General features: G+C 44.7%; 1 protein-coding gene across 3 annotated transcripts; it reads left to right on the plus strand.

Moving 5' to 3' along the window:
- The first annotated feature begins 2,473 nt into the window (after window positions 1–2,473).
- Window positions 2,474–81,719, plus strand: TNS4 (tensin 4). 3 transcript variants are annotated; one of them, XM_056547908.1, is made up of 14 exons: window positions 2,474–2,592; window positions 49,841–50,149; window positions 55,479–55,992; window positions 60,252–60,639; window positions 60,757–61,148; window positions 61,238–61,324; window positions 62,313–62,420; window positions 67,940–68,032; window positions 68,401–68,478; window positions 71,971–72,039; window positions 72,880–73,048; window positions 73,135–73,203; window positions 80,657–80,683; window positions 81,011–81,719. In XM_056547908.1, the coding sequence occupies exons 3-14, from the start codon at window positions 55,524–55,526 to the stop codon at window positions 81,150–81,152; spliced, it is 2,091 nt and encodes a 696-aa protein (XP_056403883.1). In that variant the 5' UTR covers window positions 2,474–2,592; window positions 49,841–50,149; window positions 55,479–55,523; the 3' UTR covers window positions 81,153–81,719. The 3 variants fall into 3 exon arrangements, with proteins under 3 accessions (XP_056403883.1, XP_056403885.1, XP_056403884.1); XM_056547910.1 differs by lacking the exon at window positions 2,474–2,592 and adding an exon at window positions 43,513–43,621; XM_056547909.1 differs by lacking the exons at window positions 2,474–2,592; window positions 49,841–50,149 and adding an exon at window positions 53,418–53,759.
- The last annotated feature ends 51,819 nt before the right edge of the window (window positions 81,720–133,538 follow it).

Below are 133,538 nucleotides of genomic sequence, written 5' to 3' on the forward strand. Positions count from 1 at the left end.
TTTTCCCCACTTTTTTTTGCAGTGTTATAGCTCCCATAGGGACCTATAAAAACTGCACACACTGATCTCTTATACTGATCATTGTTATCCCATAGGGACCTATAACACTGCACACACTGATCTCTTATACTGATCATTATTATCCCATTATTCTCATAGGAAACCAGTGATCAATGATTCTGCCACTTGACTGCTCATGCCTGGATCTCAGGCACTGAGCAGTCATTCGGCGATCGGACAGCGAGAAGGCAGGTAGGGGCCCTCTGGCTGTCTTGTAAGCTGTTCGGGAAGCCGCGATATTGCCGCGGCTATCCCGAACAGCTCTCTGAGCAGCTAACTGGCACTTTTTACTTTCACTTTTAGCCGCGTGGCTCAGCTTTGAGTGCGCGGCTAAAGGGTTAATAGCGCGCGGCACCACGATCAGTGCCGCGCTATTAGCGGCGGGTCCCCGCTTCACTATGATGCCGGGCCCGCCGTGATATGATGCGGGGTCACCGTGGGACCCCCCGTTATATCACGGGAGCGGGACCAAGGACGTACTCATACGTCCTTGGTCCTTAAGAGATTAAAAATTTCCTCTTCTGACCCCTATAACTTTTTTATTTTTCCACGTATAGGGCGGTATGAGGACTCATTTTTTGCGCCGTGATCTAAAGTTTTTATCGGTACCATTATTGTTTTGATCTGACTTTTGATCACTTTTTATTCATTTTTTAATGATATAAAAAGTGACCAAAAATACGCTTTTTTGGATTTGAATTTTTTTTACGTGTACGCCATTGACCGTGCGGTTTAATTAACAATATATTTTTATAGTTTGGACATTTACGCACGTGGCGATACCACATATGTTTATTTTTATTTACACTGGTTTTTTTTATGGGAAAAGGGGGGTGATTCAAACTTTTATTAGGGAAGGGGTTAAATGATCTTTATTAACACTTTTTTTTACTTTTTTTTGCAGTGTTATAGCTCCCATAGGGACCTATAACGCTGCACACACTGATCTCTTATACTGATCATTGTTATCCCATAGGGACCTATAACACTGCACACACTGATCTCTTGCACAGATCACTGGCGTGTATTAACACGCCTGTGATCAGTGTTATCGGCGCTTGACTGCTCCTGCCTTGATCTCAGGCACGGAGCAGTCATTTGTCGATCGGACACCGAGGAGGCAGGTAAGGGCCCTTCCGGTGTCCTGTAAACTGTTCGGGACATCGTGATTTCACCACAGCGGTCCCGAACAGTCCGACTGAGCAGCCGGGATAGTTTCACTTTCACTTCAGACGCGGCGGTCAGCTTTGATCGCCGCGTCTGAAGGGTTAATACAGGGCATCACCGCGAGCCGTTGATGGCCGCCGGGACCGACCCGATATGACGCGGGGTCACCGCTTGACCCCGCGGGAGCCGGCGGAAGACGTAAATATACGTCCTTCGTCGTTAAGGAGTTAAAGGAGTACTCTGCTGCTCAGCAGGCCCACCGTCTTATGATGTCACACCCCGTCGCTTCAATTAAATTCTATGGTTTGTTTAGAGCGTTCGTTTAGAGCATCGGGTGTAGCTCCGGAGGCTTGTGATGTCACAGCCTGCCTCCTTGTGACGTCCCATTCTGCCCCTCAATACAAGTCTATGGGAGAGGGCGTGGCGGCAGCGTTTGTTTAGAGTGTTCGTTTAGAGCGTCGGGTGTAGCTCCGGAGGCTCGTGACGTCGCGGCCCGCCCCCTTGTGACATCCCATTCTGCCCCCTCAATGCAAGTCTATGGGAGAGGGCGTGGCGGCCGCGTTTGTTTAGATGTTCGTTTAGAGCGTCGGGTGTAGCTCAGGAGGCTCGTGACGTCGCGGCCCACCCCCTTGTGACATCCCATTCTGCCCCCTCAATGCAAGTCTATGGGAGAGGGCGTGGCGGCCGCGTTTGTTTAGATGTTCGTTTAGAGCGTCGGGTGTAGCTCCGGAGGCTTGTGACATCACGGCCCGCCACCTTGTGACATCCTGTTCTGCCCCCTCAATGCAAGTCTATGGAAGGGGGCGTGGCGGACGCCACGCCCCCTCCCATAGACTTGCATTGAGGGGGCGGGGTGTGACATCACAAGAGGTCGGGGCCATGGTGTCACAAGTCTCTGGCGCCAGCTCTAAACATTTGGGACATTTTGTTCCGAACGCTGAGCAACGGAGTACCCCTGTAATGGGTGAATAAAAGCACTTATATTTTCACAATTTTTCCCTGGAGTTCCATCTTCCATTTGCTTGTTGAAAACCTAGGGAAATTAGATTTTCGGATAAACAACACGTACCACATAGGAAACCAAAGTGGATGGAATATGGTTAGAGCCCAAGCTCAAGTCAGCCCCATCACCCTTTCTCACATTTTGTACAAATGGAAGGCCCCGCTCAATGGACTGTCTCATCATTTCTATAGTGAACATATAGCACGAATAACCAACAGATGGCAGTAAACAAAATGTCAGCTATTTTATCGTTGTAGACTTCTCTGTGCAGGTAAATCTTCATCGGTGAGGTTATAAAGAAAGTGCAAGAAACATGGTGTGACTCATCCCTAACTCACCTACATTACGCTTCAACAACAAAGGTTAGTGATCTCATATCTATATCTTTGGGTGTGTACGGCTCAGGCTAGACATTGCTTTAGCTACACAACCTTTCTTGGCAGCCAATCACCTAGCATCTCATTTAAAGGGGTTTTCCATCCTGGAATTAAAGGGGTACTCCACTGGAAAATAGTGCTGGGTGATATACCGGTTCATACCGAGTACCGTTTTTTTTTCCAGTACGATATGAATTTTTCCTATACCGCAATACCGTTTGGGCCCCTCCCCCCCTTTGAATGAAGGAATTATCAGCCGCAGCGACTATCCCCACATCGGGGAACTAATCATATGTGACCCGCCGGTGCTTTAAATGAGTTGTGTGCCGCGGCGTTGGAAATTATTAATAAAGGACATATGTACTGATGATTTTAACATATTCCTGTAAACTTTGACTCACCTTCCTACGTTCCCCCGTTGCTCCAGTATGAGCCTCACTGTTCTCCGCTGCGACCCTCATGCTGCTTCCTGGGGACGAGAACCTCACAGAGCCGTCTCGGCCGGTGATAGGCTGAGCACACTGTCATGTAAGGAAATACCGTTAAATATGTTGGAACCTGTGATATGCATTTTGGTCATACCGCCCAGCACTACTGGAAAACATTTTTTTTATTTTTTATTAACTGGTGCCAGAAAGTTAAACAGATTTGTAAATTACTTCTGTGAAAAATCTTAATCCTTCCAGTACTTATCAGCTACTGTATAGTGTATAGGCCATATTCGAATTCGCGAATATTCGCGAATATATGGACGAATATTCGTCATATATTCGCGAATATTCGCATATTCGTTATATTCTCGTTTTATTTTCGCATACGCGAAAATTCGCGTATGCGAAAATTAACATATGTGAAAATTAGCATATAAAAAATTAGCATACGCGACAAATTCGCATATGCGAAAATTAGCATATGCCACTTTTCGCATATGCGAATTTGCGCACGCCAGTCTCACACAGTAGTATTACAGCCTTCTTTACACCACACAAGCTGGAAGCAGAGAGGGATGATCACTGTGATGTGTACTGTGAAGAAAAAAACAAAAAAAAAACGAATATTCGTAATTACGAATATATAGCGCTATATTCGCGAAATTTGCGAATTCGCGAATATGCGATATTCGCGAATAATATTCGAATTGCGAATATTCGCGAGCAACACTACTACTGTATGCTCCACAGGAAGTTATCTTTAAAAATGTATTTTCTGTCTGACCACAGTGCTCCCTGCTGACACCTCTGTCTGTCTCAGGAACTGTCAAGAGCAGGAGAGGTTTGCTATGGGGATTTGCTCCTGCTCTAGGCAGTTGATTTAAAAAATAATAATAATTTAACTGGAGTACCCCTTTAAGTGTTACTGCTGACAAGGTAGCTGATATCATTTTGTCATGCTGACTGACTTATAAGAGCAAGGGTGAGGATTCTTGAAATCAGCTACCTTAGTTATCTCTGAGGAAACGAGGAAAGTCAACATTGCTTTGCATCAAAAGTGCTTTACAAGCAAGGGCATTGCTGATTGTAAGATTGTCTCTAAATTAATGAAGAATCTTAAAGGGGGTTATCCAGGAATAGAAAAACAGAGAGGTTTTATTTCATAAACAGCTCCATGTCTGTCCCCAGGTTGTGCATGGTATTACAACTTGGCTCCATTTACTTCAATGCAATTGAAGTGCAGAACCACACCCAACCTGGAAACAGACGGGGAGTGGTTTTTGCAAGAAATTAGCTCTGCTTTTCTATTCCTGGATAACCCCTTTAAGGAGAAAGGTTCAATTGCTACAAAGAAGGCTTCAGAAGGACATCCAAGAAATTTCAGCGAGTGCCAGGAACATCTCTTAAAGAGGATTCAGCTATGGGATCAGTTTTACACCAATGCAGAGCTTACTCAGGGATCGCTGCAGGCAGGTGTCAGGGGCCGGACATCTACATGCATAGTAACGCAAAGGATTTTGGAGGCTGACCTGGTGTCAATAAGGGCAGCAAAGAAGCTGCTCCTCTCCCCCCCCCAAAAAAAGCAAAATAAACATCAAGGATAAGCTGCCATTCTGTAGGAAGTACAGGGATTGGACTACAGAGGACTGGGGAAGAGTTATTTTCTTTGATAGAGCCCCCTTTAGACTGTTTGAGACATCTGGAAGTAAGATTGTCTGGAAAAGAAAAAATTGTGTCAGTCTTAAAACTTTTGAAAAGATTACACTTATGGACAGTTTCTGTGCTTTTTCCTTACATAGAAGCAAGTTGCAATTTTTTTAAATCTTTTGTTATCCTGACCCATAATCTCTGTTGGTTATTATTAGCCAATTTGAAACAGTACTGTCAGTTCTATATTATTGCTGTGTACCGCGCGGATTGTATCAGCTGCCCCCTACTTTAGGGGACATCACTGACCACCATATAAAGTATCCTTTAGCACTGTTATTAGAATTGGAATTTAGTCACTGCCGGTCAGTATTATTTCAGCACTATAGGGTGATAATATTTTAGCACTGTATGATATACTTAGAAATTGCGTGGGACAGTCACATCGGCACTGCACTTTGTATAGGAATCATGAAATCCAGCACCCAGTAAAATCCATTTCTCTTTATTCTTAAAGGGGTACTCCACCCCTAGACATCTTATCCTCTTTTCAAAGATGTCTGATTGCGGGGGTCCCGCCGCTGAGTACCCCCGCAATCTCCCTGCTGCATCGGCATTCATTCAGAGTGCCGGGTGCAGCGCCAGAGGTTTGTAACGTCACGGCCACGCCCCCTCAATGCAAGTCTATGGGAGGGGGCGTGGCGGATGTCACGCCCCCTCCCATAGACTTGCATTAAGGGGGCATGGCTGTGACATCACGAGCGGGGTGTGACTGTGATGTCACGACCCTCCGCCACACATCGCCAGTCATCCAGCTCGGAACAAAGTTCGCTCCGTGCACCGGATGACTGGGGTGCCCCAGCAGAGATCGTGGGGGTCCCCAGCGGCGGGATCCCAGCGATCAGACATTGTATCCCCTATCCTGAGGTTCAGCAAGCTGTCAGGACACTGAAACAGCACAAATCTCCAGGTCCAGATGGGCTTTCTAATAAGTAATAAATATTATAAGGCCTGCAGGCCCCTTCTTGCCCCATATTAGACAAAAATGTATAATAGTGCTATGATACAAGGGTCATTCCCCCCAGAAATGATGAAAGCTTTAATAATAACCCTACCCAAGCCAGGGAAAAATCCCAATATGCCTAACCACTTCAGGCCAATAGAACCTCCTGAACACAGACTTAAAAATGTATGCCTCTATCTTAAAAGGCAGATTGAACCACGTCTTACCCCTATTGGTAGCGAACGATCATAAATGGTCGCCAAACTAATGATGGTACTCGTTGTATTATGGATATTATTTCAGCATTGGAAAAACAGAGAACGCCTTCTCTGCTTCTCACATTAGACGCAGAGAAGGTGTTCAATAGAGTGCATTGGGGGTACCTCTCGCAGGTGTCGGACAAATTTGGCCTGAAGGGGACATTTGGATCAGCAGTAATGGCGTTCTATAGCTGCCCCTCAGCCTGTGTTTATACCTCTGGGGTTAGGTCTGGGGAGTTCTGGATGACCAATGGTACAAGACAGGGTGGCCCACTGTATCCTATAATCTTCTCTCTAGCGATGGAACCATTGGCTCAAAGTATCCGGTCCTCCCCAGACATAGCCGGAATGAAGATAGGAAAGATACAATATCGAGTGGGGATGTTTTCAGACGATTTCATTCTATGCTTAACGAACCCTAGGAATTCTCTCTTAGGGTTGGGTAAATATGGTGCAATTAGTTATAACAAAATTAACTCGGGTAAATCCATTATACTGGATATCTCAATACCCCCTTTACTTAAAAAAAACTTTACAAGCAGCCTTTCCATATCAATGGGCTAGGGGCCAGATTACAAACCTAGGAATAACTCTTACCACCCCTCTGTCCAATATAGTTCATTCGAATTTCTCTCGGCTAACCTCTATTAGCTCACAAGATTTGTCTACATACGTAAAACTACCATTATTGTGGGCAGGTCGTATTGCTGTTGCTAAGATGACACTGCTACCCAAAATCCTTTACTATTTACACAACTTACCAGTACCAGTTCCTAAAGGGAAAATAATGTCATTGATTAAAACTCAGGGTATCAGCAAAGTTGTTATACCTCCCTGTTTTTTTTATTTTTATTTATCAACTGGCTCCAGAAAGTTAAACAGATTTGTAAATTACTTCTATTAAAAAATCTTAATCCTTTCAATAATTATCAGCTGCTGAAGTTGAGTTGTTGTTTTCTGTCTAGCAACAGTGCTCTCTGCTGACATCTCTGCTTGTCTGGGGAACTGCACAGAGTAGAAGAGGCTTGCTATGGGGATTTGCTTCTAAACTGGGCGGTTCCCGAGACACGTATCATCAGAGATCACTTAGACAGAAAAGAACAACTCAACTTCAGCAGCTCATAAGTACTGAAAGGATTAAGATTTTTTTTTATAGAAGTAATTTACAAATCTGTTTAACTTTCTGGAGCCAGTTGATATATATGAAAACAAGTTTTTCCCTGGATAACCCCTTTAACTGTCGAACATCCAAATGTATTACATTCTTGGAGATAGCTAGGAAGCTATTTTATAGATGGTATCTAACTCCATTTAATCTAACTTATGTTGGTGTTGCAAACTTCAGGTAAGCACGCTATTACATATGTGGTGGGAGTCCAAAAGCATAAGAAATCTTTGGTCCCAAATTATGATTTTGGTAAGCAGTATAGTAGGTTTCCCAATAGCCTGGGGACCGGAGATGGCCCTCTTACTCGTAGTGCATCCAGTGTAGATAAACCAAAGAATGGAGCACTCACCCGGTCTTGATGTGTAGTACAACATAGTAGTGATATATAGTGGTTGTCACGATGCCGGCTGGCAGGAGGTGGATCCTCTGTGCCAGAGAGGGATTGGCGTGGACCGTGCTAGTGGACCGGTTCTAAGTCACTACTGGTTTTCACCAGAGCCCGCCGCAAAGCGGGATGGTCTTGCTGCGGCGGTAGTGACCAGGTCGTATCCACTAGCAACGGCTCAACCTCTCTGACTGCTGAAGATAGGCGCGGTACAAGGGAGTAGACAGAAGCAAGGTCGGACGTAGCAGAAGGTCGGGGCAGGCAGCAAGGATCGTAGTCAGGGGCAACGGCAGGAGGTCTGGAACACAGGCTAGGAACACACAAGGAAACGCTTTCACTGGCATAATGGCAACAAGATCCGGCGAGGGAGTGCAGGGGAAGTGAGGTATACATAGGGAGTGCACAGGTGAACACACTAATTAGAACCACTTGCGCCAATCAGCGGCGCAGTGGCCCTTTAAATCGCAGAGACCCGGCGCGCGCGCGCCCTAGGGAGCGGGGCCGCGCGCGCCGGGACAGGACCGACGGAGAGCGAGTCAGGTACGGGAGCCGGGGTGCGCATCGCGAGCGGGCGCCACCCGCATCGCGAATCGCATCCCGGCTGGAGGCGGTATCGCAGCGCACCGGGTCAGTGGATCTGACCGGGGCGCTGCAGAAACGAGAGTGTAGCGAGCGCTCCGGGGAGGAGCGGGGACCCGGAGCGCTCGGCGTAACAGTGGTGATAGTGAATTTTGTAACTATTGCTAAAAATAAAATTACTGCAAAATGGACCGAATCTTAAAGGGGTACTCCAGTGGAATTATTATTATTATTATTTTTTTTTAATGAACGGGTGCCAGAAAGTTCAACAGATTTGTAAATTACTTCTATTAAAAAATCTGTATAAATCTGTATAATACAGAGGAAGTTCTTTGCTTTTTGAATTTCTATTTTGTCTTGTCCACAGTGCTCTCTACTGACATCTCTGTCCGTGTCAGGAACTGCCCAGAGCAGCATAGGTTTGCTATGGGGATTTTCTCCTGCTCTGGACAGTTCCTGATATGGGCATCAGGTGTCAGCAGAGAGCACTGTGGACAAGACAAAAAAGAAATTCAAAAAGAAAAGAAATTCCTCTACAGTATTCAGCAGCTAATAAGTACTGGAAGGATAAAGATTTTTAATAGAAGTAATTTACAAATCTGTTTAACTTTCTGGCACCAGTTGATGTTTTTCCACCGGAGTACCCCTTTAAGTGTTTGGTCAACACAATGCATCATACCTGCTAAATGGAGTACAGTATAGCATCGCCTTCGAACAACCTACTCCGTTGTTGTTTTTTATTTTTATCTATGGTCAAAATGGCTAGCATATAAACCCCTTGACAGTTAAGTATTAAAGGGGTACTTCCGTGGAAAACTTTTTTTTTTTTTTTAAATCAACTGGTGCCAGAAAGTTAAACAGATTTGTAAATTACTTCTATAAAAAAAAATCTTAATCCTTCCAATACATTTCATACTACAGAGGAAGTGCTTTTCTTTTTGGATTTCTCTGATGTCATGACCACAGTGCTCTCTGCTGACCTCTGCTGTCCATTTTAGGAACTGTCCAGAGCAGCATATGTTTGCTATGGGGATTTTCTCTTGCTCTGGACAGTTCCAAAAAATGGACAGAGATGTCAGTAGAGAGCACTGCGGTCGTGACATCAGAGAAATCCAAAAACAAAAGCATTTTCTCTGTAGTATACAGCCTTTCAAAAGTACTGGAAGGATTAAGATTTTTTAATAGAAGTAATTTACAAATCTGTTTAACTTTCTGGCACCAGTTGATTTAAAAAAAAAGTTTTCCACGGGAGTACCCCTTTAAAGGGGTACTCCGGTGAAAACCTTTTTTCTTTTAAATCAACTGGTGGCAGAAAGTTAAACATATTTGGAAATTACTTCTATTAAAAATCATAATCCTTCCAGCACCTATTAGCTGCTGAATGCTACAGAGGAAATTCCTTTCTTTTTGGAACACTGATGACATCACGAGCACAGTGCTCTCTGCTGACATCTCTGTCCATTTTAGTAGCCATGCATAGCAGATGCATAGCAGATGCATAGCAAATGCATGCTATGGGCAGCATGGTGGCTCAGTGCTTAGCACTGCTGCCTTGCAGTGCTATGGACTTGTGTTCTAATCCCATTAAGGACAACAATGAATAAAGTGTTATTATTATTATTATAATAACAACATCAGCAGAGAGCACTGTGCTCGTGATGTCATCAGAGAGCATTCCAAAAAGAAAAGAATTTCCTCTGTAGTATTCAGCAGCTAATAAGTACAGGAAGGATTAAGATTTTTTAATAGAAGTAATTTACAAATATGTTTAACTTTCTGCCACCAGTTGATTTAAAAGAAAAAAGGTTTTCACCGTAGTACTCCTTAAGGACCAGGCCAATTTACACTTTAGGACCAGAGCGTTTTTTGCACATATGACCACCGTCACTTTACGCATTAATAACTCTAAGATGCTTTTACCGAATATTCTGATTCTGAGATTGTTTTTCCGTGACATATTCTACTTTATTTTGGTGGTAAATTTTCGGCGTTACTTGCATCCTTTTTTTGTGAAAAATTCCAAAATTTCATGAAATTTTGAAAATTTAGCATTTTTCTAACTTTGAAGCTCTCTGCTTGTAAGGAAAATGGATATTCCAAATACATTTTATTTTTATTCACAAATACAATATGTCCACTTTCTGTTGGCCTCATAAAATGGACATATTTTTACTTTTTGAAAAGCTTTGAGGGCTTCAAAGTAGAGCAGCAATTTTCAAAAATTTCATGAAAATTGCAAAATCTGAAGGGACAGATGTAACATAACTACAACTCCCAGCATGCCTGGGCAGTCTAGGCATGCTGAGAGTTGTAGTTTGGCAACATCTGGAGGGCTACAGTTTGGGCACCACTGTAACAGCCTTTGGCTGTCTGGGCATGCTGGGAGCTGCAGTTCAGCCTTCCTAGTGGTTGCCACAGTAAAAATCACTTTACTTTCAGTTTCATTTCTCCCCCCACCATCGATTCCCTACCTGAGCCGGGATCTCCGGTGAATATCTGCGATGATTGCCGGGCCCCACGAGTCTTCTCCTCCAGGTACCAGCCTCCATGTTCTCCCCCCGTTCTGCCTGACATCCAGGGGTGGGCAGAACCCCCCGTTCTGCCCACCCCTGGATGTCAGGCAGAACGGGGGGAGAACATGGAGGCTGGTACCTGGAGGAGAAGATGGCAGAGCAGGACGGTGAGTTGCCATGGAAACCCCCTTTCCATGGCAACTCACCGTCCTGCTCTGCCATTGGTCAGAATCAGTTCTGACCAATGGCAGGGGATGGGAGGAGATCGCAGCATTGCGACCTCACTCCTACCCTGCAGGATGCTGGGGCCTGTCACTCACAGGTCCGAGCATCCCTATTTTCCGGGTAATCGGGTCACAAGAGACCAGATCAGCCCGGAATAGGAGAAAATCGCATGTCTGAATTGACATGCGATTTTCTGCGATCGCCAACATGCGGGGGTCCCGCCCCCCCCCCCCCTCCCCCTCGGCATTTGCACGGCATGCCTGCTGAAAGATTTCAGCAGACATGCCATTCCGATCTCTGCCCGGCGTGTGGCAGAGACCGGAAATACAACAGGACATTCTATAACGTCCTTGGGCATTAAAGCCCAGGTAGCGGGGACGTTCAAGAACGTCCTATGTCCTAAAGAGGTTAAGCATTATGGACAGATTATGGGTAAAGAGTTTATATTGGCCCACCCAGTTTATACTTATATACAGTCGAGCCGGTCTTGTATTATGATTACATGTTCAGCTGATCTTGTTTGTTTTGTCCTTCTACGATTGTTTTTCTTTTATTTTTATTATTTTGAGTAATTATGTATTGTGTGGAAAAATTGAATAAATAAAAAGTAAAAAAAAAAAAAAAAATGTCTAGGGGCGGAGTACTCCTTTAATTCATCTTGGACATAAACAGCATAGGAGTGTTAAAAATACCACCTCAATCTTATAATCTTTATCACATAAGGATCGTAAGATAGAAACGCGTTGCAGTGATATTTTTCATCCAAGATTAATTAAAAATACAGAGAAGTGGATTGTACTGAATTTCTTTGTTCCTATACAAAGTGATAGTGTGATAGGGGGGTCTTAAATTGTATGCATTATACGGTATTTGCTACATATAAGGGGAGATTTACCAAAACCCGTCCAGAGGAAATGTTGCTGAGTTGCCCATAGCAACCAATCAGTTCGCTTCTTTAATTTTTGAAAAGGCCTCTGAAAAATGAAAGAAGCGATCTGATTGGTTGCTATGGGCAACTGGTGAACTTTTTGAAAGAAGCGATCTGATTGGTTGCTATGGGCAACTAGTCAACTTTTCCTCTGGACAGGTTTTGATAAATCTCCCCTGTCCAGAGGAAAAGTTGCTGAGTTGCCCATAGCAACCAATCAGATCGCTTCTTTCAAAAAGTTCACCAGTTGCCCATAGCAACCAATCAGATCGCTTCTTTCATTTTTCAGAGGCCTTTTCAAAAATTAAAGAAGTGATCTGATTGGTTGCTATGGGCAACTGGTCCACTTTTTGAAAGAAGCAATCTGATTGGTTGCTATGGGCAACTGGTCAACTTTTCCTCTGGACAGGTTTTGATAAATCTCCCCCATACAGCATAGAGGACATCAGACATATTTCTACTTCCCCAGTCCCAAGTATTTTAAGTACTTTTGCAAAACTCCTGAGGACAGTAGTCAGTGTCTGAAGATAATGTACTCATGTACCTTGTACTTTGTTAAACTATTTCAGGAAATATGTTCTATTTCTGTAGCATAGCAATTCTGTCCCCAGGGCCCATGTGCAGCACGTTTTGTAGATCCCCTCCAAGAAAAAATGTATTTACTGAGCCCAAGCTTGTTCTTGGAACTTTTCATCTGGTAAAGAAAGGACAGGAACGGACAGTATGGGAGTGTATGGCCGGCATGACAGGGGGAGTAAGGGTAGCGAGGTAGGGGTTAAAGGGGTAGTCCAGTGGTGAAAAACGTATCCCCTATCCTAAGGATAGGGGATAAGTTTGAGATCGCAGGGGGTCCGACCGCTGGGGCCCCCTGCGATCTCTCTGTACGGGGGCCAGGCTCTCCGGCCAGATAGCGGGTGTCGACCTCCGCACGAAGCGGCGGCCGACACGCCCCCTCAATACATCTCTATGGCAGAGCCGGAGATTGCCGAAGGCAGCACTTCGGCTCTGCCATAGAGTTGTATTGAGGGGGCGTGTCGGACGCCGCTTCGTGCGGAGGTCAACACGCCCCCTTCCCGCGGACTGTCGGGGCTCCGTACAGGAGATTGCAGGGGGCCCCAGCGGTCGGACCCCCCGCGATCTAAAACTTATCCCCTATCCTTAGGATAGGGGATAAGTTGTTCACCACTGGGTCACCACTGGACTACTCCTTTAATGTTTATGAAGGAGGGAGGTCAGTGTGAGGTGGAGGGGTCAGTGGCAGGTGAAGGGTCGGTACTGGGAGGGGATAAAAGGGGCAGTGAGTGGCGGGAAGGACAGTCCAGTGGAAGACAGGAGTTTGCCCACCCGCCCTGGTGTGTGGCTGTTTCTTTGTCACGGCGGCAGGAGAAGGAGGGGGATGAGGAGGTGTTGAAGGAGAAGGAGGTGTGGTGATGGTGTTGTTCAGCTGGGGCGGTACCCAGCTGGGCTTGGTAAACCCCTGCGGGCATGGTCCCAAAGGGAGAAGAAGGTCTCCGAAGGTGGTGTCCTGGGGTTAAGTTTATGGACAACCCAGGGCAAAGTAAGAGATCGGAAGGTTATGTCACCTCTAAGTCCCCCTCCTTTTTGCACTATTTTATATGAAGGTTTATTTAAGTGATATTTGGTTTTATATGGTTGTTTTAAAATAAAATGGCCGCTGTGGCCTTTCCACCAACATCAGTGTCTGTGTATTGTTTACTTGGGGAAGTGGAGGGGTGAGAAATGGGTGTGAAGGAAGCGGAGCTTTACGCTCCCCTAGTCAAGTGATTGATTCCCATGATAAATTATATATAAGAGAATAACCGTACACGCAATAATATCATTTACGGTATTGGTTTACAGTCACCTGTCTGTGTGTTATTAGATTAGATACATTGTGTTTGTCTATGGTTGTGACATAGACAACGATCAGACCACAATTTATTAGAAATCAATGAAGGTCATTTTAAAAGGTTCCCATACTTTGTCTTGTAATTGTATGTCAATCGACCAGCTACATTGTTTTGAATGTACTTCAGTCCCGTACTGTAAGCACCAAAAACACTGATAGACTGATATTAAAGGGGTACTCCACTGGAAAACATTTTTGTTTTTAAATTAGGCCCCTTTCACACTACATAATTACTCAGTTTTCGAAGTTCTGTCGGGAAATCGGCAGTAAAACGGCCGTTATAAAATCCCATTATAGTCTATGGTATTTTTCTAATAGCCGTTTTAACCCGTTATAGCCCGTTATTAAAGGGGTATTCCAGGCAAAAACTTTTTTTTATATATATCAACTGGATCCAGAAAGTAAAACAGATTTGTAAATTACTTCTATTAAAAAATCTTAATCCTTTCAGTACTTATGAGCTTCTGAAGTTAAGGTTGTTCTTCTCCGTCTAAGTGCTCTCTGATGACACCTGTCTCGGGAAACGCCCAGAAGCAAATCCCCATAGAAAACCTCTTCTAAACTGGGCATTTCCTGAGACAGGTGTCATCAGAGAGCACTTAGACAGAAAAGAACAACCATAACTTCAGAAGCTCATAAGTACTGAAAGGATTAAGATTTTTTAATAGAAGTAATTTACAAATCTGTTTAACTTTCTGGAGCCAGTTGATATATATAAAAAGTTTTTGCCTGGAAAACCCCTTTAATTCAAGAACTATTTCTCCCATTATTATCTTGCGTTACAAAATAACGGCCGTTATTAATAACTGGCTATAATGGGTTAAAACGGCTATTAGAAAAATCCCATAGACTATAATGGGATTTTCCAACGGCCGTATAGGATTTTGTAACTGCTGTTTTGCTGCCGATTTTCTGACGGAACTTCGAAAACAGAGTAATTATATAGTGTGAAAGGAGCCTTAACTGGAGGCAGAACGTTTAACAGATTTGTAAATTACTTCTATTTAAAAATCCTAATCCTTCCAGTACTTAACAGCTTTTGTATTCTCCACAGGAAGTTCTTTTCTTTTTGAATTTCCTTTCTGTCTGACCACAGTGCCCTCTGTTGACACCTCTGTCCATTTTAGGAACTGTTCGGAGTAGGATTAAATCCCCATAGGAAACCTATCCTGCTCTGGACAGTTCCGAAAATGGGCAGAGGTGTCAGCCAAGTGTCAAGAAGGCAGGGCTGAGCTGCTGAAGTACCCCAATCTGGCACGCCTTCGTATCCTCACTTCACAGCCCCTCCTTAAAGGGGTACTCCGCCCCAAGACATTTTGTCCCCTATCCAAAGGATAGAGGATAAGATGTCTGATCACGGGGGTCCCGCCGCTGGGGTCCCCCTGTGATCTCAGCTGTGGCACCCCAGACATCTGGTGCATGGAGTGAACTTCGCTCTGTACCGGATGACTGGCAAAGCGGGGCGGAGGCTCGTGATGTCACGGTAATGCCAAGCTTGAGATGTCACGGCCATGCCCCCTCAATGCAAGTCTATGGGAGGGGGCGTGACGGCCATCACGCCCCCTCCCATAGACTTGCATTGAGGGGCGTGGCCGTGATGTCACGAGCTTCCGGCGCTGCATCTAAACGAACATCTAGATGAACACCGGGAGATCAGAAGTCTTATCCCCTTTCCTTTGGATAGGGAATAAGATGTCTAGGGGCAGAGCACCCCTTTATTTCACAAACTGAGCTCTGTATGTTAGTCAAGAAGGGATTGCAAGGTGAGGGCAAGCCAGGAGATGTGCCAGACTGTGGCACTTGAGTAGCATATAAGAACACAGCCTAAAGATGCCCATATGCTTTTAATAGCTGTCATCCAAAGGCTTCTGCAGCCACCAGCAATTCTTCCCAATTCCCCCAGTCTAGTGTGCATGGTGTATACCAATGGGCAAATTCATATTGGCGATAATCACATCAACATCATTAGCGGCTACTAGTGAATGCATTGTTTGGATGCATATGACAATGGCCAGTGGAAACCTAAGATTAGGCATGTTCAATTGTTTCGCGTGTCCGATCCTGGTTTAAGGTGGAGTAAGAACACCCTTCTGCCAGCAGCTTATCTCTTGCAGGAGATGATGCTGTTTTTTCAGATGCCTAATTCTTCTTTCCCAAAGTATCCACCTTCAGAAAGAGTTAGAAAGAGTCGCAAACTCAGAAGACAGTCAGCCAATTCAGAGGGTCCAACCTTTACTCAATGAAAACTTTCTATAGGCACTATTCACTACTGCATCATTGTTTACATTTTTTCTGGTCCAATATAAAAGCAGAATAATAGCAATGCTGGACACCCATAGTACCTATAGGGCTTCAATGGTGTACAGGCCAGCGCTACCATGGGACCTGGTGGTACCATTGGTCCCAGGCAGAACTTTTCAGGGGCGGCACTTTGCTGTCCCTTTTTTTTTGGGGGGGGGGGGGGGGGACCTATGCTAACTAATTTGGGGAAACTGTGCTACGTAATGTGGGGAAACTATGCTACCTAATGGGGTGGGCTATGCTACCTAATGTGTGGAAACTATGCTGGCTAATGTAGGGAAACTATGTTGGCTAATGTGGGGAGACTTTGCTACCTAATGTGGGGTAACTATGCTACCTAATGTGGGGAAACTATGCTACCTAATGTGGGGAAACTATGCTACCTAATGTGGGGTTTCTATGCTACCTAATGTGGGGCTTCTATGCTACCTAATGTGGGGCTTCTATGCTACCTAATGTGGGGAAACTTTGCTACCTAATGAGGGGGAACTATGCTACCTAATGTGGTGAAACTATGCTACCTAATCTGGGGAAATAGCATTTCACTCTTGGACCCAGGCCTCACAATGTTTTGGGCCAGCCCTGATGGTGTCCATTGTTTTATCACCATGTTGTTCAGCTACAGGCTGTGTTTTTTTGTCCAAGATTCTGACAGAATATATGACAGAAGCTCCTAATGGAATCTGCATCTCAGATGTAAATAGGGTCATAGTAAGACCTCTGTACCCCCAGGAGCACAACTCATAGACCAAGACTGTGTTTGTTTATAGTGACCGGGGTACATAGAATTCAGTGTACACAGCTTATCCTTAGAGTCACAAGGCCAGATGCATATGTGTGAATATGCATCTGGCCTTGTGACTCTAAGGATAAACTGTTACATATCCCTTAATTCAGCTATTGACCCTTAAATGGGTACAAAGCATAGGGGATAAGATGTCTGATCGCAGGGGTCCTGCTGCTGGGGACCCCTGCGATCTCCCTGCTGCACCTGGCGTTCGTTTAGAGCGTCAGGTGCAGCGCCGGAGGCTCGGGACGTCACGGCCACACCCCGTTTGTGATGTCACAGCCCCGCCCCCTCAATGCAAGTCTATGGGAGGGAACGTGACGACTGTCACGCCCCCTCCCATAGACATGCATTGAGGAGGCGTGGCTGGGACATCACGAGCGGGGCTTTAACGTGTCGTGACGAGCCTCCACCCTGCTTCGCCAGACATCCGGCATGGAGCGAGGTTTGCTCTGGGCACCAGATGTCTGAGGGGCTGCAGCCGAGATTGCGGGGGTCCCCAGATGTCTAGGGGCGGAGTACCCCTTTAAATCTGCTCATGAGGGCCAAGATCAGAGGTTTCACTATAAATACTTCTAGCGGTCAAACTCTTGGGTGCTGGTTGTTAATACTGAACATCCCATAATATTGTTTTGCTTTGTGGGTGGCTTTAGTCAGTTGTGTTGTAGTAGTGGTTGTGTCATAGCATCTGTATGTGTCACGCTGTTATGCTGTGGTATATATTGTTTCTAGGTTACATAACATTGTGTGTCTACCCGGCAGAAACTTCTATATAATCTATAGTTTTAGTATTTAATAACCTGAAGGATCTTATCTTCCAGCTTTAACCTTTCTATTGTCACGTAGACACACAACTGCTATATTTGCTTATTTTAGGTGTTTCTGGGCTATCTTGGTCTTCGATAAAGGTAATAGATGACAATGTAACATACCTAAATAAACAGACCGCAGCCCTCTACGTTATATGGGAAATATTTATACTGCTAATGTAGTAAAAATGTATTAAAAATGTTGGTGAACGAAAGACCGCATGGCCCTTGCAGTCAATTCAGTCACTAATAGTTAGAAAATAAATGAAAAACAATATTTGTGCAAATAAAATTACACAACAGTCTACACAAGATATTAGAAGATAAACTATTGTTTGAAATTCTCTGCTTTCAAAATATCCAAAAGGTGGTAACTTCGCTGAAAACATCTTATCCCCTATCCTAAACGGCCGCGAGACCCCCGCGATCTCCAGGCCGGCAGCGGCGGCGTCTGGAACATAGAAGCTTGGAGCTTCCGCGATCATGAATGTTTATGGGGACGTGGCGACTGTATTCGCCAGTCATCGGGCACGGAGCGTTGTTCGATCTGTGCACCGAATAACAGGGATGCTGCAGCGGACCCCCGTGATCTCCCTGCTGCACCCGGCGTTCGTTTAGAGCTTCGGATCTAACATCTTATCCCCTATAGTTTGGATAGGGGATAAGATGTTTTTAGCAGAGTACTCCTTTAAAGGGGTACTTTGGTGGAAAATAACTTTTTTTAATCAACTGGGGCCAGAAAGTTAAACAGATTTTTAAATCACTTCTATTTAAAAATCTTAATCCTTCCAGTAGTTATCAGAAGCTGTATATTACAGAGGAAGTTGTATTTCTTTCTGGAATTCTTTTCAGTCTAACCACAGTGCTCTCTGCTGACACCTCTGTCCATGTCAGGAACTGTCCAGAGTACAAGCAAATCCCCACAGCAAACCTCTACGGTTCTGGACAATTCCTGATACGGAGAGAGGTGTCAGTAGAGAGCACTGTGGTCAGACAGAAAAGAACTCCAGAAAGAAATACAACTTCCTCTGTAGTATACAGCAGCTGATAAGTACTGGAAGGATTAAGCTTTTGACATAGACGTAATTGACAAATCTGTTTAACTTTCTGGCACCATTTGAGTTTAAAAAAAATGTTTTCCATCGGAGTACCCCTTTAACCCCTTAAGGACTCAGGGTTTTTCCTTTTTTGGCACTTTCGTTTTTTTCCTCCTTACCTTTTAAAAATCATAACCCTTTCAATTTTCCACCTAAAAATCCATATTATGGCTTCTTTTTTGCGTCACCAATTCTACTTTGCAGTGACATTAGTCATTTTACCCAAAAATTTACGGCGAAACAGAAAAAAAAATCATTGTGCGACAAAATCGAAGAAAAAACACAATTTTGTAACTTTTGGGGGCTTCCGTTTCTACGCAGTGCATATTTCGGTAAAAATGACACCTTATCATTATTCTGTAGGTCCATACGGTCAAAGTGATACCCTACTTATATAGGTTTGATTTTGTCGCACTTCTGGAAAAAATCATAACTACATGCAGGAAAATTTATACGTTTAAAAATGTCATCTTCTGACCCCTATAACTTTTTTATTTTTCCACGTACAGGGCGGTATGAGGACTCATTTTTTGCACCGTGATCTGAAGTTTTATCGGTATGATTTTTGTTTTGATCAGACTTTTTGATCACTTTTTATTCATTTTTTAATGGTTTAAAAAGTGACCAAAAATACGCTTTTTTGGACTTTGGAATTTTTTGCACGTACGCCATTGACCGTGCGGTTTAATTAATGATATATTTTTATAGTTTGGACATTTACGCACGCGGCGATACCACATATGTTTATTTATTTTTTATTTACACTGTTTTATTTTTCTTATGGGAAAAGGGGGGTGATTCAAACTTATTAGGGAAGGGGTTAAATGACCTTTATTAACACTTATTTTTTTTTTGCAGTGTTATAGCTCCCATAGGGACCTATAACACTGCACACACTGATCTCCTATGCTGATCACTGGGATGTATTAACACGCCTGTGATCAGTGTTATCGGCGCTTGACTGCTCCTGCCTGGATCTCAGGCACGGAGCAGTCATTCGTCGATCGGACACCGAGGAGGCAGGTAAGGGCCCTCCCGGTGTCCTGTAAGCTGTTCGGGACGCCGCAATTTCACCGCGGTGGTCCCGAACAGCCCGATTGAGCAGCCGGGATACTTTCACTTTCACTTCAGACACGGCAGTCAGCTTTGATCGCCACATCTGAACGGTTAATACAGGGCATCACCGCGATCGGTGTTAATGGGGTACTCCACCCCTAGACATCTTATCCCCCTCCCATAGACTTGCATTGAGGGGGCGGGTGTGACGTCACACAGGGGCGAAGTTGTGACGTCACGATCTTACTTCCCCGTGGTCGGGACGGTATTAGCCTGAGGGCCTCCAGCGGTTCCGGAAGCCGTTACAGGTGGATGCCACATGGTAGAATGCGGGGGTCCCCAGCGGCGGGACCCCGCGATCAGACATCTTATCCCCTATCCTTTGGATAGGGGATAAGATGTCTTGGGGTGGAGCACCCCTTTAAGTCCACTGTCTTTATCACAGATAAGAAGATACTTTGTTGCAGTTATATTGGTAATCTGCAGTATTGTAACAATATAGCAGCAAAGTAAATAAATAAAATAAATATATATATATATATATATATATATATATATATATATATATATATAGTAAATGTAGCCAGATGTTACATTTTGGATTGCTAAATAAAAAATATTTAACACAGTCTTTCAAACCAAAAAGGCCTGCTGTTTGCGGTGTGGTGGTACCGCCGGCTGCGAATGTGGGCCGTGGGCCGGAGTATGTCACCTGTTGCTGCTGCTGGTCGAGATCGTGGTGGACCTACTGGAGATACGGCTGCTGGGCCTCCTCCGCCGGTGCCGTTAGGTGAGTCGACCAACTTCTCCAGTTTTGGGGTTGTGGGTGGGGGTTTGTTAGAGGGTTTACAGGCTTTGATGCGTGATGTGCGGGTCTTGTTAGAGGGACTGGGGTTGCAGGCGGGGTCCCCAGTAGCGGCGTGGTCTGATGTAGGTTAGGGTGAGTTGATGGCAGGGTCATCCAGTGGGGTTGCTGGGTCCTTTGCGGTTCTGGGGGGAAGTGCTTCTGTAGTGGGGGCACCTGTGGCGGCGGCCGCTGCTTCAGGGAAGAGTAGTGAGGAGGTGCGTTTGGCGGAGTGAAGTTTATGTGTGCTTCGAGGGCCCATTGAGTGCCCACTTAAAACAGGAGGTTAGGGAGCATATTTGGAAGGGGGAGTATGTGGAAATATTTTCCCTGCTCCCTTTTGAGAAATTTAGCTTGGACCTCGTTAAGCCGGACGAGCCTAAAAAAGAGCAGGAGAGGTGGCGGTATCACCTTATTCCTCATACTTTTATGAATTGGCTACAGGCTTTCACTATTCTGGCCAGTGTTATAGGTGCCGGAGCACTGTTCTGGCCTCTTTTGCTATCTCAACTCTATTGGGAAGGCGTATAGGGTTTATGGCGGCACGGCTTGGCTCCGGTATGACAAGCAGTTTCGTCAGCGGAAGGCTGTTCGGGTGTCCTTGCGGTAGGATCACAAGGACATTAGCCTTTGGATGCGCTTGAAAGGGAGAAGGCCTCCCGCAGGGCCAGCGGCTTTGGACCCGGGTCCAGGTGGCCGGCTGAGGCAGGCAAGGGTTGCTGCTGGCAGTTCAATGAGGGCCAGTGTAAGTTTGGTGAGTCCTGTCGCTTTAGACATGAGTGCTCCGGATGCGGGGGGGGGGGGGGGGGGGGACATAGCTTGCTGCGCTACATAGCTTGTGTTTCAAGAAGGGAAAGGGGCAAGGGGGTGGCGATGCCGACCAGAAGAGGGGCGATGCCAGTGATGGTGGGAAGGATGCTTCTTTACCTCACCCGGTGGTCCAGCTGCGGCGAGCTGGTTTTGAGGAAGGGTTCCGGAATCTGTGTTCCATGGAGAGTCTGGAAGGGGAAATGCGGAATTTGGTCTCGGCTTTTCGCCATCCGGAGGTTGTGTGGGAGAAATTTTTGAAGGAGGTAAGGTTGGGCAGGATGGCTGGTTCGTTTTGGGACCTTCCTTTTCCTGATTTGCATTTGTCTCCCCTGGGCTTGGTGCCGAAGAAGGAGGAAAATAAATTTTGCCTTATTCACCCCCTCTCACATCCTGCTGGGGTGTCAGTGAATGACGCCATTGATCCGGCGCTTTGCTCCGTTTCGTACATGTCTTTTGATAAGGCCTTGGTTTGGGTTCAGAGGTACAGGGCCTGGGCGCTGCTTGCTAAAACTGACATTGTGGCAGCGTTTCGGCTCCTGCTGGTGCATCCGGACAGTTTTCATTTGTTGGGGTGCTGTTGGGAAGTGGAGTTTGGAAGGGGAGTTTTTTGTGGACATGTGCCTTCCGATGGGTTGCTCCATCTCTTGTGCATACTTTGAGTATTTTGCTACGTTTCGGGAATGGGTGGTACACTCGGAGTCGCAGGTGGCATCTATTTTGCACTACCTGGATGACTTCTTGTTCATCAGTCTGGAGTACTCGGCGGTTTGCGCTATTTTGCTGCAGACCATGGAGAGGGTGGTGGCCGGCTTTGGGGTGCCCCTGGCACCTGACAAAACAGAGGGGCCTGCTACTGAGTTGAAATTCCTTGGTATCGTAATTGATAAGGTTGCCATGGAATGTCAGCTTCTGAAGGAGAAGTTGGAGGAATTGCAGATGGCTGTGGGAGCGGCGACCCGGGCACGCAAGATTACATTTAGCGATCAGCGGGCCGCCTTATTTTTGCGTGTCTATTATACTGATGGGACATGTTTTCTGCTGCCCGTTGGTGGCGGCTACGGCTGGGGCATTGGCGGCCTCGCCATTTTGTGCACCTGACGGCTGATCTGCGGGCTGATTTGTTGATGTGGCAGGAGTTTTTAGGTGTGTATAATGGCCGGTCTTAGCTGATGGAGCAACAGGTGTCCAACTGGGTTATTGAGTTTTTCACCGACTCATCAGGCAGTCATGGGTTTGGGGTCTACTGTCAGGGTCAGTGATGTGTAGGTGAGTGGCCGGAGTGAGGGCTGGGTGATAGGGAGGTGTTGGTCCTGTTTTATGTGGGGCAGTTGTTTGGTGACAGAGTGTCTCCGTCTAGGCTTGGGTGCCGGATGGCGGTGCTCGCCTTTTTGTTTAAGGTTCGGGGCTTGGAGAATGTTACCAAGTCGTTTTTGGTTTGCCAGACAGCAAAAGGTTTTCGGAGGGGGTTTGGGACTCTCGGCGCCCAGTGTCTTTTTCCCTGTTGCTGGAGATGGGGGAGGAGTTACCACAGGTTTGTTTTTGGGTGTTTGAGGTGGCGTTGTTTAGGCTGGCCTTCGCTTTAGCTTAATTCGGGGCTTTTTGGGTCTCGGAATTGATTGCCCCTAGTAGAAAAGTGGTGTGCGGTTTGTTGGTGTCGGATGTGTTGATGGTGGGGCAGATGTAGGAGTGTTGCATTCGGCGCTCTAAGACGGACCAGTTGGGTCAGGGTTTCGTTGTCCAGTTGGCCTTGGTTAGGGGGTCCCTTATGTGTCAGGTGGAGTGTTTTTGGGCTTTCATGGTGCTTCGCCCGCCTGGAGATTGGTCCTTGTTGGTCCATGAGAATGGAGATTTTTTTCTTGGTACAGTTTATGCAGGTTTTTCGTCATTGTTTGGGGGCACGGGGGAGGCCCTCCAGGGAGTTTAGCTCTCACTCGTTTAGAATAGGGGCTGCCACGGAGGTGGCACAATGAGGTTTGGGGCCTGAGGTTATTCGGAGGACTGGGGGGTGGGAATCAGAGCGTTTTAGGTTGTATGTTCGACCTCAATTGCTGTAAGTGGGCTTGCTTTGGTTTACTGCTTGATGGTCTGTTGCAGGGTCGTTTTCTCTTTATTTTCTGTTTGTGTTTTGCAGGGCCAGCTCCGTGTCTCGTGTGAATCGTGGGGCATTCTTACATCCGGAGAGGCACCTTGTGGGCAGATATTCGGCCAAATGGGCGTTAGCTGGGACTTGACAGAGAGGTGGCTCAGGTTAGGTGGTTGGGGAAAGGGGGCTTTTGTGGGCGGGTTTTCTGCCTTTTGTCCCTTATGTGTGACATTAAATTAGACTTGTTGAGGTTATGGGTCTCTTTCCTGGGGAGTTTGATAGTAAGGTCCAATATACTGGCCCCATTGGTTTGGCGGCAGGTGAGGTTGGCACGGGGCATTAATAGGGCCCTGGCTAAAGTCAATCGAGAGGTGGGTCGTTTCATGGCCAGGAATGGGAGGTTTGTTGTTCGCCACTGGGAGTTGGAGGTACCTTCACTGGAGTTGATGGCGTCCGATGGCATTCATTTGAATGCTATCAGGATTGACCTGTGGGTGATTTCCATTCGGGAAGCGGTGGAGAGGGCCGTGGAGTTGTGGGTGGCCTGCTGCGAGTAAGGTGTCACTCACGCCCATTGTGGCAGGGGATGCAGTTGGACTTGGAGGCATTTGGGGAGACCCAGAGAAGAGTATTGGAGATATTAGTATGGTGGGGCTGGGGCGGTACCCAGCCGGTGGTGGACATTCCCTGCAGGGGCGGTTTCAAAGGGGAAATGGTCTGCGAACGAGGTGCCCTTGGGTCAGGTGAGGCACGGCCAAGGCTAAAGTAGGAGACTGAGGATTTGTGTGCCTTCAGGTCCCCCTCCCACTGGGATAGTGATTAAGGTTGTTATTTGCACTGTTGATAATGTTATTGGCAATGTTTACCTGATTATTTATGAAAGTTATTTATATTTGTTAAATATGTTATTTAATAAAAGTTGGCTGCTGTTGCCTTTTTCTACCATACATGGTGTTGGCGTATTTTATTAGGGGGTATGGGTGGGTCACAGCAGCATAGATTATCCCCTAGTCCTAGGTATTGTAGATTTTCCACAAGTAATGCCCATGTAGTAGCAGGGACATATTCAGCTCTGTGGGCAGGTACATAGTGGTGAGGCTGAAGTGCACCTCAATCCCACCGCTACATGCCTGAGCGGCCGACTATAGCACAGAGCTGCAATAGCGCATTGGTGAGTGGTGCATAGCACCAAAGAACATTCTCTGCAATTGGACCCTGGAACATCACTGGGTGAACGGTGCGTGACACCTAAAACAAAAAACTGAACAATATTCTATACGGCTTCTATATAAATAGATATGTGATGTCCCAGTATGGGATATAGTCCTGTACAGTACTTAGGCCCTGTCAGGTTGAGTCCCTCTGTGTCCTAGGGGCTCTCCTGCAGTGTCTCCCCCATAGTAATATATATTATGTATAGCGTTATGTGTGTTATGTATAAAGGACCTTTAAGGACCTTTGAGTTAGTCACATGATAATGTGTTCACATGATGTGTTTGTTACCCAGAGAGCACCAGCTAACCAGGTGACCTGCAACTTGACCTGGACTTCTGGCTCAGCCCCCCTTTATAAGAGGGGGAGCCATTACAATCTCTCTCTTCTACCACACTTCCTACTTAGGCACAGTAAAGACCAGACGTCTCAGAGCCAGTGTCCAGCACATCTGGAGGCCTCAAGCCTAACCTACAGCCACATGTCAGTAGGTCAAGTCGTCTATGTCTACTGTCACTACCTACAGTCAAGTCTATAGTCAAGTCTATTATAGTCAGCATGGCTGTCCTAAAGTCTGTCAAAGTCATTACAAGTCCGAGCAAGCTGCAAGGTCCTTCTGTGTTACTGGCCACCTCTCTGGGATCCTGGCCGAGCTGTAAAGACTATTTCCATCTGTATACCATAGTAAAGCTGCCGTTAACCCAAACCTGGTCTTGGACTATTATTGCCCTGCCTAACCTTGGGATAGTGGAGCTACCTTCGGGTGGTTACTTAGGAAAGCCACGCCCTGGTGTAACAAACATTTAGGGGTTAATACCATCTGCTCCTGGACTACAACATCTGCCCCATACACCTCACCTTCACACCCCCCTGGCTCACCACAGATATAAGGACATAAGGAGACATTTATAAAAGCTTGCTTATGTATGTCTTTATTTAGTTGTTTTATTTTGCTTTATTTATAACAAGTCACATGGCCTTTATAAATTTGTAAATCCGCTTTTTTGTAAGCAAAATCTGTAAGGCAGGGTTGAGCTGAAGTAAATGTATGGCATTTTTTGATGGTGTGCGACTTTTTTGCGACATATAAATCTCTGACCACTGCAATTTCATTTTCAAAACTTGCTCACATATGCCAAACTGAAAAAACTTGCTCTTCTCGCTCTCGCACAAAGAAATGCGTAGTCGCATATGCAACATTTCAGAGACAATCATAATTTTATAAATTTCCCCCTTTATTGTTAGATACTATTTTATGTAATTCAATATTAAACATCTGGCTACATTTACTCTACATTTCTTTTCTTGCTGCTATACTGTTGCCATTACCGTAGATTACCAATATTACTGCAACAAAGTGTCTTCTTAACTGTGATAAAATCAGTGGACTTAAAGGGGTACTCCGCTGAAAACATCTTATCCAAAGGATAGGGGGATAAGATGTTAAATTGTGGGAGTCCCGCCGCGGCCACGGCGGTGGCATCCGGAACATTGAAGCTTGCAGCTTCCGCGTTCATGACATCACGCCACACCCCCTCCATTCATGTCTGTGGGAGAGGGCATGACGGTTAGTACATAGCCGTCACACCTTCTCCCATAGACGTGAATGGAGGGGGCGTGGCAGCTGGCATCGTCAGTCATCGAGAACGGAGCGGAGTTCACTCCGTGCTCCGAATGACAGGGGTGCCACAGTGGAGATTGGGGAGTCCCTAGTGGTGGGACCCACGATCTAACATCTTATCCCCTATCCTTTGGAGAGTACCCCTTGTTGGATACACTGTTATATAATTTTCGTTGCACAAATATTGTTTCTCTTTTATTTTCTAACTATTAGTGACTTAATTGACTGCAAGGGCCCTGCGGTCTTTTGTTCACAAATAATTTTTTATAATTTTTTAATACATTAGAAGTATAAATATTTTCCCATATAACTCAGAGGACTGCTGTCTATTTAGGTTTACCTCTTTATTCCTTGCGTATTGGAATTCATGCATTAATCTTAGTTATAGGGCAGTGAAGTGAGCTGCCCCTTATTTCTTCTTTTAGTTTATCTTCTGACATGTTACATACACTGACATTATACATACCGGTATAAACCTGACTGCAATGGCCTACCTGGAGAGAGGGGGACCTAGTAGTGATCGTAATAGTGAGCTATCTAACGTAGGACAGAAAGGTCATTGTTTAAGAGGTGCTCTGGGATACAAAAACGTATCCCCTATCCTAAGGATAGAGGATAAGTTTCAGATCACGGGGGGTCCGACCGCTGCCGTACAGCACACCGGCTCTCCTAAATGGAGTGTGTCCAGCAATGCACGAAGCGATGGCTGACACACCACCTCAATGCAGCTCTATAGGACAGCTGGAGAATGCCGGACAAAAGTATTATAAATGACACCCAGAAGGTAGGGATTCCTGTAATCGATTACACACTGGAGCCAAGAAAATTAATGTTAGAAGAGAAGTCTAATGAAAAATAACTTATCCCCTATAGAAGGATCATGGATAAGTTATAGATCGCAGGGGATCTGAGCGCTGGGACCCCCTGCAATCTCCTGGATGGGGCCCCGGCAGTTTGCCGGAAGCTGACATCCAACCACCGCAGGAAGCCGCAGCCGGCACACCCCCTCCATGTATCTCTATGGGGTACATGAAGGGGTGTGTCGGGGGTCGGCATGCCCCCTTCCAGCCGACTGCCGGGACCCCGTGCAGGAGATCACGGGGGTCCCAGCGCTCGGACCCCCCGCAATCTAAAACTTATCCCCTATCCTTGGATAGGGGATAAGTTATTTTTCACCAGACAACTCCTTTAATTATGCCTGTCCGGTCACTGATCATATAGTCGGCCTATCATGTGACTATGGGATAAACCCACGGCCGCCCACAGCCTTTCCCAGCAATGTCAGCGGATACTGATCATTGATCAGCTGATTGCCGGACTAGCTTCATTATTAATATAGGTTGTCCTGACTTCTTCTAGATCTATTAGTTAACTGTAATTCCACTCCAAAAGGTTCTCAATATAGAAGCAGAAGTGAGTAATATGTTCTCATGTCCACACACTCATACAACTCCACCCAAAACTATATTTTGGTTTTGGAGACTGATTCCATGTGATGTATTCCTCAGCAGACCTACAAGAAACATAAGAGGTGACCTGGACAAATACATTCGGGGAGATTTATCAAAACCTGTCCCGAGGAAAAGTTGCTGAGTTGCCCATAGCAACCAATCAGATCGCTTCTTTCATTTTTGAAAAGGCCTCTGAGAAAATGAAAGACGAGACCTGATTGGTTGCTATGGGCAACTCAGCAACTTTTCCTCTGGACGGGTTTTGATCATTTTCCCCCATTATGTCTTCTTAAAGGGGTTGTCTCACCATTAGAAGCTATCACCTACCCTAAGGAAAGGGGATAACTGCCTCATCATGGGGGGGGGGGGGGGGGGGTCTGATTGATGTGACTCCTGCAATGTCAAGAATAGTGTTGCTCGCGAATATTCGCAATACGAATTTTAATCGCGAATTCGTGAATATTCGCGAATATAGCGCTATATATTCCTAATTACGAATATTCTTTTTTTTTTTTTTTTTTCCACAGTACACATCACAGTGATCACCCCTCTCTGCTTCCAGCTTGTGTGGTGTAAAGAAGGCTCTAATACTACTGTGCGAGATTGGTGTGCGAATTTCCGCATATGCTAATTTCCGCATATGCGAATTTCTGTTTATGTTAATTTCCGCATATGCGAATTTCTGTTTATGTTAATTTTCGCATATGCGAATTTTCACATATGCGAAAATAAAACGAGAGTGTTACGAATATGCGAATATTCGCGAATATATGACGAATATTCGTCCATATATTCGCGAATATTCGCAAATTCGAATATGGCCTATGCCGCTCAAAACTAGTCAAGAACAGTAACCTGAGTGTCCAATCAGAATGGTGTGGCGATCAAGTATGTATACTGCGGCTCCATTTATTCTCTATAGGAGCAACTGGAAATAGCCAAGTACAGCTCTCAGCCATCTCTGGCAGCTCCTATAGAGAATGAATGGACCCCTTTCCCTATTCTCCAGATCACAGGGGAGGGAGAGGGTCCAAAAACTGAGATTAGATGATCACTTCTAATGGTTAGACAACCCCTTTAACCCCTTAGGGACAGAGCCCATTATGACCCTAAGGACGGGAGCATTTTTTGCAAATCTGACCACTGTCACTTTAAGCATTAATAACTCTGGAATGCTTTTACCTATAAATTTGATTCAGAGATTGTTTTTTCGTGACATATTCTACTTTATGTTAGTGGTAAATTTTTGCCGATACTTGCATCCTTTCTTGGTGAAAAATGCAAAAATTTCATGAAAAATTTGAAAATTTAGCATTTTTCTAACTTTGAAGCTCTCTGCTTATAAGGAATATGGATATTCCAAATAAATTATATATTGATTCACATATACAATATGTCTACTTTATGTTTGCATCATAAAATTGATGAGTTTTTACTTTTGGAAGACACCAGAGGGCTTCAAAGTTCAGCAACAATTTTCCAATTTTTCGCAAAATTTTCAAAATCGGAATTTTTCAGGGACCAGTTCAGGTTTGAAGTGGATTTGAAGGGTCTTCTGGTTAGAAATACCCCATAAATGACCCCATTATAAAAACTGTACCCCTCAAAGTATTCAAAATGACATTCAGTAAGTGTGTTAACCCTTTATGTGTTTCACAGGGATAGCAGCAAAGTGAAGGAGAAATTTCAAAATCTTAATTTTTTTTACACTCTCATGTTCTTGTAGACCCAGTTTTTGAATTTTTACAAGGGGTAAAAGGAAAAAAATCCTCTCAAAATTTGTAACCCAATTTCTGTCGAGTAAGAAAATACCTCATATGTGTATGTCAAGTGTTCGGCGGGCGCACTAGAGGGCTCAGAAGCGAAGGAGCAACAATGGGATTTAGGAGAGTGAGTTTTTCTGAAATGGTTTTTGGGGGCATGTCACATTTAGGAAGCCCCTATGGTGCCAGGACAGCAAAAAAAAAACGCACACTATTATGGAAACGACACCCCTCAAGGAACGTAACAAGGGGTACGGTGAGCCTTAACACCCCACAGGTGTTTGACAACTTTTTGTTAAAGTCGGATGTGTAAATGAAAAAAAATATTTTTCCACTAAAATGCTGGGTTTTCCCCAAATTTTACTTTTTTACAAAGGGTAATAGGAGAAAATGCCCCCCAAAATCTGTAACCCCATTTCTTCTGAGTATGGAAATACCCCATGTTTGGACGTCAAGTGCACTGCGAGCAAACTACAACGCTCAGATGAGAAGGGTTTATGTCAGAACCGCTGTAAAATCAGCCACCCCTGTGCAAATCACCAATTTCGGCCTCAAATGTACATGGTGCGCTCTCCCTCCTGAGCCTTGTTGTGCGCCCGCAGAGCATTTTACGCCCACATATGAGGTATTTCCGTACTCAGGAGAAATTGCGTTACAAATTTTGGGGGTCTTTTTTTCCTTTTACTTCTTGTGAAAATAAAAAGTAAAGGGCAACACCAATAATTTTTTTTTTTTTTTTTACACTAACAGGCTGGTGTAGACCCCAACTTTTCCTTTTCATAAGGGGTAAAAGGAGAACAAGACCCCCAAAATTTGTAGTGCAATTTCTCCCGAGTACGGAAATACCCCATATGTGGCCCTAAACTGTTTCCTTGAAATACGACAGGGCTCCAAAGTGAGAGAGCGCCATGCGCATTTGAGGACTAAATTAGGGATTGCACAGAGGTGGACATAGGGGTATTCTACGCCAGTGATTCCCAAACAGGGTGCCTCCAGCTGTTGCTAAACTCCCAGCATGCCTGGACAGTCAGTGGCTGTCCGGAAATGCTGGGAGTTGTTGTTTTGCAACAGCTGGAGGCTCCGTTTTGGAAACACTGCCGTACAATATGTTTTTCATTTTTATTGGGGGGGGGGGGGCAGTGTAAGGGGGTGTATATGTTGTGTTTTACTCTTTATTAGGTGTTAGTGTAGTGTAGTGTAGTGTAGTGTTTTTAGGGTACGTTCACACTGGCGGGTTACGGTGAGTTTCCCGCTAGGAATTTGCGCTGCGGCAAAAATTTGCCGCAGCTCATACTTGAAGCAGGAAACTTGCTGTAGACCCGCCCGTGTGAATGTACCCTGTACGTTCTCATGGGGGGGAACCTCCAACTGTTTCAAAACTACAGCTCCCAGCATGCACGGTCTGTCAGTACATGCTGGGAGTTGTAGTTTTGCAACAGCTGGAGGCACACTGGTTGGAAAACCTTCAGTTAGGTTCTGTTACCTAACAGTATTTTCCAACCAGTGAGCCTCCAGCTGTTGCAAAACTACAACTCCCAGCATGCACGGTCTGTCAGTACATGCTGGGAGTTGTAGTTTTGCAACAGCTGGAGGCACACTGGTTGGAAAACCTTCAGTTAGGTTCTGTTACCTAACTCAGTATTTTCCAACCAGTGTGCCTCCAGCTGTTGCAAAACTACAACTCCCAGCATGCACGGTCTGTCAGTACATGCTGGGAGTTGTAGTTTTGAAACAGCTGGAGGCACACTGGTTGGAAAATACTGAGTTAGGTTCTGTTACCTAACTCAGTATTTTCCAACCAGTGTGCCTCCAGCTGTTGCAAAACTACAATTCCCAGCATGACTGATCACAGAAGGGCATGCTGGGAGATGTAGTTATGCAACAGCTGGAGGTATGCAACTACAACTCCCAGCATGCCGAGACAGCTGTTTTCTGTGTGGGCATGCTGGAATTTGTAGTTTTGCAACATCTGGAGTGCTACAATTTAGAGACCACTGAACAGTGATCGCCAAACTGTGGACCTCCAGATGTTGCAAAACTACAACTCCCAGCATGCCCAGACAGCAAACAGCTGTGTGGGCATGCTAGGAGTTGTAGTTTTGCAAGATCTAGAGGGCAGTATAGAGATCACTGTGCAGTGGTCTCTAAACTGCAGACCTCCAGCTGTTGCAAAACTACAAATTCCAGCATGCCCACACAGCAAACAGCTGTCTGGACATGCTGGGAGTTGTAGTTTTGCAACATCTGGAGGGCTACAGTCTAGAGACCACTATAGTGGTCTCAGACTGTAGCCCTCTAGATGTTGCTATGCAACTACTCACCGGCTTCCGTCGCATCCGGGAGCCGTCCTCTTCTGCCGCACGCCGCCGCAGATCTCCGTCGCCGCCCGCCGATCCCCGTCGCTCCGCTGCCTCCGGAGGGGTAAGTGGACGTCGGCGCCCGGTCCTCTTCGTTTTCCCCGTTCTGCCCCGCCTATTGTGGGAGGGCAGGACGGGGAAAACGAAAGTAAACCCCTCCGCCCCAGATCTGCTATTGGTGGTCGCGTCTAGACCACCAATAGCAGGGATAGGAGGGGTGGCAACTCTGCCACCTCACTCCTATCGCTACAGGGGGATCGTGGGTGTCTTAGACAACCGCGATCCCCCTTCTATTCCGGTTCACCGGGTCACCATAGACCCGTAATGACCCGGAATCGGCGCAAATCGCAAGTGTGAATTCACTTGCGATTTGCGCCGATCACCGACATGGGGGGGTCTAATGACCCCCCTGGGCATTTGCACGGGGTGCCTGCTGATAGATATCAGCAGTCACCCCGGTCCGGTCCCCGCCCGGCGCGCGGCGGGGACCGAAATTCCCACGGGCGTATGGATACGCCTTTCGTCCTTAAGTACCAAGACGCAAGGGCGTATGCATACGCGCTTCGTCCCCAACAGGTTAAGGACATAAAAGTGGTACTCAGATGGAAAACAATTTTTTTCAAATCAGCTGGTGCCAGAAAGTTATACAGATTTGTAAATTACTTCTATTAAAAAATCTTAACCTTTCCAATATTTACCAGCTGCTGTATGCTCCACAGGAAATTAAGTTGTCCTTTCAGTCTAACCATAGTGCTCTCTGCTGACTCAGCTGTGTCAGGAACTTTTCAGGGTAGGAGCAAATCCCCATAGCAAACCTCTCCTGCTCTGGACAGTTCCTGACATGGACAGAAGTGTCAGCAGAGAGCACTGTGGTTAGACTGAAAAGCACTGCACAACTCCCTCTGGAGCATACAGCAGCTACCCTGGAAGGATTAAGATTTTTTTCATAGAAGTAATTTACAAATCTGTTTAACTTTCAGGCACCAGTTGATTTAAAAAAAAAAAAAAGTTTACAACCGGAGTACCCCTTTAAAGGATCGTTACTGACTTTGGGGTTAGAACCTGCACCTGAATTTGAATTGGCAAATATCTGTATGGACTTTGTCTGTTCTTTCCCAGTGGTGTAACTGGATCCCAAAGAGGACCACCCCTAGTGATTTATGATACTGGTATCTTTCTATGAGGGATGGGCCAGGGTGGGATTGCTACCTTTGCACCCCCTATATCTATGCCCAGTTCGTTCCTTGTTTGTGTGGGTTTTCCTCAGGTTCTTTGCCTTTTTTTTCACAATCCAAAAAGACATCCACAAGTTTTCTATTTAGTTTGTTGGAAGCTGTGGTTAGCATAAGCTGTCATAGTTGGGGGCCCTATAACAGAATCAGATATGGAAGAAAGGAAGACGCACTCACCAGAGACTTCTGCAGCAGGAAAACAACTTTATTTGGTAAGCATGCGAAGCGCTACACAGGAACACAGGGAGCTTGTGTTAAACGGGTGAGGCAGGGGGCGTTACGGGGGCGGCAACATGTTTCACTCACGGAGGTGCTTCTTCTGACCTGCAGAGTGGCGGGCCCTTTGGCGGTGTTGGCGGCCTCGGGGGCTGGTGGGGATGTGTGGTTGGCTGACCATGCGAGGGGGGAGGTTTACGTGTGTTACGAGGGCCCTTTGGGGTTGCACCTTAAGGCTGAGGTGCGGGGGAAGATTTGGAAAGGGGAATATGTGGAGATATTTTCTATGCTCGGAGAAATTGGAGAAATTTAACCTGGATAGGGTTAAATCTGATGAGGGCAAGAAGAAGGTGAAGGAGGAGGAACGTTGGCGGTATCATTTGATACCGCGGTCATTCTCTAATTGGCTTCAGGCTTTCGCCATACTGGCTAGTGTGGTGGGTGAGAAGGCGCCGGAACACTGTTCCGGACTCTTCTGCTATATGGATGCCATTGGGGAGGCGTATCGCATCTATGGCGGGACCACCTGGTTGCGATACGATGAGCAGTTTAGGCAGAGAATGGCTTTGCGCCCGTCCTTGCGGTGGGACCACAAGGATATTGGCCTATGGATGCAGCTTATGGCCGCCCCTTGTAGTGGTCTGCAGTCCTTTCAGGATGGCGGGGGTGGACCCAGTTCCGCCTGGGTGGGGGCGGGGTCAAAGGGGTGTACTGGCAGTTCAATGAGGGCAACTGCAAGTTTGGAGCGGAGTGCCGATTCTGGCACAAGTGCTCCGGGTGTGGGTGCACCCATAGCTTGTCCCACTGTTTTAGGAAGGGTGGGAGGAAGGGGGAGATTCTGATTTCAAGAGGGGTGATGCCGGTGGTGGTGGCAAGGATGGCGCCCTTCCTCGACCTGTACCCAAATAGTGTCGGCTGTATTGTTATGTGCTGGGTTTTTGGAGGGGTTCCGTATTCCGAGTTCGGCGGCGGGTTCTGCATGGCTTGTGCAGAATTTGGTTTCTGCACAGCTCCGCCCTGACTTGGTTGCAGAAAAATTGTTGAAGGAGTTGGAGTTGGGTCGGATGGTGGGGCCTTTTGAGTCTCCCCCGTTACCGGGCTTGAGGGTTTCTCCGTTGGGTCTAGTGCATAAGAAGGAACTCAATACATTTCGACTCATTCACCATCTCTCGCATCCCACGGGAGAGTCAGTGAATGATGGTATCGATCCGGCGGTTTGTGCTGTTTCGTATACATCCTTCGATGCTGCTTTGGTGTGGGTCAGGCAGTATGGGTGGGGCGCTCTGTTTGCTAAGACGGACATTGAGGCTGCCTTTAGGATCCTTCCCGTTCACCCTAATAGCTTCCTGCTGTTGGGTTGTTGTTTGGAGGGGCAATATTTTGTTGATCTTTGCCTACCTATGGAGAGGTTCGGTTTCTTGTTATTATTTTGAGCATTTTAGTTTGTTCTTGGAATGGGTGGTTATGTGGGAGTCCCAGGTTGATTCAGTGCTCCACTACCTTGATGATTTTTTGTTTGTTGGTCCGGCGGGATCTAGGGTCTGTGCTATCCTGCTGCAAGTTATGGCGCGGGTGGCCAACTGGTTTGGGGTTCCTTTGGCCCCGGATAAGACGGAGGGCCCGGCAACAATAGTCAAGTTTCTTGGGATTGTGATCGATACGGAAGCTTTGAAATGTCGGTTGCCGGAGGACAAGCTTGCGGAGTTGTGGTCATCGGTTGACCGTGTGCGCCAGGTTCGCAAGCTGCGTTTGCGGGAAGTTCAGGTTTTGTTAGGGAGATTGAATTTCGCCTGCCGTATCACGCCCATGGGGCGAGTGTTTTGCAGCCGCACCATTTTGTTTGGTTGTCCGCTGAAGTGCGGGCGGATTTGGGGATTTGGAGTGAGTTTTTGAGCCGCACAACTGCCGGTCCCTGATCATGGACCGTCCGGTGTCTAGTGGGGAGTTGGATTTGTTTACGGACGCGGCGGGTAGCTGTGGTTTTGGGGTGTACTTGGGGGGGCAGTGGTGTGCGGGTTCGTGGCCTAAAGCTTGGAGGACGGCTGGGCTCACAAAAAACCTGGCGCTGTTGGAACTGTTCCCCATTGTGGTGGCGATTGAGGTTTGGGGGGACTTGTTGCGCAATAGTAAGGTGTGCTTGTGACAATATGGGCGTGGTCCAGGCCATTAATGGGCAGACGGCACATTCTCCACCGGTGGTTAGTCTGCTGCGCAGGTTAGTGTTGTGGGGTTTGGAGCTGAATTCTCACTTTGTTACTTTGCATGTTCCTGGGGCTAATAATGACATCGCTGACACTCTCTCTCATTTTCAGTGGGAAAGTTTTTCGGGAGTTGGTGCCGGAGGCAGCGAAGGAAGCGGTTCTTTGTTCCAACTGGCTGTGGAGTCTGGTGTAGCGGTGGCCTTGGGTTTGGTCAGCCGGTCCATGAGTGAGACTACCTGGTCGGCGTACAGGCGGTGGTGGATTGATTGGGAGGCCTTGGTAGCGTTTTTGAATCTCGGGGCAGCGGTTTCGGAGTGGGAGGCGGCTCTGCATTTCTATGTCGGCAGGGCTTTCTGCGAAGGAGTTTCCCCTTCGGGGTTGGGGTGTCGGTTGTCGGCCATAGCATTTTGGTTCAAGGTGCGGGGGTTGCCTGACTTGACTAAGTTTTTCCTGGTTCAACAGGCGGTGCAGGGTTTTAGAAAAGGGGTGGTTTGGAGGGATACGAGGAAGCCGGTGTCTTTTCCTCTGCTGTTGCGGCTGGGGGTTTTGTTGGAGGGGGTTTGTGCCTCGCCTTACAAGCTGCTTTTGTTTTGCTTGGCCTTTGCCCTGGCATTTTTTGGGGCTTTTCGGATTTCAGAGTTGGTTGCTCCCAGTAGACTTCGGGCAGGGGAGTTACTTTTTGCAGATGTCTCTTGGAGTGCCTACTGTGCCGTTCCAAGATGGATCAGTTGGGTAAGCGTGTGGTTGTGCGGCTTGCACCTTTGGAGGGGTCTGGTATCTGTCCAGTGGCTTGCTACCGGGAGTTCTTAGAGGTGCGCCCGCCTGGGTTGGGTCCTCTGTTGATACATGAGGATGGTGGGTTTTTGTCCCATTTCCGGTTTACGGCGGTCTTCCGCAAGTGCTTCAGGCGAGGAGTATAGCTCTTACTCCTTTAGGATTGGCGCAGCGATTGAGGCGTCTCGGTGGGGTTTGGGACCTGATTTGATTAAGCGGATTGTGAGGTGGGATTCTGAACGTTTTAAAATATATGTGTGGCCTAATCTGTTGTGAGTTTTGTCCATGTTCCGGTTCTGTGGCTGGCATGTTTCTTTTCTTTTTGGTTCCCAAAAATGTTTGGTGTGGATCGTTGGTCATTCTTGCGTGACCAGAGGGGGGGGGGGGGGGCGAGAGCTGAGGTTCGACCTGCTGGTCGGCAACTTGTTTTTCCGCGGTTGGAGGTTGAGGTTCGGTGGTTGGGGCAAGGGGGCATGAGGTTGCCCGAGATATTGCCGAGAGTTCATTTTTATGTGAGGATGTACAGGCCTCCTGACGTTATTTTCCTGCACCTTGGAGGTAATGACTTGGGATTCCGCACGTCTAGGGACCTGATGTGGCATAGAAAGCTGGACATGCTTCGCCTGTGGTTGGCCTTCCCGGGGCTGATTTTGATTTGGTCTGACTCGGAGGAAGTGGAGGCGGGCCAGATCGGTGGCCAGGTTGAATAGGGCACGGACTAAGGTCAATAAAGTTGTGGGTAGGTTTGTGGCTCGGAATGGTTGTCTGGTGGTGCGCCACAAAGAGTTTGAGGCTGGTGATCCAGATTTTATGGCGGCTGACAATGTTCACTTGAATGAGCTTGGAATGGATCTGTGGCTGCTGGAGGTTTGTAGGCGAGTAAGGGGGTCACTCGCCTCCATTGTGAAGGGGGCAGAGGCATCACTGTACTTGTGGAGTTTGGAGTGTTCGGTGAGGCGTGGAGGATACACAGCCCAGTGGTGTGGTCTCTGTGGCCATGGGGCCCAGGGAGAGATATGGGGCTCTGAAGATGGTGATCCTGGGCCAGGTGATGGACGGCTGGGAGTAAAAGTAGGAGGCCCTAGTGATTCAATGGATGGTTTGGGAAACAAAGTGGACGGTGCCTCTGGGTTCTTCTCCTGATAATATTTATTGTTCCAAAAGGAGTTATTGCTGTTATATTAATGTGTGACGTTCATACAGAGGTTTATATTTGTTAGGGTGGGTTCACACTACGTTTTCTCCCATACGGGAGCGCATACGGCAGGGGGGAGCTAAAACCTCGTGCTCCCGTATGTCTTCGTATGCGCTCCCGTGTGTCATTCATTTCAATGAGCCGGCCGGAGTGAAACGTTCGGTCCAGTCGGCTCATTTTTGCGCCGTATGCGCTTTTACGACCGGACCTCAAACCGTGGTTGACCACAGTTTTAGGTCCGGTTGTAAAAGCGCATACAGCGCAAAAATGAGCCGACCGGACCGAACGTTTCACTCCGGCCGGCTCATTGAAATGAATGACACACGGGAGCGCATACGAAGGCATACGGGAGCGCAAGGTTTTAGCTCCCCCTGCCGTATGCGCACCATGAAGATTGTGTCTGTATTTAATTGGGTAAAGGTTGGAGTAAGGTAGCTAAGACCAGGCAGCTAGAATCTCCCCTAGTCATGAGCTATCTAACGTAGGACAGAAAGGACATTGTTTAAGAGGTGCTCCGGGATACAAAAACTTATCCCCTATCCTAAGGATAGGGGATAAGTTTTACATCGCGGGGATCTGACCGCTGGGCCCCCGTGATCTCCCAAGCAGCACACCGGTTTTCCTTCTAAATGGAGTGTGTCGAGCAATGCACGAAGCGATGGCCGACACACCACCTCAATGCACCTCTATAGGGCAGCTAGAGATTGCTGGACAAAAGTCCCGCCGTCGACATGGCCGTCCACAGCCTTTCCCAGCAATGTCAGCGGATACTGATCATTGATCAGCTGATTGCCGGACTAGCTTCATTATTAATATAGGTTGTCCTGACTTCTTCTAGATCTATTAGTTAACTGTAATTCCACTCCAAAAGGTTCTCAATATAGAAGCAGAAGTGAGTAATATGTTCTCATGTCCACACACTCATACAACTCCACCCAAAACTATATTTTGGTTTTGGAGACTGATTCCATGTGATGTATTCCTCAGCAGACCTACAAGAAACATAAGAGGTGACCTGGACAAATACATTGGGGGAGATTTATCAAAATCTGTCCTGAGGAAAAGTTGCAGAGTTGCCCATAGCAACCAATCAGATCGCTTCTTTCATTTTTGAAAAGGCCTCTGAGAAATGAAAGAAGTGATCTGATTGGTTGCTATGGGCAACTCAGCAACTTTTCCTCTGAACGGGTTTTGACAATTCTCCCCCATTATTTCTTCTTAAAGGGGTTGACTCACCATTAGAAGCTATCACCTACCCTAAGGAAAGGGGATAACTGTCTCATTATGGGGGGGAGGGGGGGGGTCTGATTGATGTGACTCCTGCAATGTCAAGAACAGTAATCTGAGTGTCCAATCAGAATGGTGTGGCGATCAAGCATGTATACTGCGGCTCCATTTATTCTCTATAGGAGCAACTGGAAATAGCCAAGTACAGCTCTCAGCCATCTCTGGCAGCTCCTATAGAGAATGAATGGACCCCTTTCCCTTTCCTCAAGATCACAGGGGAGGCTAGATTATCACTTATAATGGTGAGACAACCCCTTTAAGGACATAAAAGGGGTACTGAGATGGAAAAAAAATTTTTTAAATCAACTGGTGCCAGAAAGTTATACAGATTTGTAAATTACTTCTATTAAAAAATCTTAACACTTCCAGTATTTATCAGTTGCTGTGGGTGCCAGAGGAAATTAAAGGGGTACTCCGGTGGAAAACTCTTTTTTTTTTTTTAAATGAACTGGTGCAGATAATACTTCTATTTAAAAAGTCTTAATCCTTTTAGTACTTTTTAGCAGATGTATGCTACAGAGGCAATTCTTTACTTTTTTAAATTCTATTTTTGTGTTGTCCACAGTGCTCTCTACTGACACCTCTGTCCATGTCAGGAACTGTCCAGAGCAGCACAGGTTTGCTATGGGGATTTACTCCTGCTCTGGACAGTTCCTGATAAGGGCATCAGGTGTCAGCAGAGAGCACAGTGGACAAGACAAAAAAAAAGAAATTCAAAAAATAAAGATTTTCCTCTGCAAACAGCTGCTAAAAAGTACTGAAAGGATTAAGATTTTTTTAATAGAAGTCATTTACAAATCTGTTTAACTTTCAGGCACCAGTTGATAAAAAAAAAAAAAGTTTTCACTGGAGTACCCCTTTAACCCCTTAAGAACCAGGCACGTACTCATCCGTCCGTGGGAAATTCGGTCCCCGCCGCACGCCAGGCGGGGACCGGACCGGGGTGACTGCTGATATCGATCAGCAGTCACCCCGCACAAATGCCCAGGGGGGGTCATCAGACCCCCCCATGTCGGCGATCGGCGCAAATCGCAAGTGAATTCACACTTGCGATTTGCTCGATTCCGGGTTATTACGGGTCTATGGTGACCCGGAATATAAGGGGGATCGCGGGTGTCTAAGACACCCACAATCCCCCTGAAGAGATAGGAGTGAGGTGGCAGGGGTGCCACCCCTCCTATCCCTGCTATTGGTGGTCTAGACGCGACCACCAATAGCAGATCGGGGGCGGGGGGGGGGGGTTAACTTTCGTTTTCCCCGTCCTGCCCTCCCACAATAGGCGGGGCAGAATGGGGAAACCACAGAGGACCGGCGCCGGAGTCCACTTACCGATTTGCGGAGGCTGCGGGCGACGATCGGCGTCGGAGATCGGCGGGCGGCGATGTCATGCAGCAGGCTCCCTGGATCCAACGGAAGCCGGTAAGTTGCCTAGCAACATCTGGAGGGCTGCAGTCCGAGACCACTATATACTGTAGCACTCCAGATGTTGCAAAACTACAACTCCCAGCATGCCCAGACAGCTGTTTGGGCATGCTGGGAGTTGTAGTTTTGCAACAGCTGGAGGGCTACAGTTTGAGACCACTATATGGTAGTCTCTGAACTATAGCCCTCCAGATCTTGCAAAACTACAACTCCTAGCATGCCCACACATCTGTTTGCTGTCAGAGCATGCTGGGATATGTAGTTTTGCAGCATCTGGAGGGCCACAGTTTGCAGTGGTCTCTATACTGTAGCTCTCCAGATGTTGCAAAACTGCAAATCCCAGCATGCACAGACAGCAAACAGCTGTCTCAGCATGCTGGGAGTTGTAGTTGCGATCCCTTCAGCTGTTGCATAACTACACCTCCCAGCATGCCCTTCGGTGATCAGTACATGCTGGGAGTTGTAGTTTTGCAACAGCTGGAGGCACACTGGTTGGCAAATATTGAGTTAGATAACAGAACATAACTGAAGGTTTTCCAACCAGTGTGCCTCCAGATGTTGCAAAAGTCTGCATGGTCTGTCAGTACATGCTGGGAGTTGTAGTTTTGAAACAGCTGGAGGTTTGCCCCCCCCCCCCCCCCCCCCCCCATGTGAACATACAGGGTACATTCACACGGGCAGACTTACAGTAAGTTTTCTGCTTGAAGTATGAGCTGCGGCAAATTTTTCCCCGCAGCGCAAACTCCTAGCAGGGAACTCACTGTAAACCTCTGTCAGTGTGAATGTAAAAACACTACACTACACTAACACATAATAAAGGGAAAAACATTACATATACACCCCCTTACACTGTCCAATAAAAATTGAAAACGTATTGTACGGCAGTGTTTCCAAAACGGAGCCTCCCGCCGTTGCAAAACAACAACTCACAGAATTTCTGGACAGCCACTGACTGTCCAGGCATGCTGGGAGTTTAGCAACAGCTGGAGGCACCCTGTTTCGGAATCACTGGCGTAGAATACCCCTATGTCCACCCCTATGCAATCCCTAATTTAGTCCTCAAATGCGCATGGCGCTCTCTCGCTTCGGAGCCCTGTCGTATTTCAAGGAAACAGTTTAGGGCCACATATGGGGTGTCTCCGTACTCGGGAGAAACTACACTAAAAATTTTGGGGGTCTTTTTCTCCTTTTACCCCTTATGAAAAGGAAAAGTTGAGGTCTACACCAGCCTGTTAGTGTAAAAAAAATTTTTTTTACACTAACATGCTGGTGTTGCCCCATACTTTCATTTTCACAAGAGGTAAAAGGAAAAAAAGACCCCCAAAATTTGTAACACAATTTCTCCTGAGTACGGAAATACCCCATATGTGGGCGCAAAATGCTCTGCGTGCGCACAACAAGGCTCAGGATTGAGAGCACACTATGTACATTTGAAGCCTAAATTGGTGATTTGCACCGGGGTGGCTAATTTTACAGCGTTCTGACATATACGCAAAAAAATAAATACTGACATGTGACCCCATTTTGGAGACTACACCCCTCACGGAATGTAACAAGGGGTAAAGTGCGCCTTAACACCCCACAGGTGTTTGACAAATTTTCGTTAAAGTTGGATAGGAAAATGAAAAAAATTATTATTTTTTCACTAAAATGCTGGTGTTACCCTAAATTTTTCATTTTCACAAGGGAAAATAGGAAAAAAGCCCCCCAAAAATTGTAACCCCATTTCTTCTGAGTAAGAAAATACCCCAAATGGGGATGTAAAGTGCTCGGCGGGCGAATTACAATGCTCAGAAGAGAGGGAGCGCCATTGGGATTTTGAAGAGAAAATGTGTCCGAAATTGAAGGCCACGTGTGTTTACAAAGCCCCCATAGTGCCAGAACAATGGACCCCCCGACATGTGACCCCATTTTGGAAACTACACCCCTAACGTAATGTAATAAGGGGTGCAGTGAGCATTTACACCCCACAGGTGTCTGACAGATTTTTGGAACAGTGGTCCGTGAATATGAAAAATTAAATTTTTCATTTGCTCAGCCCACTGTTCCAAAGATCTGTCAAATGCCAGTGGGGTATAAATACTCACTGAACCCCTTATTAAATTCTGTGAGGGGTGTAGTTTCCAAAATGGTATGCCATGTGTTTTTTTTTTTTTTTTTTTGCTGTTCTGGCACCATAGGGGCTTCCTAAATGCAACATGCCCCCCAAAAACCATTTCAGAAAAACTTACTCTCCAAAATCCCCTTGTCGCTCATTCGCTTCTGAGCCCTCTACTGCGCCCGCCGAACACTTTACATAGACATATGAGGTATGTTCTTACTCGAGAGAAATTGGGCTACAAATATAAGTATACATTTTCTCCTTTTACTCCTTGTAAAAATTCAAAAATTGGGTCTACAAGAACATGCAAGTGTAAAAAATGAAGATTGTGAATTTTCTCCTTCACTTTGCTGCTATTCCTGTGAAACACCTAAAGGGTTAAAACACTTACTGAATGTCATTTTGAATACTTTTGGGGGTGCAGTTTTTTTAATGGGGTCTTTTATGGGGTATTTCTAATATGAAGACCCTTCAAATCCACTTCAAACCTGAACTGGTCAATGAAAAATAGTGAGTTTGAAAATTTTGTGAAAAATTGGAAAATTGCTGCTGAACTTTGAAGCCCTCTGGTGTCTTCCAAAAGTAAAAACACGTCAATTTTATGATGCAAACATAAAGTAGACATTTTGTATATGTGAATAAAAAAAATATGTGGAATATCCATTTTCCTTACAAGCAGAGAGCTTCAAAGTTAGAAAAATTCAAAATTTTCAATTTTTTCAACAAATTTTGGGATTTTTCACCAAGAAAGGATGCAAGTTACCACTAAAATTTACCACTACGTTAAAGTAGAATATGTCACGAAAAAACAATCTCGGAATCAGAATGATAACTAAAAGCATTCCAGAGTTATTAATGTTTAAAGTGACAGTGGTCAGATGTGCAAAAAATGCTCTGGTCCTAAGGTGTAAAATGGCCTGGTCCTTAAGGGGTTAAAGGATCCTTACTGGCTTTGGGGTTGGAACCTGCACCTGAATTTGAATTGGCAAACATCTGTATGGACTTTGTATGTTCTCTCCCAGTGGTGTAACTGGATCCCAAAGAGGACCACCCCATGTGATTTATGATACTGGTATCTTTCTATGAGGGAAGGGCCAGGGTGGGATTGCTACCTTTGCCCACCCTATATCTATGCCCAGTTCGTTCCTTGTTTGTGTGGGTTTTCTTCAGGTTCTTTGCTTTTTTTTTCACACTCCAAAAAGACATCCACAAGTTTTCTATTTAGTTTGTTGGAAGCTGTGGTTAGCATAAGCTGTCATAGTTGGGGGCCCTATAACAGAATCAGATATGGAAGAAAGGAAGACGCACTCACCAGAGACTTCTGCAGCAGGAATACAACTTTATTTGGTAAGCATTTCACAGGAACACAGGGAGCTCGTGCAAGGGCGTACCTAGGGAATTTGGCACCCGGGGCGGACCCTTTGTTTGGCACCCCCCCACCCACACCCCACCTTAATTACACCCCCCCCCCCCTTAATTACACACCACTCCCTCCCCGCAATTACACCCCCCCTTAATTACACCCCCTCCTTCCTCCGCCCTCCCTCCCCTTAATTACACCCCTTCCCTTCACATATAATTATTTATTTGCATTTTGATGATGCCTCCGTCCGACCACTGGTGATGGATCCTTCCGCTCCTTTAAAAGATCTGTGAAGGCGGCGTCAGCGCTGTGGCGTCATGTTGCGCACTGCCGTAGCACTCCTCCCCATGCTGCTCTGACTCCACAGAGGCAGGCGCCGGGCAGAAAAGCATCGCGGTCGTGGTGCAGCAGTGGTTAGGGCCATTAGGTAGCAGTTTCTCCACATTAGGTAGCATAGATTCCTCACATTAGGTAGCATAGTATTTCAAATTAGGTTGCATAGATTCCCCACATTAGGAAGCATAGATTCCCCAAATTGGGAAGCACAGATTCCCTACATCTGGTAGCATAGATTCCCCACATTAGGAAGCATCGTTTTCCACATTAGGTAGCATAGATTCCCCATATTAGGAAGCCTAGATTCCCCGCATTAGGAAGCATAGATTCCCCACATTAGGTAGCATATATTCCCCACATTAGGAAGCGCAGTTCCCCCACATTAGGTAGCATAGATTCCCCACATTAGGTAGCATAGATTCCCCACATTAGGTAGCATAGTTTCTCCACATTAAGTAGCATAGATTCCCCACATTAGGTAGCTTAGATTCCCCACATTAGGAAGCGCAGTTTCCCCACATTAGGTAGCATAGATTCCCCACATTAAGAAGCACAGTTTCCCCACATTAGGCAGCATAGATTCCCCACATTAGGAAGTGCAGTTTCCCCACATTAGGTAGCATAGATTCCCCACATTAGGTAGCATAATTTCCCCACATTAGGTAGCATACATTCCCCACATTAGATAGCATATATTCTCCACATTAGGTAGCATAAATTCCCCACAATAGGTAGCATAGATTCCGCACAATAGGAAGCATAGTTTTCCACATTAGGTGGCATAGTTTTCCACATTAGGCAGCATAGATTCCCCACATTAGGTAGCATAGATTCCCCATATTAGGTAGCATAGATTCCCCATATTAGGTAGCATAGTTTTCCACATTAGGTAGCATAGATTCCCCACATTAGGAAGCATAGATTCCCCACTTTAGGTAGCATAGTTTTCCACATTAGGTAGCATATACTCCCCACATTAGAAAGCACAGTCTCCCCACATTAGGTATTAGGTAGTAATTCCCCACATTATTAGGGAACCGCAGTTTCCCCACATTAGGAAGCATAGTAGTCGTAGACAGACACACACACACAGACAGACACACATAGACAGACACACACAGACAGACACACACATAGACAGACACACACACATAGACAGACACACACACAGACAGACACACACACACATAGACAGACACACACACACACACACACACACAGACACACACACATAGACAGACACACACACGCACACACATAGACAGACACACACACACACATAGACAGACACACATAGACTTACCTGGCAGCATTTCTTCCCTCCGGTGGCGGCCTGACGAGGGACGTCACTGACGTCCCTCATCAGACCCGGGCTGGCCGTCGGCACAGCTGCAAACTGTGGTCGGTGGAGCGAGGTAATGGGGTGCTAACGGACGGGAGCGAGTGCAGCTGAAGACGAGGGGGGCATCCCAGTCACTGAGCGGCATGGTGTCGCCCCATCAGGCTGCTGTCGCCTGGTTCAGTCCACACCCCAGCCGCTACGCCACTGGATTGGGGGGGGGGTGACTCCATCATGGCACCCCCTTGTGAGTGGCACCAGGGGCGGAACGTCCCACGCCCTCTTGGTACACCACTGAGCTTGTGGTAAACGGGTGAGGCAGGGGGCGTTATGGGGGTGGCAACATGTTTCAGGCACAGAGGCGCTTCTTCTGGCCTGCAGAGTGCCGGCGGATCGCAACTCATTAATTTAAAGCGCTGCGGCCCGCATCTCATTCATTTAAAGCACCTGCGACCCACATCTCATTCATTTAAAGGGCCGGCAGTCCGCATCTCATTCATTTACAGCGCTGCGGCCCGCAACTCATTCATTTAAAATGCCGGCGGCTCGCAACTTAATTATTTCCAGTGCTGCGGTCTGAGGGACAGCCGGGGGTTTAGAGAAATATAGCAGCGCCCGGGGGTCACATATGATTAGTTCCTCAGCGGGGGGTGGGGGAAATACCGTTAAATACTGTGGAACTGCCATAACTTACAAAAATACTGTGATATGCATTTTTGGTCATACCGCCAAGCACTAGCCTATGTGTTTCAAGTTTTACCTTTGCCTATGGACACTGCCATGCCTTCACTTGCCTATCTGTACAATGGAGAGGGCAGTGATATAATCCATGATCGTACATTGTTACATGGTTTGAAGTAGTAGTGACATATAATCATTGCTTATTGTCAGTACAAGCCGTGTATTACAGTCACTCGTCCACCTTTCTCCGTTTGGCATGATGTAATACAATGGAGTCTTAGTCTTCCTTACTGCACATGACACAATCACACGACGATGTTATAATGCACTTACATGCCTCCCTTACTGGATGTGACCTAGTCACACTACTGTGCTATATTGTGTCACAGGTCACCCCGGTATACAACATACGATGCTATACAACGTTATTATACAGTCGGTGCTTCCCTTACTGTGACATAAACAATCACAGTCCTGTATGTAATGTACAGTATAAGGCGGCGTTCACACCACGTTTTTGCAATACAGTTCCCGTATCAGGTTTTGATGAAAAACTGATTCCTCAAGACCGTACTAAACTGTATCAAAACTTGTGTACAAATTTTAACCCGTATACGGTTTGAAAAATGATGTCCGGTTGCATCCGTTTTTAAAGAAAAAAAAATGTAGATGTTTTTAACTTTTCACTCCATTATGAATAAAGTTTCAGCGTGCACTGCGCATGTGCAAAGTCAAAAACCGTATGGTGCAAACCAAATGGAACCGTACGCACATTCTGTACAGTTCCTATTGACTCCCATGTTTAAAAAAAAAAAAACATATACGGTTTCAATATGGTTTTTCACCCAGACCAAAAACCGTGGTAGGCTACGGTTTTGGGTACAGGAAAAAAACTGACAAAACCGTACAAGACGCCAAGCCAACGCAACCGGATGCATCTTTTGGCATACAGTTTTCAATGGAGAGTCAATGAATATGGTTTTCAATATGTTTCTGTACGGTTTTCAATTTCAAAACATATACGGCGCTAGGACAGATTAGAAATGCCTTGCGGACGCCGGAATCCGGATTTCTGCGCCAGAAACATCTGGCACCGAAATACTGCCGTGTGAACAGTGCAGAAGAATCTCATTGAAATCAATAGGACTCTGCTGCTGCGGAATGTCTGTGCGGAATTCTTCTGTGGAATTCTGCGTGGAAATTCAACTGTGTGAACATGGCCTACCTGTATATTAAGGGGGTTTCCAGGATTATGTACATAGAATGTGTGTCTATTAAAAAATCTTAATCCTTCCAATACTTATCAGCTGCTGTTATGATCCACAGGAAGTTCTTTTCTTTTTGAATTTCCTTTCTGCCTGACCACAGTGCTCTCTGCTGACACATCTGTCCATTTTAGGAACTGTCCAGAGTAGGAGCAAATCCCCACAGAAAACGTATCCTGCTCTGGACAGTTACGGAAATGGACAGAGGTGTCAGGAGAGAGCACTGTGGTCAGGCAGAAAGGAAATTCAAAAAGAAAAGAACTTCCTGTGGATCATAACAGCAGCTGATAAGTACTGGAAGGATTAAGATTTTTTAATAGAAGTCATTTACAAATCTGCTTAACTTTCTGGCACCAGCTGACTTAAAAAAAACAATGGCCCTCATTTACTAAGAGAGTTGTGTAGGTTTCTTTGTGGGTTTAAATTCCCTACAATTTATTTTCCCCGATATTTACTAAGGTTTCCCTACATTTTCCACTTTTCCTACATTTTGCTTTTTTTTACACATGTTCTGATCTGTCCAGTTTTCCTCAGCTCAAATCCACCACATTTTATGTGGAAACTAGAGATGAGCGAACTTACAGTAAATTCGATTTGTCACGAACTTCTCGGCTCAGCAGTTGATGACTTATCCTGCGTAAATTAGTTCAGCTTTCAGGTGCTCCTGTGGGCTGGAAAAGGTGGATACAGTCCTAGGAGACTCTTTCCTAGGACTGTATCCATCTTTTCCAGCCCACCGGAGCACCGGAAAGCTGAACTAATTTATGCAGGAAAAGTCATCAACTGCCGAGCCGAGAAGTTCGTGACGAATCGAATTTACTGTAAGTTCGCTCATCTCTAGTGGAAACCTTAATAAATATGTTGGGTTTTTGTAAAAATGTCGGGAACACGCCCCTTTCCGGAGACCATGCCCCCTTTTCCCGGCGGCCACGCTCCTTTTTCAGTTTTTTTTTTAGCAAAATAGAGAGTTAGTCGGGGTTTTTTCAATTCTGGCGCAAAATCTGGCGTAGACATAATTTTTGGCGCAATGTGACAGAATCTGGCGCACAACCCGACAAAACATGTTGGGTTTGCAATAGTAAATGAGGGCCAATGTTTTTCAGTGGAGTTCCCCTTTAATGAATGGAAGTCAATGGATACGACTTGGCGTGCAGATTTGGACGATTTCAATGTTAAAAATCGGGAGAAGAAGTAGGATGGTAAAATCGTGAATGCACCCTTAGATTATCTATGGAGTCATACATATGGCCATATTATGAATTGTATGGATCTATAATAAAGCTGTATAGCAGAGCTGTTGTACCCTAGAAACAATGCCACCTTTAAAGGGGTACTCCACTGGAAAAAAAAAATTTTTAAATGAACTGGTGCCAGAAAGTTAAGCAGATTTGTAAATGACTTCTATTAAAAAATCTTAATCCTTCCAGTACTCATCAGCTGCTGTATGCTTCACAGGAAATTATTTTCTCTTTAAATTTCCTTTCTGCCTGACCACAGTGCTCTCTGCTGACACCTCTGTCCATTTTAGGAACTGTCCAGAACAGGAACAATTCCACATAGAAAACCTATCCTGCTCTGGACAGTTCCTAAAATGGACAGTGGTGTCAGCAGAGAGCACTGTGGTCTGACAGAAAGGAAATTCAACAAGAAAAGAACTTCATGTGGAGCATACAGCAGCTAATAAGTACTGGAAGGATTAAGATTTTTTTTAATAGAAGTCATTTACAAATCTGTTGAACTTTTTGGCACCAGCTGACTTAAAAAAAAAAAAAATATTTTCCAGTGGAGTTCCCCTTTAATGAATGGAAGTCAATGGATACGATTTGGCATGCAGATTTATACGATTTCAAAGTAAAAAATCGGGAGAGGAAGCAGGATGGTAAAATCGTGATGTGATGTAAACAGATTTGTAAATTACTTCTATTAAAATAATCTTCCAGTACTTATTAGCTGCTGAATACTACAGAGGAAATTCTTTTCTTTTTAGAACACAGAGCTCTCTGCTGACATCACGAGCACAGTGCTCTCTGCTGACATCTCTGTCCATTTTAAGAACTGTCCAGAGTAGGAGAAAATTCCCATAGCAAACATATGCTGCTCTGGACAGTTCCTAAAATGGACAGAGATGTCAGCAGAGAGCACTGTGCTCGTGATGTCAGCAGAGAGCTCTGTGTTCCAAAAAGAAATGAATTTCCTCTGTAGTATTCAGCAGCTAATAACTACTGGAAGGATTAAGATTTTTTTTAATAGAAGTCATTTACAAATCTGTTTAACTTTCTGGCACCAGTTGATTTAAAAACAATAAAATAAAAATTTTAAAAAGTTTAAAGGGAACCTGTAAGCAAGAAAGAACCCTATGTATTAGAGCATCTTTTACAGTAGATCAGTATTTTCCAACCAGGGTGCCTCCAGCTGTTGCGAAACTACAACTCCCAGCATGCCCGGACAGCCGTTGGCTGTCCGGGCATGCTGGGAGTTGTAGTTTTGCAACAGCTGGAGGCGCCCTGGTTGGGAAACCCTACAGTAGACACAATTCTTGTTGCTGTGTATTTGCTGTATTCGTTTCCATGTGTGTTACGCAGGAATTTGACGTCACGAAGAGGTTTTCACACCTGTGTCCGCCTTCTCCATCGGCTGAGGCGTGTAGACAAGAGTCGCCTACAGGAACAAAGAAGACTCATAGACTGTAGGAAGTAGAGTTAACACTTCACCTTCCAGCCAGCCTGCAACGAGCACGAGGGCTGACCCCGAAATTCCGCTGTTCCAGCAACGCAAGGGTGTATCTGCCGCCGCCGCCGCCTCTATATATACAACCTGCAAGGCTGAGCTCCTCAGATAAGTTATAGACACCTTCTGCTCAACACCGGACTGGCGGCTCAACTAATATAAAGGTAGGTCTATATGATATACTACATAATAGGATATAGTTATACATTGTATGATAGGCGGATAGATGTATGTAGCTGCTGTAACCTGATCTGGATAGTGCTGGGTAGTTATTATTTCCATATCGTTTTATTAGAGATGTTAATGAATTAAGTTTATTTTAAGGATTCTTTATTTTAAATAATAATTATTAAATCATAATAATCAAATAGCAATTATTTCAAATAATGTTTCCAATAGTCCAGCACCTGTTCCTCTGCAAATAGATCCTGAGGATTAAAGGGTTTATCCCGAGATGCAAAGTTATTCCCTGTCCACCGATAACTAGCTGATCAGTGCGGATCTGACCACTGGGGACCCCCACCGATCCCAATAATGGAGGGCAATTGTTCTCCCTGAACAAATAGAGAGGAAACACGCCTGCATGTCCCCTAAGACAAGTGGTCTACAAACTGTGGCCCTCCAGATGTTGCAAAACGACAACTCTAGAGGGACCGCTGTTAGAGAATGGATGGAAGAATTACTGTGCTGGGCTCCATTTATTCAAAGTGCAATTGTCCTTCATTGGTGGGATAGGTAGGGGTCCCAGTGGTCAGACCGCATCTATCTATCTAACTCATATCTATCTATGTATCTATCTCATATCTATCTATGTATCTATCTATCTCATATCTATCTATCTCATATCTATCTATCTCATATCTATCTATCTATCTATCATATCTCATATCTATCTATCTGTCTCATATCTATCTATCTATCTATATCATATCTATCTATCTCATATCTATCTATCTCATATCTATCTATCTATCTATCTCATATCTATCTATCATATCTCATATCTATCTATCTATCTCTCATATCTATCTCATATCTATCTATCTATCTCATATCTATCTATCTCATATCTATCTATCTCATATCTATCTATCTATCTCATATCTATCTCATATCTATCTATCTATCTCATATCTATCTATCATATCTCATATCTATCTATCTCATATCTATCTATCTATCATATCTCATATCTATCTATCTCATATCTATCTATCTATCTCATATCTATCTATCATATCTCATATCTATCTATCTCATATCTATCTCATATCTATCTATCTATCTATCTATCTATCTCATATCCATCTATCTCATATCTATCTATCTATCTATCTATCTCATATCTATCTATATATCTCATATCTCTCTCATATCTATCTATCTCATATCTATCTATCTCATATCTATCTATCTCATATCTATCTATCTATCTATCTCTCATATCTATCTATCTCATATCTATCTATCTATCTCATATCTATCTATCTATCTATCTATCTCATATCTGTCTATCTCATATATATCTATCTCATATCTATCTATCTATCTATCTCATATCTATCTATCTCATATCTATCACATATCTATCTATCTCATATCTATCTCATATCTATCTATCTCATATCTATCTATCTATCTATCTATCTCATATCTATCTATCTATCTCATATCTATCTATCTATCTATCTCATATCTATCTATCTCATATCTATCTATCTATCTCATATCTATCTATCTATCTCATATCTATCTATCTATCTATCTATCTCATATCTATCCATCTATCTATCTCATATCTATCTATCTATCTCATATCTATCTATCTATCTCATATCTATCTATCTATCTCATATCTATCTATCTATCTCATATCTATCTATCTATCTCATATCAATCTATCTATAGGAAAAATTGAAGCAGCACAACCCAAAAGAAAAGGAAATGGTGATGGGTGCCAGCAGGTTGTTGTCCCAGGTTACGGGTCAAGTGTAGATAACAAAACAGAAGAAATCTGCAGCACTCCAAAATAAGGTGCAAAAATGGTGACTTTATTAGCCTGACGGCATAGCCATTTTTGGCTATGCCGTGACGGGCGAATGAACGGGAAAAATAGTGCACGCACTAATTCTCCCGTTACTATCACCCGTCACAAAATAACAGCCGTTATTAATAACGGGTGATAACGGGTTAAAATGGCTATTAGAAAAATCCCATAGACTATAATGGGATCTTGTAACGGCTGTTAGTGATTTAATACCGGCCGCATAACTGCAGATTTCAAGGGGCGTTCATAACGGAACTTGTTTTACAGTGTGAAAGCCGCCTAACACACACTCACACCCTGTGTCTGAACAAATCCTTCAGTCCTGTGTTAGGATTTGTTCACACAACCATAATGGCTCTCTTTATAACAAGGACCATGATGTCAGACCCTATTAAATTATTTGGAGGTCCATTGAATCCTTAATTTTTTTATTTTTTTTTATTCAACTGGTGCCAAAAAGTTAAACAGATTTGTAAATTACTTCTATTTAAAAATCTTAAGCCTTGCAGTACTTATCAGCTGCTGTATGCTACAGAGGAAGTTGTGAAGTTCCTTTCTGTCTGACCACAGTGCTCTCTGCTGACACCTCTGAAAATGTCAGGAACTGTCCAGAGCATGAGCAAATCCCCATAGCAAACCTCTCCTGCTCTGGACAGGTCCTAACATGGAGAGAGGTGTCAGCAGAGAGCACCGTGGTCAGACAGAAAAGAACTACACAACTTCATCTGGAGCATACAGCAGATGATAAGTACTGGAAGGATTAAGATTTTTAAATAGAAGTAATGTAGAAATCTGTTTAACTTTCTGACACCAGTTGATTTAAAAAAACATATTTCCACCGAGTACCCCTTTAAGGTTCCATCATGGTGCCCGCCATTGTGACAGACAGAGTGGCGCTTCATGCTGCTCTACTCTTCCTGTCAAATATGATGGTACTACTAACGGAGACTCTGACTGTGAACACAGCGTGACTCCTTTAAACTGTAGTTACCCAAAAGAGGGATCAGACAAACAAGGGGTTTCACAAGATTTCAGGACTTATCTGCGTACGCAGGTGAATTTCCTCAGTGGGTCCATGTCGCCCAAAATCGGTGCCGATTTCACATGGAATTTGCAGCCAAAAGTAGCCCCTGAAATTCAAAGTCCCATTAACTAATGGGGACACGTTCATTCTTTTGGCGGAATCAAATTTCCAACAGTGGAACTTCCGACGTGTAAACTGAGCAGCAGCCTCCTATTTGGGGAGATTTATCAAAACCTGTGCAAAGGAAAAGTTGCCCAGTTGCCCATAGCAACCAATCAGATTGCTTCTTTCATTTTGCAGAGGCCTTGTTGAAAATGAAAGGAGCGATCTGATTGGTTGCTATGGGCAACTCAGCAACGTTTCCTCTGGACTGGTTTTGATAAATCTCCCCCATTGAGATCAATGGGAAGCTGCTGCAAGCCACTTGGAAATTCTGAGTGTAGTGTCCTTTGTGTGAACACTGCCTAAAACAACAACTACCTGTTGCCCATAGCAACCAATCAAAACTCAGCTTTTAATTCATATTGTAGACAGTTTCACAGGTCTGCCCCAGTGTTTGTAGTCAATAACAATAGAGACACCATAGTCTGCATTGTGACTGTTTTATACAAAATTGGCATTGTGTTCATTGTGACTGGCACCTGCCCCCTCTCGTTTTGGAAGGTATAATTCCGACACGTGCAGAGGCAGAAGTAAGGGCCAGGTAAGACCTGTTCTGCTCCATGGACAGCCTCCTTAGGGTAGGTTTTCTTCTGCAGTCAACCCGCAGCGAAAAAGTTACGTGTGTTCCTACCCTAAAGGGATTATCCAAGATTCAAAAATCGAATTCAAAATATCTGCTCTCCTCCAAATACAGCAGCACTCCTGTTCTCAGGTTTGGTGTGGCATTACAATGGCTCCATACATTTTTTCTAATCTTGGATAACCAACATAAAATGTGCGTATTGTCCGCTCTAGGACCACTTGAAAATGCATTTCCGAGCAGAATCCGCAGAAGCAATGAACCTGTTCCTTTCTTCTGCGGACATGGAAGATGTGCACAGTGCAGCAGAATCCCATTGAAATCACAGGGACTCAGCTGCAGCGAAATTTCCGAGCTGAATATTTCTGCAGAAATTCGGCTTGGAAATTCTGCCCTGTGAACATGACCATAAAGGGGTACTCCGGCCCTAAGACATCTTATCCCCTATACAAATTATAGGGAAAAAAAATGTCTGATCGCGGGGGTCCTGCCGCTGGGGACCCCCGCAATCTCTCATGCAGACACCCACCTGTGGCAGCTGCTAGACTTCTGGCATTTGTGAACAAACACTTTACATTTCCATTAAAGGGGTATTGCAGGCAAAAACTTTTTATATATATATATATATATATATATATATATATATATATATATATCAACTGGCTCCGGAAAGTTAAACAGATTTGTAAATTACTTCTATTAAAAAATCTTAATCCTTCCAATAGTTATTAGCTTCTGAAGTTTTCTGTCTAACTGCTCAATGATGATGTCACATCACGGGAGCTGTGCATGATGGGAGAATATCCCTTGCATGATGGGAGAATATCCCCATAGGAGCTGGACAGCTCCCGGGACGTGAGTCATCAGAAAGCAGTTAGACAGAAAACAGCAACTCAACTTCAGAAGCTAATAACTATTGGAAGGATTAAGATTTTTTTAATAGAAGTAATTTACAAATCTGTTTAACTTTCCGGAGCCAGTTGATATATAAAAAAAAATTTCTGCCTGGAATACCCCTTTAAGTTTTACACATTCAGTCTCACTAATGGTATTTTTGAGTAAGGCTGGGTTCACGTACGTTCGGCATCCGGCATAGGTGAACTCAGCCTAAATCTCAACGCAACTGATGCCACAACTGATGACAACTTGTCATCAGTTGTATGGCATGCGGCGTCCATTGTTTCTGGGCAACGGACAGGGGAACGCAGCAAGCTGCGTTCTCCCCTGTCCGGTGCCCTCCGGCGTGTCCATGAGACGCTGGATGATTGTGAACTGTCCCATTCAAATGAATGGGATCAGTTCTAGCATCTGTTTCCCTCTGGTGCACGCCGGAGGGAAACTGTGCTTGACGACTGATATATGTAAGCCAAGCCTTATTGGGACTAATGGTATTTTTTTTTTAGTTATTATGGCTAATGGTGTTTTTTTGAGTTATTGGGGCTAATGGTATCTATGGAGTTATTGTGGCTAATTGGATTTTTTGTGTTATTGGGGCTAATGGTATTAACATCTTGAGGAAAAAACCTGAAGGAATAGACATTAAATGAGATATTTAGATAATAATAGATAGATAGATAGATAGATAGATAGAGATGATCATTCAGTATTCATAATTCATGGGTTGTTGAACTTTGTTAAGGTTAGCATCTTTTTAATGAATCCTTTTCTCCTTCTTTTTAGGAAGTTTGTTTCTAAACAAAGAAAAGAAAAAAAAACAAAAACACGATGTCCCAAGTAATCCCCAACCACGTGTTACGAGTTGGACAGACTGTCTGTATGGCACCAAAGGACGAAAGTAGTGGCTTCAGGCAAGTTGTCCATCCAAAAGGAATCCCACTTACCTCTAAATGTTCCTACTACACTTCAGAGACTTACGTTTCACAGATGACATCACAAGTAAGGTTAGCAGATACCAATCTGTATGGCGAACAAGAGTCCATGAAGACCCACCAGCCTCTACCAGGAAATACTGGTATTAAATCAGTCAACGTAAAGCAACCATCAGAGGCCGAAATCTGCAATGGAGGAGATCCTTTATCTCCATCACTGGACATTTCCATAGACAATCTGAACCAACTCATTTTGCAGTTGGATCCTACTTTCCAACCTTTGCCTGTCAACTCTGACTTGATTAAGAAAAGACGTGACCCTTCCCCTTGTAGGCCAGTGACTTCCAAGGTCACCAGTCCTCCAGGTAAGAAGTCCTGTTGTGAATATTAGTTTCTAGCAGAAAGTAGAGAGCAAGAGATGATGAGCACCCCTCAAAGTCCAGACAATGACAGCCCGGTTGCCACAATTCCAGACACAGAGCACTGTGAAAATGATCTCCAAGTTCCCCCGTTAGCGGTGCTCGCAAAGAAAGTCTCTGGCATAGAGGTATAAAGAAAAAACTGTTGCGGCAACTCACCGTGCTGTGCAGGGTATCTTTAATGGAGAATCATAGACAAACAAGTGGAGCAGTCCAGAGGGTAGAGCGACACAGTGTTTCGCCGGCGGCTTCTTCCGGCTCCGATGGAGCCGGAAGAAGCCGCCGGCGAAACACTGTGTCGCTCTACCCTCTGGACTGCTCCACTTGTTTGTCTATGATTCTCCATTAAAGATACCCTGCACAGCACGGTGAGTTGCCGCAACTGAATATTAGTTTCTATTCTACAAAGCCAAACGCAATGAGTCAGGACGGCCTCACCACACATTAGATGGTCAGCCAATCGTGCTGAAATTAGCAGGTTTAAAGGGGGTACTCCGCCTCTCTAGATATTTTATCCCCTATCCAAAGGATAGGGAATAAGATATCTGATTGCGGGGGTCCCGCCGTTGGTCCCTGCTCCACCTGGCGTTCGTTTAGAACATCGGGTGCAGCGCCGGAGGCTCGTGACATCACGGCCACACCTCCTCAATGCAAGTCTATGGGAGGGGGCGTGAAGTGGCCATGACGTCACAAGCCTACGCCCCGCGTCGTCAGTCATCCGGCACCGAGCGAAGTTCGCTCCGTGCACCGGATGTCTGGGATGCTGCAGCCGAGATCACTTGGGGTCCCCAGCTTTGGATAGGGGGATAAGATGTCTAGCGGCGGAGTACCCCTTTAATGTAATGCGTATGTCCAGCTTTAGTCTCAGACAAGAGAACACATACCGACTCTTCAAGAGATTTGTTAGATACGTTCAGTTTTACCTATTTGGAACTCTGAATGTAGAACCCTGGCCAAAACACATATTGGTAGCTTTCGCAAGTTGTTTGCAATCCTACCTCAGTCAACAAATACTGATTAAATGTATGCATGTTTTAGATAAGGAGAGCCCAGAGGGGAAATTTGCACTTTTTCTATTGTGCACATTGTATTGGACCCCCCTTGAGATGCCACCACTGAATTATACATTTCATGTGGCTTCGGAAAAATGTTTCAATTTTACATCTACCACTAGTCTACTGCCAGACTCAACAAACAAATTATACAGCCTCCCGAGGGCTTGGCAGAAAATAGGAGCCGAGGCGCAGTACTGACTTGTTATACTTGTGATCGTTATGAAATGTGATGCCTGGAAGGCTTGCTTGTCCCGATTAAATCAGACCAGCCCAATGAGGCAGCCTATGCTATTAAATATTTGTCTTTATGTTAAGAGCCTCAAGAGAGTCTTCATATCCCAGGTTTATGCCCGCAGGATTGGGAGGGGTCCGTGATGTTACGGATGTGTAGACAATAAGACAGTGTGGGATTAATGACGTGCGCTTGGAAACTTAGTTAAAGAAATCTAGATATGGAAGCTGGACAATGAAAACATTAGAATCGAGATTGTAGGGATTTCGGAAAAAATCATTGTAGTCTGTAGAAAGACTCCAAAATGTCTTCCATAGTGCATGGTTGTTTTTATTTTTTATTTTTTTTTGACCCAACTTCCATATGTATGGCTGGAGTAAGTAGAAATGAAAAGACTAAACATTATGTTGAGAAAGAGCAGAGATGCTCTAAATTTTAGATTTAGAAGATTTTAATTGATCTTGTTGGGTTGAAGACCCAATGATGACAGGTTATGGTTTTAAACCAAATAGTAATCCAGGTGACCAACAATGGTTATCTCCTCAGTTAGTGTAGTGAAAAAAACTTATCCTCTATCCAAAGGATAGGAGATAAGTTATAGATCGTGGGGGATCCAACCGCTGGGACCCCCACATTTTCCTGTACGGGGCCCTGGGAATCCGCAGGAAGTGGCTTGATGACCCCCACGGCCAACACACCGTGTCGGCCGCAGCTTCATGCGGGAGTCGGCACACCTCCCTTCCTGCCAGGGACTCATCAAGGAGATTGCGGGAGATCCCAGCGGCCGGACCCCCGCAATCTATAACTTATCCTCTGACTTTTGGATAGGGGATATTTTTTTTTTTCACTACACAACTCCTTTAAAGGGGTACTCCGCCCCTAGACATCCTATACCCTATCCAAAGGATAGGGGATAAGATGTCAGATCGCCGGGGTCCCGCTGCTGGGGACCCCCGGGATCTCCTCTGCGGCACCCCGCTATCATTACTGCACAGAGCACACTCGCTCTGTGCGTAATGATGGGCGATACAGGGACCGGATCATTGTGACATCACAACTCCGCCCCTCGTGACGTCACGCCTGCCCCCTTAATGCAAGTCTATGGGAGGGGCGTGATGGCCGCCACACCCCCTCCCATAGACTTGTATTGAGGGGGGTGGGCCGTGATGTCACGAGGGGCGGAGCCGTGACGTAATGATGCTCCGGCCCCTGTCATCACGCACAGAGCGAGTGTACTCGGTGCAGTAATGACAGCGGGGTGCTGCAGCGGAGATCCTGGGGGTCCCCAGCAGCGGGACCCCGGCGATCTGACATCTTATCCCCTATCCTTTGGATAGGGGATAAGATGTCTAGGGGCGGAGTACCCCTTTAAGTCAATACCTAGATTGGTTCTATCCAAGGTAACTAGAATTTAGGACCTTAGAGGGGTACTCCGCCCCTAGACATCTTATCCCCTATCCAAAGGATAGGGGATAAGATGTATGATTGCGGGGGCCCGCCGCTGGGGACCCCCGTAATCTCCCTGCTGTACCCGGCGTTCGTTTAGAGCATCGGGTGCAGTGCTGGAGCCTCGTGACGTCACGGTCGCACCCCGCTTGTGACGTCACAGCCATGCCCCCTCAATGCAAGTCTATGGGAGGGGGCGTCACGCCCCTCCCATAGACTTGCATTGGGGGGGCGTGGCTGTCACGAGCCTCCGCCCCACATCGGCAGTCATCTGGCCCGGAGCAAAGTTCGCTCCGTGCACCAGATGCCGAGATCGCAGGGGTCCCCCAGTGGTGGGATCCCCGGGATAGGGGATAAGATGTCTAGGGGCAGAGTACCCCTTTAAGGTCCTTCTTGTCCAAAAAAAAAACTCTTGCACATTGCAGTGAAATTTCTCCAAACCTCACCACTTCTTATCTAAAGCCCCCACAACCCCCAAATTTTGTGTGACTGATTTTTAGTTTACCATGTATTTTGCATAGAGGACATTTTCTTTCATAAGAGCACTCCTATAGAAGACCACTTTATAGAAAAATTGTGGCTTGTCTTCTCAAAGAGGTGAGTACTCCAGGATTATGGTATTTAGGAGGGTAAACTGTAAGAGTTCTTGTTGGTTATACCACTGTAGCTCGTGAAGGCCAAACACAACCTCTGTATTGTCAACAAAGGGAATTGAATGACTTTTTATGGTCTTTCTTTTTGAAGTATACATTAGCTTGATGAGGTTTAAGTTTTGGTTGGTTGCATAGATAGTGTACAGCTAAAACTAATACCATTATATCTAATCAGTTCCCTAAAGAGAATTAATCTTCTCAGACATCTGACTGCACATTGAGGTAGTCACAACTATGGCTTGAGGCAATAAACCTTGAAGGGGTACTCTGCCCCTAGACATATTATCCCTTATCCAAAGGATAGGGGGTAAGATGTCTGATCGCAGGGGTCCCGCCACCAGAGACCCCCCATGATCTCGGCTGCGGCACCTCAGACATCCGGTGCACGGAATGAACATCGCTCCGTGCTGGATGACTGGAGATGTTGGGCGGAGACTCGCGACGTCACGGTCATGCCCACTCGTGACTTCATGCCCCCTTTCATAGCCTTGCATTGAGGGGTGTGGGTGGGACGTCACGAGAGGGGCATGGCAGTGACGTCATGAGCCTCCGGCATTGCACGCGATGCTCTATACGAAGGCCGAGTGTGGCAGGGAGATCCCAAGGGTCCCCATTTGTGGGAACCCATGATCAGACATCTTCTCCCCTATGGTTCATCTTCTCCTCCTTTGGATAGGGTATAAGATGTCTAGAGAGCGGAGTACCCCTTTAATATTTATGTAACATTGCATTAGAAAAAAAAATACCTTACATGCAGGATCAGGGAGAAGCAGCATCACACAACATCCAGGAGTTAACATATTGTTGTTCTTTTCTTAGAGGTTAAATGTGTTGGAATAAATCCACCTAGGGTGGTTTGTCATCAAGAAAATATGCAAAGATCTTCAAGTCCCACCCCAAGACAGGAGGGCATCTTGATTGCTCGTGGAACACAGTCGGAAAACATCAGTCCTAATGGTAGCCTTATTTTTAGTGAGCCCCAGTCACATGTTTTATATGATCATTACCAACGTCCACTAAACGGAGGATCGCACCAGGCCACAGAAACCATTGCAATCCCACGTAAAAGGTCAAATCAACAAAATCAGGTTATATCTACATCATATGGCTCAGATAGCACCTACCAAACAAGACCTTCCTTCCGCACCAGTGAGGCCTCCATGATGTCCACAAGCCCTGGGTCAGACACCAGCTATGTTTTGGGAAGGTAAGGAGACTTAAATGATAATGATTCATGTTTTGAATCGCATGTTCCAAAACTCCCTGTTTTAGTAGTACACTTCATAGCCATAACTACATTGTTTTCTTTGTTTTGTTCCAACAGCACCCATTCTCTCCAATATGATGATACTGATGGCCACTTTCATTCTAGATTGTTAGAAAGTCCATTTGGTTCACAGGGGTCATTTTCTAACCTTTTCAGCCCTGTGAACATGTCACCTGCCCCACATATAAATTACTCTGACCACAATGGCAGCTTTGGCCATTTTAAGACATCTCATACTTCTACAAAAAGTCATGCCAATAGTTGTCCACCGTCAGTCAACAACTCCGCTATGGACATCCCCATTCTTCTAGTCAATGGGTGTCACTGCCCAGAAAATGAGGACATCTCTCCCAAATCTTCTAGACAATTGCATGGTGGAAACAAGCGAAGAGGGTCTTCAAGTTTCAACAAAACCTCATCTGAATCCTCAATCCCAACATGTACAGATAGTGAGTGACATATTCTCTGTTTTTGTTGATGCTCCATTCCATCAATAGTGGAGATTTCTATGTTTTTTATACTTTTATTCTTTACATAGGTAACATGAAAGATGGGCAGCCAGGCATGAAGTTTGTTATGGACACCTCCAAGCAATGGTTCAAACCCAACTTCACGAGAGACCAAGGTAACCTACCTCTTGCATCTTCTACAGTATAATGAATCGTCTTCTAAAGGATCATGAATTCTCATTTCAAAAGTTGTAATACTGCCTGAAAGTTTGATTCTGCACTGTTCATACAAAATACTAGGAAAAGAGGAAGTGAATGGTGAATAAAAAGCGGAATAGTGCCCTGTGACACTTCCCCACCAGGGCTATATTTCTTATGTGTAGGTGACGAGTCCATGATTAAGTTTTTCTTAGAAAAAGTCAACTAGAGTTTTGAAATATGTCCTAATTTGTCCTAAGTTTACTTAGAAGCATGATGACCATAGCATTTCTCATCATTCAAGACCTTTTTGGTCCTTACCTTTGATGCATGGCTATCATTGAAGAGAGCAGGGCTACCTTTAAGTGGTGATCACTTCCTTAGACAGTCTCATTTTGTAGACTTTATCTGGCTTCATTCAGAACAGTGCATGAATATATGATAGTGCTATCGGCAGGGCTGGTGCAAGGATTTTTCCCACTCTAGGCGAAAGCTAATTTGGCCGCCTCTTGACCCCACCAGTTGGCTCCACCCTTTGACATGCCCCAACTTACTACTGGGGTGACACACTGTAGCAAACCTCCTCCTCATGGGGCAGATGTATGTAGGCGCGCGCGATGTGAGGACCTGCCTGTCTGGTCTCAGAGTTGGCACTGCGCTCCTCCAGCAGGCTAAACAATGCAGATTATTATGGTACCGGGGGGGGGCTATGGGGTTGCGACGGTGGTGCTAGCTGGGTGGCTGCTTCAGGTGAGCGTCGGGTGCTTTGGATGCTGGCTACTAACTTTCTTGCAGTGGGCAGAGTGGTGTCCTCATCAAGACAGCGCTCTAGGCTGCTACCTATTTTGCCTATAGGCGGAACCGGTCCTGGCTATTGGTGGAGCAGTTTTACCGTCATAAATGTTAGAACAACCAAAGAAATTACTAATTTAATCTAATCTCAGGCTTTATATCATTAAATCACAGCTATTGAATTACTGAAAGACAAAGAGCCTGGAACATTTATAATCCGAGACAGTACTTCCTACCGCGGATGCTTTGGTTTGGCAGTAAAAGCTCCCGGGGCGCCATCAGGTGAGTTTGCATTTATGTATCCACTTTGGCTAGATACAGTAGTCTTAGCTCCTCAATCAATTGGATCTAATCAATGGGGATTCTCTAGGGATGTTCCCAAAACAGCTTCCAATCCCTGTTCAGGACCACTCACTGGACTCCTATATGGGCAGGAATTATAATGATAAAATTACATATTAAATTGAATGCTTTCCCCTGAAACTATAGTATAGTACAGCCCTTAGTATCTCTAAAACACTTATAGAGAATGCATGGAGAGGGGCTGTCGCCCCAATCCATAAATAAGGAGAGCCATTCAAGAGATCACGGGGTCAGACCTCCCGAAATTAGACACTTGTCATGTGGATAAGTGTTAAAATGCTGGACAACCCCTTTAAAGGGGTACTCCGGTGGATAACTTTTTTTTTTTTTTTAAATCAACTAGTGCCAGAAAGTTAAACAGATTTGTAAATTACTTCTATTAAAAAATCTTAATCCTTCCAGTACTTATTAGCTGCTGAATACTACAGAGGAAATTCTTTACTTTTTGGAACACATAATGACCACAGTGCTCTCTGCTGACATCTCTGTCCATTTTAGGAACTGTCCAGAGCAGCATATGTTTTCTTTGGGGATTTTCTCCTACTCTGGACAGTTCTTAAAATGGACAGAGGTGTCAGCAGAGAGCACTGTGGTCATGATGTCAGCAGAGAGCTCTGTGTTCCAAAAAGTAAAGAATTTCCTCTGTAGTATTCAGCAGCTAATAAGTACTGGAAGGATTAAGATTTTTTAATAGAAGTAATTTACAAATCTGTTTAACTTTCTGGCACCATTTGATAAAAAAAAAAAAAAAAGTTTTCCACCGGAGTACCCCTTTACGTCTTTGTCTATGCCGGAGTTCAGAATACATCAATGAAAAAGTGCGTACAAAGGTCATTGATGAAGCAAAACTTTATTAACATGAAATCCATGACAAACAAGACAAGGATAAAATCACATAAAATAGACAGTGCTATGGTGGAATCTAACAAAAATTGGGGCTATGCACGCCAATACTACGACCCGGAAGAAGCCTTGGAGCGAAACGTTGGGTGTTGGAGGCCTGCACGTTGCACTTGCTGTCACTATTGGTAACCAGTGTGCTACATGCTTACATTTTGTACCCTTTTGCACTTATGCTTATTTTAGGATTGATCAGCTTGTATACTCTACCAAATGTACTTTATTCCACTACTGCTGCTATACTACTGCAATTAAAGGGGTTCTCCGGTGCTTTAGACATCTTATCCCCTATCCAAAGGATAGGGGATAAGATGCCTGATCGTGGGAGTGATCTTGCACGCGGCACCCTGTTTGTAATCAGTCCCCGGAGTGTGTTCGCGCCGGGTCTGATTACCAGCGACCACAAGGCCGGCGGCGTGTGACGTCACGCCTCCGCCCCCGTGTGACGTCACGCTCCGCCCCTCAATGCAAGCCTATGGGAGGGGGCGTGATAGCTGTCATGCATTGAGGGGCGGAGCGTGACGTCACACGGGGGCGGAGGCGTGACGTCACACGCCGCCGGCCCTGCGGTCGAGCGTAATCAGACCCGGAGCGAACACACTCCGGGGACTGATTACTAACGGGGTGCCGCGTGCAAGATCCCGGGGGTCCCCAGCGGCGGGACACCCGCGATCAGGCATCTAATCCTCTATCCTTTGGATAGGGGATAAGATGTCTAAAGCACCGGAGAACCCCTTTAAGTATAGGATGGCTTACTTACCTCCTACAATGCACTTTATTTATGCTGCTGTTATGTCCTCTCTCTTAAAGGAGTAGTGCACTTTATTTTCCCTCCCTTAAAAGGAGTAGCGAGCTTATTTGTTATACCTTGCTGCATTTTGCATGTTGCACATGTACTATTGTGTGCACAAAATATGGCACTCCCTTTTTGTCGGTGCCCAAATAAGAATACCAATTCTCTTAAAATGCAAGATGCAAAAGGATTTTAATACTCACAGTCCATACATAATTGATGTTTCGGTCCCACCAGGACCTTCCTCAGAATTTAAAGGGGTACTCCCGTGGAAACCTTTTTATTTTTAATCAACTGGTGCAAGAAAGTTAAACAGATTTGTAAATTACTTCTATTAAAAAATCTGAATCCTTCCAGTACTTTTTAGGGGCTGTACACTACAGAGGAAATGTTTATCTTTTTGGATTTCTCTTATGTCACGACCACAGTGCTCTCTGCTGACCTCTGCTGTCCATTTTAGGAACTGTCCAGAGCAGCATATGTTTGCTATGGGGATTTTCTCCTGTTCTGGACAGTTCCTAAAATGGACAGCAGAGGTCAGCAGAGAGCACCGTGGTCGTAACATAAGGGAAATCCAAAAAGATAAACATTTCCTCTGTAGTATACAGCCCCTAAAAAGTACTGGAAGGATTAAGATTTTTTAATAGAAGTAATTTACAAATCTGTTTAACTTTCTTGCACCAGTTGATTAAAAATAAAAAGTTTTCCACGGTAGTACCCCTTTAACAGGACTGGTGCGGAGGAGAATGTAGAAGAAACGGCCAAGTGAGGTGCAAATGGTGCGGTGAGTTGTGTGACCGAAGTCACGGAAGCATTCTGCTTCCGTGACTTCGGTCGCACAACTCACCGCACCTTTTGCACGGCACTTGCCCATTTCTTCTACATTCTCCTCCGCACCAGTCCTGTTAAATTCTGAGGAAGGTCCTGGTGGGACCGAAACGCACCAAGTTTTTCTTTATATTTAAAGGGGTATTCCAGGAAAAAACTTTTTTTATATATATCAACTGGCTCCAGAAAGTTAAACAGATTTGTAAATTACTTCTATTAAAAAATCTTAATCCTTCCAATAGTTATTAGCTTCTAAAATTTTCTGTCTAACTGCTCAATAATGATATCACATCCCGGGAGCTGTGCATCATGGGAAAAATATCCCCATAGGAACTGCACAGCTCCCGGGACACTGAGTCATCAGAGAGCAGTTAGACAGAAAACAACAATTCAACTTCAGAAGCTAATAACGATTGGAAGGATTAAGATTTTTTAATAGAAGTAATTTACAAATCTATTTAACTTTCTGGAGCCAGTTGATATATAAAAAAAAGTTTTGGCCTGGAATACCCCTTTAAGCACATTTACTAGTGGCGTGCATAGCCCCAATTTCTAGCACTTTCTATTTGATGTGATTTTATCCTTGTCTTGTTTGTCATAGCATTCATGTTAATAAAGTTTTGCTTCATCGATGACCTTTGAACGCACTTTTTCGTTGATGTATTCTTAGTTTTGGCGTAGGTCAGTTACGCATGGGACGCTTTGGGTTGCATATGCAGGAATTCAGAATAACAGAACTTTGATCACCAGTGTATCCTTCCTTATCTTCATCTTTCCTCATATTTCTCATCTGAAGTTACCGATTTATGTTTCACTTTGATGTTTGCTCTGTCTATTTTCTTTTGAAGTAAAGTATAACAAAAATGACTTAATTTGTCCTCATACATCCAGATAACATTAGTCACCCAACATCTAGGATGGTGAAAGTTTGAGGACTTTATTGTTCACCATAGTAGGTGACTCACGTTGCCTCACCCATTCATGTCCTGGAATTTCATAATTCTTTTCACCTACTGAAGTACAGAAATCCTTTCTCCAACTACTCTTAAAGGGGTACTCCCGTGGAAAACTTTTTTTTTTTTTATATATATCAACTGGTGCCAGAAAGTTAAACAGATTTGTAAATGACTTCTATTAAAAAATCTTAATCCTTCCAGTACTTTTTAGGGGCTATGTACTACAGAGGAAATGCTTTACTATTTAGATTTCTCTGATGTCATGACCACAGTGCTCTCTGCTGACCTCTGCTGTCCATTTTAGGAACTGTCCAGAGCAGCATATGTTTGCTATGGGAATTTTCTCCTGCTCTGGACAGTTCTTAAAATGGACAGCAGAGGTCAGCAGAGAGCACTGAGGTCATGACATCAGAGAATTCTAAATAGTAAAGCATTTCCTCTGTAGTATATAGCCCCTAAAAAGTACTGGAAGGATTAAGATTTTTTAATAGAAGTAATTTACAAATCTGTTTAACTTTCTGGTACCAGTTGATTTAAAAAAAAAAAAAAAAAAAAAAGTTTTCCACGGGAGTACCCCTTTAAGAATTCGGGAGAATGTGTCTTTCTCAGAAATCATTGTTACACTAAACCATGAGCTATAGAACATTGGGTCAGCAATTGAGTAGTAGCAAATGTTTACTATAATTCAGTTCTACTGCATGTTTGTAGGAAATGAGTCCAGCTTTAAAGGGGTACTCCACTGGAAAACTTTTTTTTCAAATAAACTGGTGCCAAAAAGTTAAACAGATTGGTAAATTACTTCTATTTAAAAAATCTTAATCCTTCGAGTACTTATCAGCTGATGTATACTACACAGGAAGTTCTTTTCTTTTTGAATGTCCTTTCTGTCTGACCACAGTGCTCTCTCCTGACACCTCTGTCCCTTTTTGGAACTGTCCAGAGCAGGATAGGTTTGCTATGGGGATTTGCTCCTACTCTGGATAGTTGCTGACATGGACAGAGATGTCAGCAGATAGCACTGTAGTCAGAAAGAAAGGAAATTCAAAAAGAAAAGAACTTCCTGTGGAACATACAGCAGCTGATAAGTACTGGAAGGATTAGGATTTTTTAATAGAAGCAATTTACAAAGTTATTTAACTTTCTGGCACCAGTTGATATAAAAGAAAACGTTTTCCAGCAGAGTACCCCTTTAAAGAAGTAACCATTCAGGACCCCCTGTAAATCCCCAATGGGGTTTCCAGGCCTTAAAGGGGTACTCCACTGGAAAACATTATTATTTTTTTTTTTTTATCAACTGGTGCCAGAAAGTTAAACTGATTTGTAAATTACTTCTAGAAAAAAAAATCTTAATCCTTCCAGTACTTATCAGCTGCTGTAAGCTCCAGAGGAAGTTCTTTTCTTTTTTAATTTAATTTCTGTCTGACCACAGTGCTCTCTGCTGACACCTCTGTCCATTTTAGGAACTGTCCAGAGTAGGAGCTAATCCCCACAGAAAACCTCTCCTGCTCTGGACAGTTCCTAAAATGGACAGAGGTGTCAGTGGAGAGGACTGTGGTCAGAAAGAAAGGAAATTAAAAAAGAAAAGAACTTCCTGTGGAAGCTGATAAGTACTGGAAGAATTAAGATTTTTTTAATAGAAGTCATTTACAAATCTGTTTAACTTTCTGGCACCAGCTGATTAGAAAAAAATAAATAAATAAATATATATATATATATATATATATATATATATATATATATACATATATTTATTTATTATTTTTTCCACGGGAGGACCCCTTTATTAGCACATAACCTGGCAGAAACTGGCCAATGTTCCCACCATCCACAAATGCTGCAAAGTGATGGAACAGTAGAGACCACCACTAGGCCCCAGTTTCCTAGGAATAGCACTTTGAGAAAGGCGCCATATTTTGGCGTGGACTCCTTTCCTCTAAAACACTATCTTGCTTTCTTAACAGGTAATGTGACCAATGAACTTGTCCGACATTTCCTGATTGAATCGTCTGCAAAAGGCGTTCACGTGAAAGGAGCATCAGAGGAGCCACATTTTGGTGAGTGCGAATGTGACCTGTTTTTACAGTACACCGTGTTGATGTAGACCATTAGAGATGAGCGAACTTACAGTAAATTCGATTCGTCACCAACTTCTCGGCTCGGCAGTTGATGACTTTTCCTGCGTAAATTAGTTCAGCCTTCAGGTGCTCCGGTGGGCTGGAAAAGGTGGATACAGTCCTAGGAAAGAGTCTCCTAGGACTGTATCCACCTTTTCCAGCCCACGGGAGCACCTGAAAGCTGAACTAATTTATGCAGGACAAGTCATCAACTGCCGAGCCGAGAAGTTCGTGACGAATCGAATTTACTGTAAGTTCGCTCATCTCTCTAGACCACCTCTCTGATCATACCTTATGTTTATTTGTAGGAAGTCTTCCTGCACTGGTATACCAGCACACCATCACCCCCTTATCCTTACCCTGCAAACTACTTGTTCCACCTAGAGGTATGTACAAATTATTATCCCTGCAAATACAGATTAGAATTAGTGTTGAGCGCGAATATTCGCAATTCGAATACAGTGACATCCCCCCCCCCCGACCTACGATGGCCCCGACATACGATCATTTCAACATACGATGGCCTCTCAGAGGCAGCATCAACATACGATGCTTTTGTATGTCGGGGCCATCGCATTTACGGCTATCCGGCAGCGCAGACTGCTTCAGCTGCCACCGGATAGCCGTTTACGGTGCCCCGTGTGGTCCGCTGACGATCACTTACCTGTCCTCGGGGCTCCGGCGCGTCCTCTTCGGGATCCCCTGCATCGTCGGCGCTCTCCATCGTCGTCATCACGTCGCTGCGCACGCCGTCCCGTCATCCAATAGGAGCGGCGTGCGTAGCGACGTGATGGCGGCGACGGAGAGAGCGAGGATGCCGGGGAAGCAGAGGCCTTGCCGGAGCGTCGGGGACACCCCAGGGACGCGGCGACAGCGATGGGAGGCGACATCCCAGGCAGCGGTGACGAGCGGTGACGGTCCGGAGCGGCGGGGACAGGTGAGTACAACTTCCTATACCAGTGGTCTTCAACCTGCGGACCTCCAGATGTTGCAAAACTACAACTCCCAGCATGCCCGGACAGCCGTTGGCTGTCCGGGCATGCTGGGTGTTGTAGTTTTGCAACATCTGGAGGTCCGCAGGTTGTAGACCACTGTCCTATACTTTACATTGCACGGATCCCTCAACATACGATGGTTTCAACAAACGATGGTCCATTTGGAACGGATTACCATCGTATGCTGAGGGACCACTGTATTTATTGCTAATTTCGCATATTCGCGAATATAGCGCTATATATTCGCAATTACGAATATTTGTAAAAAAAAAATTCCCCACAGAACACATCACAGTGATCTCATCCCTCGCTGCTTCCAGCTTGTGGTCTATAGAAGGCACCAATACTATTTACCGTATTAGGCTGGGTTCACACCACGTTTTTCAAATACGGTAACCTTATACGGTTTTCCACAAAAAACGTATACGACCGTATCCAAAACCGTATGCATAGAGAATGCATTGTAAACCGTATTCCAAATGTTGTGTACGGTTGCATCCGTTTTGCCTCGGATACGGTTTTGCCGATTATTCAAAAACGCTGTCGACCACGTTTTTGCCTCCGGTTGGAAAACCGTATGCGAACCGTATGCGGTTCTTTTAACATTGTTGTCTATGAGAACCGTACACAGAATTTCAGAATACGGTTGCACGCGGTTTTTCTAATCCGTTTTTGGAGTTGACACATGCGCAGATTGGAATTTCAATAGAACAATAGTAACTTTATTAAATTGCTGGAAAACTAATTCCAACAAAATAGCAAAACCGTTGGCAAAAACTGATGCAAATGGATAGAACCGTACGGGGAAAAACCGTATACGTTTTAATTTGGAGTCATACGCTTGCATACGGTTTTTGCCATACGTTTTTTTAGCGGAAAACCGTATACAGTAACCGTATTTGAAAAACGTGGTGTGAACCCAGCCTTAGGCTGCATTCACACCACTTTTTTGCAATACAGTTCCCGTATCAGGTTTTTGATGAAAAACGGATTCCTCAAAACCTGACTAAACTGTATCAAAACGTGTGTACAAATTATAACCCATATACGGTTGAAAACCGTATACAGTTTGAAAAATGATGTCCGGTTGCATCAGTTTTTTTTAACCAAAAAAACGTATACGTTTTTAACTTTTCACTCCATTTTGAATAAAGTTTTACTTGTTTGATTGAAATTCCAAGAAAAAAAAACTGTGCAAAGTCAAAAACCGTATGGTGAAAACCGGATGGAACAGTACGCACATACAGTTCTGTACAGTTCCCATTGACTCCCATGTTAAAAATAAAACGTATACGGTTTAATCCGTTTTTTCACCCGGACCAAAAAACTTGGTAGACTACAGTTTTGGGTACAGGTAAATAACTGTACAAAACCGTATAAGACGCAAAATGGACTAAACCGGATGATGCGTTTGACGTACGGTTTACAATGTTAAGTCAATGCATACGGTTTTCTATATACGGTTCCATACGGTTTTTAACTTGAAAATGTACACGGGAACTGTATAGCAAAAACGTGGTGTGCATGCAGCCTTAGACTGGAGATCGAATATCATCACAAAAATTAGATAGATAAATAGATATGAGATAGATAGTAACGATATTCGCGAATATGACATGACAATATTCTAAATGAAAAATGTCATAGACCCATTATCACTTCTGTATAGACCAAGAATATTAGATAGATATGAGATAGATAGATAGATAGATAGATAATATAGATAGATAGATAAAATAGATAGATAAAATAGATAGATAAGATAGATAGATAAGATAGATAGATAGATAATATAGATAGATAAGATAGATAATATAGATAGATAAGATAGATAGATAAGATAGATAAGATAAATAGATAAGATAAATAGATAGATAGATAGATAAGATAGATAGATAAGATAGATAGATAGATAGATAAGATAGATAGATAAGATTGATAGATAAGAGAGATAGAGAGATAAAATAGATAGATAAGATAGATAGATAGATAGATAGATAGATAGATAAAATAGATAGATAGATAACATAGATAGATAGATAAGATAGATTAGATAGATAAGATAGATAGATAAATAGTTAGATAAGATAGATAGATAAGATAGATATGAGATAGATAGATAAGATAGATAGATAGATGAGATAGATAGATAAATAGATAAGATAGATAGATAGATAGATAAGATGGATAAAATAGATAGATAAGATAGATAGATAATATAGATAGATAAGATAGATAGATAAGATTGATAGATAAGATAGATAGAGAGATAAAATAGATAGATAGATAAGATAGATAGATAAAATAGATAGATAGATAAGATAGATAGATAGATAAGATAGATTAGATAGATAAGATAGATAGATAGATTAGATAGATAAGATAGATAGATTAGATAGATAAGCTAGATAGATAAATAGTTAGATAAGATAGATAGATAAGATAGATAGATATGAGATAGATAGATAAGATAGATAAGATAGATAGATATGAGATAGATAGATAAGATAGATAGATAGATAGATAGATAGATGAGATAGATAGATAAATAGATGAGATAGATAGATAGATAAATAGATAAGATAGATAGATAGATAAATAGATAAGATAGATAAAATAGATAGATAAGATAGATAGATAAGATAGATAGATAGATAAGATAGATAGATAGATAAGAAAGATAGATAATTATAATCTCACTTTCAAAAAGATTCAATAATATGATGACTCTATTGGTAATAATTTAAAGGGATGAGATTAAAAGACACGGCTGCTTACTTTCAGAAACAGTGCCACTCTTGTGCATGGGTTGTGTGTGGTATTACAACTGGGAAACAAAGAATTGTATTCTGAATATGACACCTGAATATTTTCCTTATGCAGCTCACAATGATAGTGACAGCAGCCCCGACACTTCCCCTGAAGGTGCTTGTGAGCTGAGAAATTCAGCAGGTGAGTGGAAGGACCCAAAATATGTGACCATGGGGGTGATAATTCATAGAACCCCCATTTACAGAGGTTGTCCAGTATTACATAACAAGGATCTGCTTTTCTATAAACAGTGCTACTCATAGGCTGTGTCTAGTATTGTCAGCTTAAAGGGGAACTCCAGTGGAAAACTATTTTTTTAAATCAACTGGTGCCACACAGTTAAAGTATTGAGGGGGCCCGCCCCCTCAATACAAATCTATGGGAGGGGGCGTGGCGGCCATCACGCCGTTACGTCACAATGCTCCAACCCCTGTATCACCGGTCATTACTAGAGATGAGCGAACTTACAGTAAATTCGATTCGTCACGAACTTCTCGGCTCAGCAGTTGATGACTTATCCTGCATAAATTAGTTCAGCTTTCAGGTGCTCCGGTGGGCTGGAAAAGGTGGATACAGTCCTAGGAAAGAGTCTCCTAGGACTGTATCCACCTTCTCCACCCACGGGAGCACCTGAAAGCTGAACTAATTTATGCAGGAAAAGTCATCAACTGCCGAGCCGAGAAGTTCGTGACGAATCGAATTTACTGTAAGTTCGCTCATCTCTAGTCATTACGCACAAAGCGAGTTTGCTCTGTGCAGTAATGATAGCGGGGTGCCACAGCGGAGATCCCCAGCAGCAGGACCCCCGTGATCTGACATCTTATCCCCTATCCTTTGCATAGGGGATAAGATGCTAGGGGCGGAGTACCCTTTTAACTTTCTAGCACCAGTTGATTGTTTGCACCAATTGTTTTCCGCCAGAGTGCCCCTTTAATGTCAGCGAGCTTCTTAAAAGTAACCTATTTTATGTATTGCTTCCAGCCTGCAACGTCTTGTATCTGAACTCGGTGAGCACAGAGACCCTGACAGGCTCCAGTGCCATCCAGAAAGCCGTGACTACCATTTTTGAGAGGGCAGATCACATTGTGCCGACGATCGTGAACTTCAAGGCCGCAGACCAAGGAGTCACCTTGACTGATATCCAACGCAAGTAAGAATTTCCCTAATTTCGTGTTTTTCATTATTGCCGTTTCTCGTGATTGGTCAGACTGATGAATCTTCCCCTTCTCTTTCCAGAGTATTCTTCAGACGTCACTATCCGGTGTCAACCCTCAGCTTTTGTAGCGTGGATCCCGAGCACAGAAAGTAAGTGGTCTGAGAAACATGACGGTATGAAAGAAAGGGAAGCGATCACACAAGTACAGTGATCCCTCAACATACAATAGTTTCAACATACAATGATCTTTTCTGGCCCATTGTAACTTGAAACCAGACTCGACATACAATGCTATGGAATCTGCGAAACGTGTCAAGGGCTGGAAGAACCGACCAATCAGAATGGGCATTCACTGGTAAAACCCCTGTATTGTACTGAAGTGTTTGCACTGACTGGTGTCTGGTAGCGCCCCCTACAGTACGGGAGGTATTACATGTTCTGTACTCTTTACCTATATTACTGAAGTGTATGCAATGACTGGTGTCTGGTAGCGCCCCCTACAGTACGGGAGGTATTACATGTTCTGTACTCTTTACCTATATTACAGAAGTGTATGCACTGACTGGTGTCTGGTAGCGCCCCCTACAGTACGGGAGGTATTACATGTTATGTACTCTTTACCTGTATTACTGAAGTGTACGCACTGACTGGTGTCTGGTAGCGCCCCCTACAGTACGGGAGGTATTACATGTTCTGTACTCTTTACCTGTATTACTAAAGTGCATGCACTGACTGGTGTCTTGTAGCGCCCCCTACAGTACAGGGAGGTATTACATGTTCTGTACTCTTTACCTGTATTACTGAAGTGTATGCACTGCCTGGTGTCTGGTAGCGCCCCCTACAGTACGGGAGGTATTACATGTTCTGTACTCTTTACCTGTATTACTGAAGTGTACGCACTGACTGGTGTCTGGTAGCGCCCCCTACAGTACAGGAGGTATTACATGTTCTGTACTCTTTACCTGTATTACTGAAGTGTATGCACTGACTGGTGTCTGGTAGCGCCCCCTACAGTACAGGGAGGTATTACATGTTCTGTACTCTTTACCTGTATAACTAAAGTGCATGCACTGACTGGTGTCTGGTAGCGCCCCCTACAGTACAGGGAGGTATTACATCTTCTGTACTCTTTACCTGTATTACTGCAGTGTATGCACTGGCTGGTGTCTGGTAGCGCCCCCTACAGTACAGGGAGGTATTACATGTTCTGTACTCTTTACCTGTATTACTAAAGTGCATGCACTGACTGGTGTCTTGTAGCGCCCCCTACAGTACAGGGAGGTATTACATGTTCTGTACTCTTTACCTGTATTACTGAAGTGTATGCACTGACTGGTGTCTGGTAGCGCCCCCTACAGTACAGGGAGGTATTACATGTTCTGTTCTCTTTACCTGTACCAGGGTTAGCTGCTCCTCTGGACAGCAGGTGGGGGCGGCTCCATTTTCCTTTTTTAGGACACTGTGTACTATACAGGACCCTGAAGAAGCTCCTGTCCTCTACATAGACCAGTGTTTCCCAAAGAGGTTGCCTCCAGCTGTTGCAAAACTACAACTCCCAGCATGCCCGGACAGCCTTTGGCTGTCCGGGCATGCTGGGAGTTGTAGTTTTGCAACAGCTGAAGGCTCCCTGCTTGGGAAACACTGAAATACACAGTGATTACAGCTCCCAGCAGATCTTTCTTACTTTTATATGTAAGGATTTGCTTTATCTGTATTAGTTATCTACTTATTTTTCTTTAATCCTCACTTTTTGCTATTTTTTGGATGACATTTTGGTGGCTTCAGAACTAATTACCAGGTTTCCATAGAGTTCTGGTCTCAACATACGATGGTTTCAACATACAATGGTTGTCCCGGAACCAATTAATATTGTAACTTGAGGGAGCACTGTACTGAGGAAGGACTAGATGTGTCCAACAGTTAGAACAGTTTTCCAAAATGGCAGTAATAAGGTTCAGTTTACATTTATATTTACACCTCTTTCCATTTAAAACAGAAGCAAGTGATCATATAACAGATACCAATTCCATTGACATCCAATGGGGTCCAACAGTATTAGAAGCAGAGGACCCCCACACACACACACACAGACAGGGTGGTATTACCAAAGCTCAACGTTCACAGGGACTGCCTGTATTCATGGGCTAGATCAAGGTCTGTGGGATTACTGCATTAAATGGGTATTCCAGTAAAAAAAAAACTATTTTTTTTTTTTTAAATCAACTGGTGCCAGAAAGTGAAACAGATTTGTAAATGATTTCTATTTAAAAATCTTAATCTTTCCAGTACTTATCAGCTGCTGTATGCTCCACAGGAAGTTCTTTTCTTTTTGAATTTCCTTTCTGTCTGTCCACAGTGCTCTCTGCTGACACCTCTGTCCATGTCAGGAACTGAAAGCAAATACAGTGAATACACAGCAACAAGAATTGTGTCTACTGCAGAGTTTCCCAACCAGGGTGCCTCCAGCTGTTGCAAAACTACAACTCCCAGCATGCCCGGACAGCCGTTGGCTGTCCAGGCATGCTGGGAGTTGTAGCTGTGCAACAGCTGGAGGCACTCTGGTTGGAAAACATTGATCTACTGTAAAAGATGCTCTAATACATAGGGTCCTAGCTTGCTTACAGTTTCCCTTTTAAAGGGGTACTCCAGCGGAACATTTTTTTTTTTTTTTTATCAACTGGTGCCAGAAAGATAACAGATTTGTAACAGATTTGTAAATGCCTTCTAGTTAAAAATCTTAATCCTTCCAGTACTTATCAACTGCTGTATGCTCCACAGGAAGTTCTTTTCTTTTTGAATTTCCTTTCTGTCTGACCACAGTGCTCTCTGCTGACACATCTGTCCTTGTCAGGAACTGTCCAGAGTGGAAGCAAATCACCATAGCAAGCCTCTCCTGCTCCGGAAAGTTCCTAAAATGGACAGGGGTGTCAGCAGAGAGCACTATGGTCAGACAGAAAGGAAATTAAAAAAGAAAAGAACTTACTGTGGAGAATACAGCAGCTGATAAGTACTGAAAGGGTAAAGATTTTTAAATAGAAGTCATTTACACAGGAAGTTCTTTTTTTTTTCCCTTTCTGTCTGACCACAGGGCTCTCTGCTGACACCTCTGTCAGGAACTGTCCAGAGCAGAATCAAATCCCAATAGCAAACCTATCCTACTCTGGACAGTTCCTGACATGGACAGAAGTGTCAGCAGAGAGCACTGTGTTCAGATAGAAAAGAAATTAAAAATGAAAAGAACTTCCTGTGGAGCATACAGCAGCTGATAGATACTGGAAGGGTTAATATTTTTAAATAGAAGTAATTTACAAATCTGTCTAACTTTCTGGAGCCAGTTGATTTAAAAAAAAAAAAAAAAAAAAAACAGTGTACCCCTTTAAGTCCGGTCATCATAACTATAAGTAGCAAACAAAGCTCCTAATGCTGATGTGAACATAGCCTAAAGGGGTACTCCCGTGGAAAACTTTTTTTTTTTTTTTTTAATCAACTGGTGCCAGAAAGTTAAACAGATTTGTAAATCACTTCTATTAAAAAATCTTTATCCTTCCAGTACTTCTTAGCTGCTGAATACTACAGAGAAATCCAAAAAAAAAAATGCATTTCCTGTGATGTCCTAACCACAGTGCTCTCTGCTGACCTCTGCTGTCCATTTTAGGAACTGTCCAGAGCAAAGGAAAATCCCCATAGCAAACATATGCTGCTCTGGACCGTTCCTAAAATGGACAGCAGAGGTCAGCAGAGAGCACTGTGGTCAGGACATCACAGGAAATGCATTTCTTTTTTGGATTTCTCTTTAGTATACAGTCCCTAAAAAGTACTGGAAGGATTAAGATTTTTTAAAAGAAGTGATTTACAAATCTGTTTCACTTTCTGGCACCAGTTGATTTAAAAAAAAAAAAAAAAAAAGTTTTCCACGGGAGCACCCCTTAAGGCTAAGTTTCCACTTGGTTTTTTCTCTGGCAGTTTTTGGGAAACAGCCACAGCAGTTTTTGAGCCAAAGCCAGAAGTGAATGCAAAAGGAATAGGACATATAAAGGAAGGACTTATACTTCTCCTCTTTTATGGATCCACTTCTGACTTTGGCTCAAAAACTGCAGTGGCTGTTTCCCAAAAACTGCCAGATAAAAAAAACAAGTGGAAACTTAGCCTAACAGCGCAAAATAAAAAGCCATATGGTATCTGATCAGTACAACATGCAGAACATCAGGATTTGGTGCCTGCGCACGCTCGTACGGTGGGGCCCGGTATTATCATTTTAACCGTCAGCTCAGGCAGGAAATTACATTATCAAATGAAGAAAAGGTGCAGATGCTCCAGCTCCCAAATAGAAATAATATTTAAAAGTCCAAAATTTAATTAATCCATATTAAAAATAGGGAACAACAAAAATCCACGTGAGGTTAAAAACAAAGCTGAAACGCCGACGCGTTTCGGACCGTGCGGTTCTTAGTCATGGCACCAAAAGCTGGTTGCTTTTTGCATTTATATATTTTTTCAGGAAATGACATAGACAAATATCTATCGGCTTCGTCATAAGAGACGACAGGATAAGAGCCGGAAACCTAAGAAAGACCTCGAGTATTAGGAGCAAATAGTAACTCGGTAAACAGACGTGTTTTGTAAGGAGGGCGTATTCGTAATATCAGGGTGTGGTGTTTACCCATATGGGTCATTGAGGTATGGAGTTGAAGGATACGTTTTTCGATGCGCAACAATGTTACTTGTCCCAATGAAAACTGAATGTAGAAGTAGAATTATGAGGATGGGGTAATCTGAGGAACTTGCCTGGGCTTGGTTACGGGTGGGGTCCACCACATCACACAAAGAATAGCTGGAAGGCAAGTGAGTAATCCCACCTCCGGACTGCGCCATACACAGGTCTACACCACCGCCAATAGACTGACAGAGAGGAGTCACCATGACAGGTGTCACTTACATGAAGTCACGTCCCCGCTCCATTGTATGATGTCATCCAAGGCTATGACACGTGTAGTAGAACATCACCTAGGAAACAGCAATGTCACCATTCCATGGACTCTGTATAGAAAAAGAACAAGTACTCCCAGCAGTGATGACAACTAAACTGGCAACCGTGACGCCTTACTGCAGTGATTCCCGATATATGTGCCTCCTGCTCAGGGACGGGGCACAGGATGACTAGAAAGGGGGCTGGAGATACTGTCCTTTGTATGTTCCTCTGGCATTTATATAAATAATTATAAGACGTGCCCTATTTGGTTGGGAAACACTGCCTTTTTTGTATGGACAATATCCCCCATTACATTCCTATATATTATCGCTACCTAAAAGAAGCAGATTCAAGCGAAATATTAGAAAAATTTGATCTGAACTTGATGATAGATAGATATGAGATAGATATGAGATAGATAGATATGAGATAGATATGAGATAGATAGATAGATATGAGATAGATATGAGATAGATAGATAGATAGATAGATATGAGATAGATAGATATGAGATAGATAGATATGAGATAGATAGATAGATATGAGATAGATATGAGATAGATAGATAGATAGATATGAGATAGATAGATATGAGATAGATAGATATGAGATAGATATGAGATAGATATGAGATAGATATGAGATAGATAGATATGAGATAGATATGAGATAGATATGAGATAGATATGAGATAGATATGAGATAGATAGATAGATATGAGATAGATACATAGATATGAGATAGATACGAGATAGATATGAGATAGATAGATAGATATGAGATAGATAGAAAGATAGATAGATAGATATGAGAGATATGAGATAGATAGATATGAGATAGATAGATAGATAGATATGAGATAGACAGATAGATAGATATGAGATAGATATGAGATAGATATGAGATAGATAGATAGATATGAGATAGATAGATAGATATGAGAGATATGAGATAGATAGATAGATATGAGATAGATATGAGATAGATAGATAGATAGATAGATATGAGATAGATAGATATGAGATAGATAGATATGAGATAGATATGATATAGATAGAGAGATAGAGAGATAGATAGATATGAGATAGATAGATATGAGAGATATGAGATAGATAGATATGAGATAGATAGATAGATATGAGATAGATAGATAGATAGATAGATATGAGATAGATAGATATGAGATAGATAGATATGAGATAGATATGATATAGATAGAGAGATAGATAGATAGATAGATAGATAGATAGATAGATAAGAGAGATAGATAGATAGATATGAGAGATAGATAGATATGAGAGATAGATAGATAGATAGATATGAGATAGATGGATAGATAGATAGATATGAGATAGATAGATGGATAGATAGATAGATATGAGATAGATAGATAGATAGATATGAGATAGATAGATAGATATGAGATAGATAGATAGATATGAGATAGATAGATATGAGATAGATAGATAGATAGATATGAGATAGATAGATAGATATGGGATAGATAGATAGATAGATAGATAGATAGATAGATAGATATGAGATAGATAGATAGATAGATGGATAGATAGATATGAGAGATAGATAGATATGAGATAGATAGATATGAGAGATAGATAGATATGAGATAGATAGATAGATAGATATGAGATAGATAGATAGATATGAGATAGATAGATAGATATGGGATAGATAGATATGAGATAGATAGATATGAGATAGATAGATATGAGATAGATAGATAGATAGATATGAGATAGATAGATATGAGAGATAGATAGATATGAGATAGATAGATAGATATGAGATAGATAGATATGAGATAGATAGATAGATATGGGATAGATAGATAGATAGATATGAGATAGATAGATAGATGGATAGATAGATATGAGAGATAGATAGATATGAGATAGATAGATAGATATGAGATAGATAGATATGAGATAGATAGATATGGGATAGATAGATATGAGATAGATAGATATGAGATAGATAGATATGAGATAGATAGATAGATAGATAGATATGAGATAGATAGATATGAGAGATAGATAGATATGAGATAGATAGATATGAGAGATAGATAAATATGAGATAGATAGATAGATAGATATGAGATAGACAGATAGATAGATAGATATGAGATAGATAGATAGATAGATAGATAGGAGATAGAGAGATAGGAGATAGAGAGATAGGAGATAGAGAGATAGGATATAGAGAGATAGATAGATAGATATGAGAGATAGATAGATATGAGAGATAGATAGATATGAGATAGATAGATATGTGAGATAGATAGATATGAGATAGATATATATGAGATAGATAGATAGATAGATAGATAGATAAATAGGCCATCGTTCTCTACGCACACACATTGCATCTTTGTAGCAACTAATAAACATGGGATAAAGTAACAATAAGCTGTATAAAGGTTTTCTACAACCAGTGGTTCTCAAGCTGTTGCAAAACAACAACTTCCAGCATGCTGATAGTTAAAGTTTTGTACCAGCTGGAAAGCCATAGGTTATGGAACAAACACGTGAAGCTCATGTAATTCTTCTTAGTTGCCAGTAGAGGGAGCTCTATGATCTATCATACTTACATCTATCTGTGTTCTCTTCCAGGTGGCAGAAGCAGTGCAGACCTTCCAGGTGAGACATTGTACAGGGCTAAATCCTAAAAACTCTTCTCTAACATGAAAAACTAAACAAGCAATAAACATCGCACAACCTGTAGACTAGAGCGACGCTGATTCAGGAAAAACACGTATCCATTTTCTATTCCTTGTATTTGATCTTTTTGGGACAAAGGCAATGTAGCTAAAACGTCGCCCTCTTTAGTGGGTTCAATAAAACACATGGCTTGAATGTTACTCCGGGCCCGTGATGTGGCCGTATTTGGTTCTGATCGTTGAGACTCTATTTTCCTCTTCTATCCTTTAGTCTTCCTAACAATTTTATTTCTATTCTTCTCTTTAGAATTTTTGGTTTCGTGGCAAAGAACCCAACCGACCCCTCGGACAATGTCTGCCATATATTTGCCGAGTACGATGCCATACAACCTGCCTCACCACTCATCAGTTGTCTGACAAGCTTGATACAGCAGCAGGAGAGAGTGTAATTCCTGCCTCCTCCACTAGAGGCGCTACGATCACTCATATCTATGGCAATCCATATGTTAATTCCGGAACTGGAAACTACGGAATCCAAAAATATGTGACCCTTGTGTGGACATGGCGACCACGAGGACCACCCATCCATAGTTACCGGTCTATGAACTTTTATAATATCTTTGTCTATGGTCATGCATAGTAGAAGCAGTCATACAGGGATTACTTTTCTGCTTTACTCTGGTACCTCGTTAATATTAACGAAACCCCAATGTCTCTCCACTTTATGGAATTTTCTATTATTGTAAATAAAAATAAAAATGTAATGCAGAAAGTATACATACGAAAGGTGGAGGGGCATAATGACCGCCTCCTTATGAAAAAACACATACCTATAATACATCCGTATGCGGTCACCACGCCTCCTCCCATAGACTTGCATTAAGGGGCGTGGCCTGATGTCATGAGGGGGCGTGGTCGGCCCCCGTAGCACGCACACAACATTCAGAACTAAGTGTTCAGAATGCTGGCCAGTGGAGTACCGCTTTAAAGGGAACTCCGGTGGAAAACTTTTTTTTTTTTTTATCAACCGGTGCCAGAAGGTTAAACAGATTTGTAAATTACTTCTATTAAAAAATCTTAATCCTTCCAGTACTTATTAGCTACCGAATACTACAGAGGAAATTATTTTCTTTTTGGAACACAGAGCTCTCTGCTGACATCACGAACACAGAGCTCTCTGCTGACATCACGTGCACAGTGCTCTCTGCTGACACCTCTGTCCATTTTAAGAACTGTCCAGAGTAGGAGAAAATCCCCATAGAAAACATATGCTGCTCTGGACAGTTCCTAAAATGGACAGAGGTGTCAGCAGAGAGCACTGTGGTCATGATGTCAGCAGAGAGCTCTGTGTCCCAAAAAGAAAAGAATTTCCTCTGTAGTATTCAGCAGCTAATAAGTACTGGAAGGATTAAGATTTTTTTTATAGAAGTCATTTACAAATCTGTTTAACTCTCTGGCACCAGTTGATTAAAAAAAGGGAAAAAAAAGTCTTCCACCGGAGTACCCCTTTAAGCAAGTTGTCTGCTTTACCCAATGCTTTTTCCTAATCCCTGGCTATATTCTAAGATTTTTGTTGTTTCGAGCTGTTACAAGGCCCTCTTAGAGGGGAATTGGTCCTTACTGTACCATATATGAGCCAATTTCATCAAAAATGTAGTTTCTGATGTATACCATGATACGGAGGTATTCTTCATAGACAACATACGGTAGATCATACGGCAGAGTCCATTATATTGCCAGGACTGTGTGTGTGGCCGTATAGCCTCTCACATACATCTCTGCCACGTTCTCTGCTGAGTTAGTATCCGTGGCCACCACTTTTGACCACCTCAGTCAAGGGCCATGAAAAACATCCAGTCCAGATGTTCATAGAAACCAATAGCGAGCGCCAGATTTAGCATTTTTACCGATGTTTTGCCCTACAATAACGGGCTGTTCTGGGGTCCCTCGGCATTGTACCAATCCATCTGGGCTAGGATTGTATACCAAGAGACTTGCATATAATTATTATTGTCGTTGTAATTGCCTCAATGCACTTTGTCCACGTTGGACTGTATTTGCTGGATTTATATTATTTATATATTTTTTGTAGTCTGTAAACTATTTTTTTAAAGGTTTCATTGAAAAATATGTCTTATCTGTGTGAAGAGTTGTATAGATTGTAGGACTATATACATACATAAAAAGCTTGAGGGCATATATACCTGCCATAGAGATTCTCCTCTTCGTGCTAAATAAACATCTACTGACAAGCATTGTATAGTTTACGTCTTCCTTATTTTGATTTAGGTGCTCATACGGTTTTAGGTGTCACCATTTGTTGGGTGTCACCATTTGCATGTGTCCTACTGTAAAAAGTAAAACATTCTTTCTATAGTGCTTAAAGATTTTGCTCGGTTTCTCTTTTACAGCCATTACAGTTTGCCATGCAGTCGCTGCTTCCCTCTCTATCTACAGCCGGTATAAGCTCATTTTTCTCTCTATCCTTGTAAACAGCCCGTATGATTCTCCTCTGCAGACTGCTTTGTATCCGCTCTCTTTCTCCAGCCTCTGTGAGCTGTGCTCTAAAGGGTTACTCCGGAGGAAAGTTAAATAGATTTGTAAATTACTTCTATTAAAAAAAATCTTAATCCTTCCAGTACTTATCAGCTGCTGTATACTACAGAGGAAGTTGTGTAGTTTCTTTTCAGTCTGACCACAGGAACTGTCCAGAGTAGGAGTAAATCCCCTTAGCAAACCTTTCCTGCTATGAACAGTTCCTGACATGGACAGAGATGTCAGCAGAGAGCACTGTGGTCAGACAGAAAGAAAAACACTTCCTCTCCAGTATACAGCAGCTGATAAGTACTGGAAGGATTAAGATTTTTTAATTGAAGTCATTTACAAATCTCTTTAAAGGGGTTGTGCACTGCTCTGACTTTCGGAGCTCCGCTCGCAGCGTCCGGAAGTTCATTACTCCGAACGCTGTGTGCGGGCTTCCATGTTCGCGGCCGGCCCCCTGTGACATCACGCCCAGCCCCTCGTGATGTCACGCCCGCCCCCTCTACCAAAGTCTATGGGAAGGGGGCGTGACAGCGTGACATCACGAGGGGCCAGGCGTGACATCACGAGGGGGCGGCTGCGAACACGGAAGCCCGCACACAGCGTTCGGAGTAAAGAACTTCAGGACGCTGCGAGCGGAGCTCCGAAAGGCAGGGCAGCGCACAATCCCTTTAACTTTCTAGCACCAGTTGATTTGAAAACAATAGTTTTCCTACGGGGTACCCCTTTAAGGTTTCCTTTCCTTCTGTCTACTTTTTTGAGCGGGTTTGAAACCCCTGCCCCTCCATGCTACTATCCTTAAACTGTGGGTGCTGTCATAATATGCCAGCACTAGGACCGCACAGGAATACGCTGTCTCGTAGACTGCTATGCATTCCGTACGGAGTCAACAGAAAGGAACAGGTTAATTCTTTGTGCGGACACAGAAGTCGGAATTTCTGTGCCTGAAACATCCGGCACAGCACAGCAGAATCCTATTAAATATTGGAGTCTGCTGCATCGGAATTTCCGTGCTGAATTTCACACAGCATTTCCGTGGTGTGAACATGGCCTCACATTGAGACATCAGAAAGCCGATTGATCTAATCTTTCTTTGAGTAGCAGCTAAATGGTAGGATTTTTTTTTTAATGAAGACTACAATGGCCAAGGTTACAATATTTTTAACCTACAATGGTCTTTTTGGACCTTTTTAACTTGAAATCAGTCTGAACATAAAATGCTATGGACACTCACAAATACAGATGTTTTACCAGTAAAATGCCCATTCTGATTGATCAGATCTTCCAGCCATTGACACATTTCACAGATCCAGAGTGTCCATAGCCTTTTATGTTAAAGGGGTACGCCGGCACTTAGACAACTTATCCCCTATCCAAAGGATAGGGGATAAGATGCCTGATCGCGGGGGTCCTGCCGCTGTGCACCCCTGTGATCTTGCACGCCGCACCCCGTTAAAATCAGTTAATGTTTGCCCCCTCCCATAGGCTTGCATTGAGGGTGGCGGAGCGTGACGTCACACGGGGCGGAGCCTTGACGTCACAGCGCTCCGGCCCTGTGATCGACAGTAATCAGAGCCGGAGCGAACACGCTCCGGGGACTGATTTTAACGAAGTGCGGCATGCAAGATCGCGGGGGTCCCCAGCGGCGGGACCCCCACGATCAGGCATCTTATCCCCTATACTTTGGATAGGGGATAAGATGTCTAAGCGCCGGAGTACCCCTTTAAGACCGATTTCAAGTTAAAAAAGGTCCAGAAAGACCATTGCAGGTTAAAAATATGGTGCATGCACTGATTGGTGGTCTAGTTGCGTCTTTTTACGGTATGATATGGTACTTCATGTTCTGTATTGCTCTTTTCCTGTGCCAGGGTTAGCTGCTCCTTAGGACACCAGGTGAGGGCGGCTATATTTTAGTTTTTTGGGACACTGTACATAATGTCAGACATCTTATCTATTGTTTGCATAGGGGATAAGATGTTTAGGGGCGGTGTACCCCTTTAAGTCATAAAGGAGAAGAGTAAGTCTACTGGTACATAAACAAGTATACCCAGTTTGCATGGAATGACTATATATTACTATATAGAGCTATAAATGGTGCTATAGACAGATCACCCCTTCACTAGTCAGCTATATATGAACTGTGATGGTAAATAGGACAGACCCCTTCATTGCTGTCACTGTCCTCGGATCACTTGGTCCATTTATTGCAGCTACCTCCAAAATTGCTGAATCCTTTAGACACGGTGGAATGTGGCATCATTTGAACCCCAGCCATGTCTGACATTGACCATTCATTTTCTCTGCTAAACCAGAATGGATACACATGGCTGCCGATGCGGCCCTTCAGGTTTTATATTAATTAACAGGCAGAGCCGAGGTCAGCTCTTCAGAAACACAATTCATGACACTGACTTTGCAAGAGACTAATGAGAAACTTGACCGAAAAGCAACACATTTAGCAAATTTAGCTTCTTGTGACTGGATATCACATTATTAGGATGATAGTTAGGCCATTGTCCCCCTTTTGTATGGCAATACAAATTAAAGACAATGACTAACGGTGTACCTAATACAAATATATTGGGCTATACAGAAATGGTTGGTCCCATCCCCTTTGCTAGTGGTTGGGGAAAACCTGTGCAAGACTCTCTTCTCCAGAAGAACCACACGAGGATGAGGAAGTGTCCCAATGGTAATGAAAAGTCCGTAGAGACCCTTTTGCCTTAATGGCAAAGCCAGGCAACTTATTGGAGGCCGTTTTATCTTTGCAATGGGACCCCCTCTGAACAGAGTCCACAGGAGAAGACAGGACATGTTGCTTTTCTGTCTTCACATAACTATTTTCCAAATAACAGTTTACAAAGCTTAATGAGGTCTGTCATGGTTTACATAACTTTGATAGTAAAACTTTTGATGCATGTGTGGCGGCCGCCGGGTGTTAGTAAGACGTACCTTTAATACTTCGTGACGCCAGGACACCGTTTATCTGAAACACGGTCCGAAGTTGGAAAGCAGTCTTCCTGGGCCAGACATGATGAGTCAATAAACACACCGACGTCAGGTTAGGGTTTACTGCTTTTACTGAGCTTGTGAAGTTGGTAAAACACAAACAGCTGGCCTTAGTGTGAGACTGCAGCGTACCCCTTGTGAGCCTTGTTGCCATTCTGAGACTTGTGGTGCTTTTAACTGGATGGAATTGTAGGATTTGAGATTCTGGTTGCTAGGGTCCTTCCAAGGAACTACAACTGATTCAGCAGGGACTTGTAATTCTCCCACGAGTGACACTTGTAGGATGACCAGGAATAAACTGGAGTAGGCTTCAGCGTAGGAGACACAACACCGCACAGCCGGACCTTATCTGTGCTCAGGAGTACACACTGGGGTGAAGTAACTACATACTATTTTACTCCTCCCCTGTACTAGGGATCGACCGATTATTGGTTTGGCCGATAATATCGGCCAATATTCACGATTTTGGACATTATTGGTATCGGTAATTACCTTGCCGATATGCCGATAATGCCCCGCCTCCCCTCCCCGCCTCAAAATCACCGCTGCCCTTGCCCCATTGCCTCCCCCATCCCCGGTTTTATAATTACCTGTTCCCAGGGCCCAGAGTCTGCGCTACTTCTGGCTCCTGCGACGTCCCGCGCGCTGCGCAGCGCCATGATGAGTGACGTCCTCAACGCGACGTCACCGTCAGTGCGCACAGTGACAGCTCAGGACGCAGCCGGAGCCAGAAGTAGCGCGGACCCCGGGAACAGGTAATTATAAAACCGGGGATGGGGGAAGCAATGGGGCAGCGGTGGTGGTTGGACTAGGGAGGACCCCAGAAAAGGCACGGGGAGAGAAGCGGGCGGCAGTCTCTGGCCCCGCAAAAGCCACTGAAAGGTCACAGATTATCGGTATCGGCCATAAAAAAAATCGATATCGGTCGATCCCTACCCTGTACCTCTCCATACAGAAGAAGCTTTTGGGATCGGCTCACATGATCACATGGGGGTTGCTGGTCACAATTTTTAAAGGCACAGTGCTACATTAAACTTACATACATAGAACAATAATCAAATTAATTTAAGAAAAATATATTATTTTATATTACACTATACACAATTTATATTATAAAGGAACCACAGTGGGCCCAACACTCTATGCTGCCCGAGTCAGTCCTCAACCACCGGACAGTCACTTGTGTCCTGGGACACCACACATGCTACACTACTTTTGCTGCACAGTAACCTGCTAGTGCCGCCATTTTCAGTGTTCATTATAATTCATAGAACTAGGGTGAACCGAGGGTTACCGTGTATTATAATCCCAGACTGGTACATTAAAGGGGTTATCCAGGAAAAAAAATGTTTTTATATATCAACTGGCTCCAGAAAGTTAAAAAGATTTGTAAATTACTTCTATGAAAAAAATCTTAATCCTTTCAGTACTTCTGAGCTTCTGAAGTTAAGGTTGTTCTTTTCTATCTAAGTTCTCTCTGATGACACCTGTCTCGGGAAACGCCCAGTTTAGAAGAGGTTTGCTATGGGAATTTGCTTCTAAGCTGGACGGTTCCTGAGACACGTGTCATCAGAGAGCACTTAGACAGAAAAGAACAACCTTAACTTCAGAAGCTCATAAGTACTGAAAGGATTAAGATTTTTCATTAAAGCTGACCGCCGCTTCTAAAGTGAAAGTGAAAGTGACCCTGCTGCTCAGTCGGGCTGTTCGGGACCGCCGCGGTGAAATCGTGGCGTCCCGAACAGCTTACAGGACACCGAGAGGGCCCTTTCCTGCCTCCTCGGTGTCCGATCGACGAATGACTGCTCCGTGCCTGAGATCCTGGCAGGAACAGTCAAGCGCCGATAACACTGATCACAGGCGTGTTAATACACGCCTGTGATCTGTGTAAACGATCAGTGTGTGCAGTGTTATAGGTCCCTATGGGACCTATAACACTGCAAAAAAAAGTAAAAAAAAAGTGTTAATAAACATCATTTAACCCCTTCCCTAATAAAAGTTTGAATCACCCCCCTTTTCCCATAAAAAAAATAAAACAGTGTAAAAAAAATAAAAATAAACATATGTGGTATCGCCGTGTGCGTAAATGTCCGAACTATAAAAATATATCATTACCGCACGGTCAATGGCGTACGCACAAAAAAAATCCAAAGTCAAAAAAGTGTATTTGTGGTCACTTTTTATACCATTAAAAAATTAATAAAAAGTGATCAAAAAGTCTGATCAAAACAAAAATCATACCGATAAAAACTTCAGATCACAGCGCAAAAAATGAGTCCTCATACCGCCCCGTACGTGGAAAAATAAAAAAGTTATAGGGGTCAGAAGATGACATTTTTAAACGTATACATTTTCCTGCATGTAGTTATGATTTTTTCCAGAAGTGCGACAAAATCAAACCTATATAAGTAGGGGATCATTTTAACCGTATGGACCTACAGAATAATGATAAGGTGTCATTTTTACCGAAATATGCACTGCGTAGAAACGGAAGCCCCCAAAAGTTACAAAATGGCGTTTTTTTCTTCGATTTTGTCGCACAATGATTTTTTTTTTCCGTTTCGCCGTGGCTTTTTGGGTAAAATGACTAATGTCTCCGCAAAGTAGAATTGGTGACGCGAAAAATAAGCCATCATATGGATTTTTAGGTGGAAAATTGAAAGGGTTATGATTTTTAAAAGGCGAGGAGGAAAAAACGAAAGTGCAAAAACTGAAAAACCCTGAGTCCTTAAGGGGTTAAACCAACGTTGCTCTGGTTCATTGGATGTGTAAGTAAAAGCAACTGAGTTGGGGTTTGGTAAGTAATAAGTAACATATTGGTTAACGGAAAAAAAAAAGATTGACCTGTCCTTTCCCCCGATGCAGCACTTTTCTTCTTCACGTTGTCTAGTTTGCCTAGATTTGAGCAGGGCCTGGATCTAATGTTCCATCACCCCCATTATTAATCTGGCTTTGTCTCCATCCAGCGACTACAAGCGGCCTGCTTTGCTTTGACTTCTAGCACATAAGGTATACTGTTCTGAGGTTTTCATCAGACTCGCAGTCAGCCAGGGGAACAACTGAAAGAGAGCAGCTGTGGGGCAAGCGTCCAAAAACAGCAAAAGTGCTTCTCAAACAAGCCTCCAAATGTACAGATCCAATGTGTGATATATCTTGTACAGAGAAGCCATGTTGGATATACATTACCTTTGCGGCAGGATCATCTCTGTGGAGCGCCCTTGTCTCTCTTGCTTCCATCATTTCTATTGTAAATTATTACGACAAGTTGGAAACTAAGAACTTCTAGTACCTGAAAAAAAAAAAAAAAAAAAATCCCAAATTTAATTTTATGTACAGTGGTCCCTCAACATACGATGGTAATCCGTTCCAAATGGACCATCGTTTGTTGAAACCATCGTATGTTGAGGGATCCGTGCAATGGAAAGTATAGGACAGTGGTCTCCAACCTGCGGACCTCCAGATGTTGCAAAACTACAACTCCCAGCATGCCCGGACAGCCGTTGGCTGTCCGGGCATGCTGGGAGTTGTAGTTTTGCAACATCTGGAGGTCCGCAGGTTGGAGACCACTGTTAGAGGAAGTTGTACTCGCCGCTCCGGACCGTCACCACTGCCCTGGATGTCGCCGTCCATCTGACGCTCCCTGACGCTCCGGCAAGGCCTCTGCTTCCCTGGCATTCCCGCTTTCCGTGGCCGCCATCACGTCGCTACGCACGCCGCTCCTATTGGATGACGGGACGGCGTGCGCAGCGATGTGATGACGTCGACGGAGAGCGAGGATGCCGGGGAAGCAGAGGCCTTGCCGGAGCGTCGGGGACACCCCGGGGACGCGGCGACAGAGATGGACGGCGACATCCAGGGCAGCGGTGACGGTCCGGAGCGGCGGGGACAGGTGAGTACAACTTCCTCTACCAGTGGTCTTCAACCTGCGGACCTCCAGATGTTGCAAAACTACAACTCCCAGCATGCCCGGACAGCCAACATGCTGGGTGTTGTAGTTTTGCAACATCTGGAGGTCCGCAGGTTGTAGACCACTGTCCTATACTTCTGCCGATGATGCAGGGGATCCTGAAGAGGATGCGCCGGAGCCCCGAGGACAGGTAAGTGATCGTCTGCGGACCACGCGGGGCACCGTAAATGGCTATCCAGTGGAAGCTGAAGCAGTCTGCGCTGCCAGATAGCCGTTTATGCGATGGCCCCGACATACAAAAACATCGTATGTTGAAATGATCGTATGTCGGGGCCATCGTAGGTCGGGGGGTCACTGATGCTGACACCTGATGCCCGTATCAGGAACTGTCCAGAGCAGGAGAAAATCCCCATAGAAAACTTATGTTACTGACGCGGACAGAGGTGTCAGCAGAGAGCACTGTGGACAACACAAAAAAGAAATTCAAGAAGTAAAGAATTTCCTCTGTAGCATACAGCTACTAATAAGTACTAAAAGGATTTACAAAATTTTAATAGAAGTAATTCACAAATCTGCTTGACTTTCTGGCATCACTTCATTTAAAAAAAAAAAAAGTTTTCCCCTTTAAACAGATTTGTAAATTACTTCTATTAAAAAATCTTAATCCTTCTAGTACTTATAAGCATCTGCATGCTCCACAGGAAGTTGTTTTCTTTTTGAATTTCCTTTTTTGTCTGACCACAGTGCTCTCTGCTGACACCGCTGTACATTTTAGGAACTGTCCAGAGTAGAAGCAAATCCCCATAGCAAACCTCTCCTGCTCTGGACAGTTCCTGACATGGACAGAGGTGTCAGCAGAGAGCACTGAGGTCAGACAGAAAGGAAATTCAAAAAGAAAAGAACTTCCTGTGGAGCATACAGAAGCTGATAAGTACTGGTAGGATTAAGATATTTTTTCATTGGAGTAATTTACAAATCCGTTTGACTTTCTGTCATCAGTTGATTTAAAACAAAATGTTTTCCAGTGGAGTACCCCTTTAAATCTGTAAAATAATAGGCATTGGTTTTTGCCCCATTTATTGAGACGTAAAATGGCTCACAAGTATCTGCTTTATGTCTCAAAAAGTGCCCAAAGAGACCTCTTTCTTATGCTCAGGTAATGTTTTCCTTATGACCAGCCAATTTATATAAAACACTCCCCAACCTACGACACACCAAAAAATGTATGGAGACTACACACCAAAGCCCCTAAAAATACAGTCCACACACCATGCCTCCCGAACATTTCGTTTTACTGAAATAAAAGAGAAAATGTCCCTCCAATCCCTCACAGATTCATTTTATGTCCATAATTGTTGGTAGATTAAAGGGGTACTCCGCTGCTCAGCGCTTGGAACAATCTGTTCCTTCCGAACGCTGGAGCCGGCGCCGGGAGCCCGTGACGTCATAGCCCTGCCCCCTCTTGATGTCACGCCCCGCCCCCTCAATGCAAGTCTACGAGAGGGGGCGTGACGGCTGTCACGCCCCCTCCCATAGACTTGCATTGAGGGGGCGGGGCGTGACGCCATGAGGATGCGGGGCTACGACGTCACGAGCCCCCGGCGCCGACTCCAGCGTTTGGAACAGATTGTTCCAAGCGCTGAGCAGCGGAGTACCCCTTTAAGTGCAATACCAGGAAGACTTGAGCCAAACCCATGGAGCTGTGCCTGGTAAAAAATGAAAGGGATGCTGCGCTCGCAGTGTCAATATTAGTCGTATTTTAAAAAACAGAGAAAGGGGACTTGGATACCAGTTGTTCTACTATTTATATATCTGTCTGGGTGCACTGGCTGTGATAATTCTACAAAACAACAAAACTCCATGCAGAAATATTAGTCAGACCCCCTGAGGTCACATAGTTGGCAACTACTTCACGGAGCGGATATAATGGCTTCCTGACATCAGTCTTAGTTGACTAGAATTATATGTTACATAAATGACATTCTCATTGATTGGGCCGACAACCATCCTGTCCCACTGCCCCTCAAGAACTTGGGCCCAGGCGCAACTTCAACTTCTGCAACTCCAATTTTGGGGGTATGAGAAAGAGAAAACGGGGAGAGCACACTATATACAGTAACTAGCTAATATTTGTGACATTGACCTTTTGCAGAGAAGGTAGGTAGGTAGGATGGTAGGTTTCATACTGGTGTGGTTCTCTGTGGCGGCCATTGTTTCTGTGGGGTGGCGTGGCCCAGAGCCAGGGGCTTGGTCGGGCAGTAGTGGGGCTGCCCGGCCACTGGGTCGCTCTCCCTGTTGGGCATGGAGTCTCGGAGGCAGTGGTCGCTGCCGGGCGCTACGCCAGTGTCAGGTTAGGGACCCACTCTAACTAGGTGGCCTTGACGTGGCGAGTGGGCTTGTACTTTTTTTTTATCAAAATGTATACTAACAACCTGTTAGTTTTTGAAATGATGCTGAGAAGCAAGTAGATCAAATTACAAATGGTGGATGTGCGGCTGTGTTTCTCTTCTTGTGTGGTGTCCAAGTACCGTATTGCATCCAGTACCTAGTGTAGAGGTCCCCAAAGTCAGAGTAACTACATTCAGGTAGGGTTCCTCAGGTGGGACAGCCCCTAGTCGCCTCTCCTTAAGTCTAACTTTAATGTTAATAAATGTATATATTGATAATTATAGCTATATTTTTAGGAATGTATAGTACTTACCTTGTTCAGCGTCGCAGGACCTTCGGTCATGTAACCATGCTAGTAACCACTATGGTATGTTGCAGGACCTTAGGAGGTCCTTGGGTCACGTGTTACCCACAAATCTCTGTAATGGTGATTGACATCCGTATGGATCAATTAGCGTTAGTCCAGCCCCTGCCCATATAAGGGAGCTGCGTCCAATTATCGTCCTCTTGGGTTGCTGCTCTTGTGGATGCCGGACTAATAGGACGGGATCTCCACAACTTTCAAAGACACACTAGGCCTCAAAACCTACAGCCTCAGAAGAACCAAAAATTGTGAGTATTACTCTAATTCCCGCTAATGCTAAAGTGACTACTGGACCGCAACTAATTCCCCTAAATCCAGTGGAACAGCGCAATAGACTAAAAGATTTAAAACTAAAGTCTCAACCATTGTCAATCTCCAAAGGAAGCTGTTGTTATGCTAAGAGACTGCTATGTTAATGAAGTGTTCAGAAAATCTTCAGTAAAGTGAATGCAGTTTACAGAAGCTTTCCTGTTGTGGACAATCCATTATTGTTATCTATCTCAAACCTATCATCAGAAAAGCTATATTGAGGAGCCCACACCCTGGCATCACGTATAGCAAGGGTTAACAAGCACCCTTTAATTACCGCACAGCTACACTCCCCATACCCTACACCCCCCAGGCTATCACAGTAGCATATATACAAGAGCATACGTGCACTCACCGTTAAGTAGGTATCTGCGCGTCCGGGATCACGGGGTCTTTAATTCATGACTAGGGTATCATCTACCTGCGCTGTGACCCAATTACCTCATTCCCACTTACCAAATACCACTCTGACACCACTTTTATTAAATAACATAATAACAATATATTAAATAACCTTTTATAAATCACCTTTTATAAATAATCAGGCAACATTGCCTGACCAATCTTTTACAAATAACAAAGCAAATACAAATAGTGCAAAAACCTTTTAGTCCCACTCTACCACCTAGCCGGTGGGGGCCTTGGAGGCATCCCAATTTCTCCTTTGGGTCTCCTACTTTGCCCTGGGTCGTCCCTTCACCTGACCCCCGGGCACCACTTTCAGAGACCTCCGCCCCCTTGGGGTCTCTCCTGCAGGGGTTCACCACACGAGGCTGGGTACCGCCCTCAGCCTCACCATCCTATTCATTGCCAACTCTCTCCAAGTGTCTCCAAGTCCCCCTCTAGTTCCTGCCGCTGCGACAAGTAAAGCCCCTTCCTCCCTCTAGTATCACTGCTATAAGGGTGGGTGGGTGGGTGGGTGGGTGGGCAACTTTCTTCTTGGCTGTCTTCTCCCTCTGAGGTAACCAGACTCCGCTTACCCCCTATATAAAAATTCCCCCCAGACTCCTCACTTTGACCGACCCCTGTCCTCTGACTGACCCCTTGTTAACCACTCTCGCTCCAGACCTGTCCCCTGTCATGTACCCCTACACTCTCATTCTGTCCATTCCGGGGTTGTCTGATGCTATGGAGCACTAAGAGGCAACGCCGGTTGTTTCGCACATCCTACGTGCGAAACGGCCGGCATTATGTAGTAACGTAGAAACATAGTTCGAAAGGTTGAAAAAAGACCAGAGGCCATCAAGTTCACCCTATAACCCTAATGAGTCCCTACCTCATACTAGAGGTAAAAATTCCTTCCCAACTCCAAATATGGCATCAGAATAAATCCCTGGATCAACGTTCTGTCCCTATAAATCTAGTATTCATAACCTGTAATGTTATTATTCTCCAAAAATGCATCCAGACCCCTTTTAAATTATTTTACCGAGTTCACCATGACCACCTCCTGAGGCAGAGAATTCCACAGTCTCACTGCTCTTACAGTAAAGAACCCCCATCTGAGCTGGTGTAGAAACCTTCTTTCTTCTAGATGTAGAGGATGCCCCCTTGTTATAGATACAGTCCTGGGTATAAATAGATAATGGGAGAGATCTCTGTACGGTCCCCTGATATATTTATACATAGTTATTAGGTCTCCCCTAAGCCTTCTTTTTTCTAAACTAAATAACCCTAATTCTGATAATCTTTCTGGGTACTGTAGTCCTCCCATTCCCCATATTACCCTGGTTGCCCGTCTTTGAACCCTCTCCAGCTCCACTATATCTTTCTTGTACACAGTTGCCCAGTACTGTACACAGTATTCAATGTGTGGTCTGACCAGTACTGTACACAGTATTCTATGTGTGGTCTGACCAGTACTGTACACAGTATTCTATGTGTGGTCTGACCAGTACTGTACACAGTATTCTATGTGTGGTCTGACCAGTACTGTACACAGTATTCTATGTGTGGTCTGACCAGTACTGTACACAGTATTCCATGTGTGGTCTGACCAGTACTGTACACAGTATTCTATGTGTGGTCTGACCAGTATTGTATACAGTATTCTATGTGTGGTCTGACCAGTACTGCACACAGTATTCTATGTGTGGTCTAACCAGTAATGTACACAGTATTCTATGTGTGGTCTGACCAGTACTGTACACAGTATTCCATGTGTGGTCTGACCAGTACTGTACACAGTATTCCATGTGTGGTCTGACCAGTACTGTACACAGTATTCTATGTGTGGTCTGACCAGTACTGTACACAGTATTCCATGTGTGGTCTGACCAGTACTGTACACAGTATTCTATGTGTGGTCTGACCAGTATTGTATACAGTATTCCATGTGTGGTCTGACCAGTACTGTACACAGTATTCTATGTGTGATCTGACCAGTACTGTACACAGTATTCTATGTGTGGTCTGACCAGTACTGTACACAGTATTCCATGTGTGGTCTGACCAGTACTGTACACAGTATTCCATGTGTGGTCTGACCAGTACTGTACACAGTATTCCATGTGTGGTCTGACCAGTACTGTACACAGTATTCTATGTGTGGTCTGACCAGTACTGTACACAGTATTCCATGTGTGGTCTGACCAGTACTGTACACAGTATTCTATGTGTGGTCTGACCAGTACTGTACACAGTATTCCATGTGTGGTCTGACCAGTACTGTACACAGTATTCCATGTGTGGTCTGACCAGTACTGTACACAGTATTCCATCTGTGGTCTGACCAGTACTGTACACAGTATTCTATGTGTGTGTGACTGGTACTGTACACAGTATTCCATGTGTGGTCTGACCAGTACTGTACACAGTATTCTATGTGTAGTCTGACCAGTACTGTACACAGTATTCCATGTGTGGTCTGACCAGTACTGTACACAGTATTCTATGTGTAGTCTGACCAGTACTGTACACAGTATTCCATGTGTGGTCTGACCAGTACTGTACACAGTATTCTATGTGTGTCTGACTAGTGATCCACAGCATCTGAATTCAAGACCCCATGATCCCGGACTCCCGGACGCAGAGATACCTACTTAGCGGTGAGTTCTTGTATATATGTGTGGTAGGCCTCTGGGGTAGGGGTAGTGTAGTTAGGGTTTGGGATACGGTCCGGTGATCTTGCAGAGTGCTTAGGGATTGAAACACTCACGGTTTCGTAATGATCAGCCGTCGCCGCAAGGCTCAGGCCTAACTCACTGATGACAGCAGCGCAGATCCTTCTCTCACAACAGCCCAGGAACAAGAGAGTGAGCAATGGCCGCCGCTCCCTTATATGGACAGGGCCGTTTCTATTGGTCCGAATATCTGTCACTCACCGTTACAAGGAATGATGGGTGCAATACGTCATAGGGACCTCCGAAGGTCCTTAAAGCAAAAACCATAGAGTTTACCTGATCACGTGACCCGCAGGTCCTGCTACGCTCCGTACAGGTAATTAACCAATTATATACATTTGTACAATTATATTTATATAAATCCTGAATAAACTGCTAGATCTACTAATTCCTAGATGAGAGGTGACAAGGGGCGGACTAGATAAGAAGGACCCCGACGTCCTAGGGACTCTGGCTATGGGGACCTCTATACAGGTACCGTATAGGATGCGGTACCGGGACACCACATATGCTTCTGCATCTCCTATACTTACACCCATTAAAGCCTGTACACTGGCACGCGGAGTCCTACAGTTCTGTGTTACAGAGTCATATGCCATTCATGTGCCACCATAAAGTGCCCCCCTGTTGTCCACTAGAACGTGCATAAGAGGGGGATTCATCAGAGAGATTCCAAAAAGGGCTACAAAGAAAGGCTCAGGTAATGTTTTCCATTTATATGGGACACTCCCCAACCTACGACACACCACAAAATGTATAGAGACCACACACCAAAGCCCTAAAAATAGAATCCACACACCATACCTCTCGAACAAACACAGACCACACACCAGACAACCTAAATAAAGATAAAGACCCAAGGCCAGACATTCCCTGAATACAGATTACAGGCCAGAGCCCCCACATTGAAATAAACCCCAGACTAGACCCCCCTCATACAAAAATTAAGACAAGACCACACTTGTATACAAACCCCAAACCAGACCCTTCTATTTTACAGACCTCTCATTTTTACAGAGCCTTCCTCCACCAGGATGCTGTTTGCAGTGACTGCATTGCCTGCGACTCGAGTAATCCAAGTATTGGAACGCGGATTAAAGGGGTACTCGGGTAAAAAATATATATTTTTTTTAAATCAACTGGTGCCAGAAAGTTAAACAGATTTGTAAATTACTTCTATTTAAAAATCTTAATCCTTCCAGTACTTATCTGCTGCTGTATACTACAGAGGAAGTTCTTGTCTTATTAAATTTCTTTTCTGTCTGACCACAGTGCTCTCTGCTGAAACCTCTGTCTTTCTCAAGAACTGTCCAAAGCAGCATATGTTTGCTATGGGGATTTGCTCCTGCTCTGGACAGTTCCTGAGACAGACAGAGGTGTCAGCAGAGAACACTGTGGTCAGACAAACAAGAAATTCAAAAAGAAAATAACTTCCTGTGACACATACAGCAGCTGATCAGTACTGGAAGGATTAAGATTTTTATATAGAACTAATTTACAAATCAGTTTAACGTTCTGGCACCAGAGCACCCCTTTAACCCCTTAGGGACTCAGCCCATTTTCACCTTAAAGGGGTACTCCCGTGGAAAACTTTTTTTTTTTAAATCAACTGGTGCCAGAAAGTTAAACAGATTTGTAAATCACTTCTATTAAAAAATCTTTATCCTTCCAGTACCTTTTAGAAGCTGTATACTAAAGAGAAATCGAAAAAAGAAATGCATTTCCTCTGATGTCATGACCACAGTGCTCTCTGCTGACCTCTGCTGTCCATTTTAGGAACTGTCCAGAGCAGAGGAAAATCCCTATAGCAAACATATGCTGCTCTGGACAGTTCCTAAAATGGACAGCAGAGGTCGGCAGAGAGCACTGTGGTCATGACATCAGAGGAAATGCATTTCTTTTTTCAATTTCTCTTTAGTATACAGCTTCTAAAAGGTACTGGAAGGATAAAGATTTTTTAATAGAAGTGATTTACAAATCTGTTTAACTTTCTGGTACCAGTTGATTTAAAAAAAAAGTTTTCCATGGGAGTACCCCTTTAAGGACTCAGCCCTTTTTTTGCCATTCTGACCACTGTCACTTTATGCATTAATAACTCTGAGATGCTTTTACCTTTATTTCTGATTCCAATATAGTTTTTTCGTGACATATTCTTCTTTAACATACTGGTAAATTTTCGTCGTTACTTGCATCCTTTCTTGGTGAAAAATCTAAAAATTTAATGAAAATGTAGCAAATTTTTTATTTTTCGAAATTTGAAACCTTCTGCTTGTAAGGAAAATGGATATTCCAAATACATTATGTAGTGATTCTCAAATACAATATGTCTACTCTATGTTGGCATCACAAAGTTGACATGTTTTTACTTTTTGAAGACATTAGAGGGCTTCAAAGTATAGCAGAAATTTTCAAAATTTTCACGAAAAAAGTTTGAAGTGGATTTGAGGGGCTTTTCTATGAGAAATACCTCATAAAAGACCCCACAAAGTATTCTAAATGACATTCAGAAAGTTTGTTAACCCTTTAGGTGTTTCACAGGAATAGCAGCAAACGGAAAGAGAAAATTCAAAATCTTCATTTTTTACACTCGCATGTTCTTGTAGAGCCATTTTATTTTTAATTTTTACAAGGAGTAAAAGGAGAGAAATCCCCCCAAAATGTGTAACCCAGTTTCTCTCGAGTAAGGAAATTCCTCATATGTGTATGTAAATTGTTAGGCTGGCGCAGTAGAGGGCTCAGAAGGGAAGGAGCGACAATGGGATTTTGGAGAGTGAATTTTGCTGAAATGGTTTTTGGGGGGCATGTCACATTTCGGAAGCCCCTATGGTGCCAGAACAGCAAAAAAACACATGGCATACAATTCTGGAAACTACACCCCTCAAGGAACGTAACAAGGGGTACAGTGAGCCTTAACACCCCACAGGTGTTTGACGACTTTTCGTTAAAGTCAAATGTGTAGATAGAAAAAAAAATTTCACTGAAATGCTGTTTTCCCCCCAAATTTTACATTTTTACAAGGGGTAATAGGAGAAAATGCCCCCCCCCCCCCAAAAAAAATTTGTAACCCCATGGAAATACCCCATATGTGGATGTAAAGTGCTCTGCGGGTGCACTACAATGCTCAGAAGAGAAGGAGCGCCATTGAGCTTTTGGAGAGAGAATTTGTTTGGAATGGAAGTCTGGGGCCATGTGCTTTACAAAGCCCCCTGTGGTGCCAGAACAGTAGAACCCCCCACATGTGACCCCATTTTGGAAACTACACCCCTCACAGAATTTAATATGGGATGCAGTGAGCATTTACACCCCACAGGCATTTGATAGATCTTTGGAACAGTGGGCAAAAAATTATAATTTAAATTTTCACGGACCATTGTTCCAAAAATCTGTCAGACACCCGTGGGGCGTAAATGCTCACTGTACCCCTTATTACATTACGGGAGGGGTGTAGTTTCCAAAATGGGGTCACATGTGGGGGGTGGCCATTGTTCTGGCCCCATGGGGGCTTTGTAAACACACGTGGCCTTCCAAAAGCCCAATGGTGCTCCCTCTCTTCTGAGCATTATAATTTGCCCGCAGAGCACTTTATATCCACATATGGGGTATGTTCTTAGAAGAAATGGGGTTACACATTTTGCGGGGATTTTTTCCTATTTGCCCTTGTGAAAATGAAAAATTTAGGGTAACACCAGCATTTTAGTGACATTTTTTTTTCATTTTCCCATCAAACTTTACCGAAAATTGACAAAAACCTGTGGGGTGTTAAGGCTCACTATACCTCTTGTAACATTCCGTGAGGGGTGTAGTTTCCAAAATGGGGTCACATGTGGGTATTTTTTTTTGTCTTTATGTCAGAACAGCTGAAAAATTTGCCACCCCTGTGGCTCAAATGTACATAGTGCGCTCTCACTCCTGAGCCCTGTTGTGTGCACGCAGAGCATTTTATGCCCACATATGGGGTATTTTCATACTCAGGAGAAATTGCGTTACAAATTTTGAGGGTCTTTTACCTCCTATGAAAAGTATGGGGCAACACCAGCATGTTAGTGTAAAAAACATATATATTTTTTAACAATAACATGCAAGTGTAGCCCCCAACTTTACCTTTTCATAAGGGGTAAAAAGAGAAAAAGCCCCCCAAAAATTTGTTAGGTAATTTCTCCTGAGCAAACCTCCAGCTGTTGCAAAACTCCAACTCCCATCATGTCCTTTGGCTGTCCGTGCATGCTGGGGGTTCTAGTTATGCAGCTGAACACAAACTCTTTGTTTCGCAACTAGTGGGCCTTCAGCTGTTGCAAAACTACAGCTCTCAGAATGCACTTACAGCCGAAGGGCATGATGGGGCAACAGCTGAAGGCACACTACTGCAACTCCCAGCACACCCTTTGGTGTGCCTCCAGCTGTTGCATAACTACAACCCCCAGCATGCACAAACTACCAAGGGCATGCTGGGAGTTGTAGTTGTGCCTTCTGCTGTTGCATAACAACAACTCCCAGCTTGCATCTTTGTGCATGCTGGGAGTTGTTGCTAATCAACAGCAGAAGGCCAGTCTTACCTCCTGCTGCTGCGCTCTGAGGATCCGCCTGCCACCGCCGCAGCCAACTCCACTCCTGGGGCCCCGATCCCACCGTCGATGCCGGGGATCGGAGCTCCAGCCTCAGGTGAGGACTCCCGGCACCCACTCTCACCCCCACAGCAGTAATGGCCGACGAATCAGGACAATCGTGAGGTGGCACCAGTGGCACTCCTACTGCTAAAGGATGATGGGGGGACACGATTGACCCAGAATTGCCGCAAATTGCTGATCTGAATTGATCGGCAATTTGCAGCGATCGCCGACAAGGGGGGGGGGGGGATCTCAGGATCCCCCCCGGCATTGTCACGGGATGCCTGCTGAATGATTTCAGTAGGCATCCCGGTCCTGTCCTCGCCCAGCAAGCAGCGGGGACCAGAAATACTCAGGGCATACAACTACGCCCTGAGTCCTTAAGGATCAGGGATGCAGGGCATATGCATACGCCCTGCATCCACAAGAGGTTAAACAAGCATATTTGAAAAACATAGCACCTTATTTACTTGTCGGATCTTTTAGGAGAGCTTATGCTGGGAGTTGTAGTTCTGCAACATCAGGAGGGCATTGGTATGGAGACTACTGACCTAGAAGGTCAGTGGGCTTCCATCTATTGAAAGGCTTAGCATATGTTCAAAATAGAAAATAATGCAACTTTGCGAACAGTTTTAACTCAAAATCTTCAATTTCCTGGGCTAGGCCCTGCTGCTCAGGTGATGCTTTGATATTCTTTATAGCCTTTGTCTGTTAATTTACATTGTTTTGCACTGTATCTTTAAGAAATGTTCAGGATATCTGTAAGGAAGTATGATGCAGAGTACCCATGTGACCCTGATTGCCCATTAGGAACCCCCAAATTGCCCTGTATATAGTGTAGGATGGGGGGAGCTGTTCCCCCGCCCAGGAGGATTCTGAACTTCCAAATAGCAAGCATAATACCCGGTAAGTCAACGGGCCACATAGAAATAATTCATACCCTGGCGGTGTAGAGTAAATTGGACACTATTAGAACCCTAGTCAGCGTGAGAGGACTCAGCATTAAGCCTAAAATACTACAAGTCACAGTAAGTCTACAGGGCTCCCAAGGGTTACACTGCATCTCCTCTACTCTAATCTGCAATGTGTGGATTGTTACATCTATTCCTGCCTCAGTAAAGACAGTTATTCATAACCTGGCATCGGTGTATTTCTTATCCCGTGCCTGGCCCAGGAGAAGCTGTCCTATTCTCGGACCTTGTAGGTTAACGGTGCCCTGGCTTCACAAAATGATACACTTCACCACCCCGAACCACCATCTTGCACCACAGACAGCAACACTAGTGTGCCACCACAAATGTATTGATCATCTGAGGCCCCATAATATACATTTAAAAAAATACATGTCCTGAGAATCATCTGTTTAGGAATAATAATTGAAGCAGCCATTTAAAAAGACTGAGTATATGTATTGTCCAGGCGCCAGTGACTGCTTGTATGTCTTATGTGTTTGGAGATGACTGCAGATTCCTAAAATGTTTGATATTGGACTAAGTCTTTCTAACCATGTCCCTGGTGAGATTCCTAGAGGATGATGGAGATCATTGTGATTTCATCAGACTGAGTAAATGTTTTTGACTTTAGGCCGGCATGGCTTGTGTCTTAGTCCCATTCCTTCCTTACTTCTAGATATATCTTTCCGAAGTTGGCAGGCAGACTTCATGTTAGTACATAAGGTCTAATAATACAGCCAGCAGTCTCAGAGATGGAATTATGACACCGCATCCTTGCCTAAGAGGACAACAACGTTCCATTTTAATCCTGTATTTTTTGGCCGCCGGTAGAAATGTTGGCCCGGGAATACAGTATATAAATTCCTAAACAAACCTCCTTAATGTATATTCGTTTTCTGCTATATTTTGTTTAGGAAAAACATTTCCTCTGGGTTAGTCTGTTAGGAATTGTTTATGTTCTCATTATTCTCAATGCTCAGCTGTTCATGGACTGCTCAATGCATTTGTTACATACAGAGAAGCAGCTGAAACCAATTCAAGCCATTACTTTCCTATCCCGCTGTTTTACATGGCTAATGTGAGATCCCAGAGAAGCTTTAAAAAGTAACAAAGGACCCATAAAGACTGGGACGTTTCCTGCTACATATGATATTTTTGGATGTTTTTGTAAATTAGCAAACCAGGAGTTAAAGGGGTTGACCAATGCCTTCTTGTTAATAAGGTTCATTGATAAATATTGTTCATAAAATGCCCCCATCTTAAAGGGGTACTCCGCCCCTAGACATCTTATCCCCTATCCAAAGGATAGGGGATAAGATGTCAGATCGCCGGGGTCCTGCTGCTGGGGACCCCTGGGATCTACCATGTAGCGGCCTCAAAAACAGCTGGAGGTCCTCAGGCTGAGTCCATCTCGACCACGGGGACGCAAGACTGTGACATCACGACTCCGCCCTCGTGTGACATCACACCCCGCCCCTCAATGCAAGTCTATGGGAGGGAGCATTTTTAAATTATATAGAAGAATGGTAAATGATGGTAATATGATTGCATGCCACCTCATGATCTCAGTATATTTGTGGGATATGCATCTCCGGCTATAAATTGATATTGTGGAACTCTGGAGGTGCGCACGCGTGATATTTATGTATCACGTGGTGCACACTCCTGTGTATGGAATCTAGTACGCGTAAGGGGCGCATGCGCGAAATGTAGCGACTATGTGACATGCACTCTTGATCATATGATCGGACTATATGCACTGAACGTTAGATATAGGTGGAACGCACACGCACGCTGCGTGGTGCGCACGTACATGTTTTTCACCCGGTGGAACGCACACGCACGCTACGTGGTGCGCACGTATATGTTTTTCACCCGGATTCTACCCTTGAACCGGAAGTGATACATACCGGAACAGTACGCGGACGCACGAGGGGTCTGAGCATGGCGCATCTCATCACCTGCAAGGTATCTCTTAATCTCGTTGTAATATTAGTGTGTATATAATAGGGAGGAAGTGAACTAGCACTCAACCCCTGAGGAAGTCGCCCTTTTGAGCGACGGAACGCGTGGGGCTTCTTGTGGCCCCGTCCTTTCATTGACCCCGTACATCTGGTCTAGTCCTCCATCTCTTGATATGCTTCTTTCATGCCTGTGACTTGCAAGTATTATAGGTTATGTCAGTATTTTGAATTACTGTTTATTGTTATATACGCAGACATCTTTCTGCATAGCCTATATCTATGATGCATAATGGTCTCATATGTATGGTGTGACGCATTATTTAATTAATAGGACGGGTGCCTGTTTCTAGGAGAGGGGGTTCATGGCCCCTCCCTAGGTGAGTGTTTGGGCTTACGTTTCCAGCCCAGTATTTTAAATGGTTTCACTTCTTTTTTCTTCCTTTCCCTTCTTCTGCAATGTGTATATCTAATAAAACTTACATACTTATTTAATATTGGTGTGTTGGTGTGCTGATGTATATTCAGTGTTTTCCTTTTTCTTCTTTATTGCTATACTGCATACTCTTTGATACACTGATTAGCACCCACAATTGTTGACTAGATTGAGCCCCCAGCTTCTTACACATGCATATGTCTGGTAAGGCTTGTTTCATGAATGCTGGGATTCTTGTTTAATGCTGCTATGAGTGCAATACCCCTGCAGAGCATGGACTACATGATATTATTTTACTTATAATCCATTATACCTTACCATGTCATATAATCAATAGAAGTAGTTACTGGGGCCATATACATTTTACTTGTTTTTAAACTGTGCATTATTTAAATAAAGATTACATAATTTTTTGGATTATTGTGTGATAGTGTTTTTGCTTTTGGGAATTGCAAATAAAACATACAAAACGTACATTAGAAAGACTTTTTATTTACCATAAGTAGTGCAAAAGCAAAAATTAGTTTTAAGGAGAGCGCCCATTTAAGGAATCCTAATAATCAATTGGGAAAAACAGGCAAGTAAGTAGTTGCAGCGCCACCGAAGGAAAAAATAAACATTGCACAGTGCCTATTCAAATCAATGAGTAATTACTTCTATTAAAAAATATTAACCATTCCAGTACTTATCAGCTGCTGTAAGCACCACAGGAAGTTGTGTAGTTCTTTTCAGCCTGACCACTGTTACGCCTAGCGCTCCGGGTCCCCGCTCCTCCCCGGAGCGCGTACGGCGTCTCTCTCTCCGCAGCGACCCGGTCGGTCCCGCTGACCGGGAGCGCTGCACTGTCATGGCCGTCGGGGATGCGATTCGCACAGCGGGACGCGCCCGCTCGCGAATCGCATCCCAGGTCACTTACCCGTTCCCGTCTCCTGCTGTCATGTGCTGGCGCGCGCGGCTCCGCTCTCTAGGGCGCGCGCGCGCCAGCTCCCTGAGACTTAAAGGGCCAGTGCACCAATGATTGGTGCCTGGCCCAATTAGTTTTATTGGCTTCCACCTGGTCCCTGACTATATCTGACCTCCTCCCATGCACTCCCTTGCCGGATCTTGTTGCCCTTGTGCCTAGTGAAAGCGTTTTGTGTGTCTAAAGCCTGTGTACCAGAACTTCTGCTATCCACCCTGACTACGAACCTTGCCGCCTGCCCCCGACCTTCTGCTACGTCCGACCTTGCTTCTGTCTACTCCCTTGTACCTCGCCTATCATCAGCAGTCAGAGAGGTGAGCCGTTGCTAGTGGATACGACCTGGTCACTACCGCCGCAGCAAGACCATCCCGCTTTGCGGCGGGCTCTGGTGAAAACCAGTAGTGACTTAGAACCGGTCCACTAGCGCGGTCCTCGCCAATCCCTCTCTGGCACAGAGGATCCACTACCTGCCAGCCGGCATCGTGACAGTAGATCCGGCCATGGATCCCGCTGAGGTCCCTCTGCCTTATATCTCTGATATCACCACGGTGGTCGCCCAGCAATCCCGACAGATCGCCCATCTAACCCACCAGCTGTCGGAAATGTCCACCATTGTGCACCAACTTCAGTCGCAACTTCAGCAGCAATCATCTCCTCCGCCAGCTCCTGCACCCCTTCCGCAGCGAGTGGCCACTCCTAGCCTCCGCCTGTCCTTGCCGGACAAATTTAATGGGGACTCTAAGTTTTGCCGTGGCTTCCTTTCGCAATGTTCCCTGCACATGGAGATGATGTCGGACCAGTTTCCTACTGAAAGGTCTAAGGTGGCTTTCGTAGTCAGCCTTCTGTCTGGAAAAGCCCTGTCATGGGCCACACCGCTCTGGGACCGCAATGACCCCGTCACTGCCTCTGTACACTCCTTCTTCTCGGAAATTCGAAGTGTCTTTGAGGAACCTGCCCGAGCCTCTTCTGCTGAAACTGCCCTGCTGAACCTGGTCCAGGGTAATTCTTCCGTTGGCGAGTACGCCATACAATTCCGTACTCTTGCTTCTGAACTATCCTGGAATAATGAGGCCCTCTGCGCGACCTTTAAAAAAGGCCTATCCAGCAACATTAAAGATGTTCTGGCCGCACGAGAAACTCCTGCTAACCTGCATGAACTCATTCATCTAGCCACTCGCATTGACATGCGTTTTTCTGAGAGACATCAAGAGCTCCGCCAGGAAAAAGACTTAGATCTCTGGACACCTCTCCCACAGTCTCCACTGCAATCTGCGCCTAGGCCTCCCGCCGAGGAAGCCATGCAAGTGGATCGGTCTCGCCTGACCCTGGAAGAGAGGAATCGCCGTAAGGAAGAGAATCTTTGTCTGTACTGTGCCAGTACCGAACATTTTTTGGTGGATTGCCCTATCCGTCCTCCACGTCTGGGAAACGCACGCTCGCACCCAGCTCTCGTGGGTGTGGCGTCTCTTGATGCTAAGTCGGCTTCTCCACGTCTCACGGTGCCTGTACGGATTTCTTCTTCAGCCAGCTCTTCCCTCTCAGCCGTGGCCTGCCTGGACTCTGGTGCCTCTGGGAATTTTATTCGGGAGTCCTTGGTGAATAAATTTCGCATCCCGGTGACCCGTCTTGTCAAGCCACTCCACATTTCCGCGGTCAACGGAGCCAGGTTGGATTGCACCGTGCGTTTCCGCACGGAGCCCCTCCTAATGTGCATCGGACCTCATCATGAGAAAATTGAGTTTTTGGTCCTCTCCAATTGCACTTCTGAAATTCTCCTTGGACTACCCTGGCTTCAACACCATTCCCCAACCCTGGATTGGTCCTCAGGGGAGATCAAGAGCTGGGGTACCTCTTGCTTCAAGGACTGCCTTAAACCGGTTCCCAGTACTCCCTGCCGTGACCCTGTGGTTCCTCCTGTATCCGGTCTCCCTAAGGTCGTTATGGACTCTGCCCGCCTTAAGAAGTGCCTCTCTCCCCCTCCCAGTCCAGTCAGTCGAGCCTCGGTGCCTCCTCGTGGCCCTCGTCCTGGTGTCACACTGCCCCGTGCCAGGCCTCGCCCTCTGCCCTCCCTCCCCATTCCCACTCCTGCTGTACTGCCTGCCGTTGAGGAATCCCTCCATCCTTTCCCGGTGTCCTCATCCCAGGGGGGGCAGTTACCGGACAAAGAGAAGGGGAGACCTAAGGGGGGGGGTACTGTTACGCCTAGCGCTCCGGGTCCCCGCTCCTCCCCGGAGCGCGTACGGCGTCTCTCTCTCCGCAGCGACCCGGTCGGTCCCGCTGACCGGGAGCGCTGCACTGTCATGGCCGTCGGGGATGCGATTCGCACAGCGGGACGCGCCCGCTCGCGAATCGCATCCCAGGTCACTTACCCGTTCCCGTCCCCTGCTGTCATGTGCTGGCGCGCGCGGCTCCGCTCTCTAGGGCGCGCGCGCGCCAGCTCCCTAAGACTTAAAGGGCCAGTGCACCAATGATTGGTGCCTGGCCCAATTAGTTTTATTGGCTTCCACCTGGTCCCTGACTATATCTGACCTCCTCCCATGCACTCCCTTGCCGGATCTTGTTGCCCTTGTGCCTAGTGAAAGCGTTTTGTGTGTCTAAAGCCTGTGTACCAGAACTTCTGCTATCCACCCTGACTACGAACCTTGCCGCCTGCCCCCGACCTTCTGCTACGTCCGACCTTGCTTCTGTCTACTCCCTTGTACCTCGCCTATCATCAGCAGTCAGAGAGGTGAGCCGTTGCTAGTGGATACGACCTGGTCACTACCGCCGCAGCAAGACCATCCCGCTTTGCGGCGGGCTCTGGTGAAAACCAGTAGTGACTTAGAACCGGTCCACTAGCGCGGTCCTCGCCAATCCCTCTCTGGCACAGAGGATCCACTACCTGCCAGCCGGCATCGTGACAACCACAGTGCTCTCTGCTGACACCTCTGTCCATATCAGGAACTGTCCAGAGCAGGAGAGGTTTGCTATGGGGATTTTCTCCTACTCTGGACAGTTCCTGATACAGAAAGAGGTGGCAGCAGAGAGCACTGTGGTCAGACAGAAAAGAACTACACAACTTCCTGTGGAGCATACAGCAGCTGATAAGTTCTGGAAGGATTCAGATTTTTTAATAGAAGTAATTTACAAATCTGTTAAACTTTCTGGAGTGAGTCACTAATGCCAGTGGGCATGGTGTTGCGGCAGTTGTGGCCGCTGCCCGGCACTACGCCAATGTTGGGTTAGGGACCCACTCTAAATAGGTGGCCTTGACGTGGCAAGTGGGCTTGTACTTTTTGATCGAAAATGTATACTAACAACCTGTTAGTGTTTTAATTACATTAGATCAAAATACAAATTGTGGATGTGCGGCAGTGTTTCATTTTCTCTATTTTTGTTTTATAATAAGAAACAATTGTTTTCCACTGGAGTACCCCTTTAAATGTTCTGCCCTATCCACAGGATAAAGGATAAGTAGCGGATCAGTGAGGGTCCGGCCAATGGCACCTCCATGATCCTGAGTAAAGAGAACAACTTTTACAAGTTGGAAACCTCAAAGAATGAATGGAGTGTTGGCCACTAGTATTGGGCACCAATATTCGCATTTCAATTTTTTTTCGTGAATATCGCAAATTCACGAATATTGCAAATATATTCGCGATATATTTGAAATTACGAATATTCACTTTTTTCAGCATATGCGCATATTCCTTCTTTTCACTTGTGGGCCAATTAGAATGATGCAAATACACTTGTCAGAGGTTATCAACAACATCCCTAGCAACCAATAGTAAAGTTGCCCACCCCCTCACTATTTTCTTCCTCCAATACGCGAATATGCGAATATAACGAATACGCGAAATTGGTGAATATAAGACGAATATTCGTCTATATATTCGCGAAATATCGCAAATTCGAATATGGACAATGCCGCTCATCACTTTTGGCCACACAAGTACGCTTCCGCTCCATTCATTCAGAAGACATTATTACTCTTAGCAGTCGGACCCCTACCAATCCGCAGTCAGACCCCAACAAGGCATTGGGATATCATGTAGTCTGGACCAATGTATATAATAGTGGTCCTTTAAGTTACCATATTAATTGGCTCCAGGATGACTATTGTATGTTGAAAACATTGTATCTTGAGACCATAACCCTAAGTAAGAAATAAGGGTCCTGGGTCCTGTACAGTACGCACTGTGATCGGGGATACAAAACTAAGCCATGACTGAAGGGACTTGTGTTCCTGTTCCCTGACTACCATAACCCATAAATGACACTTGACACATGCCTGGAGAAAATTGGGCCCCAAGACCCGTTTATTTAACAAAATATATGAAATATTTAACATTTAAACAATATTCACAATATTTACAGTATACTTATTTAGAAGGATCCCTGGAGGGCAACTAAAACCACTATGTAACTCCCACCACGTTTCACCACCACATACACTACCAAACACTATCCATGGCCGCAATCACCTGACCCACAGGCACCCACATGACCTAGTATATGTTACCAATTACTCCTCGGGCCCCGACCACCACCAGGAGGCCCATTCCAACTGTAAATAACCAAAATTATCCTGAGATACCACCTCCAAGGACCCTTTTCCTGCCATCCCCAGAAAAGACTCACGCCAAGAAGAAAAAAGAGGGAGGGTGGGTGGGAACTTTTCAGGTAAGATCTTCCCGCCACAGTGATAACTCCTCCCCTTACCCTTTAATAACATCCTAACCTCACCCCTTGAACTATTGCCCCCCCCCCCTTTACCATTATCTCCAGCCCCGACTGACCACTGCTCTCTTAAAGTAACAGACCCTTTATAAAATACATGATACCCACTGGAACTACTAAACCCCTTGTCCAGACACTATTCCGCTGTGGGTTCCCCTCTGCTACATCTGCTTACATTCTTGGTGTAGCAGCAATACAGTACCGCACTATACTGTAGGGTGGTGCTACTAGACAGAAGACCAGTACATGTTTTTTAATAATACATGGGTTTTACCAGTAAAATGCCCTTTCTGATTGGTCAGATCATCCAGCCATTTGCCATGGATCCGAACTGTTGAAAATCTTGAGTGGGATTTTAAAGGGGTACTCCAGGGAATTATAAATATAGAAAAAAATCTCCAATACCGCCACAATACCTGGATATGTTCCCTGTAAACCATCCTGCCTGATAAGCATGGCTTCTGTGGCCCCTGTTGTCTTCTTTGTCTGCTTGATATTCTTTGCCATCCTTCTCTCCCCTTGCCTACATCTCCCAGTTGCAGCTCTGCTTTGTCAGCTAGCTCACTTTCTCAGAGCAGCCCCCACTCTCCTACTCTAAGTAGCAAAGAGAGGTCCAGTGTCTGATTGGCTAAGGCTGCACACACCTCCCAGTTTTCAGCACTAAAAAAAGCATGACTCATCAGTGCAGGGCAGAAACCACATGGTCTGTGTCTCTGAGGAGGGTGGGGGCTGCTTTCAGAGAGGGATTTAAACAGAGACAGAGTCATGCATGGAAGTGGCAACCATGAGGGGAAACTGCTGTATATAGCGAATGAATGATATTTAGACAAGTAAAGGGGTACTCCTCTCTAAACATCTTATCCCCTCTCCAAAGGGTACCGGATATTGCAGGGGTCCCCAGCGGCGGGGGTCCCCAGGGGACCTCCAAAATCTAACATCTTATCCCCTATCCTTTGGATAGGGGATAAGATATCTAGAATGGAGTACCCCATTAAATAGGTTGATGAGAGGGAAAGGATGGGCTATGGGTTGAGTTCACCGGGGTAGCCCTTTAAAGTGTACCTGTCGTCGACAAAAACTTTTTATATAATGTATATAATACCATTATGTGTATATTTGTAATATACATTGGTTAAAAAATGTGTATATTTTTGTCCCTAAAGCTATTGTTTGTGTGTATCTGTGAGGAGTCCAAATACAAGTGAGGGTGGACAAGCAGGGCTCTGTGCACTGAGGACAAGCAGGGCTCTGTACACTGAGGACAAGCAGGGCTCTGTTCACTGAGGACAAGCAGGGCTCTGTACACTGAGGACAAGCAGGACTCTGTACACTGAGGACAAGCGGGGCTCTGTACACCGAGGACAAGCAGGGCTCTGTACACTGAGGACAAGCAGGACTCTGTTCACTGAGGACAAGCAGGGCTCTGTTCACTGAGGACAAGCAGGGCTCTGTTCACTGAGGACAAGCAGGGCTCTGTACACTGAGGACAAGCAGGGATCTGTATACTGAGGACAAGCAGGGATCTGTACACTGAGGACAAGCAGGGCTCTGTACACTGAGGACAAGCATGGCTTTGTGCACTGAGGACAAGCAGGGCTCTGTACACCGAGGAGAAGCAGTGCTCTGTGGACTAAGGACAAGCAGGGCTCTGTACACTGAGGACAAGCAGGGCTCTGTACACTGAGGACAAGCAGGGCTCTTTACACTGAGGACAAGCAGGGCTCTGTTCACTGAGGACAAGCAGGGCTCTGTACACTGAGGACAAGCAGGGCTCTGTACACCGAGGAGAAGCAGGGCTCTGTACACCAAGGAGAAGCAGTGCTCTGTGGACTAAAGACAAGCAGGACTCTGTACACTGAGGCTCTTTGACACGTCCCTGGCTCACACAGCAGGATGATTGACAAGCCAGGAGCCTGCACAGAGCCCTACTTTACCTGTCCTCACTTCCTGTTTTTGGACTCCTCATAGAGACACACAGACAATAGCTTCAGTGACAGCATTTTTTCACCCAAAAAATATACAAATTTTTTAACCAATGTATATTACAAAAATACATATAATGGTATTATCTACGTTATATAAAAAGTTTTTGTTTGCGACAGGTACACTTTAAGTTACAATGGTCCAGAAAAGACCATTGTATGTTGAAAATATTGTAACCTGAGGCCATTGTAACTTGATTACTGTACTGTGACTGACATATGACTGGGAGCTGCATCCAAGTTGCTACAAACTTTTTAGACCCCATCACTCCTGCATCAACTCACATACATACACACCAGTGCAGAGCTACTTTGTGTGACTTTATGTGCTCATGCACAGAACAATTCTCCTAACCGAAGTCAAAGCCCTAGATCAGTGTTTCCCAACCAGGGTGCCTCCAGCTGATCCTAATCCTTCCAGTACTTATCAGCTGCTGTATGTGCTGTATGCTCCGGAAAACATTGTGTAGTTCTTTTCTGTCTGACCACAGTGCTCTCTGCTGCCACCTCAGTCCATGTCAGGAACTGTCCAGGGCAGGAACATATCCCCATAGCAAACCTCTCCTGCTCTGGACAGTTCCTAACACGGACAGAGGGGGGGGGGGCAGCAGAGAGAACTACACAACTTCCTCTGGAGCATACAGCAGTTGATAAGTACTGGAAGGTTTAAGATTTTCAAATAGAAGTAATTTACTAATCTGTTTAACCCTCTGGCACCAGTTGATTTAAAAAAAAATTTCCCCCATCGGAGTACCCCTTTAAGGGTTGTGGAAAGCAAAAGGAAGTAAACACCAGACTTCTATGTTGTTAGAGAGCAAAATCATGTGCGGTAATATAGGGTTTCCCAACCTGGGTGCCTCCAGCTGTGGCAAAACTACAACTCCCAGCATGCTCGGCCAGCCTTTTGGCTGTCCGGGCATGCTGGGATTTGTAGTTTTGCTACAGCTGGAGACACATTGGCTGGAAAAGCCTGCCTTAAAGGGTTATCCAGGAAAAAAAACTTATATATATATATCTCAACTGGCTCCAGAAAGTTAAACAGATTTGTAAATTACTTCTATTAAAAAATCTAAATCCTTTCAGTACTTATGAGCTGCTGAAGTTGAGTTGTTCTTATCTGTCTAAGTGCTCTCTGATGATGACACGTGTCTCGGGAACTGCCAAGTTTAGAAGCAAATCCCCATAGCAAACCTCTTCTTCTCTGTGCAGTTCCCGAGACAAGCAGAGATGTCAGCAGAGAGCACTGTTGCCAGACAGAAAACAACAATTCAACTGAAGCAGCTGATAATTATTGGAAGGATTAAGATTTTTTTAATTGAAGTAATTTACAAATCTGTTTAACTTTCTGGAGCCAGTTGAGATATATATATATATATATATATATATATATATATATATATAAATATATAAAGTTTTTTCCTGGAATACCCCTTTAATAGGAGGCCAATTTTAATCTTTGCTATGGGGCCCTTATTCTCCTGTGTGCACAACTGAAGCAAGCTAGAATAGCCCGACTACTTTAGCACTTAGAACAGTGTTTTCCAACCAGGGTGCTTCCAGCTGTTGCAAAACTACAACTCCCAGCATGCCCGGACAGCCAAAGGCTGTCCGGGCATGCTGGGAGTTGTAGTTTTGCAACAGCTGGAGGCACCCTGGTTGAAAAACACCGCCCTAGATGCTGGAACGTACAATGTTTCCACTCCGCAGACAGCAGACAGCTCCAGATCAAGGAAACAAATATGTCAATGTTTATTTTTTAAAATGTTTTAGATGCCAACAGGCTCAGCTTGCAGCTCCATTAGCATGTAAGACATCACACGGAGCGGGAAGAGAAACACTCCGACTGGACTCGAGCCGTAACACTCGTCCTTCACATGCAGACGGGGGAAGGATATTACATCAAGCAGACAGAAATGAAATCCTTCTGCACAATGCTCTGCAGAGAGACGGCTGTTAGAGATGAGCGAACTTACAGTAAATTCAATTCGTCACGTACTTCTCGGCTCGGCAGTTGATGACTTATCCTGCGTAAATTAGTTCAGCCTTCAGATGCTCCGGTGGGCTGGAAAAGGTGGATACATTCCTAGGAAAGAGTCTCCTAGGACTGTATCCACCTTTTCCAGCCCGTCGGAGCACCGGAAAGCTGAACTAATTCATGCAGGATAAGGCATCAACTGCCGAGCCGAGAAGTTCGTGACGAATCGAATTTACTGTAAGTTCGCTCATCTCTAACGGCTGTGCAGGAACATCGAGACCACTAGTCTCCACACTGTGACCCTCCATTTGTTGCAAAACTACATCTTCCAGCAGTCCTGGACAGCCATATAAGTGTCCGCATACCTCCTCCGGCCATACTATGCCATATAACTCTACCTGCACAGCAATTCTAGTATCCGTATAGGGGGGAGATTTATCAACAACAGTGCAAAGAAAAAGTTGCCCAGTTGCCCATAGCAACCAATCAGATCGCTTCTTTCATTTTGCAGAGGCCTTGTTAAAAACGAAAGAAGCGAGCTGATTGGTTGCTATGGGCAACTGGACAATTTTCCTCTCAACAGGTTTTTATAAATTTCCCCCATAGTGTCCATACTAATATCCATATATTTTTACTATACAAAACTAGTGTCCATGTGGTGTCGGTGGGTGCAAATGCAGGGTGAATGCGGGGCAGATGGTATTAACCCCTTCATGACCCAGCCCATTTTCACCTTCAGGACCTTGGCATTTTTTTGAACATCTGACCACTGTTACTTTAAACATTAATAGCTCTGGAATGCTTTTAGTTATCATTCTGATTCCGAGATTGTTTTTTCGTGACATATTCTACTTTATGTTATTGGTAAAATTTCACAGATATTTGTATCCTTTCTTGGTAAAAAATCTAAAAATTTCATGAAAATTTTTAAAATTTTGCATTTTTCTAACTTTGAAAGTCTCTGCTTGAAAGGAAAATGGATATTCCAAATAAATTACATATTGATTCACATATACAATATGTCTACTTTGTGTTTGCATTAAAAAATTGACAAGTTTTTACTTTTGGAAGACACCAAAGTTCCGCAGCAATTTTCCAATTTTTCTCAAGATTTTCAAAATCGTAATTTTTCAGGGCCCAGTTCAGGTTGGAAGTGGATTTTAAGGATCTTCATATTAGAAATACCCCATAAATGACCCCATTATAAAAACTGCACCCCCAAAGTATTCAAAATTACATTCAGTAAGTGTTTTAACCCTTTAGGTGTTTCACAGAAATAGCAGCAAAGTGAAGGAGAAAATTCTAAATCTTCATTTTTTACACTCGCATTTTCTTGTAGACCCAATTTTTGAATTTTTACAAGGGGTAAAAGGAGAGAAATCACCCTAAAATTGGTAACCCAATTTCTCTCGAGTAAGGAAATACCTCATATGTCTATGTAAAGTGTTCGGCGGGCGCAGTAGAGGGCTCAGAAGGGAAGGAGCGACAATGGGATTTTGGAGAGTGAGTTTTTCTGAAAGGGTTTTTGGGGGGCATGTCCCATTTAGGAAGCCCCTATGGTGCCAGAACAGTGGACCCCCCCCCCACATGTGACCCCATTTTGGAAACTATACCCCTCATGGAATTTAATAAGGGGTGCAGTGAGCATTTACACCCCACTGGCGTTTGACAGATATTTGAACAGTGGACTGTGCAAATGAAAAATTTTATTTTTCATTTTCACAGACCACTGTTCCAAAAATCTGTCATACACCAGTGGGGTGTAAATGCTCACTGCACCCCTTATTACATTCCGTGAGGGGTGTAGTTTCCAAAATGGGGTCACATGTGGATATTTATTGTTTTGCGTTTGTCAGAACTGCTGTAACAATCAGCCACCCCTGTGCAAATCACCTCAAATGTACATGGTGCACTCTCCCTTCTGGGCCTTGTTGTGCGCCCCCAGAGCACTTTGCGCCCACATATGGGGTATCTCCGTACTCAGGAGAAATTGCGTTACAAATTTAGAGGGTCTTTTTGCCCTTTTACCTCTTGTGAAAATGAAAAGTATAGGGCAACACCAGCATGTCAGTGTAAAAAATTAATTTTATTACACTAACATGCTGGTGTAGACCCCAACTTCACCTTTTCATAAGGGGTTAAAGAAGAAAAAGCCCCCCAAAATTTGTAAGGCAATTTCTCCCGAGTACGGCGATACCCCATATGTGACCCTAAACTGTTGCCCTGAAATACGACAGGGCTCCAAAGTGAGAGAGCGCCATGCGCATTTGAGGCCTGACTTAGGGTTTTGCATAGGGGTGGACATAGGGGTATTCTACGCCAGTGATTCCCAAACAGGGTGCCTCCAGCTGTTGCAAAACTCCCAGCATGCCTGGACAGTCAATGGCTGTCCGGCAATACTGGGAGTTATTATTTTGCAACAGCTGGAGGCTCCGTTTTGGAAACAGTAGCGTACCAGACGTTTTTCATTTTTTGGGGGGAGGGGGGCTGTGTAGGGGTATGTGTATATGTAGTGTTTTTTACTTTTTATTTTAGGTTAGTGTCAGTGTAGTGTAGTGTTTTTAGGGTACAGTCACATGGGCAGAGGTTCACAGCAAGTTTGCCGCTGGAAGTTTGAGCTGCAGCGCAAAATTTGCGCCATCTCAAACTTGCAGCACTCACTGTAAACCTCCGCCCATGTGAGTGTACCCTGTACATTCACATTGGGGGGAGGGGGCAAACATCCAGCTGTTGCAAACTCCGAGCATGCCCTTTGGCTGTCCGTGCATGCTGGGAGTTGTAGTTTTGCAACAGCTGGAGGAACACTGGTTTGGAAACACTAAGTTAAGTAATAAACTTTCAAGTGTTTTGCAACCAAACTTAGTGTTTCCAAACCAGTGTGCCTCCAGCTGTTGCAAAACTACAACTCCCAGCATGCATGGTCTGTCAGTGCATGCTGGGAGTTATAGTTTTGCAACAATTGCAACAGCTGGAGGCACTGAGGTAGGAAACGGACAATGTTTCCCAACTAGTGTGCCTCCAGTTGTTGCAAAACTACAACTCCCAGCATGCCCAGACTGCCAAGGCATGCTGGAAGTTGTAGTTCGGCAATATCTGAAGGATCAGATGTTGCCGAACTACAACTTCCAGCATGCTTGGGCAGTCTGGGCATGCTGGGAGTTGTAGTTTTGCAACATCTGGAGGTCCACAGTTTGGAGACCACTGTATAATGGTCTCCAATCTGTGCTCTTCCAGATGTTAGAGAACTACAACTCCCAGCATGCCTGGACAGACTGAGCATGCTGAGATTTGTAGTTTTGCAACATCTGGAAGAGCACAGATTGGAGACCATTATACAGTGGTCTCCAAACTGTGGACCTCCAGATGTTGCAAAACTACAACTCCCAGCATGCCCAGAAAGCCAAAGGCTGTCTGGGCATGCTGGGAGTTGCAGTTTTGAAACTCTCAGAGGCAGCAGTGAGATCGCTTTACGGCGATCTCACTGCTGCCAATGAAGATGCCGCACTGCTGCTGCAAACTCACCGCCGGGACACAGCGCAGCCAGGACCGCATGGAGGATGCCGGGACCGCACGGAGGACGCCGGGACCGCTCGGGACACCCCATGGACGGGTAAGTGACGCCGGGGGACGGGTCAGGGACACTTAGCAGAGCGGTGTGTGTCCCGATCCCCGTGATCGGAACTCACACACCGCGCTGCTAAGTATTCTGATAGCGAAACGCTGCTATCAGCTAGTCAGATTTGACCAGCTGATAGCAGCGATCGCTGGGGTGGGGGGGGGTGGGGGATGAAACCCCCCGTGGTCGCACGGTAAGATGGCTGGCTATCAGTGATAGCCACCATCTTACCGGGCGCTGCGGGGTGCCGCGAGTAGCGGCAGTAATGTCCATGACGTACCTGTATGTCATGGGTCGGGAACACCTTGCCACCCATGACATACAGGTATGTCATAGGTCGGGAAGGGGTTAAAGGGGTATTCCAGGCCAAAACTTTTTTTTATATATATCAACTGGCTCCGGAAAGTTAAACAGATTTGTAAATTACTTCTATTAAAAAATCTTAATCCTTCCAATAGTTATTAGCTTCTGAAGTTGAGTTGTTGTTTTCTGTCTAACTGCTCTCTGATGACTCACATCCCGGGAACTGTGCAGTTCCTATGGGGATATTCTCCCATCATGCACAGCTCCCGGGACGTGACATCATCATTGAGCAGTTAGACAGAAAACTTCAGAAGCTAATAACTATTGGAAGGATTAAGATTTTTTAATAGAAGTAATTTACAAATCTGTTTAACTTTCTGGCACCAGTTGATTTAAAAAAAAAAAAGTTTTCCACTGGAGTACCCTTTTAAAGGGGTACGCCACTGGAAAACATTGGGGGTATTTATCAATTTTGCCTGTTGACATTTTCTTTTTACCTTTTTTTTCCACTTTGGTTTTTGTGGACATGAACCAAATTTATCATTTGGTGCACGTTGTTAGTAATTTTGGCGCAAATGTTGAAATCAGCTGTTCACAGCGCCTTTTACACAGAACTTACCGCCACAGAGGATGCGTATTTTACCCGGTAGAGCAGCCATTTTGGAGTCCCTCCTGCAGTATATCAGCAAGTGACGTGAGTTATTTTCTTTTGTGGGGTTTATAGCCACCATGTGAAATGGGTTTTATTTTTTATTTTTATTAATTTATTTTTATTTTTACCTTGTGTTTTTTTTTTTTGGGTTACCTTTTGTGCTTACCTTTCCTGAACCTGTGCGGCCATGTCCGATGCTGGCTCAACGGAGGGTGAAGGTCCCTCAGAGACAACTATGTCGCAGGATAGTATTGCGCAGCCCCGGAGGTGTAGCAGCTTTCACTAAAAAAATTTTTTTATGTATTTTGACGCCTTTACATTTTCTGACATTGCTAAGTGTGTTTTCCATGTATAAAATTTCTTGGCGGGGAATTGCGGCAAAAAATAAACCCTAAAGGTGCAAAATTACAAATGATGAATTACTGACCAAAGTAAAGGTCACAAACAGGACCGTGTGATTTTGAGAAAATGTTTAAAATGAGAGTGGAGAGAATGCGCCAAACTTTGGTGCAAAAAGACACTGTGCCAAAGAATTGCGCCAAAGTTACGAGAAAACTAACAAACATAAATCCTTTGATAAATACCCCCCATTTTCTTTTAAATCAACTGGTGCCAGAAAGTGAAACAGATTTGCAAATGACTTCTATTAAAAAATCCCAATCTTTCCAGTACTTAACAGCTGCTGTTTAAAACACAGGAAGTTCTTTTCTTTTTGAATTTCCTTTCTGCCTGACCACAGTGCTCTCTGCTGACACCTCTGTCCACGTTACGAACTGTCAAGAGCAAAAGAGATTTGCCATGGGGTTTTGCTCCTGCTCTGGACAGTTCCTGACATGGACAGAGGTGTCAGCAGAGAGCACTTGTGGTCAGGCAGAAAATACATTAAAAAAGAAAGGAACTTCCTGTGTATTAAACAGCAGCTGATAAGTACTGGAAGGATTGCGATTTTTTAACAGAAGTAATTTACAAATCTGTATAACTTTCTGGCACCAGTTGATTTAAAAGAAAATGTTTTACAGTGGAGTACCTCTTTAACCACACGAAGGTAATACCACTGATCCTAGGCTGGGCAGGGGCAATGAAGACTCCAACCCCAGGGTTAAGGATAATGGCAGCTTTACTGAGGCAAGACAGGCGGAATAGTCTTTGCGTTACAGCAGGGCCGGATCATCATTGGCGCTCATGGAGCGCCTGCTCCGGGCCCCGTGTCCGCAGGGGCCCCCGTCACATTCGGAAAATCCCTGTGTCCCGAAAAATGATGTCCCTGCGTGCGCCCATAGGAGAAGAGCAGAGCGGAGCGAAGCAGTGAGGAGGATGCGCGCGCATGGAAAGTATCCAGCACCAGGACGTCATCTTCAGTGTTCCGACCTCCGGACCTACTGCTATGGCCCATAGGCCATCATGACCCCGGAGCGGTGGTCAGAACACTGAAGTGGGGCAATAAACAGGCATACAGCCTCCAGCCATACACTGTATATGGCTGAAGGCTGTATGCCTGTGGAAGAACTGTACTGCACCTAATGTGGGGGAACTATACTGCACCTAATGTCAGGAACTATACTGCACCTAATGTGGGGGAACTATACTGCACCTAATGTGGGGAACTATACTGCACCTAATGTGGGGGAACTATACTGCACCTAATGTGGGGGACTATCCTGCACATAATGTGGGGAACTATCCAGCACGTAATGTGGGGAACTATACTGCACGTAATGTGGGGGAACTATACTGCACCTAATGTGGGGGAACTATACTGCACCTAACGTGGGGGAACTATACTGCACCTAATGTGGGGGAACTGTACTGCACCTAATGTGGGGGGAACTGTACTGCACCTAATGTGGGGGGAACTGCACTGCACCTAATGTGGGGGAACTGTACTGCACCTTATGTGGGGGAACTGTACTGCACCTAATGTGGGGGAACTGTACTGCACCTAATGTGGGAAACCATACTGCACCTAATGTGGGGGAACTACAACCTAATGGGGGGGAACTATACTGCCAACCTAGTGTGGGGGAACTATACTGCACTTAATGTTTGGGAACTGTCATGAGGGGAGGGGCATCATAGTGAAGTGCTCCGTCTTCCAGGCAGCCTTAATCTGGCCCTGCGGTAGAGCCAATATCCCAGAGAGGTGACCAGTGAAACAGGGGGACCTCGCAGGCTTGCTGGGACTTGCTAGACTGACTTTAGTGCAGGCCACGGTGACTACAGATGGACTTGACTTGACAGAGATGGTGACTGACAATAAGATGACTTGACTTACTGATGACAGACTTGTGGCTGCAGGACTTTAGGCTTGAGGCCTCCAATGCTCTGGACACAGACACTGGAACACTTGACTGGACTGGACCTCAGCAGAAGCAGAATCACAAGAGAGCGATGGCAGCCCCTCCCCTGGTTATATAGGCGGGCTGTGCAAGGAGCCCATAGGTCACTTGAGGGGTCACCTGGTCACTGGAGCCTCCTGGGTTACAATCATGTGGTACAAACATAATGTACAACTTACATATACAATGGGGTTTACTGCAGGAGAGCCCTGGGGACTCTGCCTGACAGGACAGAATGACAGTAGGGGGCCGCAACCCGTACTGGGACATCACATCCATATAACTCTACCTGCATAGCAATTCTAGTGTCCATATAGTTCTATTAGCCATATTAATATCCATATATTTCTACTATTCCTACTACTGTCCATATGTTAGAAATGTCAAATCAAGAAAACTTTCCTCATCTACGGTGGAGAAATTATCATGTCAGGATTCTTATATAAAAAATGGATTATTTATTAACTATTGAATGAAAACGGCAGTTTACATATATAGATATATTGGGGGAGATTTATCAAAAACTGTGCATAGGAAAATGTGCCCAGTTGCCCATGGCAACCAATCAGATCACTGCTTTCATTTTTAACAAGACCTCTGCAAAATGAAAGAAGCGATCTGATTGGTAGCTATGGGCAACTGGGCAACTTTTCCTCTGCACAGGACTAATCTCACCATTTTAGGCCTATAGTAAGTTCATATAAAATGATGGATTCATCTTGTTTCCTTGTTCAAGATGGCCGCCTCCTTCTCCCATCTGGTCAGTTGTCCTGACGTCTTCATGTGTAATGTACTTTCTTCTCCAAGTTGGTTTGGACTGGCCTGACCCTGCCTTCCTGAGCTTTGAAGTCTTGAGCTTGTATACCATAACTATGGGTGTGTCTATAATAATTGTGGGTGTTCCCTTTAATAATGAGGGTGTGTTCAACTAATTCCGGATGTATTCTTATCGGTAAGTGTCCATCAATATACATATATGGTTCATCACACTCCTCCCTTGTGGGTTGGCTGTATATTCATTTATATCTTGGGTGTATGCATTAAAGGGGTATTCCAGGCAAAACCTTTTTTTATATATCAACTGGCTCCGGAAAGTTAAACAGATTTGTAAATTACTTCTATTAAAACATCTTAATCCTTCCAATAGTTATTAGCTTCTGAAGTTTTCTGTCTAACTGCTCAATGATGATGTCACGTCCCGGGAGCTGTGCATGATGGGAGAATATCCCCATAGGAACTGCACAGCTCCCGGGATGTAAGTCATCAGAGAGCAGTTAGACAGAAAACAACTCAACTTCAGAAGCTAATAACTATTGGAAGGATTAAGATTTTTTTAATAGAAGTAATTTACAAATCTTTTTAACTTTCCGGAGCCAGTTGATATATAAAAAAATGTTTTGGCCTGGAATACCCCTTTAAGTCATAGATATACTCTTTCTTGATTGGATACTACTAGCTATCCAGATATGGTTTTGTTCATCCTCATGCTACATATGTACTTTAAGGGTAGGGTCACACGTAACGCATCCACAGCGTATTTTACGCTGCAGATCCACCACTGACCCGACCCATTTTGTACCTCCAGCAGTTACCACCCCCATTCCCCCACCGAGCTCCGCCCCTGGCCTGCTCGCAGCGGCAATCCGCCGCTACGAGCAGCCACACAGGGGGCCTGCAAGTCGGCGAGTGCACTCTGACATCGCGGTGCAGTGTACTCAGACATCGCGGCTGCTCCACGATGTCTGAGTTGAGGCCATGTGCAGTATACAGTGGTCCCTCAACATATGATGGTAATTGGTTTCGGGAGGACCATTGTATTTTGAAACCATCATAGGTTGAGTACATATGTCTATGGAAAACTGGTAATTGGTTCCGGAGCCCCGAGACCATCATATGATGAGTACATATCTCTATGGAAAACTGGTAATTGGTTCCTGAATCGTGATCTAAAGTTTTTATCGGTACCATTTTTGTATTGATCGGACTTTTTGATCACTTTTTATACATTTTTATGGTGTAAAAAGTGACCAAAAATATGCTATTTTTGAATTTTTTTGCATGTACGCCATTGACCATGCGGTTTAATTAATGATATCTTTTTATAGTTCGGACATTTGCGCACGTGACGATACCACATATGTTTATTTTATTGTGTTCATATATTTTTTATATGTAATTTGGGAAAAGGGGGGTGATTTAAACTTTTAATAAGGAAGGGGTTAATGTGTGTGTGTGTTTTTAAACTTTTTTCTTTTTTTTTCCTTTACACTTTTAGGAGGAATCATTTGATTCCTCATACAGATCAATATGGTTGCATAGAACCATATTGATCTGTGTGCTCTGTGCTCGATTGATGAAGCCCTCCGGCTACCTCCACAGTGGATCGCCCCCCGCAATCGCGCTGCGGGGGGGGCCATCCACCCCACTGGACCACCAGGGAGCGTTCAAAGCTTCCTTAAGATGCCGCTGTCAGCTTTGACATCGCCGCATGTCGGCTATTAATGCCGGCCCCCAGCTACAGGAATCAGCTGGGGGCCGGCCGCTATGGCGCAGGTTCCAGTCGGGAGCCCGCACCATACCCCTTTAACGGCACATGGACGTGTATACATGTCCATGGTCGTTAACAGGTTAAGGGGTTCGGGCGTTAATGTGCATGGGGGTTAATGCACCGGGGAGGGGACTCGCCACTCGGCCTGCAGCAGCCAGTCACTACGCCGCAATGTCATGTGACGATGTAACATCACATGACATACCCGCGAGATTTGAAGCTCCGCTCCTCTGCTATTGAAACAGCCTGGCGTGGCGGCCCGACGGCAGTTGCAGCAACCAGCGGCGCTGGAGAACAGTTTGTTTTCATGATGGTCGACAAAAAGTATCATATGTCGAATGCTTGGCAAAGCGTTATATAGGGTAAAATTGATGTCTTCACCATCCCCGGGGGATGCTCCTGCCCCAAGGGATGGTGAAGATATGAAGTTATAAACTAGTCACCGCCGCCGCTGTAAGTAGTCACCTGGGCGGGGAGCTCTTCTCACCAACTCCCGTTCTTCGGCCAGCAGCGACGCCCCCTCCGCTTGATGGGCAGCGTCATTGTTCTGCTCACTGAACATACGGAGCAGAGTGATGACGCGGCCCGTCAATCAAGCAGAGGGGGCGTCGCTGCCGGCCAAAGAACGGGAGTTGGTGAGAAGAGCTCCCCGCCCAGGTGACTACTTACGGCGGCGGCGGTGACTAGTTTATAACTTCATATCTTCACCATCCCTGGGGGCAGGAGCATCCCCCGGGAATGGTGAAAATAAAGATTTTACCCTATATAACGCTTTGCCAAGCGTTATATAGGGTAAAATCTGATGATTGGTTCCCTTTAAAGGGTTACTCCGCCCCTAGACATCTTATCCCCTATCCAAAGGATAGGGGATAAGATGTCTGATCATGGGGGTCCCACAGCTGTGACCCCCGTGATCTCTGTGCAGCACCCGGTGTTTGTTTAGAATGCTGGGCACCGGCAGCAGGGGTCGTGGCGTCACGCCCACACCTCTCGTGATGACAAGCCATACCCCCTCAATGCAAGTCTATGGTAGGGGGCGTGGCGTTTGCCATTCCATAAACTTGCATTGAGGGGGCGTGATGTGACATTACGAGGGGCGTGGCTGTGACATCATGACCCCGTCGCCCGCTTCAAGCGCTCGGAAGAAAATGTTCCAAACGCTGGGGCAGCGGAGTACCCCTTCCTGGGCTGGATCTTCACGATCTGGACGCCCCGTGGCCTGGAACGTTGAGCGTGGCCCAGGGAAGACTATTGTATGGTGAACATATTACCTCTTGAGGGATCGCCATAAAGATTATGAACTGTGAACAAGGACCAACGTGAGTGAATACACTTTGTGCACCTGGTTCCACAGAGGTTGCAAGGAAAGACGCCCATTTGTCCTGCTTGCCGTGAATGTTGCCAGCTGTTCTTCTGCCAGAATTTTACTTCGAATGTTTATTTTTCCTAGAATTCTGACTCCTGATGAATCTCGATTAACCAAATAAGTGGAAACAGGCTACCTAAACTATCCATGTCTGAGCTGCTTTTGTACTTTTTTCAGACACCAGGATTCAGCCAGCCCGTATCTAATTCTTGCCTACAGAATAAAGGTAGGATGAGTTGTAGTTCAATACTTGTACAAGGGCATTTTGAGTATTACCCACATGCAGGGACGTGCACAGGCATTTTGGGGGGCAGGGGCTGAACTTTATATGGTGGTATATATTTATATATAAATGCCCACAAAATGATGCCAGACTGTCCAGGGCACTTATACGAGGAACATCAAAAGGGCAGGGGCTCAAGCCCCCTTTCTAGTCTACCTGTACTCAAGTACAGTGGTCCCTCAACAAACAATGGTAATCTGTTCCAAATGGACCATCGTTTGTTGAAACCATCGTATGTTGAGGGATCCGTGCAATGTAAAGTATAGGACAGTGGTCTACAACATGCGGACCTCCAGATGTTGCAAAACGACAACACCCAGCATGCCCGGACAGCCAACGGCTGTCCGGGCATGCTGGGAGTTGTAGTTTTGCAACATCTGGAGGTCCGCAGGTTGAAGACCACTGGTATTGGAGGTTATACTCACGTGTCCCCGCCGCTCCGGACCATCACCACTCGTCACCGCTGCCCTGGATGTCGCCTTCCATCACTGTCGCCGCGTACCCGGGGTGTCCCCGACGCTCCGGCAAGGCCTCTGCTTCCCCGGCATCCTCGCTCTCCGTCGCCGCCATCACGTCGTTACGCACGCCGCTCCTATTGGATGACGGGAAAGCGTGCGCAGCGATGTGATGACGACGATGGAGAGCGCCGACGATGCAGGGGAGCCCGAAGAGGACGCGCCGGAGCCCCGAGGACAGGTAAGTGATCGTCAGCGGACCACACGGGGCACCGCTATCCGGTGGCAGCTGAAGCAGTCTGCGCTGCCGCATAGCCGTTTATGCGATGGCCTTGGCATACAAAAGCATCGTATGTTGATGCTGCCTTCAACATGCGTTGGCCTCTGAGAGGCTATCATATGTTGAAATGATTGTATGTCGGGGCCATCGTAGGTCGGGGGGAGGTCACTGTACTACTTGACAAGCCCCGGTCACGGTTGGATATTTCTCCGACTTCAAAAGTACATAACAGTGCCCATATGGGAACTGCCAACCCAATGACGGAGCGCTGAGGTTAGGTGTGGTGCCCTTTTTGGAAGAAAGCAGCTATAAAACTAATATGGACCCAGCTAGTTAAAACTAGCAGCATAGTCATGTGACCAGTCACAGGGGATCACATGATCACTGGGACTAATGTAGACAGTGGTAGCACTGCTGCCTCCAGTTCATATAGAGAAATGATAAACTAACCTTTCTGCCTACTCCGACATCCATCCACCAGACCCACAGTCTCATGATCTCTTGTTTGGCTGCTTTTCTAGAACACCATAAAAACACAGCCCTCTAGAAGAAAGTTCTGGTGTCCCGGTACCATTTCACAACTACTCAAATAGATAGCTGTCATGTGGCTAAAGAGTAAATTCTCTAATTGTCTGAATTTGTACCTCGGTATCGTGTGTTAAAGTGTCCCTGTCATTTTAAAAAACTTTTCCCATTTTCTAATGATCAGGTCTTGGTGTTGAGACCCATACCAATCATTCCAGCTTTATACATACAAAGGATAGGGGATAAGATGTATGATCGCAGGGGTCCTGCAGCTGGGGACCGCCACGATCTCGATGCAGCCCCCGGCATTCTGTGCCAGGCGTTGCCTCCAAGACGGGGATGTGACGTCACGGCCACGCCCCTAGTAATCTCGCGTCACGGGGATGGTGCATGGATGTCGGAGTAGGCAGACTGTCACGTCCCCTCCCATAGACATGAATGAAGGGGCATGATGTCAATAGGGGGCGTGGCTGTGACCCCTTTAAGGCATATTATTGGTCATACTACAGCTCAAACTAGGGAATCTGACGAATCTGAATTTGTTACGAATTTCAGGAACAATTAGATATGCAATGAACGCGAATATCGTCACGATTCTATTCGGTCGGTGTGTACCAAAGTGCACGGCAGCGCCGACGTGTGGAGCAGTAACTACGGTCAGGGACAATTCATTTCCTTTACAGCCCACTGTGTGAATGTGGTTCCTGCACAGCCACAACAACAGCAACTTGGACAGGTCACGCCCTTCTGCCTTCACGCTCTCAGGCTGTAGGTCCTGTGACAGTGTAGGACTCCACCTCCTCATCCTCCACCATGTCCTCAGCCTCCACTGCACGGACAAGTCTTAGTGTTCCTCCAGCATACCATGTGAGCAGAACACGGCGGTGTCACGCTGTTCTTCACATGGTTTGCCTTGGCGAAAGGAGGAACTGCTAAAAGTCATTCATCAAGAAATCGAATCATGGCTTACTCCACAAAAACTGGAAATGGGAATCATGGTGACTGACAATGGGAAGAACATCGTGTCTGCGCTGTGACAAGGAAGCCTGAGACATGCGCCCTGCATGGCACACATGTTCAATCTGGTTGTCAAGTGGTTCCCGAAGTGTTCCCCCCCCATCGGCAAGACATCCCAACAATGGAAAGGAAACTTTGCATGCACTTAAGCCACTCCTACACTGCAAAGCACACTCTCCTTGAGTTGCAGCATCAGAACGGCATCCCCCAACATAGTCTGATTTGCAACGTTTCCACACATTGGAATTCCACCCTTCATATGTTGGACCGACTATACGAACAGAGAAAAGCCATCACCGATTTCTTGATGATCCAAGCGGATAGGGGTACTCCCCTGTGTAACTTCAATGTGAACCAGTGGCAGCTCATACGTGACACCTGCCGCTTGCTCAGGCCATTTGAGAAAGCCACATTATTCGCCAGGATTATGGGATGAACAACGTAATTCCACTGCTTCATCTACTACAACACGTGTTGAAAATGATTACTAGTCAGGGCACTGGAGATGTGGGCTGAACTGGAGGAGGAGGGGGAGGGGCATAGTGGAGCACAGTTTAGGTTTCGCAAGATGGGTGGTTTTTCTGGTCATCTGACAGGAGAGGAGGAGCAGGAGCAGCTAGAGGGTTATGAGACACAGGACCCAGTCACACCGTGGCAGTATGCAGTGGAGATGGAGGCAGGGTGGCCCTCCGAGTCACTTGCACAAATGGCACGATGCATGCTCACTTGCTTGCGTTGTGACCGCAGAATTGTCACCATTAAGCAGTGGGATGATTTCTGGCTCTCCACCTTATTGGACCCTTTCTATTGGCACAAAATGGGATCATTTTTCACACCCACTGAGGGAGGACAAACTGACCTACTACAGAGACATCTTATGTAGTCAGTTGGCCGATAACATACCTTGAAGATCCGCTGGGCAGCCAAACTTAATTTGTGGCCACAACTAGCAGAGTTTGCCCTGGAAAAGCTGTCCTGCTTGGCCAGTAGTGTGCCATCAGAGCGGGTGTTTAGTGTGGCGGGGGCCATAGTAACCCTAAGGAGAACTGTCCACGAAAAATGTGAAGATGAATCAGGCATGGATCATCCAGGATTTCCACCCATCAATGCCTTGTGCATCAGAGTAGATTGACCATGGTGCCACACCAACACTTTACAAATATGGATAGTGCAAACCATGTTTAAGGTGCTGCTCCCCAGTTACAGACATTCCTTGCCATCAGACCACAAGTAAGTATTGAGGATCTGCATTAGCTAAAACTTATTTTTTCTTAGGATAAAATATACGTACTCAAATTTTTTTGGAAACCAAACAAAAGGAAAGGTGTGCAAAAAACACCATGTGCCACCTACACGACCAAGTATTGATGTGATGCAAAGACCTCTTAAAGGTGGAAGGGAACAACATATGGGCCTTGTAACCGGTGGGGGTAAAAACTTCCCCAGTAAGGCCCTACTCTCACATTATTAATTCCATTCTTTGCAAGTATTACTCACACTAAAAAGAGCGGCCCCACACATGAACCTCTCCCTATTTCCCCCTACAAACACTGCCATTTCCCAGAGTTTTTAGGTGGAAATAGAGAGAGTTTCCTGTATGGGGCCACCCTTTTTAGGGTGAGTAACACTTGCCAAGAAGGGAATTAATAATGCGAGACTAGGGCCTTACAGGGGAAGTGTTTACTCCCACCGGTTACAACGGACCATACGTTGTTCCCTTCCACCTTTTAGAGATCTTTTCATCACATCAATACTTGGTGGTGTAGGTGGCACATGGTGCTTTTTTGTAAATCTTTCCTTTGGTTTGATTAAAAAAATAATAATTTTGGGCCATATATTTTATACTAAGCATATTATTAACAGTTAAGTTTTACGTAATGCATATCCTCAATACTTACTTGTGCACACTTACACTTTTAGAAAAGAGACCATTTTCTTCTGCCTACCTGCCTCAGCTACTATTCTGATCCTGCCATCCACCTGATGCAACACATCTGATGCCAAGTTCTCCTTTTTTCACCCACCTTCATCACCGGGTACTGGTATTGCCACACACCGCACCACTCTGTTACAGGGTCACTTTCAGGACTCCTGATGCTGCTGCCACCTCCAGGCTTTCTCATTCTGCCACCATATGTTTTCCTTATGCTGATGCCAGCTCCAAGCTGTCTCACACTGCCACCATATGTTCTCCTCATGCTGTCGCCACCACCAGGCTGTGTCATTCAGCCACTATATGGTCTCATCATGCTGCCACAAACTCCAGGCTATGTCATTCAGCCACTGTATGCTGCTGCCAACTCCAGGCTGCCTACTCCTGCTGCCGCCACCTCCACGCTGTGTCATTCAGCCACTATATGTTCTCCTCATGCTGCCGCCACCCCCACGCTGTGTCATTCAGCCACTATATGGTCTCTTCATGCTGCCTCCACTTCCAGGCTGTGTCATTCAGGTACTTTATGGTCTCCTCATGCTGCCGCCACCTACATGCTGTGTATTTCAGCCACTATATGGTGCCGCCAACTCCAGGCTGTGTCATTCAGCCACAATGTGGTCTCCTCATGCTGCTGCCACCTCCATTCTGTGTCATTCAGCCACTATATGCTCTCATCATGCTGTCGCCACCTCCACGCTGTGTCATTCAGCTACTATATGCTGCCGCCAGCTCCAGGCTGTGTTATTCAGCCACTATATGATCTCATCATGCTGCCGCAACCTCCACGCTGTGTTATTCAGCCACTATATGGTCTCCTCATGCTGCCGCCAACTCCAGGCTGTGTCATTTAGCCACTATATGTTCTCCTCATGCTTCTGCCACCTCCAAGCTGTGTCATTCAGCCACTATATGTTCTCCTCATGATGCCGTCACCTCCAGGTTGTGTCATTCAGCCACTATATGTTCTCCTCATGCCGCCACCCCCACTCTGTGTCATTCAGCCACTTTATGCTCTCCTCATGCTGCCGCCACCTCCAGGCTGTTTCATTCAGCCACTATATGTTCTCCTCATGCTGCCGCCACCTCCACGCTGTGTCTTTCAGCCACTATATGGTGCCGCCAACTCCAGGCTGTGTCATTCAGCCATAATGTGGTCTCCTCATGCTGCCGCCACCTCCATGCTGTGTCATTCAGCCACTATATGGTCTCCTCATGCTTCCTCCACCTCCAGACTGTGTCATTCAGCCACTATATGTTCTCCTCGTGCTGTCGCCACCTCCAAGCTGTGTCATTCAGCCACTATATGTTCTCCTCATGCTGCCGCCACCTCTACGCTGTGTCATTCAGCCACTATATGGTGCCGCCAACTCCAGGCTGTGTCATTCAGCCACTATATGTTCTCCTCATGCTGTCGCCACCTCCAGGCTGTGTCATTCAGCCACTATATGTTCTCCTCATGCTCTTGCCACCTCCAGGCTGTGTCATTCAGCCACTATATGGTCTACATCATTGTGAGGCCCTATGACCTCTTTGGGTTGCTGTCACCTATATGCTCTGTCATTGTGCCGTCATGTGACTCCTTGTTAGATTAGGTTTTGTGGTCACACAGTATTAGTTTAAAGTAAATGCCAGGACATTAAACTTGGGAATCTAATATAAATCTTACATTTAAAAAAATCGATGTAATATTTTGTAGACTGAGGCACTATGGTCGTCTACAACATATTACCTATGGAATTATCACAAGAATCCAATGAAACAGCTTGGAGCGATAATAGTGAACCATAACTGAATAAATGAAACATTCGCACTTTCACAGTCAGGGGGGTGCTGAGAGGCAGGGGCTGGAACAGGTGGTATCTGGCCTGGCGGAGGACCGCCAGCTCCATGCTCACCAGAATGGATACTCAAAAAATGTAAATAAATTCAAATTAAATTAAAATTACATAAAAAATCTCTTTATTCTCTTCAATTTTGATGCCATATGGTCTCCCTGCTGCCACATCCAAGCGCTCTGCGGCAGTGATTCTAATAGCGATGCCTGTAATCTGCATGTCCTACTGAATAACAGTATTATTTCACTAACACAGCTCCCGATGCGTGTTAGGACAAGGCAAATTGATCTACACCCCTATTGAGACTATATGGTCTCCTCATGCTGCCGCCACCTCCACGCTCTGTCATTCAGCCACTATATGGTCTCCTTATGCTTCCGCCACCTCCAGGCTGTGTCATTCAGCCACTATATGGTCTCCTCATACTGATGCCACCTCCAGGCTCTGTCATTGTGCCGCTCTGCGATGCCTCTGATCTGCATGTCATACTGAATAACAGTATTAATTCACTAACACAGCACACACCCTATGCATGTTACAGCAAGGCAAAGTGTTCTACACCTCTATAGAGGCTCTCTGTAGGCCAGAAATAGCCATTTTAATAGCAATTTGCCACGAATATATGCAGACCAAACCAAATTTTTCAGGAAAATTCGGCAAATCGGCCAAGTCGAATTTTTCAAAAATTTGCTCATCTCTAGCTACCACATTATGACGAAGCTAAGCCCAGATCCAGTAACTAATGACACCATATTCTCATATTATCATAATGCCTTGACTGTAGGCCCTGGAAATGAACTAGACCCCGAGAAATGCTGTAGGTATGAGCTCCATGCACACCTTCAGTGCACCATCAAAGAGGGACAAGATGGCTTCCACTCCCTCCATGACACAAGTATGTGCTTACTTTCTTTTCAAGTAACATAGAGAAGAATTGCACAGAGGACTTCACAGAGACCATTGTGGAAACATCAGTGTTTTTTTTTTTTTTATTATTGTTTTCACATTGGATTTCACATAAAATAGATGTGTAAAAAATGCTACATCATTTTTAAAGGCTGACATCAACCTTTGTCGAGACACGTACCCTCTTCCTGCAAATGTCTCCAACACTGATTGGTCGAGAAGACAGTTTTGTTATACGATAAGTGGTACCTTATTCTGTATACAGAGAGATCATTAATCTTGATTGGTCATGTGACTAGATTGTTCACAGAAATAATGTTGGCATTTAGAAAAACAACTATAAAAAAGCTTAATTTGACAAAACTTACCATAACGTTGAAAACATACACAAAAAAAACCTAAAGTGAATGTCCACTTTAAAAAAAATTTTGGGGTGTTTTTTTAATTTTTTATACCAGCCCGAGCTCTGTTTTTCTTAAACAGAGGTCCAAATCCCCTTTAAGGCTTAGGGTTACATGATAAATACTTGAGTACCTCCAACCACCACTAAAGGGAGCTAATGAGCTTGATGCATACTGTTTTATTATTGTGTGCAATGTGTAAGCAGTATGCCAATAAGCAAAATGCTAAATCTGTAACAGGCTATAACATTTTTATTTATAGTCATGGCTTTCTCATAATGGGATACCATACTTTATGGGCTGCCTTGGGCTCCAAAGTCTGGGTTCAACTGCACCCACTATGGTAACCACCCTGCACCTAAGCTCCTTTAATGGTGGCTTTTATCATTAAGTGGTCACTTTTCAGCAAATTTAGCAAAAATCAATATTACAAATTAATGTTAGAAACTTTTTAAGATATCATATCTTGGAAAACTGGTGAAACACTTACATAACCATATATAACAGCCTATCCTGGAAAGTTTGTTGAAGTGACCATGTTATGACATGTTGTTGAAAAGAGGAGATTCGCTTTAAGTTAGCTTCGGGTCGAGAGTAAAGGTCTACCGGCCACTAGGAAATGGCAAATCTCAAACTCTTAGAATCCATTAGGCCATTGTATATTGATGGCTGGAGGATGAAATTATTGTCATATTACTAATCGATCATGTAAAGTCACTTCTCCTTACATAAGCACCAGAGATTTCCTAACATTATACAAATATCTTATTATTACGCTATGCAAGTCTATTCCAGGCTCTATTTGCATTGCTCCTTCTATTTGCTGCGTATAAGAACAACCCCCTCCCTCCCCAGTAAGCTTATAATGGGATATAGTGTGTTTTGTGAAAGACATCAGGAAAGTAGATGATCAGTCAGTCTTTTTGGTTAATAAACCCCTTACAGAATGTCTGTAAACAGAACAAATAGTTATTGGAGGCTTAAAGGGTTACTCTGCCCCTAGAAAGCTTATCCCTCCCTAGAAAGCTTATCCCCATCCTAAAGATAGGGGATAAGATCTCCGGGCTGGCACCCAGGCGTTCTGAACATTTCTTTTTAGAACACTGGCTTTGGGCAGCCATGGTGGTGACATTATGCCACAC

The sequence above is a fragment of the Hyla sarda genome, chromosome 12, assembly GCF_029499605.1.
Source record: "Hyla sarda isolate aHylSar1 chromosome 12, aHylSar1.hap1, whole genome shotgun sequence".
Lineage (NCBI taxonomy): Eukaryota > Metazoa > Chordata > Amphibia > Anura > Hylidae > Hyla > Hyla sarda.

Bases quoted from the DNA above. Each gene is read 5' to 3' on its own strand.
- TNS4 (XM_056547908.1), top strand. From the start codon at position 55,524: ATGTCCCAAGTAATCCCCAACCACGTGTTACGAGTTGGACAGACTGTC. The intron at 68,033-68,400 runs GTGAGTGCGAAT...GTTTATTTGTAG, and splicing joins ATCAGAGGAGCCACATTTTG to GAAGTCTTCCTGCACTGGTA. The intron at 72,040-72,879 runs GTGAGTGGAAGG...TATTGCTTCCAG, and splicing joins TGAGCTGAGAAATTCAGCAG to CCTGCAACGTCTTGTATCTG.